We start from the raw sequence: 142,223 nt of genomic DNA, 5'->3' as shown, positions 1-142,223 counted from the left end.
ATTGTTACAACCAATCAGTAGGCCAATCAAGAACACTATTCAGTGATGCAGCATGTAGACAACTTCTTGCTGCCTATTCCTGTTATTGACCATCTGACTTAGAACAGCCATCAATGGTTGTGATCATAACCGCCACATTAACTAGAAGCTGCAATGCATGTAAAGACATGCAATGATCATTCTGAAACTGTGAAATTCTCTAATTAGTTATTTACCCATAAGGTGTTGACCTATTGGGCTCAGATGTTCACATTAGGGTTTAATAAGGCTGTTTTAATTGCCCTCAAAATCTCAAATGTTCGTATTAACATTTATAGTAAGTATGCTTCAGTCTTTGCGATTGACTACCATAACAAATGATGTGAAGGATCATAGACTGTTGGTCTTTATCTATTGCTGCATTTGTCACAGTTGTAAAGATATCAAACAGCCATCTGACATTTGGGTCTTTTTGTGTGTTTGTGAGCAAACAGACTCAAAGTCTTGCAGTCATCATTCATCTCATTTGTGATGCTAAAAGCCTCAAGTGACTATACAATCTGCATCATGGCAAAGGCAAGCTTTCTGCACATGTACATGAGCCACCTTAAATAAACTCATTTAACAAAGGTTACATTAAAATTTTTGCTGCGTTTTTATAGTTGTTTTCATTTTCATTTCAGTACATGTTCAGGCTTTCAATGTTTTACATACACACACACACAAAAAGCATTTCATTGAAGTACAGGTAGTTCATGTCTGCTTTTTGTTCTCAAAAACATGTCCCTAGCAAGCCCAGACAAGTGCTTTTTTTAATCTCTATACCATATTATGATTAACTAGCTCAGCCCCTTTTTCCTAGCTGGCTGTGTTCGTGCAAGCTGGTTAGTGGTAAGTAACTCTTTTAATTATCCAACTATTGCTTTGCATCTGTCTAAACATACATCCTAGACGTTAATTTATGTAAACTTAACTTGTTAATTTAAAGGGGCTATGAGTAGAATTCTGTAGGATTCTGTAAGAGTGTCTTGAATGCACCATCACATTTAGTACAGCGCCAGACGGTACAAAATGGAACAAGAGAGATGGCCAGGTGTTGGCTGGTTTGCATACTAATTTAAGTGGATATCTGGCACTTTTGACATTTCCTTACATTCCTGTTGTTATTCTGTATACAGTATATTTTGTAGTTCTTAAACTATCAAACTCTACAGATAGATACTTTATTGCCACACAACAATGTTGGTGGTAATTGTTGTTACAGAAAGAGGTAGCTCAAGAGTCTGATTGCTAAACGGAAGAAGCTATTTTTGAAATGTGTGGTTTCAGTTGGCATGGACCTGTAGCTTCTTCCAGACACATAGCAACTTTGAATCTTTCAAATGAACATATCTTTGGCTATTTGTTGTAATCTGTTAGTTCACCAGTTTGGACATTATATTTCTCTGTTGATTTCAGTTAAGGCCATCCCACTTGAAATATGCAAAATAACTCAAGTGTTTAAGACTCTACAAGTTGAAGATTTGTTACTTTACGTTGCATTCTGCTTCTTGGTGCATTGCTCTGTCCCCAGTAGATTAGCCATTAGTATGTCTATATCTGGCGACAGCTGACTGAACGCAGACTCCCCCATCTCCTCCGTAGTCTTTAGTTCATCCGTAAGGCACCACATTATGCCTCACCTTTTGCTGAAGTACTTCTAGAACCAAAAAATCAAGAACATTTTTGCAGAATTTAATTGGGTTTCCATAATAAAACAATTTAATTAGGATTAGTGATGTCTTTATTATTGTACTGAAATGAACATAATAATCAGAATGCTATAATTATACGTTCTCTGGTGGGAATGAAATTAGTTTGGATTTGGGATATATTTTGTGGGTGTGTAAATCCCATTCTCAATTGGCTATAATTAAACACCACGTTATAGACTGGGGATGTACTATCTTGTGTTATTGCAAATACTATGTTGTAATATCAGTATGAATGTATTACATGACTTTGTGTGGCCGTATAAGATTACTGGCTGGCTCTGTGTTTGTGATATTGAGACAATAATTTTAATAGCAAACACTGAAGCTGTCGGTGGTGCTAACTGTCAAACTCTTTATCTCACCCACACTCCTATAACTGTGGACAAGCTTCTATGATTAGGTTATCGTTCCAATTTGCATCACACCCCAAATGCATGTGTTCCACAGCATGCTGTAGGCTACCAAAGTTCATTTAATTATTATAGTGGGGAAGCAGGTGTGAGCATATTCATTCATTCATTCATTCATTCAGTCCTCTTTTCTTTTGACCATTTACTGTAGGTGAGTTTTAGGAGAAGACCATTTAGGTGAGTTATATCAGCCAGCCTGCTTCTTCTGTTGCATTGCTTCTGTTTTCACTCTCATGAATGTTTAATTGTTTCCAGCAACGCATCATCGTGTATTTGGGCCATCTTTGTCTGTAGTACTTTGCCTGAAAGACAGAGATACAAAATAGTATCCACCTTAGTGGATTTTTTCCCCACAAATCAAATAGCTGTGTTCTTCTGCCTGTCATCACTGTTTATTTGTTTCAGTTCCACTGGGCGCATTATCCCTGGAAACCGGTGGGAGGGATAAATCACACCAATATGAGACATACAGTACTGTAGCTCGCTTTCTCGAGGCGAATGGGAGACAGGCAGCCAGCATAAGCGTCTGTGTTTGCGTGTCTTAGAGGCAGGGACCATGGTGAGCCAAGAGTGCTCGCAAAGCATGTGTGCCTTTACATCTCTTCTATTCGCTATACGCCACTGGACGCATTTCCAAGGCCTCCGGGTCAGGTGTGCAAGGGTGTACACGCAAACATATGGTGCAGGCTGACGAAACACTGAATAACTATTCATAGGTTATTCAGTCGCGGTATAAAAAGCGTTGGGGAAAACTCAGCCATGTCGACAAGACTGTGTGCAATTCAGGAATGTTCCATCAGAGGGGAGACTAACTGAATCCTGCTTATTGATTAGCACTCCAGGTTGTCATCTTGATTCATTTACAGCTTCCTCTCGCTTTGATTCCATGGGAGTGGCTTCCTTTTGTTTCCACCAGGAATAGCTGGTGTCTGTCTCACTGATGTGTTATATATCTGCATATAGCACAAATCATACACATCTGCTCATTTATGGGTGTAGCATGCTGTTGCTATGCTTTAGCTGTATCAGACCAACAGTCAGGACCTTCCCTTGTATGCTCCATCTGCAATAGACTTTTTTACTGCTGTTCTTTGCATAGTTAATAGGTCATCATCTATCTTTAGATGTCAAATAAAACAAAAGACTCATTTTGAATCTCAAAATTTTGGGCCATTGATTTACATGGATATCTACATAAATACAGAATATCTGGTGCCTTAATGTGTGGCTCCTGTAAATTTCAAGTTCATTTACTTAGTATGCCTACTGTAGTTGAAATGGAGATAAAAAAATGTGTTATGTTGAAATTATGTCATTGAGAAATATGATTAGCTCTCATAAGCACTTTGCTGAGCATGATATAATTAACTTGTCATAATGATTGGAAATGAATATTGATAATCATGACTAGTCTGCAATGACAAATCTCCCACAAAACATAATTCATCTTAACACTCTGGAAAAGGGAGATGCTAATGGCTGCACACATAAAGTACAGAAGTCTGCATGCTGTCTCAGGTTGCTACTCTTCATAGTAGAAAACGACATTGCACATCACTGTACAGTGTTCCCTTCTCCTAAGATTATAAGCAGGGATGGATTACTGCACGGGCCTACCGGGCCCAGGCCCAGGGGCCCAAGGGGTCAGGGGGCCCTGAAGCCCAAGCCATTGCATGGAATCATTGCCTCAATATCAACAAATCAGGATGTAGGCTATGAATCTGATTGAATTTAGTATGGGCCATCCCCAAAATGCACCAAAATACAGGAAATCACATTAAACAAATTAAAAATGTTCTGGCGGAGGACCCCCAAACCCCCCCTCCCACATATGCGACAATTAGTGGGGGGCCCTTAATACATCTGGGCCCAGGGGCCCGAAGGTTCATAATCCGCCCATGATTATAAGGCACAGTCCCAAGATATATGGCAACACTCTCCTGATGGTTTCTTCAGTCTGTGACCTGATATGATTTATGAATAAGTACATTTAATCGTATAACAGTACAGAGAACAAAATGTCTGCTTTGAGAATTGTGCTGGTTTCTGGATGCCTTCCTCTGAGTTGCTGACATTAAAAGGCTCAGGCTTTGAAGAGGGGTGATGAAGAGTTAATGATACAGTCTCAGGTCACAGGGTTTTTCACTGACATTCATAGACCTTCAGCGATTGAACAATTTTTTCAACACATTTCTGCCACTGACCCCCCCACCCCACAACCTACCCCTGTTCACCACATCTCTCCCTCTCCCCGCTGAAATTTTACAATTTGCTAGTGCTCCTCTACCATGGACCACCCTCTCCCTCACCAGAAAGAAAAAGACAGAATATCACAAATTCTCAACACTTTCCTGCTATTTGGGTCCTGGATTTTCTCACAGACTATCATGATTTTACCGGCCTGCTCTCGAGCTCTTCGGTAATGCTTGGAGCCATGCCGATTGCAGTGTGGGAGATGGAGATGACGGAGGGTTTGTGCAGAGAGCTTGACATGCAGACTCCCTAATGCTGTTTCAACAGAGCACTTTGGAAATGCACTGGTTCACAGGGACAGCAAGGTTACATGCCAAGAGAGAAACCCTTGCATAATCTTGCAGCTCAAAGCAACTGTAATTTCCCCAAGGAGAAGTACACTTTGTTTCTCTATCTTTCATCTAGCCCACGGACTCTTAGACACCTTGGTTAGATTGGTGATTTCCATGGCTACAGTTCAAACGAAGGAAGGAAATTTGTCCTGGCTTTAGATGATATAACATTTCTGTGTTATTCATTCTCTCGGTTTCATTCTCTCACCTGCTGTATGAGTGTGTGTGTGTGTGTATGTATTTGTGTGTGCGTGTGTGTGTATGTGTGTGTGGTTCTTCAGTGCGCAAACAATTAATGATGACAATTTGTATTTCGATACGCATCTCTTCCCAGAGCAAGCCAAGCCAGACGTTTAGGAAGTCGTATCTTTAATAGATGTCACCCGATATTAATGTGCAGACACCGATTCTAACCTGGCAGCCAGAGGGGAATCAATCACCCCCCCTGAATGTTACTCTCCTCTGACAAATATGCTGGTGCCTGCCAGATAGCCGAGCTAATGGCCTCCAAAGTATTTCTGTCAACGGGAGACCCGCCATTAATTATTCAATCTCCTGAGCTTCCGAACTGCTGTGATATCTTACAATATTTACAATGTGCCTACGCCTTGGAGACGCGGCTAGTCGCGCAATGTGCAACCGAACCCCCACAACTGGAACTGGCTGGGGCTTTTTCACAGGGGTGTCCATTTTCATACACTGACCTTGCATGTCACACCGGTTTGGAATCTTGAGAGCGGTGTATTGGGGTCAGCCCACAGAGATTTCCAGAACACCTACAAGTGACTCTTGGCTTGTTCTCCTTGTTTATCATTAGTCCAAACTGATTTGGCTTTACAGTGAGCAAGGTGTATGTCAGTAATATGGGTCATTATTTATTTATTTCCTTTTTTTTTTCGATTTTCGTGACAAGGTGAAATACTCTATCTCTAATTACAAGAAACTTAACACCACTGATACTCCAGCACCCTCTCTATATTTTATAACAGACAAAAGCATCAGCATTACAAGCTTATAAAACCCCTATATTTAGTTCTGCAGGTCTTTTCATTTTTTGACAGCAATTCTTTGTCACAATAAAATAAACATGTTTTTATTTTATGTTATTTTCCACAAATACTTGAGACAATATGCCCAATAGATGATCAGGGCAGACTTCTTTCATCTGACCACATGTGCTACCTCTCTCTCTCTCTCTCTCTCCTTCTTCTTCTCTCTCTGTCTCTCCCTCTCTCTTTCTCCTAATCTCTTCCACACTTCTGTCCCTGCCTCTCTTCCCCCGCTTGCATTATGCGACCATCGAGTTAAATTCCTTTTCTCTTTTTTCCCTCTTTCCTGCACAGAGAGGGGTTGGGGGTGGGAGTGAATCTAAATGGGTCACGTGGGATCCCCTGCTAAGTAGGCTGTGACGTCGGCTCCCCCAGTCACTAGAGCCGGAGTCTGTCAGCAGCTGGTTTTTTCCCAGCCCCTCTCCCACCAGAGGAGAGAGAAGAGGAGGGAGAAGGAAGCCCTTCCCTTTGGCCAGCCCCGAACCAAAACAGAGGAGCTGTTTTCCTTTGTGCCACAGTCAAGCTGTTTTGTTTTTATTCTGTTTCCTTTTTTGTTTCTTCCTTTTAGCTGGGAGGAAAAAAGGGACTAGGCAATACAACCATCTTTAACATCAGTGCTGAGGCTGCTTTTGCCTGCTGCTAGTTCTGCTGACTGCCTTGCTTGTCTGTCTGGAGAGAGATTAATATCAGATGCGCACCGCACACACACTGGGGAGAGGGGCAGAGAGAGAAAGGAAGGATGCTGAAGTTTTTTCCCCCTCATTTTCTGCACTTATTTTTACCCTTATCGTTTTCCTTCTGGGAAAGACGGAGCGAGATAGGGAGGGATTGACCATGCTGGCCGAGACGGAGTAGAAGTAGAAGAAGTGCGAGCTCATAGGCAACCAGGAGGCAATCAAAGCAAGCAAGCGAGTGCACAGGAAATGATCGCCCCGGATAGAGTGTAGCAGATGGACGAGCTTGTATGCCAAGACTGATGCATGCAGGATCAAGCCGCTGCTGATGTGTGCTGATGATTAGGGGAAAGGAGCACATTATCCCAGATTAATCTTTTTTCATTTCCAGCGGTAGTGGAAGAGAGGAGGAGGAGAAGAGGGAGGGGGTTGGGGAGATGGCGTGCGGACTGTGTCGACAGACGGCTCCAACATCAGATCACTTTGACTGCTTGCCACGAATGGAGGTAGGTTTCTTCTTAGCTCTCTTTCCTTCATTTGTTCCTTGCCTTCATGCTTTTCAGTTTCTACTGTGTGTTTTGGAGATTCCCCTGTATCCTCCCACCCCCCTCCCAAAAAGAAAGGGGGGAAAAAATAACACCAAGTACTGCAAATTGTACCAGTATGGCAAGGAAGACCAGATCAATCCACTTCAATTAGCGTTGTCACCCATCATGTCCGTCTCTCTTGGCTTATTCACTCCTCCGCTTCTGCTGTGGTAGATCAGTTGTTTTCGTCAGCTGCTTAGAGTTCACCCTCCAAAGCACACACAGGAAGTGACAGGGGGAAGGGAGTCTTATTAAAAGAGAAGTTAGTTTGAAGTGTGTTGGCCACTGCAAAGTAACATGGGAGCAGCACTGTCCAAAACCAGGGAAAAATATCAATCAAGCCCCAAATCCACTGTACCTAATCTGGAGCTCTTATCTCAAACCCTTATGCAACGTGATGAGGGCATGTATTAGTGAGGCTGTGTGGCGTGTGAATGTTCCAGGCATACAGTAAATAAAACAAATCCCATCCCTGGCTGAAAAGCTCATGTCAGAGGCTCTGATGACTTGCCCTACTTCCGCCTGGCCCTCGGGCAATGAAAAATGGAGACACCTCGGCCAGCCTTGTGACATTAGTCGACTGCGAGTCTCAGCACGGCTCCCCGAGAGATCATGCGGTTCGTGGCAAAGGGGGGAGATGGATGAGTGTGTAGTTTGTGAGTGCGTCACATTCTACTTTCATTTCCACAAATCTTCCATGAAAGCTGACCAAATAAGTTAAACAAAACCTGGCAAAATAAGTTAATACATTACCAAGACAGTGTTAGCACGCCTCTACCGCATATCCCTGTGTGTACAAAGAAATAATCCTGTTAGAAACTGAAATTCCTATGTTCATATAATGCACCATGCTATATGTGACCCTAGACTCAACAGGCTATACATCTATATAGGTTCACACCATCAAACACATGGAGAACTTCACCGTTCATCACCCAATGTTCTGAGTCCAGAATAAACAGGGTGGTCAGTGAAGCTCTCTCTGTGTAGTGAAGCTAGTGAAGCTCCTGTCTGCATTATACTCCCCTGACCAGCTTGACATCTGAAAGTGCTGATGACATATGTACATATGTCCCTCCTCTAAGAACAGCTGAAGCAAAATAATCAGTTTGCAACAGCGGTTTCAAAATAGAATTTCCTAGTTTTGATCTCTCAGTCACATCTTAGAGGCACTGCCACTGTGTAATGGAATATTCAGCTCCTCGGGCACACATTGAAGAATGGGCTCTGTAGTAAGGCCATGTCGGTGTGCTCTCACTCATTGGCGCTGAGAGAGCAGGGGAGCTTGGTGTGTAGCTGTGCTCGAAATCGGCAGCTTGTTTGGGGGGAAGAGTGAGTCCTCGCGAAAGGTTGAGCTACAAAAACCCTGTGCCTGCTACAGATGAGTACATTAGTTGTCGGTAAACCATTCTAATCCTATTTACATCTCATCCTGTCTCTGTCTAAGATGTCAACATTGTGAATTTCTTAGTTAGTCTTCTAGTCAGGACCCAAAAGACCCAGGCTATTTTGTATTTCTCATGGGTTTCATTTTTAAATACAAGCTATATAAGCATACAGGGTTATACCACTTGCATAGATGATAAATGTTGTAGTAATGATACAAATAAAACAGTAGCTAAATAATGTGGATCAAAGACATTACATTAATGAGAATAAGTCTATGACTCCTGGGTGCACAAATTCACTCTCTCTACATGTCAATTACAAAGTAGTCTTCAGGATGTGTTTAACTGCATGACAACAAGGAAGTATCGAGGAAAAATCACTTCTATTTTCATATTTTCTATTTTTTTTTTCTGAATAGATATTGTTTTATTTATTTTTTTCAAAATTAATGTCAGTAGCATAGTCCCACACCAAAGGGCCTGGTTTTCTGCATTGTGCATCCGTGTCACATTTATTGTGACTCCAGGTGTTTCGCTTGCATATGTCTAATGATATCATGTAGCTTCTCTAATTATTGACCGCTGTGGCATCTCCCTGTCTCTTAATTAGACTAACTATTAAATTGATCCTGGAGGAACAGACACTGATGCGTGTAGCAGGAGATGGCTAAATGGAGGGGAAATGCATTTGATTGAGAAATATAATCAGATTTTCATGCATGCCACAACGGATGTATGTTACCATTTGCAGATATTTTAGACAATAGTAAATTGTAGGGAAGGAGGGAGAGAGGTGTGGGGGTGGGATGGTTTGTCACATATCTGTATACATTCTCCGGGATGTCTGATAATTGGATCTTATGCCGCAGACAACAGAAATCTTTCCGGCTCAGTTCTGAAGAGTATTAACCTTTAAAGCAGAGCCAGCCACTGCTCTTTCCATTTCCCTGTAATTGCTCGTGCTGAAGAAGCACGTTCTGCTGAAAAGGTTATCACACTCTGGTCCAGTCGTCGTCATTTACTTATGAAATGAGAATTTCAGATACATTTGGATGGGAGGGGGCCAAATAGAATTGCCAGTCGCTTCAATATCCAATACTCTGTTTTTAACATTTTATATGCTGTGGAGAGAAAAAAACAACAATTAAACAAAATCTCACAGTATTTGACTAGAAGGCCAAAAAGAAAGCTACAAATCCAGATAATTGCCACAATGATTGAGGAAACAACCACAAATCTAAATTGTTAATTATGTGGCTACGCTAAAAATATGTCAGAGAAAAATGAAAAGGTACTTTCAGCAACACAGAAGCACAGTGAAACAAATAAGGGTGTGGAGTGTGTGAAAAAGAGGCACACAAGCGAGCAGTCACGGAAGGCAGGCAGGGAGTGTCTGGCTGGCTCCAAGCCTGGCCTCCTCTGTGGTTCTGTGGCGATAAGTTAAAGGTGGTAGGTGAGTGCTAGGTGAGAGCCGTTATCTCCGGATGCTGGAAGTGGATCCTGCAATGCTGCTTGCTGGACCCTGAAAATTCATTTTGATGGCTGGCGTCTCCTTGCCGGTAGCCCCGAGGTTCAGGGGGGGCTGGAGGGGGTGTGGCAAGGCAGGAGGGAGGGGAACGAATGTGTGGGTGGAAGGTAGAAACGGTTGGGGAACCATGTGGGGCGGGGGAGGGTGGAGGGTGTTGATGGCAGTTTGGCCTCCGCATCAACACTGAACGACCAGAACATCGTGTTGTGCAAACCTGCAATTTAGATTTCCGCCCAGAGCGGCCGTTGCTCACACAAGCGCTCTCTGTGTGTCCCCTTTTTTCCTCTGCACAACTCCGGCACAGCTGTCACGTTTCACACTCATTTCCTTTTAAAGATCCACACTGAAGGGTCTGTGAAAGATGATAAGCAGCGTGTGTGTGTGTGTGTGTGTGTGTGTGTGTGCACACTAATTACAAAATGCCACAAGAAAGGATGCAGGAGGGAAATTATGTACTTTCCATCAACGTGACAGAATATAGTTTCTTAAGTCGAGGCAACCGCATCCATGACATCAGTGTTAACTAGCACCTTGCTGTACATGCTGAGTGATGGGAACATCTTTAATTAGACCACTTCTTTCTTTTTTCATGGATTTAATTAAACCTCTGCTAATACAGTTTTATAGTTACGAAATATCCACATATCACACTTTGTGATCCATCTTGTGAATACGGATGACAGTTGTGTTTTTTTTCTGTGCCGACAGTCACTGCGAATGTTTCCTTCTTCTCCTCCCCAGATAACGAAGACACTCGTCTGACGGTGGAGCGCGCGCGAGAGAGAGCGAACAAGCGAGCAAGCAAGAGAGAGAGAGAGAGAGAGAGAGAGAGAGAGAGAGAGAGAGGCAGTAAGGCGGAGGGAGCCAAGGAGACAACTGTCCCTCAGAGGAAGACGCTGTTGCGTGTCCCCCCCGCAGCATGTATGCCTGCCACTCTCCACAGCATCAGCCACAGCGGCACTTCCTGGCAGTTCTCATGACCAGCGTGTCACTTCCCTCCTAGCTCCACCAGTGGCGGGGCGGGGTGGAGTGGAGCAGGGCGGCGAAAGCACTGGGGCTGAGGGAGCCCTGAGACCGACTCATCTGCCAGCAGAGATAACCCTCGGGCTGTTTTTCGCGATCGCGCATGTTTGACGCGATTGGATGTGACCGCCACGTTTTGCCACAGCGGTCCCTTAGTGCACCATGCAGTGGCGACGGCGGCAGCACTGCTGCCTGGCCAAGATGACCTGGAGCTGCAAGCGCTCGCTCTTCCGCACCCACGTGGTGGGGCTGCTGTCGCTGGCCTCGCTCTCGGCCACCGTGCTCTTCCTCAGCCAACAGGACTGGCTGCCGGGCCACGCGGGCCTCCGGGACAACCCTGTGGCCTACACGGTGCAGCAGCAGCATGCCAGCGGCTTCACGCGCCCACGCAGTGACGCCAACCTGAGCGCGCTGCGCAGCATCTGGAGGTGGGAGACGGGCTACGCCGCGCCGCCCAAGCCCCCGGCCAACCTGAGCAGCCACCCGGCCGCAGAGCCCCTGCCCTTGGCCGCAGAGCTGAGCCTAGAGGACTCGCTGAGCACCAACAGCAGCCTGCAGGGAGAGATGGGCGTGGGCGGGAGGCTGGCGGCGCAGCCGTACCGCTACATCCTCAACGAGCCGCACAAGTGCCGCGACGGCGCCGCGCCCTTCCTTGTGCTGCTGATCGCCGCAGAGCCGGGCCAGGCAGATGCCCGCAACGCCATCCGGCAGACATGGGGGAATGAGAGTGTGACGGCGGCAGCTGGCCTGGGCTTCGTGCGGCTCTTCCTGCTGGGCGTGATGGGCTCCAGTCAGTCCGAGGCACACATGCAGAGCGCCATTGAGGACGAGAGCCGGCAGTTCCACGACATTATCCAGCAGGAGTACCTGGACACTTACTATAACCTGACCATCAAGACACTAATGGGCATGAACTGGGTGGCCACGCACTGCCCACACGCCAGCTACGTGATGAAGACGGACAGTGACATGTTTGTCAACACCGAGTATCTCATCCAGAAGCTCCTCAAGCCCGACCTGCCGCCCAGGAGGATCTATTTCACCGGCTACCTGATGCGGGGCTACGCACCCAACCGCAACAAGGACAGCAAGTGGTATATGCCCTCCGAACTGTACTCCAGCGAGAGGTACCCCATCTTCTGCTCGGGAACGGGCTATGTGTTCTCGGGGGACCTGGCGGAGAAGATCTACCAGGCCTCCCTGAGCATCCGCCGGCTGCACCTGGAGGATGTGTACGTAGGGATCTGCCTGGCCAAGCTGCGTATCGACCCCACGCCACCGCCCAACGAGTTCCTCTTCAACCACTGGCGTGTGTCGTACTCCAGCTGCAAGTACAGCCATCTCATCACCTCTCACCAGTTTCATCCCAATGAACTTATCAAGTACTGGAACCACCTGCAAAGCAACAAGCACAACGCATGCGTCAACATGGCCAAGGAAAAGAATGCACGCTATCGCCACCGGAGGCTGCATTCAGATAGGTTCTTATGATAACTGGCGGCAGGGTCAGAATTGGCAGAGTTCACAAAGGTCAGAGGTCAAATACAGAATAGAAAAAAGGTGACATGTTTTTCTCCAAGCTCAGCACCCCACTGAATAGGCAACAGCACAGTGTTTTTGGTATTGTGTACAGTCGACTAAAACTATTTTTTTAATTTGAGACAGATGTTATGTATTGTGAATCTGTAACTCTTTTTAAAAGGGCAGTGTAATACATGTGCAATATTGAGCATGCACAAAAACAAAAGGAAAAAAATGTATATAACTATATAAATATATCTAAATATATCTACAATGGTGGTTTTAATCATATCAGGTGCCAACAAGGATATTTGTGGTGAGGTTGTCAATATTTTCCTGGAAATTTTAATTTGGTCTGTGCACAGTTATACCACACTGGGTCCAATTTGATTGAGTTTACTTGTTTTGGCTTACTACAAAGGAAAAGCGAAAAAGATAATTGCATGAAAAGGGGATATACCCTTCTGCAACCACTTATCGAGTGTGACATTCCAAAAGCAGGACCCAAGCAGGACCCAAGGTTGTTTCCTAAACTGCCCAGAACACACCAAATGATCGTTTACCTGAAAAACTACATGGTCAAATCGTTATTATACACAGTATTTAGACACAGAGTGTATTGTTCTATACCAATGCTGTCAGATATATTATATTGAGATTGTATTTTTCAGAGCTTTACATTTGCACTCGGGGTAGTGTGAAGTGAGAAATATTGATTAAATGTATTTCCTCCACTGTTGTTTCTGTGGTTTGCACTCATTTAAAATGGACAGGGTTTTACTGCAATGGCACAACGCAGTGTTTCAGGTGTAACAAAATGTGATGCAACACATTATCAGAGGGAGGCACACACACCATGAACAAGCAGAGAAAATGAGCCGACCATTTATGCTGAGACAGAGAAGTTCATATGCCCTTGACTTCCTGGTCGTAAAGAAAATACTGAAAATGCTTCAGGAACCGGAAAGATTGATATGACACAACAAAATTCTTCAAGCTCCATAAGCGACAGTTTATTAGTAGGCTGACAGATGTCCACACTGGTGAGAGATAGTCATCTGTGCTTCTGTGTCAGTTTACATCGTCAATATAAGAAACAGTCAAAGCAGGCAGAAGTTGCGCCATGTGTTTCCTTCTCAAAGTTTTCACCAAAAGAGGGAGGTCCTTATTCAAATTCAAATTAAAAAAAATGTCATAGGCCTGATATTTCCAATCGTAGTTTGATCCTATTTGTGAAGACTCCCTGACTGAATACAAAGAGCAAATTAATAATAATAAAAAAACTGACAGTGTATTAGGGGAGTTCACTGGAAGTTAAACACCCAGAAAAAGCGTTTAATAGACTTCTTGTGATGCCTACATGTATTCCCAATTCACTCACAAATAAATAACAGACTGTGTTGAACAGGGTCAAAGCTTACAATTACATAGCAACTCAGTACATTTGAACAAGGTAATCTAATTAACATGATGGGGCTCAGATCTGAATGGTTTATCTTTTGCTCTGATTATGAGGCTGTCAGTCACGCCTTTTAATTAGCCATATATTTGAGCTGGTGAAGTTGTAGCGATTCATGTGCTTCAACGTTTATTGAACTCATAAATTATAGGCTGCTTTGAAGAGATCCTCACACACTATCACACCCCCACGTTTGCCCTGTTTGATCTAAATGGTAAACATCAGGCAGAAGGGTTTAGTAAACATGTCGACATGACAAAAGTAAAAACTTTCATGCAAGTCGTGTCTGGGTAATTCCACAAACTTTATTCAATTGATGTCTGTATATGTGTGGGAGAGTGTGCGGACTTTCCCTGTACAACAACTTTCCCTGTCTCAAACTCAAATGAGCTGGGGGCCACTTCTGTCAACGTCATCTGATTGGAGGGCCGGCTATTTCTGAAAATGCAATGTTCTTTTTTTCAAATACCACACAAAACTGCAAACAGAAAGTGCAAGTGTTTTTATCTAGTTTTAGACACCTGTGCTAGCAACCTTAGCTTATAAATAAAATAATGATAAAATAAATATTAATACAAATTATAAAAAAACAAACAAAAAGCATAAAAGCGGGTATGTGTGTGTTTCACACCAAATAAAAAAATATTTTCCTCTCATAACTTTTCTAAACCTGGCAAACTAGGGGTCAGGGTTAAAGAAAGCAACACCATGGATTTTTATATCAAAATTTCAAAAGGTCATGGCTTGAAAGTGGTCAGAGATAAAGTCCTACTGTAAATGTAAAATCTTTGAGTATAAACAAAGGTTTATGAAGGGGGTAAATGTACCCATCACTGGATGGCAAGCACCTCAAATTATGCACCTTTCAGTAAATACTGGATGAACATATTTGAGCAGGTTTACTTTCCTTTTTTCATATTACCCACATAACAAATTAACAGGAAAACACCTAATACCAACACCTAAGATGTATATGGTTTAGTGATGTATTACTAAACCACAAGGCCTACAATAAAGTATTCTGGTCAAATTAGTTCCTATCGCTGGGTAATCTGAGTACCCAGAAGTTCGTGATAGTTCGTTTCTACTAGCCCTGCTGTCTGTACCACGTCCATTACGGACACTTTCATCACGATTACCACTGCAACCTCCAAGCTATGTTGGGCAGAGGGTCGAAATAAGCATGGTATGGTTAGTGGACACCATCGTATACACGCAAAGACGCACCTCCATTCACAGACGCACTGTGACTATCACTGTCAATAGACGATCGATCATAATCTCCAAAAGGATATTCTCCTTCAGAATCAGAATAGGTGAATAACATAGCCTACCTAAGACTTCATCACACGTGAACGTTTTTCAACATTAGGTGTAGGCCTATTTCTGCTTCAATTTGTGCAAAACTATGGCCTGCATCGCTTCCGCGTCATTACAAATGCACGTCTTTGTGTTTCTCGCGTGTAATACAAGTATTTCCTGAAAACTTTTCGCAGCGATTTTGGGTTTGAATCAAGCTCTGGATGTCTAGCACATCAGAGCAGAGTAGGCTACAAATGAGATTTGTCACCGTACTTGGATCTATCGTCTATTTTAATCAGTATCGTTGTTTGTCGCAATTAAAAATAGCCTCAAGGGCCGAATTACATTATTATTTTGACATACGTCGCGGGCCGGACGCGGGCCGGATTTGGCCCGCGGGCCGGGTGTTTGAGACCCCTGCTGTACAAGATGTGTGGACTTTGCCTGGACAAGCTGATACGCAAATTCCCTTGTACATTATAAAAACAACATACTTCAGAAACACTTTAAAAAAAGAGAAATGAATAGAAACGAAGAATTGTATGAAAAGCATTCAGCAGAGGGCCCACACAAAAAGGTATAAGAAAGTCAATTCACTGTGTGGATTGACAGAGTAATTCATTAATTCTTGCCGTAAGTATTCAGGCCCACTAAATTAACAAGAGTGCGCATGGTGACGCTGGGCAAAGGGAATATTGGACACAAGGTCTACTCCCATTCATCCCTGCCCTACGCAATCACTGAGAAAGATTAGGGGAGGAGGGGGCGACAATAGCAATTCCTCCTCCATCTGAACCAGCAGTCTGGGAAGAATTTTTCCATGAAAAAAAGAAAGACAAGTGTAGTACAAGACCGAGAAGGAAAGAGGCAAGGAGGTGTGTGTGTGTGTGTGTGTGTGTGTGTGTGTGTGTGTGTGTGTGTGTGTGTGTAGGGGGCAGGGGGGTGTGAAAAAGTGGTGGCGGAAATAAGCCCCACGTCGGAGCGAGTGATAAATGAGCAGGAAAGGAGCACTGACTGATCAGTATTGAAAACCTGTGCAGTCATAAACGTGCAAAAAGTGATGAGAAGAAGAAAGAAAAAAAAGAAACAAATTGAGATGTCCGCAGTGATGAAGTGTCCACTCCCAGCACTGGCTCAAGCCCTACAGTTCACACCTAGATGAGACCCGGAGATGAAACAGGGAACACTCAGGGGAGCCAGATAAATATCTTGACCTCAGTAAGACCTTCCAGGGACTGTGGAGTGGGCTTAAGTGTTTTTGGGACCATGTTCCTCATTGTCCTGCAGGATCAATTTGGAGTCACAGGTTTTACTTTTGGACAGACCTGCTGTAATAGTGCCGTCTGGACACCTAAACAAGCTTAATAAATAGGTGCTATTTAATTTAACATAATGAAACCTACTGACTGTGTTTTATGAATCAAAGATGTATTCACAGCACATACAGAACAGAGTATATACAGCAGACGTGGAGACTGGCTCTCCTAACAGTGTACCAGTGTGTATGCACGCATTCAGCTGCTAGAATGTCCACTCCCTTTAGGCATGAAGGAAAGGGAGGATATGCACATACCAAACCTACTGACACAGTAAGAACAACAGAGGAGCGTTGATAAAACAATACATCCCAATGGGAACACATAACACAATAATTAGCTTGCTAGGAAAGTGTTGTAGATGTATTTACCATTTTAAATGAATATGTGGAAGTTAAATTAACACCATAAAGCAAACAGAGTTAAACAACACCCTCTTAACAATGAGCATTGATTTTTTTATATATATATCTAGACTGCTGTCGCAATAGTAAGGTAAATCGTTATTCAAACAACCTAGGAAATTACCAAGAGCACACATGAAGAAACCATAGTGCATACATTCCCATTCTCTAAAGTATCATACCATTGCCAAGTGTGATCCTATCCATGGCTACTGGTCCACCAATCAGGGTGCCATTATCAGACTGCACACTAGCGGTTGGTGCATTACCACCAATTCTCTGGGGCACAAAGATAGAGCACTTTTTTCCTGTTTGAAACCAGCAGCTATTTTTATAGTGTGATCTGATAGTGACACTGTTGATTTCATTGTTGGATTCACAAGCACACAAATACACACATACACTCACATACACCCACGCAAACAAACACCCACACCAATACACAGCGACCCACCAACACACACATACACCCAATACACAGCGACCCCCCCCCACACACACACACATACACCAATACACACTGATCCACACACACAAAAACACACACACACACAGGTGGCAGCTCCTCTGAAGGAAATACTCGGAGGAGTCTCCCATTTACTTTCCATTTATGATTATGATAATAAAAACTAATAGGCTGTGACAGGCTCTCATTGGCGGCTGACATGGTGCACACACCCCTGATTTCTGTTTGCTTCCCTGGGACACGTTCCCCGCGACACCTCTTAGTGTGTGGAAATAATTTGATTTGCGTCTCATCTTGCTCCTCTGCTTTTGGAGCCATTTAGGGCCCTCACTCCCTAATTAGAGGCAAGCTATTTTGTGAAGGCATTCTATTTCCTTCGGGGGTTCATTTTGTTTTGAGTGAAAGAGGGCACACCGTGATGAACTGAGCGGGCAGATGCCACTTCTCTGTGATTTCCCCCAACCTCATTCTCCTTTTTTTGTTTTTCGTCAAGTCAGTGGTCTTTTTCAAGAAAACACTTGTGCTATTTGTCTGAGACTGTGCTTTGCTGGAGACCATGCTAATACATTGTACTGTGGATATGGTTCAGAGCACGAGGCAGTGTGGCTGACCTTTTGTCACCCATGAGAATTGAGACACATGACGAAGTCCAGGGGAGAGATATGAAATGCCACATGACAAGAGGTTAATCTTTATGGGGGGATTGACCTTCAACTCGCTGTGCATCTCTAGGTGTGTATCTGTTCAATTTTCAATGCACTTCATGTGTGTCGTGTGTGTGTCTGTGTGCATGTACAAGTGAGATATGTGTGTGTCTCATTACAAAAATACATTAATTAATGAAGATATATGAGCAGCTCATGAAATATTTATGAGAGTTGTTTAAATAGGTCACAGTATACTGCAGCATTAATAACAGCACACAGAAGTGATGATCAATAAGATACATGCAATAGCACGAGTGATAGATGAGCACAATATCACTTAGCAACTTAGCAGGCTTGAAATGGAGCATCAGTTCAGATGAAAGTGTTTCTGTGCTGTTTGCACCTCTTCCCACTGATGGCAATTTAATAAGAGAATGTCATGAATTCATTTGTGCTTGCCGAAAGTGTGTTGTCTTTTGGAGACCCTGTTACAGTTAAACTGTTCAAAAACAAAATACAGGATGTGAAACATTGAGAATGAAATCCTAACATGAAGCGACACTAGAATTAGAAACTGGAAGAAACAACTGCCATCGCCACCGAACCTCACCCATTTAGGTTGCCTGCTAGGGCACTTAACATGTCTCCTGTCATTGTCTCACTACTGTTCATTTCCCTGAAGGACGAGTAAAACTGAAACGTGTGTTAAATATAACAGCAGAGGAAACAGCACAAACAAAACTAAGAACATGCTATTTTGGCAAACACAGACAAACCCTTGATTCCAAACAACAGACATAATTACAGGCTAATTATGCAGTAATTAATCACATTACTAATTATAGCAACACTGCAAACACCAGTACACTGATTAAATTCACACATCTATTTCCTAAATAGGACATTCAAGTGTCAATGGAAAAGACCTAAGAAATGCATTATAAACTTATTGTAGGTCTATAACTTCACCTCGTTATGCATTTACTCCAACAAGAATACCAACTCTCAAAAAACACATGGCAATGTGACGGTACAGCTCAGTCAGGGCTTTCATGGTAAATGCTTATATACCCCCACAGCACATATGAGCTTTCCACTGGTGACAGCCATGACAGTTTAAAATTCAGCAATAACTGGATTGACTGTCTAATCACCTGGATTAAATGGAGTATAATGCACTTTAGATCAATTTACGGATGATTGGGAGTACATATGTTGAGTTGACATCAAAATCATGTCATTCAGATGTGTTTTGAGAAAGTTCGATTTTACCGTTTTTAGTCAAAACTCGTTAGCGTGGAAGTGAGAAGGGCATATTATTTCGCCGCTACAAAACGCTATTTTTATACCTTTTCTACAGTTCCAAACAACATTACACTTACGTGGTAGTGAGTAGAGGGTCCCTAAAGCCAAACCGAAGTATCCCGGAGGTCTTTATGGAATGGATAGAGAGAGTCGGAATGAATTTCATTAAGCCAGTACCTTTCGGGAAATGTTGCCATCTTTCCTGCCATCTTTAGGGGAAAGTCCGTGAGTCGATTGCCAAAATTCACAATTTCGTCGCCGTTTAAAAAAAAAAAAAAAAAACATATATAATACTGGACTATGTTTTTTGTTTGTTTTTTTAAACGGCGACGAAATTGGGAATTTCCAGAGCGTGTTACTCCCATACTTGGCAATCAACTCCTACAGACTTTCCCCTAAAGATGGCAGCAAAGATGGCAACATTTCCGGAAAGGTACTGGCTTGATGAAATTCATTCTGGACTCTCTATCCGTTGTTTGGAACTGTAGAAGAGGTATAAAAATAGCGTTTTGTAGCGGCGAAATAATATGCCCTTCTCACTTCCACGCTAACGAGTTTTGACTAAAACCGGTAAAATCGAACTTTCTCAAAACACATCCGAATGACATGATTTTGATGTCAACTCAACGTGTGTACTCCCAATCATCCGTAAATTGATCTAAAGTGCATTTTACTCCGGATAATTCCTTTAAAATAGCTTGATGAAATGCTAATGGACAATTTGTGTAAACATGAGCACAGACACGTACACACTTAAAGGTCTGATGACCATGTTAACCCCTGTCATGTGACATACCACATGTGTCCTGTGGACATCCCCTTGTCTTCAGCAGAAAGTCACCATCTCCATGACACACATTGGACCATAACCAGAATGCATTCGTATGGTCACAAAAGGGCACACACACAGACACTCACACACACACACCAGCCTTCCATTACAAATATCGTCAATCTAATATTAACACAATGCAGAGATAAAATTGTCTCACTTTAATAAAGCTGTATACATTTGAGCAAGCTGAAGCACCATTACGCTAATGCATGGCTAATACAACTCACATTCCACTCTATTTCTGTCTAGGTTGGAGCTGTCGAGGACAGCCCGGTTCACATTTAAATTTCTCTCATCAGAATCACATTTTAAAATTCTAATCATGGTCTTAACCCCAACTAAGTATGCCTAACCCTAATAAATATTCCTCTTAAGTCTCCAGCCTTATTAAGCAAGGGTGCATGTGTTTAGTGATAATGAGCCATCCAGTGATTGACAATACAGCTGGATGAAAAAGGGTAGAAAAATAGGGAGAATGTTACAGTGCCATTGGGGATTTGAAAGTGTAAATAAAGTGAAAAGCCTATGTAAGCTTAAGCAAGCGGACCTGAGTTTCTAAGAGTGTTTAAACTGCAAACAAGCCGTAAGATGAGGCTACCCTTGGGAGTAAGGCCGGGTGCATTCACCGACCCAAATACAGTACGCTAACAGGAAGAGAGAGGGGATTTGAGTAGCACTGTGTCCCTCAAGAAGAGCAGCGTTCTGCAGAAACCTGCACTCAGTAGGGGGGGGGCTCTTAAAAAATCACAAAGGATATGCATTGATATACTGTATGCAAGCAAAGCAGATGATGATAGCAAAGGAGCAGACAAGAATAAAGGGAGCAAGCTTAATAAACAGCCTGCCTTAAACTAACACCATCTTACCCTATGGCAATGTTGTCTTTGCATGTAAAATATATGTGGCACTCATATAATGGGCATGGGGCCTGTTCAGCATTGTTTATCTGAGACACTAGTAGCAATGGCAGCCGAAGACATGCATGAGAAATGTGACTGATCATCAGCATGAAGGCAACGCAGGCGTTGTTATCGCGCTCTCGCACAGCCGAGATTGTCATCAACAGCAGATTATGCGCAATTAGCGCAGTGCCATTATTGGACTAGCGAATGGTGTGAAATATCAACAAACTCCAGATAGATCCATCAGATGTAAGAGATACCAGCCACACTGTACGCAGGGATAGAAGGGGGCAGAGGCAGGAGACAGAGGGATGGAGAGCGAGAGTCTACTGTAGTTTCAGGCAATTAAATAATGGGTGTGAAAAGCACAGGGTGTGGAGGCAGGGGGTGGTAGCGTGGGGAGGGTCTTGAAGGAGCAGCAGCCGCTGTACTGCAGATATCAGCACATTTGCTATGCTCAAAGCCAAACAGCTCATCTACTCCAGTCGCCACAGTGTCAAATTTCTGCATCTGTGCGATAGACGGCACAACAATGCATGTCAGTGTCATGGCTTATAATAGTAGGCTACAGTTTCCCCCTTCTCTCTCCCTCTCGAACTGCCCAAGTTATGAGTCAGAGAACTGGAGCGTGCCTTGGAATCCTCACAAGGGTCCATTTTCACCAAAAAAAAAAGCATTGAGGGAAAAGTGCTCACCCTGCTGTTACCTCAAAAAGAGGTTAATCATTCCATTTCAACAAAGCAGCTTGAAGCTACTTTGTTTCAATGTAAAATTTAAAATTCTGATTTGTTTCCTCCACAGCCTCAAGGTCACGATTGTGCTGCAAGACTGCCACTCTACTGTCATATTTTGAATAGAGCTAAATGTAATACAGATCACAATCTTATCATGTTAAAGCCTTGAAATGCACTACTGCATAGCACCACAGAGAGCTTTTCATTCCCTAACGCATCGCCGTGGCAGCAAGAGGGGAAGAGCTGGCGTGAGTCAACATTGACATTATTAGCTGTCAAGGGCTTTTTAAAATAATCAGTCCATTTACTCACTCACCCCTCTCTCTCTCTGGAAACTCTGGAAGTGTCACATGGGGCATGCTGTCCTGCCAACCCACTTGTTAAATATCACAGATGTGCCGTTTTATAAGATATTGTGGTGAAAACATTTTTTTTTTTGTCATGGAGCCATGGGAGTGCTTGTGTCTATAGAAATAACTGTTTAAAAAACCAGAATGAAAGAAATGTGAAAAAGCAGCTGATGTTTATTTCTCATTGTGGTGCAGCTTTTGTTGTTGCCATTGTGCCAAGCCAGAAAGCGCCACAGAAATTAAATCAGTGGCAATTACCAAAAGGCAACACAACTGTGCACTTCCTGCTATGTTAGCATAAATAATACTGTTACCCATGCAGGCAAAATGCAGCAGCAACTTGAGAATGCCCCAGCTACTCAAGTTTTTGAGACAAAGCAAATATTTTACCCCATAGACTCACTGATGCAATCAACTCTGCACTGTATGGATTTTTTTTATTACATTTTGCACACAGGCTGAAATGGCTTTTGTGTCATAAAATGTGATCTCTATGCAGTGCCTTCTCTCATATAGAGATTAAAATTTGATTGTTTGATTTTGACACATATTGTCAGGCAAGATACTCAATGAATCTTAACAAAAGGCATAGCTTTCTGGGAGAGGCAGTATCCCATATAAGTGTGTGTGTGTGCATCCCAAGCTATCTAGACACAGTGGACCTTATTCTTTATTATTATGTCATGTCATATTATGCATATTGCGGCTGCAGGTTCAGTGGTTTTAACATTACACAAAAATCTTCCTCATTAGAGCCTGTGTCCATATAGTGTTTTCTTTCTGAGCACCAGTTTTTTTTTTTTGCAGCCTCTTTTCGGAGCGCTTTGCTTTGAAAATATCTCAACTTTTAGATCATTTCAGAAAGGTGCTGGAGTCATCATAACTAGAAAAAAATAAAGTTAATGGTGGTCATTCTGTGAAAACATACCAAATTTCGTGAAATTCTGTCCTTAGCAAGCACAACTGCCAGACAATAGCTCATGAACTGCTCAACGTATGAATACATTCATAACTGCCACATTTGAAAACAATTCCTAGTGACAATAGGCTGACTCTTCAACAATCAATCGAATTGCTACACTCAATATATGCCAGTGTAAATGGCCGATCTTAATGAAAGTCGCAGGCCCATTCATTATTGCATATAGACTCTATACCAAATATGACGCAAATCAGCCAAAAGGTGGCGCTACAAATGGAACAACCAAAGAAATGTGAAATTTGGTGTGTTTATTCTTGTTCCCATTTATTCACATTTCCTAAACTGCAGGCACCTTTCTTCAACAGTTGAACCTGTCAAGTAGTTCAACTATCTCTCATCCAACCGATTGGACCCCGTTAATCACTGCTTGTGGCTATATTTTGTTTGTCTTGTTTTCTCCATAATGCTTTTTAAAAGTTACCAAGAAACCGACACTGTACAATCCATGTTATTGTGACCAAAACGTATCTCTGGAGTACCTGTGATGATTTGGGAGGTGTTGTCCAGCACACTATCTACACTTAAAAGGTTAGCAAGCTAACTACCCTGGAGATGCTGTCAGGATACTATTATTTTCAAAATAAACTACAAAATACAGTAGCCATGGCATGTATAAAAATAAAATACTGTATTTTTGTATTTTCAGAATACTAAAAATACACTTTAAAGGGAGCATAAAATCACTTTGCAAACCTTCCATATCTGTCTATTTAATCTATTCTTTCATCATACACTGAGACAGTGTTTGAAAGCAACATCTTTTCTCCTGCCTGTTAACATCTCATAGCCTAAATACTGTATCAGAGATGTACTCAAAAAGTCACAACTGAACTTGTCAACAAACTAACCACTGAACCTATTGAGAGCCACATTATGTGGGCTTAAAGCAACCAAATACAGTTCTATTACCTTGAAATGATGACTTCAAACTCATGGTACACTGACATATACGAAGAATGAAGTCTCTGACAAGGGGCAGTCATGGCCTATTGGTTAGGGCTCCACGACCATTTTTAATCCAAGACACTTTGCGCGTCTTACCATGTAGCTTATCATATCCGCTAAACAAATATATGGGTCGCGACTTTATGAAATTGGAAATTGAGGGTCCCAAAGCCAGATCAGTTAAGAACCACTGGACTACATAACTGTGTGTGTGTGAGAATCTTGGATCCTGAATCTCAAAATTCTAGTCACAACAAGCTTGGGCAAATCAGCACCAGTCAGAGACTACATTCATTGTTTTTCACTTTTATGGTGTCATCACATCACCAAGAGTATTGGTTTTACCAAAGAATATTTGGCAGTATTTTTAAACTACAAAAATACATACCTATAAAATATTTTTAAATAAAATACACAGCCATTTTCTTCAACCCAATTAAATCCAAATGACAAAATACTATTTTGTATTTGAAATACATATTTTAAAGACATGTATCATAAATATCGCCCATCCCTGCTTACAGTAGGAGAGTGGCAATGCTATGGTCCCACCCAGTGCTTCATCAGTCGCCTGTTTAATGTCCAGTCCAGTATGGTCTAACTCCACAATTCAGCACAATTTTAAATCCACAATTTTAACAAGATCTTATATATAAAAGATATATAACATATAACATTTTTCCAAACATATTTCAGAGTTTGCTTTGAGAGGGGTGAATTTATGGGTGCTTAAACACACCAGATTGGGTTTCTTTACTCCGTGGATGAAATCAGGATCAAATGAAGGTCGATGCTGTATGTGTGTGCAGGAATCGTTCAGTCGCCAGGGAAAGTCTCCTTCCCAGCTCTCTGTGTGTAGGATTACTCCTGCACAGAGAATGTTGTTCATGCAGCCTGTTTCACCACCACACTCCTATTCAGCTCAAAGGAGTGTCAGAGCTGACTGGACTCTGCTCTGGGTAATCTGACCCTCGCTGGATCACTGCTGTGTGAAGCTCACTTCAGGTGGCCTGACGTCTGTAGAACTGAGTAGGGACGGAGTTTGCTCAAGGCCTTCAGCAGACATCTGACTTCTTGAACTTTTTTCCGTTTCTCTCTTTTCTCTCGTTTTTCTTTTTTCTTTTTTCTTTTTTAGAGTGATCTCAAGAGGGAAGTTGAGATGAGAGTGCTCATGCCAGCTGCACAGGAAACATGTCAGTGCCGAGCGTACTTTCAAGCGTGCACATCTGCTGGAAGGTTCCGGACCCTGGAACAGGACTGGAAGGTCTGAGAATGACAACAGCAACAACCAAACATAGATAGACCCACAATCCTGCCCTTATAGAAAAATAGCACACTCTCTCTTTGCTGCCTCTCAGTTTATAGAAGCAAATTAAATATGTCTTCACAACTTCTCATTATGCAGACAGCATGGAGTCTGGGAGTGTAAGCATATTTGTGGAAAATGGCTCCTACTGTGAGCGGCAGCCTATGGTTGTCAGACATTCTTTAAATGCAGACAACAAAAGACAGGACATTGCAGCAATGCCAAATATACTGGCACCTGTTTTCCATGTAGCTACTGAAATGTTTTGGATGTGTAAAATAAAAATGTCTCTATAGTGGTCAGACGGACGGCAGTCGCAGTGGGAGTTTTCAGCTCATTCATTAACTAAGCTTCAGTTAATTGATTTACATACAATCTGCATTAATTACAGTGACAATGTAAGCTCATGCTGACTACTTCAAGACCTTTCTTTCCAGTACATGAATCCATATTAGAATTTTACCAATGGCACTATACCTGATAATGAAACCATTATTCCTTAATTTCCTTAACTATCAATATAAATTCATAACAAGCATTTGAATCTTCCGTAAGGTGGCATTTCAGGTATTTCAGTAATTTTATTTAAATTCTTGAATGTTCCCCATATGTGTCCTCAACAAGTCACACACATACATGTCACCTCTCATTTGACATTTTTCACACTGCATGATTAATTTCTTCAATGCATGTGTCTGAAAACATGTAAATGTGTCTGTGCTCCTCCAGCCATTCTGTTCCCAGTATGGAAATCTTGTCACAGGATAAATAGGAACCCTTTTGGTCAACAAGGTCAGAAGAAATGTAATGTGGAAAGGTAAGAATTTCATGCAACTTCATAAACCGTGTAAAGGTTAGTCCTAGCAGATAATAATTAGTCCCATCTGTCTTGCTTTCAGTGAAGCAGATTACAGTAGCTCTGTCAGGAGGTGTAATGGCCAGGGTGGTGATGCTCACATAAAAGATACCAACTGTGCCAAATAATTAGCAATTTAATTAATAAATAAATGCAGTTATTTAAAAGGCATGTGACCGGTGACAACAGTCATATTCATGTTCAGTTTACTTTAAACTGGTGTAGCCAACATGAAAATTCTGCAATTATCTATTCAACCTTTTACCCGGTTTGCTAAGGTTTACTTGTCAAGACCGCAAACCAGGTGAGTTTTGAACAGCATGTCCAGACCAGAGGGCACCAGCCACCATTCACATCCAGATAGAAGATAGAAAACAAGTTATACTGTGTGGTCCAGAAAGGACCACACAGTATAAGGTCCAGAACTGTCTGCTGTCTTTTCTTGTGTTACACAAGAAGCCTATTATGGAACATGAGGAGGAGTGGGATGAGTGGATCAGGGATGGTTCAGTCTCACGCTTAGGGTATTTCCTTCATCTAATGCATAGGTTTTTGATAAATCCTGCTTTTGAGCCATGTTTCAATTGCCTATCCCTGGGCCCTGTGCTTGAACTGTCAACAAGCCCATCATTTGTTGAGAGGAGGAATACCACTCAACTCATGACCACATGATGGAGTTGACTGTTTAAAAGCCAAAACGATGGAGATGTCACTTTCTGCCTGATTTGTTCTTCTTATGGTTTGGACTACTAGAACTGAACTATTGCAGTAGTGTGTGCAACCCTCGGTAAGTGGGTAACCCACAAATGTCTCCCTGGATTCATTCTGCCCGCTTGCGTGTCTGCATTCTGAGAAACAGCGCCAGGGTTCCAGTGAGGCACAGCTCACAGGCTCTTTGTTGGTAGCTCAGTCTTTATCCTCAGCATCCCCTCTGCCCCCCTGTCTGACAATGTGTTGAGCTGTGGTGATTACAGTTGGAGTGAGCAAGGCTCACAGCTCAGTGTCCTGGATAGCCCTGGTTTGTCCCTCAGAACACAAACTATAGAGATAGGTGCTCTCAGATACACATCGCATGCACAAGCGGATTATGAAATTTCGGGCCCCTGGGCCCAGATGTATTAAGGGCCCCCCACTTATTGTCGTATATGTGGGAGTGGGGGTTTGGGGGTCCTCCCCCAAAACATTTTTAATTTGTTTGATGTGATTTCCTGTATTCTGGTGCATTTTGGGGATGGCCAATACTAAATTCAATCAGATTCATAGCCTACATCCTGATTTGTTGATATTGAGGCAATGATTTCATGCAAAGGCATGTGTGTATTAGCCTACTAGGCATGCTTCAGACTGTATATATAGTATACTGTTCTATACAGTCTATGTTTACAGCCGTAGCTACTGGGCCAGACAATTATATCCTATAATGTGGACATTTCCCTGGCGTGCGTCTACTGTAGGCTTAATTACAGCACAAGGTTACTGAAGGCAGACAAACACCATCCCACAAACAGGTGTGAATATGGGCGGTCCTGTCTAGTGACAGACAGTGGGCTAAAATTTAATGGTAATTTAGGGAGTGTTTGTTTGTGCTATTTATTGTGAGCTTACAAAGTAACTTTAGCTACCTATCTGTTTCTCTCTGGGAAGTGTGAAGAAGTTGCTTGGCATTAGTTTTGCTATAGTAATGCTATCACACATCCATTTTCATTTCAGCTCCCATGTTAACAGGTTAGAGCGTGCACACTGCCTGCTTAACACGCACGTCTCAGGCACAGCTTGAGCCGCTGAAAACACATGCATTCTAGAAATAGGACCGACGTCTATTTTCCATGCGACACGTGAGAGAAAAAAATTGAATCCATTTTAAGATGAGTCTTAAACATAACAAGATGTGGAAAACTTGAAAGAGTCTGAAAACTTTCCGGTTGCACTTTAAATACATTATTTTGTGGGATCATAAGTCTCCTAGATCCAATCATTGGTAGCACTGTACACATGAAGAGTACAATTTACTTTAGTAGGAGGAAGAGATTTAACTATCAGTCAAAGGTGTTTAACTACCTTGGAGCAAAAAATGGTTGCTTATTTTCATTGTAAGCACTCCAATTTAATGTCACTACTCTTGCAAGACGTTACTGTCTGAAATTACTAAGCCGACTAGCTAACAGACATAATCAGAACAGCAGGTTACTCCAAGAGCACTATAATATAATATAATGATACGATATCACTTGGCACAGTATAAAGAAGACCACCTCCACATCTGTCTGGCAGGATCAAGGTTGGTCACTATCCTCTTAGCCTTCGTTATCAAAGCAGATTTCTTCAGTCTGCATTTGGTGCTCCTTACGCCTCGTGGTCAACTCCTACATCATACTCCTACACCACATAGGTCAGTGTCTGTCCATTTTACATCAAGCAATGTGTCTGTGCTGTAGCTTTTTTTTGTCACAAACTGTTCTGGAACCGTTAAAGGAAGAATATTTTACAGTATTTCGAAAATTATGCAGCTGTCACAGTGCAGAGACTCATAGTAAATTGGATCACATTTGTTCAAGGGCCTCTGCAGACTTTTCACTATTGGTGGTAATGATGCCCTCCATGCATAATAATGCATCCATATCATTAGCCATCACTCATTTTGAGTCACGCAGGGGTAGCAGAACTGCCAAAAGAAAATACTCTGCCAACAGTAGTCTGAACCAAGGCAGGGAGATTAGGAGGATCTGGCTTGAGAAATGGGCTATACCACAACTGTTTTTTCCCCTAATGTACAAATTCCCACCAAAGAGGGACCAGAAAGAAGGCCCAGTTCACAAAATGCCACCTGCTGGTCTGGGGACTAAGAAGTAGAGCTCAGAGACATTTTTTGATAGGAAGGAAAGCATGGTTGCCTGGCAGTGCTTGAGGAATACACCTCCCTGGCTATGAAAGGGAAAAAAACAGTCAGGCACACAGTATGCAGGTATGGTGTTCTGACACACACACACACACACACACACACACACCCAGGCACACTGTGCACACAGAAAACACACACACAAATGCACAAAAACATACACACACAGCAGGATTGACGTGCTGTTTTGTTTCCTTGGTAACCATCCATTCATCGATATCTGCAATGGTGGAGAGTGGCGGTTATGACAAGAGAGGCAGAGGAAGAGTGTGACTGACAGAAAGAGAGAGAGAGTGGGGGGAGAGAGAGAGAGCGAGAGAGAAGAGAAAGAAGGGGTGAGAGAGGGAGGCAGTAATGCTGAGAAAAATTATTTCACACAATGAAAGAGGAAACGAGTGAAAGGAAAAATGGCTTATTATACCTACGTGACAGCATAAATTATGGTTCATGTCTTCTGACTTGTAGCATTCCATAATATTAGGTATAATATTTGTTCTGGGAAGCTTATTGGATGTAATACCTAGAGTTAATGTATAATATGAAATACTATTTCTCAGTACTGCTCAAGTTTACAATGTTTAAGTTTCACTTCTGCCAGTTCATTAGTAACAAGACACATAATTGGAGAGTTGGCAAAAGGCTATCCTTAAATAACTGATCATTACATAATCCGTTGCTAAAGGAACCTGTGAAATGAAATGTCAGTTATGATATGCAGTTGATATTATTGTCTATTCAAGTGAGTGTGCAAATTAGTCAGGGGATGGGAATCCATTGAACGTACCCTGTCAATATAGAGCATTAATAAACAGTACAATCTGTCAGAATAATCAAAAACTAAAAGCTGGAAAACATGAGGTTGTTTATCAACAGAGTGTGATTGAGTCTGAATAAATAATACTGTGCAAGTAAAATAGCTGAACACTTTGTATGACACTAGGAATGAATTGGGGGTTGAAAATACAATTCCTTTCGCTGCTGTCACAAGTTATGACCAACCTGATTTCTCTGCTAGGGCCTGCTGTGAGCATACAGCTTTGATTGGCTAATTAACCGCTGTGATTGGCTGAAAGTCTCATTAATAGTGTGATGGTTTGTTCCCCTTTCTCTGAGTGGCTGTTCTCCAAGGGTAAGCTGGAGTTGAGGAGAAGGCTACTCAAGATGTTTCTTGAGCAAATGAGCACTCACACACGTCATTACCTGTCATCACACTGACGTGTTAAAAATCACTTTCTCAGTGTTATAGCATGCGTTGAGTACAAGTACAACTAATGGCACTTGTCCATTTCGATAGCAATCATGCACAAGCTAGGCAAACAGAGCACCACTTGCTAAAATATAGGCTGTTAGATGGGCGTTTAAGCCTACAATCACCAGAAAATCTTGTTCAAAGTCTTGCTTTTTTTCTCAAAGTTGCTCAAGTACGAAGCAGCCTCATGTGCTCTGGAAACGGCAAACTTCCATCAGGCACATTGTTTGATAATAAACATAAGCCAGATATGCAATCAGCGAACACAGAACTTTTTGCCTGATGCATACTGAAAGACATCAAACTCAAACAGCGGATCTCCAAGAGTTTGGTTCCAAAACGCTAAATCCTTAATTTTAATGAATTAGACATCTTTTTTTAAGTAATTTCAGTAGAACTGTACTGTTACTCAATCAAAACAACACAACTGCAGTTTTATTGATATCTTCTTTTATGTCACAGACCTTTTCCAAATGTCACACAATTTTCATGTATGCTCCATGAATGATCATTCAGTAAAGACAAATCCATTCATTCCTCTTCAGCTATGTTGTTTAAAAGATGTTTTGAAATATCATTTGTAAATCCATAAATATTTTAGAGTTTACATCTTTTGGCTTGCTCACCAACATTTTTCCTGCATGCTTTCATGTAGATTCGATTTTAACAGCTATTTGCAAATTTTAGTTGATGTTTTTTTTGTTCATACTGTAAACCCAAATAATGCACAATTGTAAATACACCTGTATCTTGTGTAATGGTTTTAGTTGTGTTGACATCAAATTAGATGCGTTTGTACTTTACCAGTGATAGCAGATCAAGATGCAGATCAGAGTGTGCTCTTGTGATGTGTTGCACACACAGCCGAAACATATTGATGTTGTTTATATTATTATATTATATAATATCTAACCAAGATCTCATTTGTTCTGATTTGTTTTGCAAGGTCCAGTTTGAACAGGGGAAAAAACATCAGGCCCAACATCTCGCTGGTATATTGTAAATAGTTTATTAATAAAAGTACACAAAAATATTTTTGTTTGCAAAGGGCGAAAAAAAAAAAACCTTTCCCCTGTACCATTCTTCACAAGCGGACCACTGTTCTTGACTTCCTGACTGGTCTTCCTGAGTTGAGAGCTCTGCTTGTGGACGTGCTCCTCCACATGTTGCACTTTTATTTTGATTCACCAGGCCTGGAAAGAGATCTGACGACACGCTACTGAACAAGCTTAAATATTAAACTCATGGGGTGCGAGGCGCAGTAGAGGAGGCCATTTCACATCTGGCTAGACACCACAATTAAACCTGGGGACACCACCAGCGCAGACGTGGAGGGGTGGAGACGAGTTTATGGTTTATGCCAGTACCTTCCAGCGAAAACTGATGCATTTGAGTTCAGGGAGGAGATTATTCTTATGCTGATAAAGCGTCAGGGGGCAGAGGCAAGGTCAGCAGCCATCTCAGCAGAGATAAAGGTGTCAGGCCCTCCCATTAGACCGCTAGGGTCCCTGAAGCCAGCAGATAAAGCAGCACCTGTGGCCAGTTGCCTCCCAAAGTCTAGGCTGTGAAGAGCAGCAGATAAGAGGCTGGAACTGTCACAGTGGGACAGAGCATTGGCACGTGCAGTCCTGGCCTCTCTGACAGCCCAGAGCAGTAACACATGAAGGGCAATTTTTTTCTACTTCTTTTCTTAAAACAGTGAGGGTGGCTTACATCTATGTTTTTCCTACATTAATATTAGTTTTTGATATGGTACTTTGCAGACTACAAGACTAGCACTGTGTTCCACAATGGAGCAGGAGCAGATTGGTTGGAATCACCACAGACAATCATTGGAAGAGGCAATAGCTGGCCCAGCTCAGTGTTGGGTTTGGCTAGATTTCTGTAAGCAGTCATTGCAAGGGACAGGGTATATAGAGTGAGAGAGAGAGAGTGAGTGTGTGTGTGTGTGTGTGTGTGTGTGTGTGTGTGTGTGTGTTTGCTGCATGTTCCTGTGCATGGGCGGATTATGAACTTTCGGGCCCCTGGGCCCACATGTATTAAGGGCCCCCAATTTTTCTGATTTCCTGTATTCTGGTGCATTTTGGGGATGGCCAATACTAAATTTAATCAGATTCATAGCCTACATCCTAATTTGTTGATATTGAGGCAATGATTCCATGCAAAACCTTGGGCTTCAGGGCCCCCTGACCCCATGGGCCCCTGGGCCTGGGCCCGGTAGGCCCGTGCAGTAATCCATCCCTGTTCCTGTGAACTGTAAATAAGTGAAAAGGGTATGCTGAAGATGGAAACATGGAACTTACAATGCATTACAATTCTTAATCATTAGTGAAGGAGCAATTCTGCCATCTTCTGACTTGGTCAATAAACTACACACTGTCATGAGCTCAGTACACAGCAGGTTTTCAACATTTTTGGACCTGTTGAAATTGCAATAGCAACATTTCCAATTTTTCACTCATTTTTATTAAAGTAAACTTTCTTTCACGTTTCAAATTCACTGACAAGATAAACAACCCATGAATGAATCTACAGCCATCAGAAATCCATTTCATTTCACGCTGCTCTTATCCAGTTCTTCACAGGGAACACCTGGCCAAGTCTAATAACAGCAGGCCACAATCTGTTAGCAGTATCACACTTTTCCCAGTGCCTCACACGGATTTGTTTTATTTGCCACTTTAAATGAACGGCTGTGGATTACTGTGCCCAAGGCACTGTGAAATCCCTGCTGAGACCTTGAACGACAGTGACTGTCGAAGCGTGACCTCCTTTACAGTGCCCAGATAGTACACAGACTACACTAGATGGCCTGAGGAGCTAGCGAAGACTGTCCAGAGAAATAGTGATGTGGGTGCGTGCATGTGCGTGCATGCTTGAGAGAGAGAGAGAGAGAGAGAGAGAGAGAGAGAGAGAGAGAGAGAGAGAGGTGTCTAACCTACACCTACCTCTACCTATCATGTTGTTGTCATGGTCATGACAAGACATCCAATTTTCTTCGGCAGTACATGAATAAATAAAGACATAAATATCAACCGCCACTGCAGCATTCAAGACAATGTTCTCCTGACACATCACAGTAGCCTTCCTTACAAAGATGTCACAACTGATAACAAGACACTTCCCATGAGCAGCACATTCCACAAACCCAGTCTCTGAGACACTCACTGTGTGGGTGGGTGAAGGAAGATATATGAGAACTCTAACAGTTCCATCACATCCCCAAAACTTTCCCTCATCCCCAGCCTTTGTGACCCAGTTTTTTGTTTTTCCTTTTAGATTTAAACTCCCCCCATTCATTTCCGAGAACCATTTAGTCTCTGTCTGCCATGATGTCCACAAGCCCTGAGACAGCAACAAAAAAAAGACACAAGCAACACAGAGCTGTCCTCCTGTGGCACCGCGGAAGTCTAATAAGCCCGTAAGTGCAATCAGAGGTTCTGCTGAGCCTGCCTTCCCTTGAGCAAGTGATGATTGTCCACCGGGGAGGGTGATTTATGAGGGCATTCGCCACAGCACCATGTTGGCTGATTACATGGCCATCGGTAAAACGCATGCAGCAAACAGATATTAAATCAACAGGGCTTATTGCACTGGGCTCTGTGCTGAGGCGTGGGCGAAAAGCACTATAGCCAGGGCGGGGGCTGGGGGGGGCGGGGTTGGGTGGCGGATAGGATTGGGAGGGTGGGGGGGGATTACATTCTCAAAGGCCTGGATAACTTCGCCAATATTGCCAGCTATGGTGATGATTAATAGACGTGCTCTCATAAACAGCAGAGAGGAATATATTGCCACTCTTGATATTTGAAGCCGAGTATGCACACCACAGGGTCATCTCTGACCGACAGCAAAAAAAAGAGCATTCTGAGACAATGAAATTATAATGATTAAAAAAGAGAATGGCCTGCCTTGACTGGTGTCTTGTTGAGGGCGCCCGGATGAGAAATCACATTCTCCTGGCCTCCTCTTATCTATGTTGTAAGGGCTATGGATTTTAGAGTTAGCTTATTGAGAGGCTGGCTGATAATGGATGATCATGCACTCTGGCAAATGCCCACCATGCAGAATCTCAACAGAGGCTAAAACAAGTGCAAAAGTGTGCGTTCAGATTATTAATGAGGATGACTTCTGGTCATTAAACTTTAAAATATGTAACCACTAAATAATTCAAGGCCTCTTTCCGTCCCCATAGAGAAGTCATTCGAGGCCACAGCTCAGCTGTGAATAGGTGAGTAACAACTGGTGGATCCATTTTTGTGCCAACATTTCCTGGGTGCCTTTGATCTCTTTCAAATTGATTGAGTAAACCAAGCCGAATCGAATTTTTCTTCATTGCACAATTTCACAAAAGTAAGTGAACACATTGAACAGGGTTGATACGCTTGAGTGTGTATGACTAGTGTGTGTGTGTGGGTGCGTGCGTGGGTGTGTGAGTGTGTGTGTGTATGTGTTAGTGTTTGTGTGTGTGTGTGTATGTATTAGTGTTTGTGTGCGCGTGCGTGCGTCTGTGCGTGCATACATCCATGGGTGCGTGCACCTGTGTGTGTGTGTAAGAGAAAAAGAAAACTGAAGACATCTAAACATTTTTTATTTAAACCTTTATTTTACCAGGAAGGTCCCATTGAGACACAATGTCTCTTCTGCCAGGGAGTCCTGGTCAAGATGGCAGCAATTATTATTATTATTATTTTTTTTTAAAGACAAAGAAAATACAACATGGGACATGGGTACAGAGCAAAGACATCAACAGCACACTAACACAGAGGACACAGAGTCAGAGACAACAAAGCACACTAACAACAGCACACTAACACAGAGGACACAGAGTCAGAGACAACAAAGCACACTAACAACAACAGCACACAAGCATCCTATGTATGTAATTATGACCCGGACTTGCTAGCGGCGGTCATATAGGTTTAGTCAGATTTTTTTTTTTTTTTTTTTTTCGCGATGCCCAAATTTCCATCAATGAGTCCCGGGACACTGAAAGACCGGGGTACCGAAACTTGGTGGGCATGTAACCCCACATGGATAGCATGGAACCATCGTTTTTTCGTTTTGATCTGTAACCCCCGCTTGACTGGACCCCGAAAGGAGGTAGGGCAGACACAGTTTTCTGTGAATATCTCGAAAACCGTGGGGTTTAGGAGGACCATTTTTTTTTTGTATGTTGATCTCAAGGGGCCATGTCAACCCATTCCATAACCACTCATTTCATGTATAGTGCCACCTAGTTAAACACAAAAAGTAAAAATGAGGTGTTGTAATTGAAGGTATCTGTGACCTAACATAGTCAAAACTGTAACGAAATTGGAAGTGTATGATCATTATGACACCCTCTGTATGCGCCAAGTTTTGTGGAATTCGTTCATGGGGGCCACACAATAAATTAATTTATGTTACTATACACCAACTGGCCTGTAGGTGGCGGAGACAGTTTTCTGTGAATATCTCGAGAACCGTAGGGCCTAGGAGGTCCATCTTTTTATGTATGTTGGTCTTAGGGGGCATGTCAACCCATCCCATTACCACTTATTTCATGTATAGCGCCACCTAGTTAAAAATTAAAAAGCAAAAGAATTGGTGTTTTCAGCACAATATCTCTGGCTGACAAGGTCAAAACTGCACGAAATTAAAAGTGTAGGATCATTATGACACCCTCGAATGCATGCCAAGTTTTGAGTACTTTCGTTCATGGGGGCCTTACAATAAAATAATTTATGTGTACATTTAGTGGCTTTTACACCAACAAGGATTCGGGACACTGAAAGACGGGGTACCGCGAAACTTGGTGGGCATGTACCCCCCACATGGATAGCATGGAATCGTCATTCTTCGTTTTGATCTGTAGCCCCCGCTGGACTGGACCCCGAAGGAGGGTAGGGCGAACACAGTTCTTTGTGAATATCTTGAGAACTGTAGGGCCTAGGATGACCATTTTTTTTCCGTATGTTTGCCTCCAGGGGTCATGTTAACCCATTTCATGTGCACACATGTGCACTGTGGCAGGATAGCCACAGCAGTGGAGAAGACGGAGGAGACCAAACAGATTTCAACGAAAGGCTTCGTTTATTTTTTTTCTTTTTCCTCTTTTCTTAAAATCATTGCAAATATTTACAGTGTCAACCATGCATGAAAAATACAAAAAAAACAAAACTGTAGCAAAACAAAAGAAATAGGCATAAGTAGCCAGGCTAAGTCCTCAGACCCTGAACCACTATCAACCACAATCAATTGACAGACATGTTCCCATCACTACCATCACCGACATAGTGAGGCTCTGGGGCCTAATACAGAGCATTGCTATCCGTAGCCCCGCCCCTGGATGATAACCCCACTGTCAAAAAATAATCAATTAACTAAATAACAACATTGTAATTACCAAATAACAAATCAAACAAGAAAACACATAATACACAAACAATAATTGACATGTACAAAAACACCTTACTAAACCCCTAAAAATAGCTTTAATTTATTACCCCTAAAACACCCCCGTAACAATGGGCTGCCCCACAATGAACCCAGGAAACCCCTCTATTTCTTCCCAATGGAACAGTCCATCTGTTTCCCCACACGCATAACGCGGAAATGCGTTTTAACTTGGTGAGTGAATGGCTTCACGAGGTTGTGATAGCAAATGTTTAATCAATAAATTACGTTTTTTAACAGCCAGTGTGCATTATTTTACTTGTTGATACTAGACAAAGAATATACAGAAGAGAAATGAGAATGACAATATATCTTACGTGAATGTTTGAATCAGTGAGCTGCACAAACTATAGCCATCTAGAAGTGCTGGTAGGCCTTTCCCTGCACTCTAAAACTAAGTTCGGCCCTGTGTAAGTAATCTATGGTAAATGGTGATTAATGACAATGTTAAGATAAACAGTACATATACGGTAATGAGAATGAGTAAGCGCCAGGACAGGACAGCAGTGATTTAAAGATGCCGGCAAAATGGCGCCTGCTTGGCGCTACTTGCTACATGCGTGTCGCGTCACAGCTCAGTCTGTGACATTTCCCCCCCCCTTCTAAAGATGCCCCCTGTGGCATCCTAGACAGGAAATCAGCGGTACAATTCAATTTCCCAGCCCGGTACAACACTTCAAACTCAAAGGCTGTATTGCCAAAACCACCTAGTGATCCTGGCGTTAGTGTCTCTCATTTTGGCCCAACCAAGACAATGCTCTATGATCAGTCTCTAATACAAACTTGAGCCCCAACAAGTAGTATTTAAAAGAGTCCAGTGCCCACTTTATAGCCAGGCATTCTTTCTCCACGGTAGAGTAGTTGCACTCCCTGGGCAGAAGCTTGCGGCTTCACAGGCCACAGGTCGGGAGACTGTCCATGGTCCCCTTGCAACAGCACAGCACCAAAGCCCCTCTCAGAGGCATCCGTTTGCAAGGTGAAGAGTTTGTCAAAGTCTGGGCTGAGGAGCACAGGCTCCTGACACAAAGAGTTCTTTAAGTCCTTAAAAGCTGCTTCACAGGCCTCAGTCCATAGCACCCTGTTTGGCTGGCTTTTGCGGGTTAGCTCAGTCAGTACAGCCGCTTTTTCTGAGAAATGGGGGATGAAGCGTCTGTACCAACCCGCCAGCCCTAAAAAGGAGCGTACCTGCTTTTTGGTGGTTGGGCGTTCAGCAGCCATAATGGCCTCCACCTTCCCCACCTGAGGTCGTATGACACCTCGGCCCAACACGTAGCCAAGGTAGGCCGTCTCCTCCCTGGCTAAGGCACACTTGTCTGGATGGATGGTCAGGCCCGCCTCCTTCACCAAGGAAAGGACCTGCTGTACGTGCTGCAAATGCTCCGCCCAGTTGGAGCTATAGATGATGATGTCATCCAAGTAGGCGGCGGCAAAGCCCTCACTCCCCCTGAGGACCCTGTCCATTAGCCTCTGAAATGTGGCAGGTGCCCCATGCAACCCAAACGGTAGCACGGTGAACTGAAAGTGCCCGAAGGGGGTCCTAAATGCAGTCAGCTCCTTACAGTCCCCTGCTAAAGGCACCTGCCAGTATCCCTTGCAAAGGTCAAGTGTGGTCAAAAACTTGGCCTTGCCCAAACGCTCAACCAAGTCGTCAACCCTTGGCATGGGGTAAGGGTCAAACTTGGCCTGGGCATTGACCTTCCTGAAGTCCAAGCAGAACCGCAGATTGCCGTCCTTCTTGGGCACGAGGATGATGGGGCTGCTCCACTTTCGCTGAAGGAGGGCTCAATCCGCCCGAGCTGCAACATCTTGTCCAACTCCTCCCTCAGGACAGGAAGCAGACGCTCTGGGACTCGGTAAGACGGCTGTCTCACCAGCTGCTCATCCCTCAGGTGAATCCGGTGTTCCACCAGCTCAGTCCTTCCGGGTTTCTCCATGAAGAGTTCATCTGGCAGGATGCTACAGAGCTCCCGCTGACGGTCCTCTGACAGGTGGCTTGGGTCCAGCTTGCTCTCCTCCTCCACGGCCAGGCAGGTACTGCTCGCTATACTCTTCCTCCTCTTCCACGGCGGATGAACATGGCAGACGCTTCTGGCTGTGGTTGCGGCCGCTCACTCCACTCCTTCAACATGTTGACATGGAAGACTTGGTGCCTTTTACGGTGGTCTGGCATGTGAACCTCATAGGTCACTGGTCCCATCTTCCGCGTCACTGTATAGGGCCCCTGCCATTTTGCCAGCAGTTTGTTGTCAGAGCTGGGTAGCAACAGCAGAACCCGGTCACCAGTTTGGAAGCAGCGAGTTCGGGCTGACCCGGTCGTACCACATCTTCTGCGATCTTAAGCCCTCTGCAGGTTTTCTTGTGCCAAAGGCGGATGCAGCTGCAAGCTTCTCCCGCATCTTCAGCACATAAGAGATGATGTTGGTCTGGCCTGAGGTCTCACCTTCCCAGGTCTCCTTCCAGTACGTCCAGTGGGCCCCGTACCTGATGTGCATATAGAAGTTCAAAAGGAGAAAACCCCATAGAAGCCTGGGGGACCTCCCTATATGCAAACATAAGGTAGGGTAGCCACTGGTCCCAGTCCTTTCCACTGTCCGCAACAAACTTCCGGAGCATGTTCAAGAGGGTCTGGTTGAACCGCTCAACAAGTCCATCGGTCTGTGGGTGGTAAGGAGTGGTTCTGATGCGTTTGATTCCTAACAGATCATACACCTGCCTTAAGATCTTGCTCATAAAGTTGGTTCCCTGATCTGTTAGCACTTCTTGGGGTATACCTACCCTAGAGAAAAGCTGTAGCATAGCTGTTGCTACCGTTTAGCTGTTACATCTCTCAGGGGAATACTTTCAGGATACCTGGTGGCATAATCGCAAATAACCAAAATAAACCTGTTCCCTGACTTACTCCTCTCAAGGGGCCCAACTACATCGACTCCAATCCTTTTGAAAGGGGTGTCAACAACTGGCAAGGGAATCAAAGGGGCATGTACGAGGCCTCTGCCTCCAGATAGCTGGCACTGGGGACAAGACTTGCAATACCTCTTGACTTCAGCAAAGAGCCCTGGCCAATAAAAACGCTTACTGATCCTTTGTAGGGTCTTCATGTAAGCCAAGTGTCCGGCCCAGGGTATGGTGTGACCCAGTTCCAGTACTTGCTCACGGTATTTCTCAGGAATCACCAGCTGCAGCCCTTCCTCACTCTCTCTGTAAAGGAGGTTGTTTTGTACTGTGTACCCCTCTCTACCCAGGACAGGAATAAAAGAAGAACCATTAGCTTTCTTAAACAATGGGACCAGGGTGGGGTCTACACGCTGTTCCTCAGCCAGATCACTTTTAAACATCAAGTCTTCAGTAGTTAAACAGGGGGGCTCTACTGACTCAGTCTGTATGTTTGTATGCTTCAACACCTGGTCCACTGTTTGCCTGCGCCTCTCACACCTTCCTTCCCTGGTGCGTATGGGCTCCACAACAATATCCTCGCCACAGAAAGGTAACTCTGCCATGTGTGCCTGCCGCTGCCCCTTGGCCATAGCTCTTGTGACAACACCACACCATGCGCTCTTATTTACCAGCTCAAGTAGCACTGGGAAATCCTGACCCAATAGTACTGGATAAGGGAGTTTGGTTGCTAGCCCTACCCTAAGTAGGTAAGTCTGGTCACTTACTTTAATATACACATCTGCCGTGCTGAGTTCACTCCGGTCACCATGCACACAAAAAATGGCAAGCTTGTCATTACTGTTTCTGGACTCTAGGGGGACTAGGTCAGCTTGTACTAAGGTCTGTGAACACCCTGTGTTTACCAGTGCAGTGACAGGTTTCCCATTAAGCTCTATGCTAACAGTGGGGTCCCTGCTCGGCTGGGTCTTAAAGGCTGATGTGGGGTGGGGTACATAACAGAGATAGCCGGGCTTAGGTTTCCTGAGGGGCAAACAGGACTCTTGTGACCTTCCTTACCACAATTAAAGCAAGATATGCCTTTAAGCTGAGCACTGGCTGGGGACGGGTAATGGGGCGCTATTATAAGCAGGGGGCAGCATCAGAACCAACTCGACCAGCACCATCAGACTTACCCCGTGGTTGACGATCAAGCACTCCAGCATACCGGTATCTCCTGGGGCCTCGGTGTGCTGACACAAAGTTCTCCACTAGCTGGGCGGCCTCTGCTGCTGTTGCTGGGTTGTGCTCCTTAACCCAGGTCTTCACTTCGGGGTAGAGCACGCGGAGATACTGCTCCAGCACCATGGTCTCCATGAGGGCCATCTTGCTGCTCTGGTCAAACTTCACCCACTTGCAAAAGAGGTCTTTCAGTCGGATGTAAAGTTCCTGCGGGGTCTCATCCGGACTGGTCTCCAAGGCTCTGAACTGCAGACGATACGTCTCTGGGCTAATCTCGTACTTCTTCAACACTGCTTCTTTCAGGGAATCGTAGTCCAAGGTCTTCTGAGGATCCATGGCAACAAAGGCACTGCGGGCCTTCCCAGTCAGTAGTGGTATCAGGTGCACCGCCCAGTCTTCTTTTGGCCACTCAAAGACAGTAGCTAGCCTTTCAAAGGTGGTCAAGTAATGCTCAATGTTATCGGAGTCCTCTAGCTTAGCCATCTTTGATTTATAGCCTCTCCCTCCTTTGGCGGCCTCTGCTGGAGCTTCAGGTGTCGGAACACGCGGCTCTGAAGGAACTGGTGTAACTGCCCTTTCTCGAGCCGTCTCTACATCCAGCTGCAGTTGGTTCACCTGATGTGAGAGGACTTGGAACTGGTGGGCTTGCCTCGTAGACTCCTTATCCAGCCGCTCATCTCTGGCCCGTTGCACCTCCATGAAGGACTCAAACATCCTAGCAAGCCGACCAAGAGCTGGATCTTCCTTCTCAGGTGGTGCAGCAGGTACTGTAGGCTCGGCGGCGCCCCCTGCTGCTCCTTCTTCGCCAACTTTATTCTTTTCTTTCCTTGTGGTCATTTCCTTGGTTTCTTTGTCTCTCCTCTCCGCCTATCTCCCACGATCCCACTTCTGACACCAAATGTGGCAGGATAGCCACAGCAGTGGAGAAGACGGAGGAGACCAAACAGATTTCAACGAAAGGCTTCGTTTATTTTTTTTCTTTTTCCTCTTTTCTTAAAATCGTGCAAATATTTACAGTGTCAACCATGCATGAAAAATACGCAAAACAAAACTGTAGCAAAACAAAAAGAAATAGGCATAAGTAGCCAGGCTAAGTCCTCAGACCCTGAACCACTATCAACCACAATCAATTGACAGACATGTTCCCATCACTACCATCACCGACATAGTGAGGCTCTGGGGCCTAATACAGAGCATTGCTATCCGTAGCCCCGCCCCCTGGATAACCCCACTGTCAAAAATAATCAATTAACTAAATAACAACATTGTAATTACCAAATAACAAATCAAACAAGAAAACACATAATACACAAACACATACAATAATTGACATGTACAAAAACACCTTACTAAACCCCTAAAAATAGCTTTAATTTATTACCCCTAAAACACCCCCGTAACAATGGGCTGCCCCACAATGAACCCGGGAAACCCCTCTATTTCTTCCCAATGGAACAGTCCATCTGTTTCCCCACACGCAACGCGGAAGTACGTTTTTAACGGCGGGTGAGTGAATGGCTTACGGAGTTGTGATGGCAAATGTTTAATCAATAAATTACGTTTTTAACAGCCAGTGTGCATTATTTTACTTGTTGATACTAGACAAAGAATATACAGAAGAGAAATGAGAATGACAATATATCTTACGTGAATGTTTGAATCAGTGAGCTGCACAAACTATAGCCATCTAGAAGTGCTGGTAGGCCTTTCCCTGCACTCTAAAAACTAAGTTCGGCCCTGTGTAAGTAATCTATGGTAAATGGTGATTAATGACAATGTTAAGAAGATAAACAGTACATACGGTAATGAGAATGAGTAGCGTCAGGACAGGACAGCAGTGATTTAAAGATGCCGGCAAATGGCCGCCTGCGCGCTGCGCGCTACATGCACGTGTGCGTCACAGCTCAGTCTGTGACATGCACAAACAGACACACACACACAACACACACACATACATTCACAGTAATCATACGTATGACACATACTCACACAGTAGACATATGTACGCTTGCATGCACAGGCACATACGCAGGCACAAACACAAGCACGCACACACACACACACACACACACACACACTCACTCACACACACACACACACACAACATAAACATAACACAAACAATCAAGAATTTCTCAGAATTATAAACAGGCAAGATGGAGGTGGGGTTGTATAAAATGAATTTTACATGTGAAATCTATGAACTAATCATGTTTTGGTACTTGTTGAGTGTGGATAATGCAATTTAGTGAGACAGTTAGAATCATATAGGCCTTTCAGCATGATTTCTTTTTGTGGAAAAAATGTGCTGGACTGGGCGGCGGTCATATTTTGTACCGCTCTGCGGTACATCTAGTTAAGTTAATAATGATACCCTATATTGCATACATTTACACACAGAATTTACCATATGCACACAAAGACAATATATGCATATAGCCTATAATGCTTCACATGGGAAATGCTAACAAGAATTCATACATTAGTCATAGACTGGATTTATTTGTGATTTTGACGCTTCTTCTATAGGACTATCAGCAGGTGTTTACTGTATATATAATCACCCTAATAGATTTGCCTCATAGTATTTTAATATAATGTTAATGTTAATGGGTGGTTGACATGACAAGGCCTTTTTGGGGTCCTAAGTGTCAAACGAAATGTCTAATCTGCAAATAAATGTGGCTTTATTGTTCATATAGACCATTCATGTCAGTCATATTCCTGTTTTTCACATTTCAGCCAAACCAGGAAAAGCTCATATGGCGTGACTGTCCCAAGCCCATTTCATAAAGTTTGATTTTGACTAAAACCAATAAAATGTAGATATTTTCCCCTTATTTAAGTACATATTAATACCACAGATGTGTATAATATTTTGTCCCAAAAATCCCACATATCATATGTTGTGACCCTAAATGCTTTTTTTTAAATGGGCAATTGTCTTGAGACCTTTGCGGATAGGGGGTCCTTCTTCATTCAAGTAGCCTATAATAATGACAACATATTCAATGTCTATGATAACATCTCAGAAGGACATTAAAGGTTTACCAGGTGAGTTTTCTATCATATTTCTTTCAATAAATCAAATATTTCCTGCCATTCAGTACCCCTTTTTACTGTCTTTTGATGTGATCCATTTTACAGGAAAATAGATAGATAGATAGATAGATAGATAGATAGATAGATAGATAGATAGATTACTTTATTCATCCCCAAAAGGGAAATTATGTTACAGCAGCAATAAATAATATAAACATATATCACACATAAACATACATACAAGTTAAAAAATAAATACAATTGGATATAGTCTCTGTTAAAGAGGTTGTAAACTGCATTGACTCTCATCATCTTGAATTTCCCCTGGGGATCAATAAAGTATCTATCTATCTATCTATCTATCTATCTATCTATCATAAGATTTTCTCTCACGGCACAAAGGGGAGTTGTTGTAAATAGTTATGGCAGTGGGCAGGAATGATTTTCTATAACGCTCCTTGCTACAGCGCAGTTGGAGCAACCTCCAGCTGAAAACACTGTTTGACCAGTAGTTCATTCAGTGGATGTGAGGTGTTGTGTTAAGGAATTTTTGCAACATCCTTCTCTCAACAACTAACACTAGGGGTTCAAGTGTACTTCCAATTACAGAGCCAGCCAGAGTTTTTTGGTGTCATTTGCCCTGATACTGGTACCCCAGCAGATGCAAAGAAAATGGTACTAGAAACAGCAGACTGGTAAAACATGTTCAACATTCTGCTGCAAACATTAAAAGACCTAAGCTTCCTCAAGAAGTATAGTCTGCTCTGTCCCTTCCTATAAACAGCCTCAGTGTTGCACTTCCAGTCCAGTTTGTTATCCAGATGTACACCCAGATATTATATCATATTATATGTCAAAAATATATTATATAAAATGTCAAAAGTAATTACTTTTATGTCAATATTACCTTTAAATCTATGTTACCATGATGCAGTGGCGAAGGTGCGTGTGGCGTCTGCGCTTTTTGTCTAGTATTGAGGTGTCGCCCGGTGCGTATAGTCTCCAAAAAACGTAATACTCAAGTGAAGAAAGGGGAGATCGCACACAGGGGCTGAGTAGTTCCAACAGTGTATTTAAAAATAAGCCGAAAAAACAGTTACAGGCCACATAAACAAGGGGTAAACGTTTCGGGTCTAGCCCTTCATCAGTATTCCTTGTACGTGACGCATCAAAGGGCGCAGCGGCCATTTATAGGCTCGCCTGCCAATCACCCAATAACCCCAAGACATATGAGTGCATTCGGGGTCACATATCCGAATCAGGGTTGTGCACAATTCGAATTGCAGTTCTGCTTCTTGTTTGCTACCTCAATTGAAATGCAAGTGAAATTCAATAATTGAATTGGAATTTAAGAGCCTGTTTCAATTAAATTCGGGAATTTTGCACAAGCCTGATCCGAATCACCAAAATTACATCACAAAATATTACAATTATACACAAACATGTACAGGAGATATAACTACATTTGTATACAGAAACATACAGTCACAAAAAGTGGCTATGCCATATTTGAAAATAGAAAAAGCACAATATTTAGAGAACAGAGTGCATATATTAATCTAGGTACATATTCTCATATTATCATCAACATCAACATCTCACTTACATGGATGCAAGATATCTGAAGTGAGATGTTGATTTTTTTCGGCTTTTTTAAAAATACACTGTTGGAACTACTCAGCCCCTGTGTGCGATCTCCCCTTTTCTTCACTTGAGTACCATGATGCAGTGAGCATATAAATTTGATGTAGCCACAATTAAGACTCATTGTTCTGCTAAGTGCATGAATTGTGTGACTGGGTTTTCTTGTCACACCATATGATTTATTTGTCACACTATATAAACTGCATTGTTACTGCCTAGCAACCACCATAGCACCAACATGATTATCCTAGCAACCACCATAGCAACCGCTTTATTTATGTGTTTTGGCTTACTGGATGTTGCGTTAATTCAGATAACTTTTGATCCAGATAACTTTTGATCCGCGTGTCCGACTTTAAAAAATGAGGTACTGTTGTGATCCGTCTGGCGAACTGCACCTGATCAAGCCCACTCTTGCAGTTCCTCGGAGATGCAATTCTATAATTATATAACAAGTATAATATATATTTTTACATATTTAACATTTTTTATTTAAGATGTACACCTATTACATGCATGGTGAATCACACACATATAAAACACAGAAATCACCCTCAGAAATCAATCATTATCTTTGTCATTGTGAAATTGTAACATTGCATTGTACATGATGAGTCTAGCAGTATTATTTTTTTTAGCTAATTGCTCACTGGTTTGCTGAAATGTTGCTGTATGATTCATTACACCACACTGAAAGACATTTATTGTCCATTCCATTCACTATGATGTATGCACTGTGAAATCTGAATATTCCAAAATGAAAGCTAGGTTACTGCAAGTCTGCAAAAAAAAAAAACTTGTTTTGAGAAAACCTTAAGTGACAAGCACAGCATGGGCATGACACATTTTCTTTTTCTAAAATGATTGCTAACATTGTCAAATATTAATGGGAAAGTGTATTTATTGTTGATCACCTATATTGTGCAAGTAGAGTATTTTCTTATGCCTAATTAGCACAGTGGCTGCTCTGTGAAAAGTTCCAGTGTTTTATGATTCAGACACCTGCACTGAGTCAAAGTTGATCCATGTTAAACCAAACCATAAAATGGACTATCATGTAAAAAAAATGTTCAGACACATTATAATTATTGTTGTGATGTTTGGAATTAGTTAATGATAAATTATTTTGAAAAATAATTTAAAGAGTTTGGTTCCAAAACGCTATATCATTTTTTTACATTGTGTTTTTCATGTAATTTCAGTAGAATTGTATTTGGGTATTGTTGTTTGATTTATCTTTATTCATATTTAACTATTGATATTACCTGAAATACACAATTAAATGGCATGACTTTTAAATGCTTTTTAAATGGTTTTGAAACCAAACTCTTCATTTATTGTATTACACCATATTGAAATTGTAAAAATGTTAATAAATTGGCATTTCAAAATATTGCTTGTACTGTTTCATGTTGTCCTGGGGTACAAACATTTTAATTAGGGCTGTCAATCGATTAAAAAAAAAAATCTAATTAATTACAAACTCTGTGATTAATTAATCTAAATTAATCGCATATATCATTTTTGCTGTGAAAGTATTTTAAATATTTAAATTCAAATGAATCATTGAATAATCAGCATTAGTGACAATAAAGTTCAAAGACTCTTTTATTATTATTTTCACTGTTCAAATAATTGCCATAATAATCTAAGATATGACCTAATATGCTGAGGAAATTAATTCAAAAGTGCTTAGGGAAGAAGTTGTTTTCACATACAAGGCATTTCAGGCCACAGATATAACATAGGGGACACAATGAAAATAAATGAACACTCCCCTAAATGTCAACACTTATTTCTTTGCATTGATGTGCGACTACAGAGTTGATGAACTCCGGTGATATGCAAATTCCTTGCTGCAGACATTGCAGAGGACTTATTTTCAACACTTTATTTTTTATCAACACCATCAGGCCGTTTTTTAAAAGTAAATGTTCCAATAAATGATCCAGGCAGCACGTTTTCTTCTCTCTCCTTCATTTTACAGTCTAATTTTTACTGACTAGAACGGCTCGGGGTCAAAGGTCATACGGAATCGATTAATCTGCACTAATTTTTTTGATCAGTTATTTTTTCTCAAATTAATTAATCGAAATGAATCAGTGATTTTGAAAGCCCTAATTTTAATTAAAAAAAAAAACATTTAATGTCAACCACCCTAATACATTGCTCTCCATACCAACAGGCGGCGATATACACAGCAAAATGCTCCACAAAAATAACCACTATCAACACATCCGGTACATAATTAAGTTCTTGAAGGTACGAGCATGTGAAACATGTGATGGACTTTAAACTGTGACTATTCAGTTAAGTTCATCCGGAGCGACTTACCTCGTGTGCTTTTTTTGCATATTAATATATGGTCGCTCACTTTGTTAACGTTTGCTGAACACATTTCATCGCTTTCCAGCCTGCTGGCAAGCAGTGGCTAGACAGAATGCTTGGGCGAGGATGCCTGTCCAAGCTTACATGGGGTGTTATTCTTAGACAAAGGTCACTTTTGTAATTCTTCTGTTCATTTAGAGGTTAGCGAGGTTTAGTGTGTCTTCTTGCTTACTGGTCTCATGAATAACATTTTTAAAGGATGCATAATCAAGCTTTTTCACTCACTAGCAAATTGGCTATGCCAGGTAACATTAGCTAAATTGCTAAAGTCTTGCAGTAGTTAGACGTAACTTTAAGATATTAAGTATTGTGTTACGTCTCCAATCAGATCCTTCCAGATCTATCTTTACACAAGCATTAACCTAGATTCTGTCTGTTTGCTTTGTCCCGTGAAGCAAAGTGTCAGGTGTTAATTCATTCGAGACCTCCCTTTTCTGAAGAACACAACGTGTATCTTTACATCTCTAAAACATGTGTCGACCTCTAACTTCTGATGTGTCTATCATTAATAATAACTCTTTGTGATTTTGAGATTTACAATGGAACCTAAAATAACCTCTTTAGTCTTACTAACAATGTCACTCTCTGTTCCCGTGAGACTCTATTCTTACCAGAGGATAACAATCATGAGGTTATTTGTTTTCCAAAATCTAGGCACGTTAGAGATAGATTTGTGTGACGGTGAACGCTGAATTGCACCTTGTTCAATGGCGCTCTCCTGTGTACTTCTGCAGGATGGGGAATTTGTCATCGTCAACATCCGGAGCTCTGTCAGGCACATCATGTACTCAGTTTGTTCAGGTAGGCTTCATTTCAATTCATTTCATTACAAATCACACATAAGAGAGCAGTTGTTTCATTTACGAGCTATTGATGTAAATGTTCTTGTTTCCACAGGATGTGGTGTCTCATAACTGTGTTGTCATATTCTCTAAAACATCTTGCCCATACTGCAAGATGGCCAAAAATGTGTTCAATGAAATAGGTGCGACATACAAAGTGATTGAATTGGATCAGCACACTGATGGTAGACAGCTCCAGGAGGCTTTGGCTCAAATGACAGGTGCAAAGACGGTGAGGATTTCACTCTGAAATGCCTAAAGCTCTACACTATACCCTACTGGCTCTCTTTTTGTTGGTGTAAATCTGACTGTAGGCTTTGTTTAAAACATATTGGTTATGACATTTTATCTTAAAGCTTGAACAGATTCTGCATGGCTTTTAACCTAACATGTCTTAGTACAACAGCACACTACCATAAATGTATCATTATTATATTTTATTATCCTGTTCTTCACAATGCTAGTAGAATGCTCCATTGACTTGAATGGGAACATTCTACCAGTCAATTATATTCATGTAATTACCGCTGAAAACATAATGACAGCTGTCAATGGCAACAGGTTTTTTGCTTCTGATTCACATCTTTCTTATCACTCCGCAAGTAGTCCGATCACCTCTTGCAATGGAACTTGCAACGGTTGATCAGCTATGTTATAAAGAATGTTTGATTCAAGTAAAGTGTGTGTTGCGAACTAAGCTTATTTGATTGTCAGCAAAAGTCACAATGAAGCGGTAGTAAATAAATGTAAAGAGACATATCATGTGAAGTTTGTTTTTCTTGTACTGGCAAGAAGCCGGATAATACGTGGAATAATGTATAAGAATGTCCCTTCATGGTGAAGCAAGACGTCTCCACTGCGTGCCAGGGTCCGGTTCGTCCTGTCGGGACTTATTTTCCCGATAATGACCGGCGTTCTATACATTACATATACATACATTACATATACATACATCCCTTATCACCCGGAGAGAAGAAATACTCTTTTCTGATTGGCTGGTGGGGTGGCTATTAATTCTGAATTACGCGACACCTATGAAGTAGATCTGGTAGAAAAGTGTAATCACGTTCATATCATTGCTTATGAATGGTAACTATAACAACCATAGGACGACGGTTAAGCCTGGAAGCAGGCTTCGCAACAATGGAATCAACTGTAAACAAGCTAACTGTCCATGCTATCGCTGTTAGGGCCAAAGAAAGATGTACAACAAACTGAACAAGTCGACTTCTTTTTAAACGGAACCGCTTGTTTCCTTTGCATGCTATAAAGGCATGAGTATTGCCTGTAGTGGCAACCGGGTGATAAGCGGGATAATGGCCTTGAGGTGCCCTGTTATATGGAATTGATGAACTTGGGCGGAGGAAACTCTGCCTCCCCCTCGTCCATTAATTCCGTATAGCAGGACACCTAGGCGGCCGTTATCCCTTACATATATTATGTCATATGTTATTTATTATACTATTCATTGCCAATTCACCTGTAAATGGTTATTGCATTTTACTTCTATTACTTAAATATGGGGCAATATCTGGTAGGAGGAATTTGAAGACACTGACCAAATATGGCAGTTTTGTGCCAACAGAGCCATAATATACAACCTGTATTTCATGTATTTATTATTTCTTCTTATATTTATATTGCTGTCAGCTGTTCTCTCAATCACATCAACATGTTCCAAGTCTCTTATATTCCAATTCAAATGAAAGGTCAACCTCTCTCTTTGTGATGAGAATATAGTCAGCATTTTAAATGACAAAATCCTGTTTTATTTTCTGGCATATCAGGTTCCCCGAGTCTTTATCAATGGCCAGTGCATCGGCGGAGGCTCAGACACTAAGGAGCTGCACCAGCAGGGAAAGCTGCGGCCATTAATAGAACAGTGCACCCCGTGCTGTTCCTCAGAGGGCTCTGGCTCTGGCTCCAGCAGCGGGTAGCCTCTCTCCAATCATAATAAAATCATTCACTAACTTCTTCATTCACTTGACATGTTGCCCCAGCCAGAGCAATTATTTATTAGATGTGGATACTCTTTCTTTTTGATGTAGTGTATATTTGTGTTCATTTTAACTGTAATGCATGACATTAGCCTACCTCATAAATCAGGGATGTAAAGCTATATTTTAATAAATGCTTGTCCAACAACATGGCTTGTGCATCACCTTTTCATCTAAGTTGTACTTGTTTTCTGGTTATGTGGACAGAGGTCATGTTAGTGGCAAACAACTGACTTTGTAATAGTATTTCGATTGCTATTGTTATTTTACATGATGTACAATAAATATGGTGGTAAGACATGTAACATGACTATCTGTTTAATTGGATGGAGAAGATTCATATTCGATTTACAGTATGCATTAAACTTACAGCTTGCATGAAAACACATAAACATGGATTAATCTAACAATGCAAAGCGATTATGCACGGACATTCCAATTTTGTCGTAGCTTTTTTATATATATATATATATATATATATATATATATATATATATATATATATATATAAATAAATAATATATTTTTTGTGGAACGCGGTTAGGTGTGACGTATTCATTGAGACTTTCTGAGATTGGTCAAAGATTTCTCAGCAACCCGAAAAGCCTGTCGGGAATTATGCGGCGTGTTTACTGTGTAGTTATCCGTGACTGTTTGGTAAAGCTTAGCTGAGCCCGCCTGTACAATAGTCTTATCTCGCATGAATAACGGTTGTATTGAAAAATTAAATACATCCCTAAAATGGCCGGAAGCGCTGGAGAATGGTGTTTGATGGAAAGTGACCCAGGGGTTTTCACAGAACTGATAAAAGGGTTTGGTGAGTCAATGTGGACATCCTGAGCTAACGGCTAGCATGGCTAACAGTTTGATTAGCAGGCTAGCTCACTCTTTACATGATGCTAGATTGATTGATTGACTGATTTACTGACATGCATTGCGTGTATACTACATGTGTTCTTTGAGGATGATTGAATATCTGCGGTGTTATTTGCCCGCCCATGTTTGTAATGTTATTGTTGGCCTCAATATTTTTTCCAGAGAACCGCATAATGATAATGTAACGTTAATGTAGCCTGGTGTAATGTAGCTAACATCGGTCAGATGTAACGTTAGCTCTGTATAGCAGACTAACTAGCTAATGTTAGTCAAAGGGTGACTCAGGTAAACCCCTTTACTCAGGTAACTGTTGCCACTTAGCTGCTGGCCAGGGCAGCAAACGGTGTGTCTCAAAAGCGTGTATCAATTTCACTGGACATATACAAATTATTCTCTTAACACAAATGAATCGCTAGGACTAGGTGCTATTGCTACTAATGAGGTAGTATTGTTAAACTCACTGTTGTTATTCATGTTATAATTCAGACTTCTTTTGTTTGTCTGTTGTGTTCAACAGTCTACTATTATTACATTATTCAACGTTGAACTTCAATTAAAACGAATTTCCATCCCTGCTAAGAGATCTTGTTAGATACATGAAGATGGCATAGTTAACCATTCCTACCCATTATCTATAGGGTGTAAAGGTGCGCAAGTGGAGGAGATATGGAGTATGGAACCAGAAAATTTTGAGAATCTGAAGTGAGTAAATTCAGCATTCATGTTTGCTTTTTATGCTGTGAGATGCTCTCCATCAATACGCCATGTTGCTGCCGGAACAGTGCTTATTTTCATTTTAGTGACCCTGTGTTGTCCTCACTTGCAGACCTGTTCATGGACTGATTTTCCTTTTCAAGTGGCAGCCTGGTGAGGAGCCAGCTGGCTCAATTGTTCAGGACTCAAGACTTGACCACATATTCTTTGCCAAACAGGTAGGCCTATCTGGTCTTTTAGGCCTGCCAACACTAACTCAATAGCACATTTAGGATTTCTCCTTTAAATAGTAAACTTTGTAAGTTAATTTCTAACTGATTAGGAGAATTAAGTTACATGTACTTATGTAATAAACTAATACTTTACATACTTTAGATTATTGCCATTAGTTAAATAGTTCAAACATTTTCATTTTATTGGTTTGTGGGGTGCTGATTTTGTTCTGTTGGACTGCATTTGCAGGTCATAAACAATGCCTGTGCAACCCAGGCAATTGTCAGTGTGCTATTAAATTGCACACATCAAGATGTACTGCTTGGAGACACATTGGCAGAGTTCAAAGAGTTCTCATTGAGCTTTGATGCTGCTGTAAGTTTTTGCTCTGAAAGATTTTCATGTGATTCAAACATTATTTTGTGCCCATAAGAAACTGCAAACTGTATTTGAAGGTTTTTGCTTGAAATTGTTATTAGATCTGTTTGCATGAAACAAAATTGTGGCTTTTGGGGGGTGGATAATTGTTCTTGTTTATGTTTGTTTCAGATGAAGGGCTTGGCTCTGAGCAATTCTGAAGTAATTCGTCAAGTCCACAATGGTTTTGCCAGGTACAGACCATTCGTTGTGGAAACAATACATTCACAGATGTGATATCATTACATAACAAGGGATATGCATTCAACTGTTTTCTCACTTGCAGACAACAGATGTTTGAGTTTGATGCAAAGTCATCAGCAAAAGATGAAGATGCCTTCCATTTTGTGAGCTATGTCCCTGTCAACGGCAGACTCTATGAGCTGGATGGCCTCCGTGAGGGACCAATAGACCTTGGTATGTTGACGAACTGAAATTAGAACGTTTTTTTGGTAATCTCTAGTCATACTTGGGACCGTGTCCTGAACATGGGATAAAGCTTAGTTCTTGGCTAAAAGAGAATTTCAATGAAAGTCTGCATTGAAAAAAGTTTTCAGCACTAGGCCATTACAAAGTTCTGTTAATTAGTTTGGTCTGATTTTGAGGTTAACATAAAGTTATGTGTAGACTCCTGAATGTCTGTGGCTGATAACCAGATTAGGCTTAATTGAGTCCATACCCACAAGTTGCCCCCGTTCACTTTGTTACTTTTTCCCCTTAAGGTGTATGTAATCAAGATGACTGGATTAATGCAGTGCGACCTGTCATTGAGAAAAGAATACAGAAGTAAGTATGTTATGCGGTCATGTAAGTAAGGGATAATGGACGACACGGTGGTCTGTTCACAGAAGTTAATGCACGGTCGAGGTTGTAAAACGGCCCCGACGCGAAGCGGAGGTAGTAAACCTTGTAGTGCATTAACTTCTGTGAACAGACCACCGTGGAGTCCATTATCCCGCTTATTCCACTGTTGCCACTTGCGTTGTGTTCATTTCCTGTTACAATTTAAATGTTTTAATCGCTAAAACTGTCTTGTTTGTAGAACTAATTTCTCAACTCACAGGACAAACTGCCGTTACTAGTTCTAAATGGATTGTTGCTACGGCCAAAGGCCAGTCGTTAATTCTATCTCTCCCGTTGTCAAGCGGGCGTATCCCAAGATTCTGATGAACTTTAGCTTTGAAACATCGCTTTTACTTAGCCTGCTGTCATCCATCTAGCTAAAAGCCACCTCCGTCATATGCTACAATGTTGCAATGTTCTGAATGTCTGCATTTTACAGCTCGGATGCAACGTGACAGTTCATTTAAACTTCACAACGAAGTTCGGGCTAATTAATATACAAGTGTGATACGGCCAAAAAAATGGATCTACTTCATAGGTGTGCAGATAACATACGGTTAATGGTCGTTCTAAATTACGTAGGACAATGGGAAATTCAACCAAGCAGTGGAATAAAAAGTAATAATTCTACTTTATCTACATACTGTAAGTGTTACCCTAGCGAACCATGATGGCACCAAAATCCTTAAGTGTGTCTCACTCAACTCCCTATAACCAAAGTCCTTTTAGGCAAGTCCCTCCACTCGGCGGCCATATACCAACGTTTTATGGGCACAGTCTTTCAGGTCGAACGCGCTGGCGGCGAAGGCAAGGCCAGCGACACCAATCTTGCTCCAGCGGGCGAGATCACAACACATGATTGGCACGATGTCTTCACAACACACCAAATGATTGGCTCAATGTATTCACATGTCGACGTTTTGCCGAGGAAGGGGTGGGATATGTGTAGACAACGGCCATATTGGCGTGACAAACTAGCCCCATGCATTTCTATGGAGTATTTTTTGAGTGCTGTGTCTCCTCATTAGAAAGTCTCTGCTATAACCTGATGGGCTGTTCTCTCCATCCCTTTGTCTTTAAGGTACAGTGAAGGAGAAATCCGGTTCAACCTTATGGCCATAGTTTCAGATCGTAAGATGATCTACGAACGCAAGATCACAGAACTCCAGGCCCAACTCACAGAGGTGAGACCTCCACCGCCGACAACACAACTGCCACAACCCAGTCCTGTGCATCCTTGCATTTCTCATCCACATCCACCTTAAATAGTAATTCAGTAAATCACAAGCTTCTTGTGCAGTTTTTTAAAAATGTTGTTTTTATCGTGTGAAATTTTAATTATTGACACGGCGTACTAGTCATGCACTATAACGGCGAGAGAGAGTGCTGTAATTATAACTGTCAGTTGTTTAAAAATCATTACTGATCTGATCTGTGTTTATGAAAGGAATGTCCATATGAAAGCAATGTTGGGGATGCATAAGAGGGGTGGTGAAACACCCAGAGATGTTTTAGATCGAGTCTCTGTCATGCAGGAAGAACCCATGGACACTGACCAGAGCAGCAACCTGTTCAGCTCCATCCAGTCAGAGATCGCTAAGTACCAGCTCCTGATTGAAGAGGAGAACCAGAAACTGAAGAGATACAAAGTAGGTCCTGATTCAGAGTGATGTTACAAAAGAATGGGATCGAGGATCATTTATGAATTGATTGGGTTGGGAACTCAAGTATTTGAATCGAGTGGAATTGATCAGAAAGATCTGGAATGGCGGCCTGAGAAGCACTGAAATTGAAGTTTTAAAAATCTATTAAATTCAGATTTTTAATGGTATTTAATTATGCCTATCCATTCATAAACTTAATAGCCCACTGATTATTGCAAACAATGTCAAGTAAAGATGCACAAGTTCACCTATTTTGAGACTTTCCAGAACAGCAAGGTTGAGCAGTCATTTCAATTAGCTGCTCTAGATTGATCTGTTTGTAATATTAAAGGGGAACTATGCAGTTTTTTTTAGCTTAATTTACCTTAACTGAATAGCTACGGAGTCATTGAAATGCTTCCCCCTAGCGCCTGTGAGCGGAAAAAAACACCCTTGCAACTTTGGGCCGGCGGGCCAACGGCCTCAGAAGCAGGAAGTCTTGCGGATTAGCGACATGACAAATTGCTTTACTGCATTACACATACACACCAGGCACCGGCTAGAACAAGGTAGCGATGGAGTTTCTCATACATTTGTCATGGCAGAGCCAGCAGAAAGAAGCAGAAAGCGAGTAAACTGTTGTCGGAGGAACAGGGAAAGAGGAAACGCAGGCTGACAGATTGAGAAGCGTCATAAAAGATGTACTCTGAAGCTGTAGGGGGAGCTCTGCAGAGAAACCTGCGAGCAAAAAGCGAGAAAACGGCAAAGAAATGGCCAAAACTGCATAGTTTCTCTTTAAGGCCTTACTATTTATTTACAAGCATTGATCCACAGACATGTAAAAGCTGTTAAATATTATGTTTTTGAATATTCTGTTAAGACTTACAGCATAGGCTACCCCTGGAACAAAGAATAAACATATATATTTTTATACATCAAAAATGACGATAGAGCTCAAAAGTTCAGCCCCCTTTCCGTGAGGGCTTACCGCCCGGAAGTACATTTTCCATTCATTTCTCCCATTGACGTCTGGATAAAATGTGTATATGAAGAGTTTTATACCAGGCCTTTGGCTGACCAGCTAGTGACCTGTAATCATAAAACGGTTCATGTCAAGCAAAAAACAAACAGAAAAACTAAAAGAAGGCAAAGGTACAAGACTGGATTCTTACTTCCAGATCGTAAGGGGTTTGTGACTGAGCTCTATAGGAACCGGAATCGATAAGCAGAATCTGAATTGGAACTGAAATCCAATGATACCCAACTCTATTAATTGATAGTTAGGCCATCAAATGTCATTATAACTTTGCATTTGAGGAGGGAAGAGGATGTATGATCTCTTTATAAGTAGTATTGTTTTAAATGTTATTCTAAGCCGTCATACTTTTCTTCAGATTGAAAACATCCGAAGGAAGCACAACTATTTGCCTTTCATTATGGAACTACTGAAGACACTGGCAGAGTATCAGCAGTTGATACCCTTGGTGGAAAAAGTAAGTATGGCAGGTCACAAACAGAATTCATTGCAGCTGTACTGAGTTGAGTGCCTTTTATGTCCTTTACACTAGAGGGCAGTATACCCACTCTCTTACTAGCATATCTGGTGTGGGATGGAGTGATCCTCACTGAGTAATTACAGTGCATAAAAATGCACTGTTCTGTTATCCAAAGTCTTTTTCTTCTTTTTCCCTCTAAATATGTTTCTTAGTTCTTCATAGAAACTTTGTAATGTCTTGAATGTCTTGAAAAGGACACTTGAGCAATGTATTTTTCATTTTTGTAAACTTTATACTTTTTGAGATTTTGACAAAAAAACAAGCTTATTTTTCCCATAGACTTTGCATTATCAATTTGACATGAAGGGACAATTAAACTGATTTGCACCTGTATCAACTGCCAGCTGCTCAACTAGGCTCCCACAAAGGGCGAATAAACTGATTTGCACCTGTATCAATTGCCATCTGCTCAACTAGGCCAACTCTGTCTCTTTGTCTCTTTACATTCTACAAGGATTTAAGGCACCTGGCTCTACCAGAAAACAAACCAGTGAATTAGAGCCTTTAGTGCAAGTAGCCCAATGCAAAGACGCACCTCCATTCATAGACACACCTATCATTGTCAATAGATGATCGATCGTCATCTCAAACAGTCAGATATTCTTCTTCAGAATCAGGCCCTGTTTAGACGACAACGATGCAACCGGTGATGTTTTTCTGCGTTTGACCCTGTCGTTTAGACGCAAACAGTAGTTTTATCTCCCCGCAAACAGAGTTTTTAAAAACTCCGGGCTGATTGTTTTTTTGGGAAAACTCTGTTTGCGTCTAAAGAGGTACAAACGGAGATTTATGTGACGAGGCGGAGATTTTTAGTCGGTTTAAAAGAGGAAGTCAGGGTTCCTACGCAGTATGGAAAACCTGGAAAAGTATGGAATTTGATTTTAGTATTTTCCAGGTCTGGATAAATATGGAAAAAAGAAACAAGGGTATGGAGTAATATTTGTGTTTCCAGACTTGCATTTGCAGTACTAATCACTTCACTCAGGTCATAATGAACCATTCCTACTGTTGTGTAGCTTAACTGTCAGTCCCCATCGTCAAGATACAACTAAAGATGACCCAGCTAAATGGACGAATATTAAGTGTCACTAATCACTTCACTCAGGTCATAATGAACCATGAAAATATCCGGCCACGTGTAAACATAGCCTCAGAATAGGTGAATAACAGATCCAAGACTTCATCACACTTTTTTTTTTTTTTTTTTACCTTGTGTAATTTTCTCCAATAAACATATTCATATACATAAATATAACATTTTCATTTTCAAGCCCAAAGTTGTTTACCACATCTGGTAACCCAATATTAAACACAAAGGGAAGAGAAAAAATAAAGAAAAGAACCCACATTCCCAACAATAATAAAACATGTGAACATTTTATTCACCATTTGGTGTATGTCTACTGCAATTTGCGCAACACTATTATCGCTTCCGTGTCGATACAAACATGCACTGTTCTTTCATGTGCGATTCACTACTTCCTCTAGACTTTGGCTGTCATGTTTGGGCTTGAATCGAAGCTCTGGATGTCTGCCATCTTGTGGTAGACAGTACAAATGAGATTTAACACCGTATTTGAATCTGTCGTTTTTAATCAGTGTCGCTCTTTGTCGCAACAGTTTGCTACTTTGGCGCTTATTAAGATTCAATAAACTAGATGTATCAACATCCATTAAAACTATCTGCCTACCAACATCCATTAAACTGTCTATCAATATCCATTAAACTATATGCCTATAAACTATCATTCATTAAACTTTTAACAACTTTTAAACTATCTACATTCAACTTTTATACTGTCTACTTTTAAACAACTTTCATTAAACTATGCAACTACCATGTCTATCCTAGCAACACCTTAGTACCCATCTCTGCATTATCTGTTTTAATTATACATTATATTTTACATCACTATTCTTGCATTTTCATGCACTGGTAATTCCTTTGGAATTATATTTCTAGTTAATAAATGATATGCAACTATGTGCTTTCAAGATGCTTTTAAAATCTTCCAGGAAGGAATTATCAATCAGTAGATCTCATTCCACAGTCTGTAACTTGTTTTGTTCTTTTCCCCAGGCGAAGGAAAAACAAAGTGCCAAAAAAATCCAAGAGGCAAAGTGATATCTTATCATCATTGTCACGTTGTTTGTGTGAGTGAACGTGTGTATGTGAATGTGTGTGCGTGTACGCATATGTCTTAAGAGAGTGGTTGAGTTAATAAGACCTTACTGGTTTACTCTCCCATTTCCTGTGAGCCACCCCCCCTTCCACAACCATCCACCCAACACTAGTACAGGGAGTAGGACAAGCACTCTGGACGGTCGCAGTCATTCTCACCTTAATGTTCATCCACCGCAAATGTATGCATGCCGGAAAGAAAGATAATAAACCTGTATTATTTTCATATGAACTCCATGTGTGTTTTCCCATGTCATGACTACACTACATAAATCACATCAGGTCCCTTACCACAGGTGCCCACCAAGCACCTAGATTATGAATGCAGACTGCATGGTGCTTGATTAATACACCTGTGGAAAGGGACCTGATGAAACCCATGAACCAGGAAGACTCTTTTTTGGTACCCTGACTAGAGCACTTGGTCTTGAAGGGACTGATATCTGTGTCACACATGAAAACCTCTAAAAAGGTCCACTTTCAGTTTCCTGATGATAAACTCTCTTGCTAAACTGAAATCCTGTACAGTTATCATCTAGAATCTAGAGGCTGACACAAACAGAGAGCAGTGCGACCGGTTCCCTCTCCGCAGATGTCGAGAGAGGAAGTGACGTGGGCGCACTGTGGTCAGACTGAGACATGCTCTGACGCGAGGCCCACGTCCACAAATGTGTTCATGCACGCACACACACACATTGACCTCCACACCTGCGTTGTAGTCACACATAACCCGTTCAGGGTTATTTTTAGAGTGGCTAGCCAAGTGTTCTGATCACTATCGTACTTTAGTACTGGAAGTATTGCTAGTATAGCTAAGTATTGATTACATTAATGGGATTCCAGTTGGATAAATAAAAATGTTCTGGTCCTGATCTGTGTTTTTAATTGTCAGTTGATGCACAGAAATGTATGTTATGTAGATCTATTTGTAATATTTTTTCTGTTTTTTCCTCTAAGTAAAGGAGTTTGAAAATGATCAATTTGAATGTTTTGAAAGAGTGTATGGCATTCCAAAGGAGATAAATGAATTGACTATCTGTATACAGCCCGGTATTCACATATTGGGTACCCGTTTTCCTTAGTGTTTTAGGTCCAATCTTTCGGTTTGGGAATGTGTCAACCTCTAACATGTTTATCATGAACGTAGAAGCTGTATCATGCCTACTAATCATATTGTTTCATCTGTGTGCACATGTGACATGCAACAATAGACAGTTATTGTCTCCTTTCAGTTTTCAATATGCTACCTACTCAACCACACTGGGTATTTTAATAGTGGCACTAGATGAAGGAGACAAGAGTTTCACAATATTTACTTGAAAAGAGTGCAGTGTCAGCCTGCTTTGCCAATTTTAACAATAGGGCATTTGTGAGACACATCAACAAACATGAATTCATACCTGAAGCCATTTGAAAGAGAAAAAAAAAGTCATCACCTCACTTTTTCCAGTCATTAATGTGGCCTGTGTAGTGTGGTGGTTTGCTGCCCAGATAAGGTGTACCAAAGCAGCATGAGAAGGCAACCACAGCCAACAGGATAATGCCACATACAACCATTTGTGAAAAAAAAAAACCTTTTTATTAAAACTATACTCAACAAAGGTCTTGTCCTATTTGCACCTTTTTCCAGTACACTGAAGTGTCAGGCACTGTGTTATGTACTCTTTATTTAATATTCTTGGTCTGCATTAGTGGACGAAGGCTACTTTTTTTTCATTCTCACATCTGTTGTATATCAGTTTAGTGGATATGAGCTTTGCCGGTGGACAGAAATAGTCAAACAGGGGAGGTGTCTGTTTATTGTCGCGCAGTGCGATGAGCTCATGCGTATGAAGCGAGTTGAAAATAAAGAAGAGCCGGAGCACCTGCGTGTTCTCAGCCTTTCACAGACATCATCGATGTCTGCTTGCATCTGACATTGAGCGTGTTCCAGTTTGTGTTCTGGACAAAGATGCGGTCAGCAAATGTGTTTAGGGGTAGCAAGAGAAGGACATGCACTCAACCCGTTTAAATTACAGTATTTCTGTTTCTTATCTGTCATGCATTAAAAGACATGTGGATTTATTGACTTCACTGGTGTTAATTGTGCTTGAACACTGTATGTATAACCTTTCCATCACACTGACTGTTTTGGTCATCATATGTGTGATTACAAATATTTCACACTTGCAGTCCATAACATGTGCAATTTCCCAGTAAAACTGTCATCGTCTGAAGCTCATCTAACCTTTGGGCAACCTGATCAGTTTGATTTATTTATGTCAGCTAAATGATGTAATAAAAACAGGCAAAATGCACATTTGCTCTGGCCTTTTTTTAGCCTGTGAGTTGCAAACTTGCAGCACAAACAGTTCTGTTTACAATTACAAATTTTTATTGATGGTAAAAATACAGTCAGGTCCAAACATAAAACTTCTTTCATCCAAAAAGTGCTCTGGCAGTCCAGCTGCCTCAGTAGGATCAGGAGGATTGTGGGGGAAACCATAAAAGGAACTCTCCTTGTGTCCTCTTAAGTGGCACTGGCAAGCAAGTATTTACCACTGACCCTGGTGAGTGTAAACTTGAACTCTGTTGATCTTGATCTAAATGTGAAACATTATGTAAAGAAAGTGGCCAAATGGTGCAATGGAAATAGCATACATCTATGTAGTTATGACAAGGCAACAGATAAAGCATACATACTTGGCTATAAAGCATACATACTTGGCTGTATTTACATCAACAAAGTCACCTTCAAAATCCTTCCATATTAAATAAATAAACGTATTATATCACAAAAACACATTTTGCAGGGCTGTTTGCTGGATTAAATGTTGTCTGGTCTCATGCCATAACTCAACTGATCACAGACCACATTCAACAGTGGCAAGAGGGGAAATGTCCTTTGAGAGCTCTTTCCCTCTCATAGCAAAACAGTCAACATCTCATTTTGGGAATGTTACCCCAAACAAAAAGTCCACCAGTTGCTGGTAAGTCTTTGCAGAACATCTTGTCAAATGCTCCCCAAAATTTGAAAAGTCCATTTAGCTACAGATGTCCTCTCTAGGTTTTGTTTGGATGTGCAAACATGGCTCCCTCTGCCTTGCTGCTGTTTGAAGGTCACTGTAGAGAGAGGAGAGGAGGAAGCGAGGATGGCAGTTGTTCTCCATCAAGCTGTACACTTTAGTCTGGGCAGCAAGGAAGCATGAGAGAGATGGGTTGTGTAGGGACTGTTCAATGGCATCTCTGGTGTAGAAGTCCAGGTTCACCTGAAAATCATACAGAAATATCGAATTGGCAAAATGCTTTGTTTGTTCTAGATGTTGTGGATAATGTGGACATAGGTGGCAGAGTTAAAACAGAGACTTTCTAATGAGGAGACACAACACTTACAAAATCCTTCATAGAAATGCATTGGGTTAGTTTGTTACACCAATATGGCAGTTGTCTACAAAAAAAGTTGACATGTGAATATATTATGCCAATCATGTGTTGTGATCTCGCCGCTGGAGCAAGGTTGGTGTTGTGAAGCCTTGCGCACGAGCATAAGTGCCCAAAAAGCGTTAAAATATGGCCGCCGAGTGGAGGGATTTGCCTAAAAGGACTTTGACTAAAACTCACCTCTTTCGGTGATTCACATTTGATGAACTGCTCATAGATGCTTCTGGCCCGAGATGGAAGTTTGTTGGGTGACTTAATCTGCATGAAGTCTTCACAGGCAAGCCAAAACTGTAAGTTCTCCTCACAAAACTCTGACTTCAAGAACACTTCGAAGGCGATTCTCCCATCTACATTGAAGGGGAAGAAGAAATCTTATCAGACCTAAGCAGACCTTTGTGAATAATCTCAAGCTGCACTCTGATCCAGTTCCATTTTAATGACGAGCATACTGTACCTCAAACTGAGGAAGTGCAATGTAAACACCTTGTACAAATGAGATAAGGAAAGATGATAATAACTGTATTACTCACATCGACTACTCAGCAGTTTGTCCAGTGACTGGGCCCATTGGTCCAACTCATCAGTTGTTGGCCTGAGCAATGGAAAAAAAAATACATGTGATAAGATACACACAAATGAATTGCATCATCCACTATGACTTGGCCATGCACTGTTAGACACATTTATAAGTTAAGGAATGTTAGAGTTAAGGTAATTCTACAAGGCACAATAACAAATGTGTAAATATGTTTTTGACTTACTTGTTCAATTTATTCCTTGGTGAAGTTGACTTCTTTAGTAAATGGCTTAATCGAGTCCTCCAGTTTCTCTTTCTGTTCGAATTAAATATATTAAAGGAATGAGTCTAAAACTGGACAGATCATTTCTGTTGTGTGTATAGTAAACCCTATCCACTGTGCAAACATTTTAACAAATACTCTAACATGTCATTAATTATGTTAAGCAATGTCAATTGCTGTTCATTTTCATATGGGATGGTATCATAACCTACATCAGTTATAGATTGAGTAGTTACTCAAGTAATTACGATTGATGAATAAGAAAACATTATATAACAAGTATTTAAAAGTCCATAAAACAAATCACTTACTTATTTGCATTTTTGTCCAAATGAATGTCGGAGCTGTTCATACACATTACACATGCCATCTCTCTCAAACACACATTGGTTTCTCTCATGGTTCAGAGGCTGCTCAGGCACTGTTGAAATCAAAGCATGATCTGCCTCGCTGTCATGACGGATATTTATTCACAGCCCTGCTACGTCGGCAAGGGTTGGTCAGGCCGCATGGGCCGGATCTGGCGTTCTGATTGGTTACTTTGTAAATGTTTCCCTTGATGTACTCTAATACCCACAGGCCCGTACTCACACACACACCCCCTCACACACACACGCACACATACAGAGAGAGAGAGAGAGAGAGAGAGAGAGAGAGAGAGAGAGTTAGGTACGAGGTAATCTGGCAGGATCTGGAACCGGTTATAACTGGCAGCGTTATTGTAATATTTTGTAAACTCACTGGCTCACATTTTACTGCGGACTGTAAATAGACTCAATCCCCATGTGTTAAATAAGAAAATTGAAAAATGCACTCTTCGGTGTACATTTCAAATAACCAGATTATGAATAAGTATTCAGTGTTGCCAGCATGAAAGACACCTATTTTTTTGTAAATAAAAATTACGTTTACTTTGATCAACTTAGCACACCCTAGACAAACACCTTGAGGGCTTTTAATGACACAATATCCGTTTCATGGATATAAGCAAATAGGAATGTTATCACTCATCAAATCAGTTTGAAGTTCCTCAAATGCATTTCAGTGTCTATTTTAACCCATCTCTGTCTAAATTTGGAAATGTTATGTGAATAATAGATAGATAGATAGATAGATAGATAGATTGATAGATAGATATACTTTATTGATCCCTAGGGGAAATGCATGAGTGGCATTCATAATCTGTCCTGACAGACGAACGTGATGCTTTAGGTCTTTCAATTTTGTGTGTTTGTATGTGTAAGGGTCCTGTCGTGTTTTGTTTTCCCTGTTTAGCGTTTTCCTTCATGGCTGCTCCTCTTGTTTACTTCCTGTGTCCTGTTCCATGTTCCTTTGTTTGTTTTGCCATGTGTTTCTGTTCCCTGTGCCTGTGTCTTTGCCCCTCACCTGATCTCGTTAGTCTGTTAGTTTAATTATGGTTTCCACCTGTCTCTTGTTTTACCTTGTTCATTGTCCACCTGTGCCCTGTTACCCCTGTGTATTTAAACCCTCTGTTTCCCCTCAGTCTTTGTCGGTTTGTCTTATTGTGTTGCACACGGTTTGTTCAAGGACTGAATAAAGAATCTTGTAATCCCAAGGTTGTGGTGCCTTGCGTTGCGGCTCGGCTCGGCTCGGCTTTACCGTGACAGTATGGTGGTATTTTTGTTCTCAGGTATAAGTGTATATATAGTGTATATATACTCTTTTGATCCCATGAGGGAAATTTGGTCTCTGCATTTATCCCAATCCGTGAATTAGTGAAACACACTGCACACAGTGAGGTGAAGCACACACTAATCCCGGCGCAGTGAGCTGCCTGCTACAGCAGCGCTCGGGGAGCAGTGAGGGGTTAGGTGCCTTGCTCAAGGGCACCAGCCGTGGCCTACTGGTCGGGGTTCGAACCGGCAACCCTCCGGTTCCAAGTCCGAAGCGCTAACCAGTAGGCCACGGCTGCCCATAAGTAAGTGGTAAGTTTGTGCACACTTTTAGACCTGAATGATATCTGTCTTTCTTTGCATGTAGGGGATGTAGCAGGTTTGACACTGGAAAATGTTGCCGTTTGCATAATGGACATGCAAATGTGGATTTGAATATACCTCATCGTTGGGGCAATAATGTTGGTGCAAGTATTTTCATATTGCAGTCAGTAAAGAGATCCTCTACTTTTCATGCAAACTTATTTTTATGTTCTTGGCCTGTTGATACTGGAGTAGAGGATGCATGACAAGAAGCCTCCAAATTATGCCAGTTAGAAAAAAAATCTCAAGCTCTCTCTGTGTTCCTCACACACTAAATGATCGCCAACGATGTGTTTACTTGCTCACACTCGCGGTGCCTTCAACACTACATCGATGAACAGTACGTTTTTGCAGTTGACTTGCACATTGCATTTTAGACAAACTTTAGACACACTTAATTTATAATGGCGTCAAACCATTTTGTGATGCAGTATAAGCCGCCATTGTCACTTTAAAAAATACAGTAAGAGTGGAATATTAAGGTAATTCATACAGTAATATCACATTTGTGTTCATATAGGCTACAGTATTTTTCATAAGGACATACATACATACATTAATGTTCTGACACTGCAAAACTTTATGTAGTGAACTGAAATAACACATTCACATTTTTAGTATTTATATGCATTTATAGAATATCTGTTGAAGCCTGTATCATATGAAGTCTAAAATAGCTTTATAAAATGTAATGCATTATATATTGTACTGATAACAGAAATAATGTATAGCATAGTATAGGTAACAGTAGCTAATTCAAAGAAAGAAAAACAGTCACTGACATCACCAGCCATTTCTTTTCATTTCCCATGCTAGATAGCTTCTCAAAGGTCTGCTATACATTTGTACAGATGGCTAATTGGACCCTTTCATTGACCTTTGCAAAACAGTATTCTTCTGCTTGCACAATAGCTTCTTGTTGCTACTTCCGGATTGCACTGAGAGCTTGTGACATACTGCTTTCCCCATTGCATTTTGCATGACAAAAGAACAAAGTACATTTACTGTTGCCCATGAAAGCACAATGTCACCAGGTCATTCGCTTTACTATGCATTATATAGATAAAGATGGAACAAAAAAGATGTTTGAAAAAAAATTAACCAACTCTTTCACATCTGCATTTTGACTCTCATTTTCATTTTCAAGACCAGGTAGAGGATTAGTTGACCCTGAACAAGTGAAGTGTCAAATAGAATGAGATAGTGTTCTTGCTGTGTTTGTTAGGGCAACCCTTGTCTAGGCTTTTCACAGTGCGTACCAGGCCTGAACATCAGTTTGACTACACAAAGCTGTAAAAATGTATTTCCCTGTCTGCACACAGTTGTCCCTTCTCGTTTTTTATCTCTTTGCACACAGACTTGTGTGACGCAGGGTAGTGTGCGCATTGACCTCTTGGCTGTGTTAAAAAGCAGTACTGTTTTCCTCATAGACACATGGTCTGTTATGTCCTTCTCATGCTATGTAAACAATGGTCTACCCTGAAGAAGATAACCACTTGAGTGAAGCCAAGTTTCCACTAAGAACACTGACTCTGATCCAGTAAATGTGCACAGTGCTCTGGTGATGGCTGTGGGGTTTCCCGTCAATGAGGCTTTGCCCTGCCCAGGGATTCCACAGTGACCTGACAGGACATTGAGTACATTGGCCCTCGTCCACCACATTAATCTCTGGCACAAGCTTTAAGTGAGACGAGGATAGACCTCCTAATTCAGTTAAAGAAATTCATGTCAGTGCTGGTCATTCTTTTGGGTTGTTATTGTCTTCATTGTCCATTGTCTGTCGTGCTGTGTTCATTAAGACTGGTTCTCATACTTTTCATGATGTCTTGTTCAGACAATATTTTCTAAACGTATCCTTTTTATGTTTTAAAGGTTTGGGTCTTTGTACGTCAGCAAAATGAATGATGGCTTCTGTACTTATACAGTCATTGTAGTCATTATCTTATAAACAACATGCATTCTTTCAAACTTTTCCCTTTCACGTGTTTCATACAGCCAATTGAAAAAATATACCATAACTAAATGTCTCCATTGCCAGATATAGCTTAGATGATGTGAAATATCAGTGAGCCCAATGTGAAACAGGGACATTGTTACCAGATACTGTTTAACATTCTGGATTGATAGTTATAGGAAGAAGAGAGGCTCCCCACAAACTTCCAGTTAATGAGTGTGTATGATTTATGAGAACTGAAACTGCTGAACAGAAACTTCAGAAATTCCCTCTTCACCAATTTATGGTTCTCTCATCGAAAATGAAAACCAAAAAAAGTTAATTGTATTATACATTACATTATCTTTATACTTTACACAAGAGAGTAAATAGCAGTAGTAAAGAGAAGAATGTTTGAGGTGCCCTGTCATTCCTAAGGGAGGTGTGGAGAAGTGACTTGATTTTCCATTCATCTCTTCACATGGTGTAGTCAGTGACACAGAGATGTCTCAAATGTCAGTTTCCTCTTTTCAAAACACAGTGGAAATTTCAAAAAAGCTCTTTGAAATTAATCATGTTTGTTGTGACAAACTGACCATGAAATTCCCCAAGAACCACCCCCTCCACGAAGCATCAGTGGTAATTGATGAATAAGCATATGTTTCAAAATAAATTAATCTTTATTTATAATTACATCTCATACACAGAAACACAGCAAAAGTCAGCATCCAACCAGTGGCTGTGGGTAATAAATAGCGCTACATTCATGTACAGGGTGGAATCTTGACACTAAATCTTGCCACCAAATCAGCACTTTCCATTCATATTTGGCAGTAAAATTGATTGAAAAATGTCCACCTCAGTTTTAAATATTATGACACTTTAGTGTCTAATCATTAAAGTATGTGCATGTAAGCCAAACAAAATACTTCAAACTCTGACATCAGTGAAGCACATTCTACTGTCACTAACTCAGATCACTCCATCAGGTCATAGTGCTCCTCCTTGGGGAAGAAGGACAACAGTGTTTATAAAATGGCTGTTTTTTTTTTTTAGTATTTTTTAAAAAAATGATAGAGGGTAATAATGAATAGTCATGGTTGCAGGCATGTTTTCTCTCCTGGTGGCTGTGACCGCTCCGATTAGCTGATTACAGTAGCTGCCATGTGCTGTGGCTTTGCAAACCACCGGATGGGCTGCAGAAATGTTCCTCGTCATTATCAGAGGCAACAGGAAACACCTCTGCAAGAAGGGACGACTCGACCACATGCTCCAGGCCTTCCAGGCTGCAGTCGCACTCGACTGCAGGGCTGACAGCCCTCGAGTGACCGGTTCTCCCAGACTGAAACTGTCTCAGCCACCAACCATCAGCTCTGGACCTGCTCAGGGGCTGTCAGCAGCTCTTGCATCCCCATCCCAGCCTCCTTGGTTTCCCTGTCGAGGATCCTGTAGATGTGGCTGTGGTTTAGGGATGGCCCATCAGGATGGTAGTGGTGTGGATCTGTCTGTTTTTTTAAAGGGGTATTGCTCTGTCTTGTTTTTCAGCAGCAACCATCTGGGTTTCTTGGAAACCCAATGTCCAGTTCTTTTGTTTTTCTGTCGGTGTCGTTTTCTTTCGGCGGGGGGTTCGGAGGGCAGGAAGTGGGGTAGTACTCCTCAGCCTTTGACAGCATCAGTAGCAAGGTTTTCCAGTAAGGTTCTGTACATATCCGACCTCAGGAATCTGGGGTAGGAATCCCGCTCCATCAATCCATACACTATCCTTTGAGCTTCGTCAAAACAATGTATTGTGGGGCTCTTCACGTTCCTTTTGATCTCCTCTCGGGTGTGGTAATCAATATTTATCTGAATGACAAAAAGAAATACATAAACACATTGAGGACACCCCATCTTGTGTCATGTGTGACCTGGAGTCATGTTAGCATGGTGCTGCCATTTGTTAGCTTAATCTTAAGGTATATGCCTGATATGAGTGCAGTGACTGCAGTCCTCTTAGATACCTCTTTAGGAGATTCAGCCTTCACAAACTGTTCGTAGATCTTCTTGGCTTTTGAGCTCATCCTGAAGGAAGATTTGATTTTCTTGTACTCCTCACATGTGAGCCAGAATTCAATGTTCTCGTCGCTAAATTCCGACTTCAGATAGGTTCGGAACGTTGCTAGGCCATCTGTTGAAAACCCATGAAACAAAATAGGTTAGGTGTTAAGTGCTACATTAAAAACTACTAACGATTAGGATTTTTGTGTCACACAGCCTTTTTTGTTTGCCTCACTTTGCAGCTACTACTAGCAGTAGCATGTTTAGGGACTGATGCCTTGAGAAAGAAGTTAGACTCACATTTAGAATCAAGCAGTCGCTCAAGAGACTGGGACCATTGTTGTGTATCCTCTAAAGTTAGCCTCCTATTGAGAGGGAAAAAATTTCTTTGATTACACGGATATAATTAGTTTAAGGGCAAATGACATTTATGTGTTAAGCTCAGAGTCGAAAAAGCACTGAGAATGTGTCTGTCTAAAAGTAAACCAAGGGTCTTGTTGGACCAAGCTATTTCTTTTACATTGTGTCCTTGTGCCATTTGAGGTAACCCATTTAATTTGGGAATGTTTGAACTGTGAATAGAGCATCTCTCACACTTGACATAGAATATTTGAATGAATTTTAATGCCACCATAAGATACATCCTGGGCACAGTCCCACATATACTTATCCTCTTTGTGGTGGCGTGACAACAGGCCACGGATGGAAAACAAGAACTAAGTTAATTTTGACACTCACGTCTCTGGGGTCGAAGAGTGGGAGAACATACACTGGAGACGGCACATGAAGTTCTTTCCACTGTTGGGATGAAATGGACAGTCATGCTCTGTCTAAGACAAACATTTTTTTTTACACATTCAAAGGAATCCCATTCTCACTGAGTTCATCCATCCCATTAACTCTAAAACCTCTCATCCATGATACACCTACAGTATATATGTCAGCATCTTGTATGGTATATGTAATGGCACATAGAGCTAGCACTAGAAAGTAGGTTACTTATTAAACAGCAAGAGGAATTAAACAACAGATGGAAATTAATTATTCGTAAAAACACTTACATGTTTTTGTTTCTCTTGCGGTCGTCTCTCTCCATGTTAAAAAGCGATGTCAGTGGTTCAGTGATTAAGCTTGGCATGTTAAGAGGAGGAGGGCTTGTGCGGTTAAATCCACCAGCGCATGGTCCTGACTGAAGTCATACTGTGCCCCTGTTGTTGGTGTACAGGTCTGTCGTCTGCCTTCCGCTCCCCTTTTATATCCAGTACCACAGTAGCTAGTGGCTGGTAATGAACATCACTTACTGGTGCTTGACGATCCGCAGCAAAAAGAGGAAGTCTCTCTCTCTCTTTCTCTCTGTGTCTGTCTCTCTCTCTCTGTCTCTATCTCTCTCTTTCTCTCCCTCCCTCTCTCTCTCACACACTTTGTTTTTTTTCTGACGGAAGCCACATAGGGACGCCCTGGTCTGACGCTAATGCTCACATTGAGGATGCTCCATATTTCTTCCATGCTTTGGAGAGGACGTAAGCCATCACACCACAAATAACAACAAGAAACATGGGCCCTTTGTTCAAGTTGCCATTCAATTATTTGGCTTCCATCTTTTGTAAAGCATTACTTTTGAAAGTACCATTATTTACTTTACCTATTTACTTTACCATTATTTGACTCTACTATTGCACAGGATTACATACTAACCTGAAAAGCTCATTACTTTACATTTTTGTCCAGTGCATGTGCTGTTATTACATGTGATCTCTCTGCTGTACGGCAGAGTGAGTATTTCTCACACCGGGGGTGTAATCTCCTGTCAGTCATGCCATGTCAGATCTGAGGCCAACCTGTTCTTTCCAAACTTGCCCAAAGATGGCCACATGCATTCAACCATTAGCAATGGACACTCATTACTTCCACATATAGACAGCTCACATTTTCAGGGGAACATCAAGAGCTGGAGACAGAAGGGGGGGAAAACACAACACTAGCCAATCCCATCACTGCTTTCTCTCTCTCTCCTTCTCTCTGAGTAATTCTGAGTTTCAGACAGAGAAGCTGAAGTTGTACACTCTGGGCTTGTTCATTTCCCCCTTTGTTTGCCATGGCAACACTTGCGGTTTAGGGAAAACATGAGCAGGCTGTGTGTGGCTGATGGATCAGCTGGTTGTTGGTGTGTGCCATGCCATGACCTGGGCCGTTTGCGAAGAGGCCAACCTCCGTCACCAAAGAGGGATCCTGCCGCGTGTGTTCCATCAGCCAGTTTGCACCCATGACGTTTGTCAACCACGCTTGAGAAACTGACCAGGACGCATCAGACACACAGTTCCTGTGCGTATTCACACCTACTGTAACAATCAGCTCTTAATCAGACTGAGTATGCCTTCTACCCTTATGGCTGGGACAGAGACAATCTGAGCTCACAGTAGAGCAATGGGCCCTCTGACGTGTCATCCTATCACCAGAATTCTGGAAATGTATACATGCAATCTATCTCTTCAAAAAATGTTAGGGGAACAGTGATGTGGAGATTGTGGCCATGGAGGGGTTCCACATGGTGCCTTTGATATTAAATAAAAATAATTCTTGAATCATATGAAATCAATGAGTGATGGTGGCTCACCTCATGGTTGAGTAATCCATCACACACTTACTATATGTGAAGATGGAGATATAGATTTATTATAACCCATAACATTAGTCAGCATTACTCAACACAACTATGATGACGGGAAAACACACAAAACAGTATACCCGATCATTTTCATTTTAAGCAAGCTGTTTATTTCATGGTTAACACAATAAACTCACAGCTCCTTCTGTTTAGGAAGCATTTTTTGCAGTAATGAAGGGAAAGCATAAACGTCACAGAAGCCGTGAAAACTAATGCTTGTGCCATGGCTTTCCTAACAAGGAGGTACATTCAGAGAGATTATACACGCCTTACTGCCCTGATGACATTAAATCTGTGGGTGGAATTTTGGGTCAGTCTGAAATTTATTTTTAGATCCTTAAGATTGCCTTTTAAAGGCTCCTCACTCACAAGAGGAAGCCACTTTTGCTGAAAAGGGTCGAAGGTTGATGCAGCCAATTGTCCCCTTTCATGACGGCATGGTCCCCACCAACGTGATGGGCTCAACATCAATTAGTGGCATCAGTCATGTGACTAAAATATATACAAGCCATGTCATTTGAACTTGATTTTGAAAGTATCACAAGACTTTTTTAAAAATGGCACTTGCACATTTTGGCCATTTGTAAATGGCTGACACACATAAAGGTCTAAGGATTTATTTTGGCAACTTAAGCTAATAAGTAAAATTGTAACTCATTCTAAGCGCATAGCTAAATTAAAATGTGAATCTCTGAGGAACCAGTAACAAAAAAATACAGTTATGTCACCAAACAATGTCAGGCCTTTGTGTAACATCGCTCCTAGGTGTGTATACCGGAAAGCCAAGCATTTCGCATTGCGTTGGAGGGCCAAGCATGATGTCATAACTGTTCCATCTATAGCCGAGATCTGTGATAAGGCCCCGACTTGTGCACTGCAGATGGCCATTTTGCTTTCTGTACCGCCTAGTCATTTCCTCAGGCCCCCCGTGTGTGTCAGCAACCAAACTTCCTTCCTCATACATTCTGCTCGCTGCTGTCTGGAAGCTCTGCAGTGAGTGGTGAAGCCCTCTCAGTTATTGACATTTACTGGATGATGTGAGATGAGGTACAGTAGGTCCTCCTGCCCTCAGACGCCCACAGGCACTGGAGTGCAGGAAGCGTGGCCAGGAATCGCTCTCCATCAGTCTGAATACGTGCGCTGCGGCCTCATCAAAACACCATGGGCTGGCCTCGGCCATCGACCTTTTGACCTTGTCCCGAGTGCACTGATCAACGTTGACCTGTGGGTGAAATCCAGAATTGATTATTGAGATTAAGCCTCTTTAGGCAGCCATTAGGCAGGAACGGATTACATATCAAATAATTTAATATTTTTATGTTAAAAAACAAATTTATTTATTTATAATTAATAATTTATTTAAAATTATTTATTAAAAAAAAGCATGTTATCATTAAATGATACTTATTGAATATAAGCATGCCAAAAACAGAAATGTCATCCTTGATTGTTGTGGAATTATTTTGCTTGTGGTATGGTGACAATTAAATTATAGCTATTTATTTGTAATTTCTTTCTTACACAGAATATAACCCATTTTGCACTGTAACATCCCGTCATCCCTTGATCAGATTAAATTAGACTTTGACTTAAATTAGATTTAATTAATTTCATGGCTGTTCATTTTATCCCTTTCTGATGCCATTTAGTCTCTAGTAATTCCCACAGAGTGAGGGAGGAGCTCCTTCCTCCCTTGCTCCTGTCCTGACCTCTTTCACTGCCGTTGGATGGAGGAACTCTTGGTAGATCTCTGTGGCCCTCAGGAAACGGCAGGCCGGTGGCGTGAAGTCTCGGTAGTCTCTACACGCCAGCCAAAAGTCAATGTTTTCCTCACTGAACTCAGACTGGAGGAATTCCCTGAAGGTTACAAGGTAGTCTGTTGTGAGAGAGATGATAGGTGTGTACCGGTGATGGTTAACATTGAGAGAGAGAGAAATGGACATTAAATTGTTTGTTCTATTGAACTATTCACTCACATCTGTTCTTCAACAGCTCTCCCAGAGACGCTGTGTTGCCACATTGAACCTTAGACCTATCACAGTAAAAGAAATTGAATAACAGTGAAATGGAAAGTTCTGACACTGGTTAATGAACTGAGTTCCGGCCCCTATGTAACAAGAGGACACATGAGTATTGTGTCTACTGGTGCTACTGGTAGCTACTCACCTGTAATCATCACATGGTGAATTTTCTGCAATTTTACGCACCAGGATGCATCTAATATTGTTTTTCTGTCCCTTTCTGCTTAGGAGACCACTGAGCCTGTAGTGTAGAACAGCAAAAGGTCAGTCCATTCTCACATTCAACTGCAACCGACATGATTTTGGGGAGTTACCCTGTATGGGAAGTTTTCTGGGTGCCCACAAAAGTTAATGCGGAACACTGATCTTACCACCGCCAACACACAAATGGAAATTAAACGCTTGATTTACAGGTCCCTTTTTCCATTATGCTTTTGATTCAATGCAGAATAACTTACTGACATTTTTCTCCATCTCTTATCCTGTCTTCCTTATTATTATTACCTTATGTATCATATTAAAGAGAGCAGAGGATATATTCATACAATACATAACCAAATTCAACTTCATCTGCCTAGTTTTCTATCCCCGTTATTGTCTCATTGTACAAATCTCTGTTATGCTCCAAACTTTGACTCCCACATTGTTCTCCCTAAAACAGCAATCTTACTTTCTTGGCTTCCGTCCACTGGGGATGAGGTCCTTGAATTCATATATTCGCATCTTTGAAAACAGTAGTTTGGGCATTTTTTGGCACAGCTGTTTTGTCTTCGGTAGATCAGCTCTGAATGATTTCTATGCATTGCATTGTATTACACGTATTTCACATCTCGGCTAACTGACGTTTGAGGCATGTTTCTGCAGGTTTGTGGATACCAGTGGTACCACTCTGTCACAACCAAGCAAATGACTCATTCGGCGCAAAACATTTGCTGTTGCATTTGCCTTGTTCTGATAGTTTTACAATCTATTTAAAGTATTACTTTTAAGGTTCATTTAGTTTTGAAAGCAATCATTTGCAAAAAAACAATGTACACATGGAAATAAAGAATGTAAGGAAAATACATGTCTGTCAGAAAAATAGGATTTTGGTGTGGAAAAAAATCAGCGCAGCCACTGACTCATAGCAACGTGGAAGTGCAGCTATACATAAACCATTCTTTTTTCAGAGGACGGTTTTAGATGGTGTGTAAGATCTTTATGTACATTACAATTATGTCTTTAAATAAACAGTTGTGTGTTTCAATATCACTGAAGAACATCTGGTACTTTGGTTGATTTGTTTGAGATCACTCCTCTAATTTTCAATGAACTTGAATAGGGTCAATAATTGCTCAGACAGCTCATGGTTCACTGTTTGGATAACACAAGTGACTCTCAAAGACACACTTTCCTTGTTGGTTTATGTGTGGCTGATTTCCCCGTGTGTTCACATGTATGTAGCTTAAATATCAGATGTGCCAAAAAAGCATATATCTGTGGTGGAACTATGTAAGTTATGTCTTGATTGGCACAAGCTGGATGGTATGTCAGAATTGTGTGGAATGCTATTTGTGATGAGTGTACCCAGACAATTATTACCCCACTCTCACTGAGTCACGAGGAGTGGCAGTTTCATAGCGTTCTATCAACAAACTCAGCACATGTCCCTCCCATATCTTTCCGGTGGCTGGTCGTGATGAGTAAATGCGGCTCAATTTTCTATCAGGTTTACCTTGCTTTATTCACAGTACATTTAAAGTTAGCATTATGTGCCGCTGTTATCACTGAGCTGATGTTTTTGGAGTCAAGTGCTGTTTTAGGATAATTCCTACTTGTCAGTTTGCCTGCACAAGTGCCAGACACACAAGATCACTTAAAGAGATATAGTGGAGGATAATGACCGTAAATCCATCACCGTGGTTTCATACTATTCCCACGGTTGATAGTATTATAATAAGTCATGATATTGAAGAAGGAAGATGACAGGTCAGAGTTTGTGCTTGCTATTAGACAGTGTGGACCTTTGCCACCAGGTGGCAACCGGTAGTGACTATTTGGACTGTGCTGTATCTTTTAAATGATGTGCCTTTTTTAATCAGAAGGAAGTTTGTAAAGCATTTTGTACATTTTCAGTAATACTGGATAATGGTGACTGATATAATTTCAGTGGATTATAAAAAAAAGTATAAACACATAGACATAAACATCAATCAAGTGATATGTCCAAGGTTTTTCTAGGACATATACTGTACTTACCAAAACATTTAGACAGATTCACTGGGCAACCAGTAAGCATTAAACCCACAACATATGCAAATATCAATGTCAGGCAAGAGGCTTATGTAGCCTATATTCTCCTGAAAACAATTACATACAGATGATAAATGTGGAAGAAACATGTTAGAATAAATTTGACAAAACAACAAAATGAGTATTTGTTTCACCATGCTATCTTGACAGACCTTTTTACCATGCACACATTTATGTATAAAGCAACTTTGGCTATTAGTGATTCCATGTGAGAGATTAATTTGAATTGTAAGGTCGTCACCACCAACTGGTAAGAACCCCTCTATCCAAACTTTGGAAATCCAGCACACAATCTGCAAACACAAGAAATAGCCCTGAAATCCTGAAAAATCTTTATTAGAGCATGTGCTCTCTCCTTTTTGTTCCCCCTATGGCTATAATCTTGCATCCCTGGATTGCAGCCAGAGTGCAAATCACCTCATACAGTCGGTAGAGGGTGTACATGCTGGCCACAATCAGAACCACGCCGACCACCAGCATGATGACATGGACAGTCATCAGGAAATCGCTGTAGGCTCCGCTGGGTGGGACTGTCCACAAGTACACCCATCCCCTGTGCCGGTTGTTGTGGACAATGTCTGGCCCATTTTCAAGGACCACCCAGTGGGTCACAACACTTTGGTTGATTGGTTTGTATATAGGGAGAGCTCCATTCTCTGTGGAGGCATGGTAGTGATGAGGTGAGCTTGTTGCTGGCGTCTCAGGCAGAGGGGCAATTGAGGGGGTTGTATGTGCCGTAGCTGTCAACCTGGGACGTCGTGAAGTCAACCTGGGAAGAATCATTGTTGGAGCTGTGGTTAGTGTTGTAGTCATGCTGGTCTCTGTCGTTTCCTCTGTGATTGGTGTTGTTGTAGTCATGCTGGTCTCTGTCGTTTGCTTGGTGATTGGTGTTGTTGTAGTCATGCTGGTCTCTGTCGTTTGCTCGGTGATTGGTGTTGTTGTAGTCATGCTGGTCTCTGTCGTTTGGTCGGTGGTTGGTGGGACCACTGTGGTCATGACTTTAGTAGCTGGCTGACATAAAAGATAACTCCTCAGAGACCTCAGAGTGACATTGTAAAGGTGGAAAGGTTTCAGACATGCTACCTGTTCTTTGTCTTTCACCGTCCCTGGGTTATTTCTGATCCATGTTGCCAAACCCATGATACTACATGAACAGTTCCATGGGTTGTCAGCTAGTGTAACGCTTTGGGGTGTGTGAGTAAAATTCCAAATGGTAAACACATCTCCAGGAAGAGTCTGGAGCTGGTTTTCATGTAACGCAATTGCCTCAATTTCTCCCAAGTTATGAAAGATTCCTTCAGGGAGAGACATAAGTCTGTTGCCATTTAGGAAAAGTGTTTTAAGTTTGGGGAGACGACTGAAATGCTGAGGATGTAAGCTCTGGAGTGCATTTGATTTCAAAGACAGCTTTACCAGATTTGGATTGCAGCAAAAGAGGTCCTCAGGTAGAGAGTTCAACTTCTCATTCAAGTGGAAATTAAGGTGTAATAGCCCTGTCATGTTGGCAAACAGGTTCCATGGGACAGTGGTGAGTAAGGTACCATACAGATACAGTTCCGTAAGCTTTGGCATGTGGCCCACTAGTCGTTCCGGTAGGATATCAAGGGGGTTACTGTACAGAGTTAACTTGGTCAGGTGATGGAGGTGGTACAGACTCTCTTCTGGAAGGGTCTGAAGCTTATTTCCAGACAGAGTCAGCGTCTGCAGGTATGGCATGTGCCAGAGGAGCTGAGACGGGATGCTGCTGATCTGATTGCTGTGGAGCTTGAGCTCCAGGAGGTTGTTAAGGTGATCAAACTCATTGGGGTGAATTGACTTCAGCTGGTTACTGTAAAGAATTAGATACTGGAGGTACGGGAGGGAATGGAACAAGTTGGGAGGCAACTGCGCAAGTGAGTTCCTCCCCAGGTTTAAGAAGCGCAGCTTGTGGAGGTTCTGGAAGGCATTGCTCTCCAGCGCAGCGATGTTGTTCTTGCTCATGTCCAGCTCAGTCAGGTTCCCAAGGCCCTCGAAAAGTTCAGCGGGAACTGCCGTGATCTGATTTCCATCCAGGTGCAGTTGCTCGAGCGCAGATAAGCTCCGGAACACCCCTGACGGGAAGCTGGAGAGATGGTTTGATGACAGCTTGATAGACAGAAGCTGTGGAGCCATGTTAAAGACCTCTGGCTCTATGGTGTCCAGAGTGCTGTCAGTGATGCTCAGCCGGAGGAGAAGAGTGAGAGGCTGAAGAACTCGATTCCTGAGGACCTGGAGATTTGTTCCCTGCAGTATTAGCAGGTAGGTATGGATCGACATAGAGCTGGGTATATCCATTATATCCCCTCTGCAGTTAACTGCTCCTTGTGCATTACATGAACATCTAGCAGGGCAGGGGTGCACAGAGGGAAGTCCCAACATGAATAGCACAACAACCAGGAAACTCATGATGCAAAGCTGAAGAGCATAGGACACAAAGTGAATATGTTTTTTATTATTATTATTATTATTATTATTATTATTATTATTATTATTATTATTATTATTCATGAACCCTAACAGGAGAAATTACAAAACTCTTTTAGCATATAGCATTTTATCAGAAAATGGTTTAAAGAAAATTATAATTTTCCGCATTGAATTTGATAAAATGTAGGAAATAAATAGTTCTGTTTCTCAGAATTACATTGTAATAATTATTTCATAATATCTAACCAGCATAATTGTGAACTTGTCACAACTGATATTACTATGATTGTACTCACCTTCTCAGCACAGCACACCAGAAACATTTACTTGGTTGGGCGATTGCCATTTGGTTTTGTATGAGAGGCTTCAGGAGGATGAAGAGTAACTCCCATGCTTATTGGCTGTTTATCAAGTTTCTAAACTTTAACCACAGGCAAGCCTGCATCCGGTCTGATGGACAGCCATGACTGGTGAGTTGTAGACATCACCCAACTGTTCAACTGGGGGAAGGGGGATATAATCCTACTTGCCTCTATATGAAGCTGTGACCCATCTCACATTCTTGTGGATTTATATGTACAGTACTATGATAATAATAATCCAAGAAGATTCTAGATCATTAGATGATCTCTCTGACATGTACAGGACTGCATTACCAGTCTCTATTATTAAATGGATTTCACTGTCTTTACCCCCATCCCTCCTAAGCAGAAAGCCTGTTCATGTAAGATAGTGGATTGTCTTCACAATGCCAAAACCAAAGGCTGACTATTTCAGAACAATGGGTCAACAGTATTCTATATAAATACACTATATTAACATAACATAATAAACAATGCATACAGTTTTTTGTATGCATTGCTTGAGAATGTGTGAGATCCTTACTGATATCATATTTTCTAAGAAAAGTTATGTGACATATCTTTTTGGCTCCATTCTTTACTTGATTTGAATTCTAATTTGAATCCTATTTTAATTAATCTTCTATGTCCTGCGACAACTTGGCTGACCTTTCAGTTATACTGTACAAATGATGGACTCTATTGCACCTTTGAAAACCAAATCTCTTTCAGGTAAAACTAAAGCACCTTGGCAGAAAAAATTAAAGCGCTAAAAAGATCCAGCAGCAAATCTGAATGTAAGTGGCGTAAAACCAAATTGCAGACAGACCTCAATAACTATAAGGACCTGTTGATTAAATATAACAAAGAAATTAAAATATCCCGATAGCAGTATTTTTCCCAGATTATTGCTGAAATACTGTTTAATACTATTGATAAACTTATCAATTCCCCTAGAACAATATACCTGCTGAGCTCCACACGTGAGAAGTGTAATGAATTTGCAGCCTACTTCAATGATAAAATCTCAACTATTAGGAGTAATATTGCTACTTCCTCCACTGATGGACATAACCACCCCTTCTTCAGTCAGCTATTTAGGTCTGCTACCCACGCCTTCTCTGTTTTCTCTGATTACCAGAATGAGCTAGATGAAGTAGTTCAGCAACATGCGCTCTTGATCCAGTGCCTAAGTTGTTTAAAAAGGTATTCAGCTGTTTGGCTGCTGATGTCCTAGACATTGTTAATACCTCCTTACTGTCTGGAATCTTTCCCACCTGCCTCAACAAAGCCATTGCTGAAGAAAAACAATCTTGATCCTGTCATATGTGAAAGTTATAGACCAATTTCAAATATACCGTTCCTAGGTAAATGGGAAAAAGTTGCTCAGAAACAACTGCAGGTGTATCTGTCTCATAACAACTTGTTTAATGTTTGGTTTTAGAATGAACCACAGCACTAAAACAGCTCTGGTCAGAGTTGTGAATTATCTTAAAATTGCCACAGACAACCGCAAAGTGTATATCTTGGTACTTCTCAGTGCAGCCTTTGACACTATCGACCATTCAATTCTTCTTTATCGCCTAGAACACTTGGTAGGACTTAGAGGCACAGTTCTACATTGACTTTCCTCCTATTTTACTGGAATATCACTTTCTGCCTCTATTGGCCATTTTACTTCTGATGTAGTTGACATTTTATATGGGGTACCTCAGGGGTCAATTCTTGGTCCTCTGCTTTTCAATCTGCACATGCTCCCACTTGGACCTATCATTCAGCAGTACAATATTATCAGAAATGTAGGCGTGATCTTAGATCTTATACTTTCAGAAACACATATCAAATATGTCTAAGACTGTGTTTTATCATCTTAGAAATATATCTAGATAAAGATATTAGATGTGTTTTAACTCAAGCAGACTCTGAACAGCTGGTTTATGCTTTTATATCTAGTCGATTAGACTATTGTAACACACTTTTTGCTGGACTGACAAAACAGACCCTAAACAAACTCCAGCTTATCCAAAATGCCGCAGCAAGACTAACCAGAACACATTAGTGTTCTGTATTAAAATCACTCCATTGGTTCCCAGTAAAGCAAAGAATGAATTTTAAAATACTTCTGATTATTTTTAAATCATTGATGGGCGTAGCTCCCTCTTACATTTCTGACATGCACATTGCAGATCCCTAAGATCCTCGGGTAAAGGGCTCTTTACAATACCCAGAATTAACTCAAATTCAGCACATGGTTAGTCACTATATGCTCCCACTCTCTGGAATTCCCTGCCTCCTAAACTAAGGACTGCTCCGACAGTGAATTCTTTTAAAATCAGACTAAAAACATTTATGCTCACAAGCTTTTAATTAGGCTTTTAAGGCTATTTAAGTAATTTAATTATTTATTTGACTTTTTATGATTAATTATTATTGATTATTTAATTATTTTCTATTATTTTTATTTTTTATATTCACTTGTTATTGTATGTATTTTAAGTTCTATCTTTTTATGTGTATCTATTTTATCTTTGTTGATTGGTCATGTCATGTTTGTTGTGTTATTCTTTCTTTCTTTTGGAGAACATTGAGTCTGTGCTTGTCACATGAAATATGCTATATAAATAAAGTTGACTTGATTTGACTTGAGATTTTTATGATAATGCTGTTGTATGAATTGAGGATGACGATCCTGTGGTGATGGTGGTTTTGTTCCAAGACAGCCCCAAGACAGTGCAGGGTTCAGTACTGTATGACCACAAGAGGGAGACATTCTAAACAAGTTCAGTTCAGGAACAGTTGTGTAGGCTACCAACTTAAGGTGTTGTGACATCATCAAGGATAATACTTCAGTGAAAAGGTGGTTCATGATCATTTTCACTATTTCAGGTGTTTAGGTGTAAGTCATAAGGTCCAACAACCAATCTCAATCATTGAGCAAAATAATAGCATACAAGTTTGAATATTCATCATGTTATTTTATTATTCTATTAACAAATGAATGGTATACGTACACCTACATGAATAACAACTTAGGACAACTAAGTGTTATAAGTGTTGTTACACTAGGTGTTAACGCTCATTAGTTTTGAGGGTTGAATCAATGTAATATATTTATTAACTTTCTTTAGGCATTTCCTTGGATCCATGTAAATTGGGTGATGGATGAGATGTAAAATGTGTTTCAACTTGTAAAGCCATGAGTCATGATTGCACTGCTTTTGTGAAGGGATATCTACCAAGATGAATCTATGTATGTGTTCATGATCTCCCAAGCAGGCTGTTTGTAGTTCCACCTAGTTCTGTTGAAGCCATTTCTCCTGAGGAAGTAAGTTTCCTGTCATGCTGTCCATTGGTCCTCTGGCTTGGTGATCAAACACAGTACTTCCAGAAACAGGCTGTAAGAAAGATAGTATCATTTAGTATTATTATATCATTTCCTATTACCGGTGTCCATATTTGAACACACACACTGAACACTGACCTTCTTCTCTTTTGCTATGTTCTTTTCCATCAGCCCTTGAGATAATCTGCCTCTGCAGCTGTAAAGTCATGTTTGAGAAAATCACAAAGTTTAACCCAGATAGATAGATAGATAGATAGATAGATAGATAGATAGATAGATAGATAGATAGATTTATCATAGTTTTATCACAGATTATCAAATCCCCAGGGGAAATTCAAGTTTCCCATATACAGTAGAGGTGAACCCCATATACAGTAGAGGTGAATCTTAGCAACATGCTTCATTCTAGCACAACAAGAACCAGTAGCTCAAGCTTTCTGCTCAATGACTTGTCTGTCTCCCCCAAAAGTCATTGTTAAAGCATAGCCTTTATAGCCATGATGCCTCTAGTCAGGAAGCATAGTTAGGGGGACTGCATCCTAATTTGAAGGCTTAGCAGTGTTCATTGCACACATTGGTAAATGATTCAACAGTCTGTCCACACATTTTTCAAATAAGGAAGCATAAATTACTTTCATTGATGAAATTATACATTATTAATGACATTAACACATTTTTGTTTGAGCTTCAGGGATTTGATATCTCATTCAATAATTTGCAGAGTGAAAAGTAAGTTACCTTCTCTAGATCCTCTTCTATGCCCAACAGTTCAAATTCTGTTGGAATTTTAAACCATGCACAATTATGTATGTACAAAACAGAATGTTGTAATATGTCCAGTTTGTGATCTGTGAACAGTTAATTTACTGAGGTCAAATTTAATCTTACCCAAAGCATTTTTGTCAATTGGCTCCAAGGTTTTCTGCAGCAATAATGCTAGAATTTTTTGCTGGATATCTGCCTTGTTTTCATGGGGTAAAATCTGGTTTCCTAGACCTTAAATGAGAAAAATAGAGAGCACAGAAAGTTGTTTTTCTTCACTCAAGCTATTTATCATGCTATTTATCTAATAGTAAGTAAGTAAGTAAGGTTGGAAATTTACTTGGTTACTCCAATGAAAATGATGCAAGGTATTTGATCCATAAAAGCAATTTCATTTTTTTAATTGTATTTCCCGTAGTTTAGGTGAGCTGAAAAGCCTTTTCCGATTTGATGGCCTCAAGGTAAAAGTATGCTAATACTTACCAGGGGTCAGGAGGCTTCTTGCTTGTACACTGACCACTCCGAACAGCGGTAATATGACCAGGACACCAAGTAGGAGATTTACGGAGATAACCCTGTCCATCACACCGACTAGATTTCCCAACAGAGTGCACCTCCTAACACCCTGGCTCTCTCCTCAGATTCTTTTTATCACACATAGAAAAGGGGGAGGAGTCTTTCCTTTCAATCAATAAAGCCAATGTCATAAAACTGACCTGTCTTGACTGAAGAGGAAATAACACACTCCCTGACAGAGACATTATGATCTCAGACTTGACTTTACGTCTGAATATTGCATCTGACATTGTCTGATTTGTAAATTCAACTAAAGGGTAAACACAGTCTGCTTTTAGCGGTGTCTATTAAAGTGTTCCTGGCATGTATCCATTTCCTCTATTTTAATTAGCTAAAGGTGACGTTTGAGGCACTCAACATGTAGGGGACATAACTGTCACCTTTGCCATGAAGGCAAAGACCGCAGTCGAAGGGCATGCTTTGTTGTCCAGAAAATATTTATCCCATTTTCTGTGGTGACACAGCGGTAACTGTTTTAGCTAAATGAGATATCTCTGCCTTTCAAAATTGCCCCAACATGACATGACTTATTCTTGTTTAGTGAAAGGAGTCAATGACGGAAGGAGTCTGTTGATGGCTAGACATAGGTGCAGTGGTATTTAGGTATTCTGGCCTGTAGGCTCTATTAGTATGTATGACCGCCACAGCTCCAGCTTTTTTGATGAATCTTCCATCATCAATGGAACTTCAATGAAAGGTATAGAAACTTTGTTGAAACTTTGGCAAAAAAGAACATTGCCTTTGGATATTGTCTTCAAAGGAATCACACTGTTCTTCAATATTACTATGAACTTCACATGCATGGTTTCCCTCTTTCATGTTCTTTTTCATATTTTTGTTTTTTGATGTCAGGGGGGCAAAAAATGCACCTGCAGATAGTCCACGCACTTCTCCAGGCAGCTGAAGAGCCTGTCTAAGAGGCCCTGTGGTTGGCTGTACACACTCAACTCCTCCACCAGGAACGCCAGCACGTCAGCCTGTGATCAGGCCAGTGAACTAAAAAAAAGGTACATTCAATCAAAAAGGCTGATGTAGAATCTAGGATGGTCGGTGAGGAGGCTACTTACTTGCTGCATGCTCCCAGCATAGTACTGGGGTGGTCAAGCCTAAAAGAGCAAGGGTCACTGTCAGTAGATGATCCAGGAACCCACCCTGCACCCACGACTGACTGACAGCAGGCTGTCTCCTGACCCCTACATACACAAAGACAGATTAGAATGACAGGATGGAATGACTGGCAGCAACAGTTAGTCACTGGCATACTCTGCAGGTTTAAATCATGGAGTAGGACAACCATGCTTCATATTACTTGAGCAGAGCCCGGAGCACCATCATCAAGACTGGTAGCAGCATCAGGACCATAGGTTGCATCGAGACCAGCTGCAGCATCAGGACCAGAGCCAGGCTGAGGAAGTTAGGAGCGGAGATGGTGATGGTGTGAGTCTGCGCCGTGGTCCACACTCCTACATGAGCCGAGATGGTCATTTCCTCTTAAGGGCCTTCATGAAGACCATTCATAAGAAATGCATATGATATGATCATATCTGTTAATATCTGATAATAAAGGTGATTCACCTCATATGTCACAGTAAGAAAAATACACTTCAGCCATCTCCCAATAAAACCTGGCTTATGTCTGAATATGAGATGACTGAATGATCCCACAACAGAACTTTTTCAAACACACAGCTATCCTTCCAGATCCACAAACCTTTCTTGCAATGGTATATTCTTTCTTTCAATTAATTCTTGCTCATCCTCTTAACCCTTAATGTGGTGGTTGTACACACAGTATAGTGACATTTATAGGCCTACGTTATACCATAGTCAACATCGTTTTGATTTGGTGACCAGGCTCTTGTTAGGCCTACTCAGCTACAATCGGCTATTAAAAGGTCCTAAACAGTCAGACAATTTTGTCTTTGATGCCGATTGCAGCTGGGTAGGACTGCCAGATGGAGGAAGAGTGTAATGTTGTTGTTGTTTTGGAAACATCTTTGATCAGCACTGGGTTTCCATTTTTGTTCAGATCTTCTTTTAACAAGATTGGTCAGAGAAGAGCTGTGAAATAATGATACAAATAAAAAAAAAAAAAAAAAACAGTTGGTGGCCCAAACTTGGGAGCAAGAGGTAGTCACCTCAGTTTATGACTGCTACCAAAACTAGCTATCTGATGGATAATAGTTTCCCCTGTGTCCAGCCATGCCATCTTTATTCTGTCTCTAACTGGGCGACGATTGGCGACTACGCGTTTCTACAACAAAGAGCAGCAAAATTGACCCACATTGCTATCCGTACCGACTTTTCCACCCTGCTTGCAGTCGCAGCTCTCACGTGAATTGATAGCCTAAACACACAGCTGCTGGGGAGGGAAGGGGCGGTCTAAGTGCATCAGACTGTCAGCGTCGCACTCCAGTCACTGAAACTAATCAGAGGGACACTTTTACGCCACCCATCAATCGGTTTACTGACTTAATAAATAATCAATCTGTCTCCTGTAACCTTGGCGGAAGTTGTGGAAACATAATTGAACGGATACTTTGAAATATCGCCGACAACATGGCTGATTTTAGTATCGATCAGGAAAACCTGCCTGGAGTAAAAGAGGGTAAGTTTGTGCATTTTGCAGCCTGCTAACTAGCGAGCCAGGGATGGTTCCTATCCTATCATTTATATTTTGTAATAAAGTTAGTTGTGTCTAGTGTGACCTAGCACTGATTTATTTTCAGCAATATTTTTGCTTTAAACGGTATGGCTATATGCAACAGTAATGTTACGATAGAACGCAACGATAATGATGGTGTCGATGGCCAAATGCGTGTTCAGTGATTTGAGCTGCACTAACCGGTAAATTATTTAGATATAATCAAAGTCATCAATGTCCCGCATCAGCTTTAGTTTATAGGCTAATCTATTTTAATCATGTGCTATGAACATTTGGTATTTTCCTTGTGAGGCTGGCTGAATGAACGCTAGCTCACTCGTGGGGAACGTGATGGCTATAGCTGCCCAATGATGATGGGATGTTGTTTTCTGAATTAGCTGCTAACCATTCGGTTGTTGACATAATTATCATATTTCCAAAATAACCCTGTTGATCTATTCACTTTAACTTAACAGCCACCACAATTCTAGATAGCATCAGTGTCAGCTTGCTAGCTGGAGCTAATGTTTGCATTGGGTTTTGGTTGAGGGAGAAGGGCTTCTCAGCGATGTCCAAAGATATGAATCAGGCCGTAGAGAAACGTTTAATGTCATTCACAATTTAAACCTTTATTGGATCACAACCAAGTAACCTGTTGTAACGCTGTTGTTATCGGTAAACTTGGTTTCATTTTTTAACCAAACGCGGTGCTCGACGAATGACATCATGCGTGGCAGCCATAGGTCAGTGTTTTGATAGAAAAAGCTAGACTAGCATGACAGGATGGTCTCGCAATTGAATTTCGTGTGAGGCGAGACAAACCCAGGCATTAGTCGGCACGAATCATCATTAAGCATTTGCATAGTTTCACTTCCGTTAACATGTAAAACAAAGTACCTAAAGAGTGACTGTAAACAAATGGTTAAAGTTGTCTTTGTCCTGAGCACCAGGATATTTCTTCTCTGTGTGACGGCTAATGAAAACCACCGGCCACTCCCCCCGTCATTATTGTCATATGAATACTACCACATGTATAATTATTTTCCATTGACTATTTTGGTGTAATTGTCGCTGCGTAAGAAGGTAGGCTGCATGTTGTGTCACAGGAAACATAGCTGCTGCCCTGAATCCATGTCATTTTCGGGCGGACTATGCTGTGAAAAGCATGCCTGAAGTGCATGTTTGCGTTGCAGCAAGTCCAAGGCCTCTCCCTGTTTTGCAGACAGCTCAGAATGCATATGGATCCAAATGTCGTCTTCTTTCACATTCTCGACGATTGATGCACCTGGGCAGGATTATGTTTGAGGAGGTGTTTTTCCATGATCTGGTCCAAGGTCTTTATCTCATTTGCTAGATAATCATGGAAATAAGTTTCACAGAGGCTTTTAGCCTAACACCCCCCATCTCCCCTTGAAAGGTGACAAGCATCCTCTTGTGGTGTGGCTCTACAGCTCAGCCTGTGATTACCTTTTTCATTTAAAGTGATGAATTGAACATGTTTCATTGTGAAGTCGTGTTGTGGGCCTACTCTTTATCTGATAAAGAGTATGTTCACCAGTTAGTGCACAGTAATATATCCTTCCTGTGCCACATCTGAATTTTATCTAAACATTCTGGACTGCATTTGAATGTCCCCTTGAATATCATAAGTGAAAAATCAAATTAAATGTCGGTAGTTTTTAAAGTAGGCTACATTTTGAAAAGTGCAGTTTGGTTGTTTTGTTTTCATTAACTGGACTGTTTTTGTACAGTGTTAGATGTGCTTAAAGAAGGGTGCCATATGGTGAGACGTGGTTAGCAGGCTTAAGTCGTAATATCTATGGTTTGTGGCTTTGTCCACAGCAGTATGTATCGATCAGTGTAATTTCCTTAGCATCTGTTTGGCTTCACCCTCCCAAATCCAGCAACAACTCTGGTTCTTGTTGTCTCTTGATGCTCTATAGACTCAGAATACCATTGGACTGTAACTGAGAATAACTTTCATTAATGTTCGGTTGATGCCTTCTGCTGGTGTGGTTGACAAATAATCTTTTTCTGTGGATATTTGAAGTATTCATGGCTGGCTGGCTGAATATTTCATGACTTGTTTATGGGCATTTTAGGGGCATTTTCTCTCCCATGGGAATCACTGCATCTTGGTTTTCCTTTAGGCTAATGTAAACTCACTCAAAAGCATCAGACTGACTGTTTTTAAGCCACTTTGTGCACAAGCAGCCAAGAGTGGCTAGAATTTGTCTACAGATGGATGTACCTCTGATCACATATCCACATGAAGGCTACTCTGACCCGAAGAGGTATCCCTCTGTCAAATTAGGTGGATGTAGCCTATGATTTATGCCTGAGCTGAAATATTGGCCTTCCTCTTCCTCTGAAAAAATTAGTCATCGCCACTAGCCAGCATATTTTCATACACTCCATATGGGTTTTTTATTTATTTATTTTTTTAATCACATGTCTAAAGCCTAATCGTGGCTTACCGTTATCTGCCTGTCTTGGCACAACAGGAGGCTAGGTGACCTCTGTGGAGCCATGGGCAGTCGGCTAACTCTGTTGGCTAGCCTAGTGAGTGACACCCTGTGTGTCGTGTGATTCAAGGCCCGTGTGTCCCTGCCGGAGGAAACAGATGTCTCTGTGGGCGGTCGTAGGGGAAAAGAAAACTGCATTCACAAGCAGTCTGCGCAGTGTGTTAGTTAGGTAAACAAAACGGGCCCTGAGAACTCATTTCTGTGTGTGTGTTTGTGTTTGTGCTTGTGCTTGTGTTAGAGCCAGAGAATGGGTTACCCTCGACGAGAAGTCTGCGCTCGAAGTAGTGTCATTCCTATCAATGACAACCTTAATTTCGGGGAAGACAAGTTCCCTCAGCCACTTCTCCGTAAGCTGATTATAGGGGTGCATGTCTCTGGAGTTCAGAGGCTGCCCTTTAGTGTGAGCCAGTATAGGAGATTAATGGCAAACAAAGATACTTCAGCCAACTAGTCTGCTCCTTTCAAGAGGTGCATCGTCAAGAAAGACTGTTGTATGGGTCATTCCGTGTCAAATCAGATAAGGTTGTTGCTGCACCATCTCAGATTTTGTTCAAACCTTTTCTATATCAGGAATGGGTCCCAAAACCCATAGGTATACAATGTAACCAAGTAAGTGTATTTATGTATGATTGAAACATGGTACAACATGGCACTTTATACACAAAATGACTATAAACAGAGCTATTCCTGCGTCGATTTTCGTGTTCCTACTAGCTACCCCACATACCATTTTAGTCCTATGAACATTACCAAAAAATGCAATCATGCCTTGTTTTATCCTTAATTTCTTCATGTGCATTTGTTGCAGAGACCTAAAATATTGGCTCAAACTTCAGAAAGTATTGTATTTGCAGACAAAATAATGATTGGTGACGTGGATACAAAAAATAGTTTACAAGACCCTCAATATCACCAGTTTTGCACTTTTTTTCCCATATCTAGGGCCTTATATAAAACTAATGTGAAAACAGTACACACTGACACTGTTAATGATCCTATCATAACGAGAACATGTCTGTCTTCCACTCTACAAAGTTTGGGCAGGCTAGGAATAAGATATTTCAAGATAATAATGCCCAAACATGGCCTCCGAGATAAGGCATTTCTGAGAGTGTAAAACTTATACAAAATCAAGGCTGAAAAAATGTATAAAAAACATTGGAATTTAACAAAAATATTTTACAGGTCTTATAGTTTTGGGACCTTAATATTAGGTAGACAAACTTCCAGCAAAATCTGAGACGTTGCAGCAACCATTTTCCTGGATTTTGTCTGATTTGACACGGAATGACCCGTATCTGATATTTTCTAAAATGTAGGAGATCTGCTCTGACATAGTGGTTCAACTTCTGAACAATTTTAATATTAATACACTTACATTTATCATTCTGTGTCAAAATCTAATAATCCTATCTGTTGTTCCTATCTTTATGGTAGGTAATTATATTATTTGTGTCAAGATATTCTATGGCCTACACAGTATGAGCTACTGCTGAACTGAACCTTTCAGGTGGCATATGTGTGCACCATTTCTGTTCTATAATAGTGCAGCTTGCCACAGACAGCACCTGCCTAAAGTTTCTGTTCCTCTAGCTCTGTATTTTTAGTTTGGCACAAGCCTTACAAAGCATGCTGTGAGCAGCACACTCGGGCATTAATCTCTCAGCAGACCATCTGAAGTGTCAGAGGTAGAGAGTATTCCTCAGTATTACTCAGTCTGTATTACCCAGACTTAGAGATGAGCTGATGTGCTCAGCGAATCTAGAGTGTGCGTTCAGTCTGTGCCACTCTCCTATAATCATCTCTGTGGCAGTGATAATCTTTTTCTTGGTGTTTGAAAATGTGAATGATAAAGTAATTGCAGGGTGCAGTTTGTAGACATAGCAATTAAAGTGCTTTAGCTGACCTTGAGGACAGGCCCCATCCTATCTATGTTTAGGCTAACGTTTGCATGTAACCCCAAGGATTAGCCCAGTCTAAGCCTTTCATTCCTTGCTTGGGTACCCCAGTGCTAAAACCCAGTGTGACTGCTTAAGTGTAGGCAACGTCCATATAGGCTATGCTACTTCTGATCAGGTATAGCACAAAGAAAGTAAGCTAGAAGACAGTTGCAGTTCAGCCAGACCTCAGAATCAGACGCTGAAGAAACAGTTGATCTCAAACTTACCATCACAAACAGGACAACAAGCACAAACAAGCAATAGACTTTCTTTTGCTGAAAATATCATGCATTAAAACAACATATTAAACAGTAGCCTTGGGCTGCTCTCCATCATCTAGAATAGTTTGCTCTTCTTGTCCAAACTTGTTCAGTGTCTCTAAACAAGCACTCCAGATAGGGGGGTCATCTAAATATTTAGTGACGGCAAGCAAAGGAGTCCTTATGTTGCACTTGGACTTGAGTCTACAAAACAAACAAGCTTCCTGCCAGTGCCCCCCTGCATTCTGGGTAAGCTCAGAATTGGTGGGCCTGCTCTCCCTCCACAGCACGGCTGGTTCAACCGTTCCTGTGCTGGAGCGAAGTGGGGCAGCAACCTGCATTTGGTGCAGAGCTCCTGCGACAGTCAGGCCCTGTTCTAGACTGGAGTGCTCAGTGTGAGTTTATATTTGCGGTGGCAAAGTCATATGGCTGCAGTGGAACAGCAGTGTTGTACATTTCGCATGTAGAAGAAATACAAGTGTCTTAGAGTGATAGAAGTAAATGATGGAAGCATTTGAGAATCATTAATTAAGTATTTATGATCTTGGTCTGTTACCGCTGTCGTAAGGACGCGGTGGTGCAGCATGGCTACAAATGTTTGCACAGTCGCCTGGTGAGCAGTCGGCCCGGGCTAAATCAAGTCCCTTGCAAGCCACTTGTAAGCCCCCATTGCTTTGGATAAAAGCGTCTGCTAAATCCCTCTCATCTTTTATCGCTGCTGAAAACACCATTTGTGTAATTTCACCAGGAGAGTGGAATCACAGCAGTCGGCCTCTGGTGTTGAAGCACAGGAGACACTGTAATGGTTAGAAGTGTCATGGTTGGAAGTACAAAACACACAAATCATCTTTTTATTGTCTCTTCCCCTACAGTGTGTCGGGACTTTGCCGTATTGGAGGATCACTGCCTGGCCCACAACCTGCAGGAACAGGAGAGTAAGTGACTAGTTCTTTGTTTCTGTTGAAATGCCCAAGTGCAGGAGAATGTTTGGTCAGTAGCCTACAGTTTCCTTAAAATACTGTCCAGAAAAGAATGAATATGTTAGTCACATCTTATTTGTTGTTTTTGTCTTTGTCTTATTAGCATAACTTATATGTTGATGTGTCAACCTTCTAATCGAGAGAGGCTGAAAAGGCATGACTAATTTTGACAAGTGACATGATTTCCTCTGTCAGTGAAGATCTTTATATTCTGTATTGATCCATTCTTTGATAAGAGTCGAGTTTCATCATTGGTCCACCGACTGGCATCAGCCACCATCAAAACATTGCGTTCTTTTTTTGTCAGCGACCAATCCCCTTCCTTGCTGGGGAGGATATGGGGACATGAGTCACCCCGCATTAGAGGACAGTGGGGAAATCCAATGGAAGTCCTCCCCACCCCGCCACCCCTCGGCACTTGTCAGTTTTTGTCAATTTGAACAAGGCCAGCGGGGGATCTAAACTCTTACAGTAACTACCTTATTGACCTAATTATAATGGGCCTTTTCTGTCCATCTCCTGCTAAGGCAACGTAAACTGCACTTAGAACATAGTTTCGACCAGTAATTCCCTAAGTAATGTAATGATGTTTGGTGGTGGGGGAGGATGTTTGTGTGTGTGTGTAAGAGATTAGTTTGCACCTCTTAATCTGACTGTGTGCATGCGCCCACATATGGAGGGGATTCGCCAGTCATTTGCCCTCTCGAGGGGATTCCATGCAGCCATGAAAATATCTTGCCTCGTTTGCCCTAGCTCATTTTCCTCACCGTAACAATGGTCAAAGCCCCCAGACATAACAACCTCCCTTAGAACTCAACAAAGGACTTAGATGTAAGCAGAAACAGAGACTCGGTGGACTTCAGAAAGCATCAGTGAGCCATTAGAAGATGTTGTTTTTATTCTGCGGCGCTTTTAAACGCCCCCGTCAGTGAGACAAATTTTGATTTGTTGCCCTGCCTTGAAAACCAAAAGATAACAATTTTATCATGAAATTCAATAGCTGATGTTTTTAGTAAGGTCCTTTTTTTTAGAATATCTTACTAGCATAGATTTTAAAAAACATATTTAAGTTTCTATAACACACAATGCTCTGGCCATTAAATAGCCTTAGTTGCAAAAATGGCCTTAAATTAAGCAAACAAACAAACAATCACTCTGCGGTGCTTTTCTTGAAGTTTCCTTAAAGAGGGGATGAGGTCAGTTTAATTTCCGTTCACTCAGACTTGTACAGGGATGGAAGAAGGAAACAAAGGAGTGTGCCACTATCGGTTCTGTTTGTGCCCGTGGCACCTGCAGCCCGTTGTAAATGCCACAGGTTTCCAGAATGGTAGAGTTTCCAAACCGCAGGGGAACCCCCTCCCCAAGAGTTAGCACGTTGCAGCCTCCGCTTCGAGATGGGCCATTGAGTTAAGTGAATGAGGCGCGCTCTGGCAGCGTACACAGTGGCACAGCAACAGATGTGGTTTTTATCCTGCAGTCTGCTGCACTCATTTTTGTAGGCCATGTGGAGGTCTCAGTGAACAGCTTGCATGGCACTAAAGCACACTCTGACATTTGTCTTACTGGTCTTATTCAGGGAAAACTGCCTGAAAGCGATCTGTGAAGTCATACCCTGCAGCCAAGGGTAGCAGCAGATTTTTACTCCCTCCAAGTATCGAGGCATTCAGTACAGATAACTTGTCTGGTTAACAAGGCTGTATCCCAGGGATTAGATTGTGGTGGCGGATGAAAAGATTTTGGGTTTGTAAACATTGCTTGCAGTGAAATGCTTTATTTTCTTTATTGCATTAAGCCCCGTATACAGATGTGGGGTTTCAAAAGGTCTCTAAAGAACCTTATGGCTATTGTTTAGAGTCAGCGTCTCCAGTGTTTGTCTGCATTGTTCAGTGCCTTCTGGCTCCATTTCAGTGCCTTCTGGCTTCAAGCATTCTAGGTCAATTTTCTTCACTGCCCTGTTTCAGTAATGCACTGTTTTAAAATCTGTACACTGACTTTCTTTTCTTTTTAACTAACAATTAGGCCTAGCTAACCTTCCCCATCTGATTCTCTGAATATTTGCAAAACTTCACTGCTATTGTTTTTTTTTCCTGCCACGCGGGATTTGTTTTATAGTTTTTTTTTATTTGCTTAGGGTTTCACCACTAAGCATAACAGCTTTGGCAGGTCTAGTGCGTAGCAATTCACTATCTGATCTTTTTGTTCTCTCAACCCATGGGCTATCAACCCATATTAACATCACATTATCACAGTGGCTTTGACGTGTGGATTAATTCCAGATTACTGGAACACACACACACACACACACACACACACACACACACACACACACACACACACACACGTAAATATTCAGACCTGCCCTCTTGAAACCTTTTTTCCTCATTTGGTAAACAGGTCCAGTGATACTGATCCACCCAGTCTAACTGTAGCCTACTTGCCTAACAGTCACAACACACCTCACCAAAAAAGATGCAGAACTGCACTGACCTGCCCAGCAATCATACTACACCATACTGGTCATTAGACAGTCCCAGGCGTGTACTCTTAGCTGAATTTGGATGATGTCACAGCAGTGTGAGATCAGCAGTGTGAGATCTGACTGCTCCATATACCAGCTGAGATTTATGCTCCTTGGGATGAAAGAGGTTAGACCACTGGAAGCTGTGTAAATGTACATGCAAATGACCTTACATTCTTAGGTACATTGTATTTTAACCCAATACAGAGTTATTCCTCCTCAAAACTGCCTCTGATTTCTTTCACCCAAGCTATGAGGCGGATGATTACTCCTTTGGCCAAGTCATTGGATAGAGTGGGCAGAGTGAAGCACGGAAAGTTCCTGACTGGAAGCAGTATCAGATGAGAAGGGGTGATATTATGTAATACTCTCGGTAGCATCCACTGATGAGAGTCGATCTGATTAACCAGTGTTTCCCACAGAATTGAATTCTATTTGTGGTGATAGGTTTGCAGAATTAACTTGAATGCAATGCATTGTTAACAAATTAGTGCAGTGTGGTTATGATGCTAACCAGCTTTAAGCACAATTTAGTACAACCTGGAAAATCATTGTGCGGTCGTCAATGTTGATATTGTGGTGGGCCACCACAAATAAGTCAATGTATGGGAAACACTGTACCCATACATTGACATACACACTAGCCACTAGAAGATATTTGCTTTTTGCTTATTATGGAACTTGACCACGTTCAACCAGTGGTGCGTGCATGTAAGACATGTAATACTGATTGGCACTTGGTTAACTCAGGTTAATTAATTCTTACAGTACCCTCATAACTCATGACCGGTTGATTGACCTGTGGAGGTGTTTGACTGTTTTGGGCAGTTTTAATCCGTTGAGTGGCTTGTCCGTCCTCTCCTAGCGGAGGTCCTACAGCTGGAAAGGCTGACATTCAGAACCGCTCTGCTTTGACTGATGTGTTACGCACATTTCATGATCAATTCATACGTCACACTTGGGGAGGGGGGGGGTACGTTGATTTACCTGTGTCGTCCGGCACATCACAGTGACTTCATGGCCTTGACAAGGTTATAGTTGTGTTATTTACAAACTCTGTGGCCAATGCCATCCAGTTGTAAAAGTATAGACAGGCTGCATATCTCTGTATCTTCATTATTAGGAAAATTGATTTTCTGTTCTTTGCCTGTCTGTGCTCAAATCCTTGAAAGATATATCCACTGAAATCCATAACATGCCTACTCTTGTTTTACATGATTGGGAACTGAAGATTAGTGTTTATTTGTGTGTTTTAGGAGCCTGCTTATTTTATCTTTCAGGGTCTGTTGATCGACAGTACATTATAACTCCGCCTTCATAGCTCCATTATATTGGTAGTCTTGGCTTATTTGCATTCACATGCTTAGGTCATGTATTGTCTTTTTGAACAATCCTGAAATATGTGAAACCTTTGTTTAAATTGAGAGATTCGCCTCTGTCTTTCTTGTGGCAATATTTTGCCATATGTTTGTATAAATGCTTAGATTGTGTGTAATTTGACTTGCTTTGATTTGTTTGTCTCTTTGTTTCCCCCTCTGGCCAGTTGAGAGCCATTTGGCCTCCAACATAAACAGGAGCCGCCTCGTGCAGCAGGACCTTCTAGTGGCCAAACGTCTGCAAGAGGAAGAAGATCTGAGAGCTAAGGAAAAAAAGCAGCAACAGCACCAAGAATTGTAAGGGGACACATGTACACACACAGACACACACACACACTCAGGCACACACACAGAGCCTGCACTCAAGTCCTGCAAGCTCTCTAGCAGCTTGACTTGAAACTGGTCTAGCCTCAGATGTCACTGAAAATTGTTGTGAGAGTGTTTTATCATAAGAAATGGTGACTCCATTGAAAGCAGCACTGAGTGTAGGCGTGTTAAGACTGCTGATTCAGTATCAAGGCCTCTGTTGAGTCAGGTTTTATGCTGCACCAGCTGCTCAGGCAATCACCATCATAATCTATATGGATTACTAGCATGGGTTCTTTGTACCTCAGACGCCTTTTCAGAAATATCTTCTGACCCCTGCCTGTTGTGCCTGTTTTGTTGTTTTTTTGTTTTGGTTGAGTAAAGTAGATGGTGCTTTGCATATGTGTTAGTAGTAGGTAAATAAATGTAACATAAATGTAAATCACAAGGCACCCCTAAATGAACCAAGGAGCCGTTGAAGACATGAAGACAAAAAAACCAGAGGGGATCCTCCCTTAAGGCCTGGGTATTTCCAATGCTGACGTTTTTCTTTCAGATTCTTAATGCACTCTACATAGGGTTTTGCATAATCATTTTCAGGCCATTGTGTAGTTTACATTTGTAGCCATATTTGCATTCCTCGCCCTAACTCCGACTGAAGTATGTTATGGTGTTTGAACGTGATGCCTATCTCAGTGCTAGAGTAGCTGCCCTCATAGGAAGCACTAAGAGCACTACTGGGTAAAGTATCTCCTTAGGGAGACATCCATCCATGACACCTCTAGTCTAAATTGGCTCTGTTCTTTCCTTCAATCAATCCTGTTCTCAGTCACTTTGGGGAGGGAGAGAGGAAGGGGGCATACAACTGTGATTGCAGAAGAGGGAGATGGAAAAGTGTTCATATGCTGTTATAAGGCTGAATGCTACCTCCCAGTTTGAGATTGTGTCTCTGTATGTCTGTATATGTGTGTGTCTGCATGTCTGTGTGTCTGTATGTGTGTGTTTGTGTGTCTATGTCTGTGTGTGTGTGTGTGTGTGTGTTCCGCATTCCATATTGCATAACTCTCCTTTGCTGATGTTATCATGGTAAGGAGCCTGACAGTGATCCATGGAGGCACAGTGTGTGCCACAGGCTGAAAAACATGGCAAGGCCATGTGCTCGGGAACATGCCCATACCAGCTGCATACCGGTATCCGTCTGCAGATTTCACTGCTCTGCTCTGCACTGTTTGTACTGCTAGCCTGTGTTAGTGGCACTGGGGCAGCAGATTTTCTGTTGAACCAGGTGTGGCTGACAAATATAGAGCAGAATTTACTTAACCTAATTTGGTGGGAAATTCACTAAATCACAGTCCCACATAACTGACGGTCATGAAAGAGCAGTATTTAGACTGCTAATGATGGTGTTTTTGGTTCAAAGTGGTGTGCTGTCATGTGAGAAATTACTGTCTAATTTAGTGTGTGTGTTTTCCAGGGAGCAGATTGACAGTGAGATAGCCCAGGTGATTCAGGAGCAGCTTGTTCGCCAGGCGGAGCAGCAGAGACAACAGGAGGAGAAGGACGCGGTGAGAAGAACAAGCCAGCCTTGTTCCCATTAGGATCTCACACTAACACACACACACACACACACACACACACACACACACACACACAGGCCAGCCTTGTTCTCGGTAGGGGTTTAGTCAGCAAAAAGAAAACACAAAAAGATGGCCTCCACTCAGCCTCTTTGGTAAGCAAAATACCATATGGGCTAACATGATGGTCACAAGCTCACCACTTGGATGAATATGACAATAAAAATAAAGGAAATCAACACAAGATTGTCGCTACACATGATTATAAAAACGTTTTAAATCTAAAATCTGCAATAAATTTGAAGTTTACTGTACTCATGTTGTGAAGGAACACTTGTTATGGCATTTTTCTGCAAATGTTAAAATCAGCATTAGCTCAAATCATGCCACATCATCTTAGGATAACAAGGAAACCCTGTAGATTGTTAGATTGCAGAAATTGTTGATCGTTTCACTCCTATTATGCATTGGCCTCAGTTCTTTATTGAGCTGTTTGTGTCTTTGTGCGTTTGTGGTGCTTGTGTTCAGGCGATCGCTCGTAAGTTGCAGGAGAAGGAGGAGAAGAGACGACAGAAGCAGCTAGAGACCAAACTTGAGGATGAATACTACGAGGAGAAAGGAGGTGTGTGATGCATGCCCTCCTACAACTGCTGGGTCACACAAAGTGTGGGTGTGTGTGTGTGACTGGTGGTTGGATGAGCTATATCGTCTGAGACCTGGGTTCGTGGCTGTTTTCTTCCTTCACAACATATGGTGTAAGAAGTGGGATGGCTTGCCATGGGACCGTCAGTGTCATGTCATAGAGAGGAACAGTACATATTGGTATGTGGGGCGATCGCGGTCTCTCACGCCAGCGAGATCATTGGTGAAAAATGTCCTGGTAAAGTCACATGTATTAGCTAGGCTTATTTCTGCAAATAGCCTTCTAAACTGTCTACAACACTGTGAACTGAATTCATTTTTTTTATATTTGTCATGAGACAACGTTGAGAACCAGAAGGTTTTGATTGATTGAGGAACACATTCATCTGCACAACTAGATTCCACACATACGGTCAGATGTACATATAAGACATTGGACTCTAGTTTGCAAGTCAAGTCGTTTTTGTTTTTGTCAGCTGACCCAGCCAGAAACCCCGCCCTAGCACATTACTTCAGCCTTGTTACCCTCCACTTTGGTGTCCTAGGCAACTAACAGCCAGTCGAAGAACAAGTAGAACCAGACTTGTAGCTGAAGCAACCTCTCCTTCCCTCCAAATTCAACTGGAGTATTTTGTGCATTCGTTAAGAAATATTCAGTGACTGACTACAGTTCTGTTCAGAAAAAACGGGAGGTGATGTGAACAATGCCAGGCAAGATTAAGCTGGAGCTCTCCAACTGGGAGAGCCAATGAAATGATTGAGAACACACCAATCTACACACACACACACACACACACACATACACACACAATTTCCTGCTGACAGGGGGCCTCATTAGCAGTAAGTTGTAGTGATGGAATGCTGTTGGATATCCCAGCATCTCTGGCACTTGGGAAGATTTGGGAAGACTGGGCACACACACATACAGGGTATTTTCTCTCTCTCTCTTTTCAAGCTGTAGCACATGACCTATTTAGGGGTCATCTGTAGAAAAGAGTTTTCAGAGGCAGGAGAGGTTCCTTTTGTGTTGTTGCCAAACCTGGGCTTCAAAGCACCTCTAGTCTGGATAAGCCACCTCTAAGACGGCTGGAGTACTGCAGCGTGCACACACACACACACACACACACACACACACAGACACACACACACAAAGTGCCTGTCTTGTCAGACAGTCCCTGTCCTGAACAGATATCAGCTCACACGTCAGTCTCTTACATTTGAATACCTTTCCTGTTTGTTTTACTCAATCCTCTCATCCTCTCTCTCTCTCTCTCTCTCTCTCTCTCTCTCTCTCTCTCTCTCTCTCTCTCTCTCTCCTCTCTCTCTCTCTTTTCATCTCTCTCTTTTCTTTCTTTTTCTGTCTTTTCTGTCTTTCTTTTCTGTCTCTCTCTCTCTCTCTCTCTCTTTCTTTTCTCTCTCTCTCTCTCTCTTTCTCTTTCTTTTTCTCTCTCTTTCTGTCTTTCTTTCTCTCTCTCTCTCTCTCTCTCCCTCTCTCTCTATCCCTCCATTTCTGTCATATGGTACCAGGCACATTTACACCCACCCACATTCTTTCACTCCGTCTCCTTATCTCCCCGGCAGCATTTCCTCAGTGCGCTGTAATTCTCCACCCTCCCTTCTGCCAAAGGCGGTGTTGGCTCGCTGATCTGTAGTTTCCCCCTATTTAGCAGCTGCTGTGTGTGTTGTCTGTAGAGCCAAGGAGCCTCCACAGTAAATCTGTAGCACCTCAGAGCAGTGTTCATGCACCAAAACCCTGTACTGACGACGGTGTAGAGGTGTGGTACTTCATACTTACTGTACATAGTGCTTAGTGTATTGTTAAAACAGAGCTCACAGAGACGAAGATAGTACACAAGCTGTTTGTTTAACATAGAGGGCTTGGCTGTTGCATTGTTCACTTGGTTGAAGGGTGACGCCTCCGGAGGCTGAGGAGTCCCCCATGGCCTGTCAGTCAGTATCAGTGATGGGCATGTGTGTGACCATCTCCCTCTGTGAACGCTCCGTCACGCCGACCCCCTTCACTTCTGCCAGCGGCCTGAAGGAGGACTGCTTGTTTTGTTTTGGAAATGTAATGGCATGTAAACACGCCTGCGGTTTCCATACTTGATTCATTCGCAAACGTTTTGTGTGTGTGTGTGTGCTTGCTTGGTCAGTCTGAAAATGGGACACTATAAAGTTATTAAGTAGAAATCCCATGTTAGGGATTGTTTATATTTTTATTGGTTAAATGGAGGCCTGTTCAGGCAGGTCATGAGTAGTTAGGTCAAAAATCACTTATCCAAAATGAATTAGTTGACCTGTGAATTATTCACCTTTTGTATTATAAGTGCTGTTATTTACATGTACATAGTAGGACTACGGCACAGTCACTTAACCAATAGAAAATGGTCTTGCTATTTAAATTTTCAAAAGTACACATCCTGGCTCGACCTGCCTCTGTGTGTTTACCTGACATTCCTGTTTTGTGAGCTCACACTGGGAGAGGTGTGACATTCATAGTAATCCGGCCCTCAGAGCAACCAGGACACCCACGTGGTCATAATACAGGGTTTTGACTGGTCGGTTGGGTAGTTTTGGTGTGATGTGTTAGCAGAGCATAAACAGGAATAACTGTCACAGTGCTTCATAAGCTTATTTTGAAATATGTTCATCTGAAATTCATTTGTTTCAAGTCATAAAGACATAGCATCATCACTTTGTCCCCACCCCCTTATGTGTTAGGCTACAGTTTCATTCATATCACATTGTGTCCGATTTGCATGCTTAGACTTTCTCCCTCTTGTGTTTTAAAAAGTGTCATGTCACTGATGTTGTGTGAGTGACTTCGTGTTCATGTAACTTATTCTCCCAGGTGTCTAACCCATCAGGCTTACTAATCCTCCCTTGCCTTGTCTATCTGTCTATTTGTGTCGATCCATTGGCTGTTGTTTCACACTCCATCCCTCTTTCATCCATCCCTCCTTCCGGAATGCTCTCCCTCCTCCTTTTTCCTGCCTGCTCCTTCCCAGCTCGACGAGTCCCCTCCGACTCGGACTACCCCTATGCGGAGGACGGCTCCAAAAAGCCGTCGGACTCCAGCCGGAGGAGGTACCCTGAGTACGATCCGCCGGAGCTGGGGAGTCCCCGGCGGCACGAAAGCCCCGGCAAGGAGCGGTACCAGGACAAACGGGGCCTCAACCCCGACTACTACGGTCCCCCGGAGGGCAGGGAGAGGCAGGGCCGAGGGGCAGCAACAGAGGAGTGGGAGGATGAGCCGGTGGTCCGCAAGAAAGAGAAGCCTGCCCGACCTCCCGCGCCCAGCTACAACACCGAGAGGCCCGTCCGACCTCCCGTGCCCAGCTACAACACCGAGAGGCCCGTCCGACCTCCCGCGCCCAGCTACAACACCGAGAGGCCCGTCCGACCTCCCGCGCCCAGCTACAATACCGAGAGGGACCGGGATAAGGACAGAGATCGAGATAGAGATAAGGACAGAGATGGATGGAGGGATGGAGAGCGAGACAGGCAGAGGGTCCGAAGCCGAGACAGGCTGGACACGTTGGAGTCCGACAGGGTCCGAGATCGAGATGCTGAGCGGGACCGACACGGACACCGAAGACGAGATGACCAAGACTGGTCCAGGGAGCAAGACCGAGGCAGAGACGGATACGAGACCAAAGGTGGGCGTAGAGACAAAGACCGAGATGTGTATGAGACCAAAGATGGACATCGGGAGAGAGACGGGGATCGGGAAAGGGAGAGAGAGAAGAGGCAGCACAATGGGCGTACGAGGAGCAGAGAGAAGGAACTGGACGAGCGCACAGGCTCCTGGTCTGGCGACGAGGAGCTAAGGAACCGCCTGCGTCTCCCCTCGGGGCCCGGGGACGTGTTTGAGGAGCCCCGCAGTCCTAGCTCCCCCCGGAGGGTGGCCCTGGCCCTGGACCTGGACAATGATGTCCATAGGGGGCGCTCTCACTCTAGGGATCTCCCCTCCCTCTCCGACTCTCCTCTGGATAGAGGTATGGGGCGCTTGAGAGTGCAAGTGTGTTTTGTTTGGGGGTGTTATCGCTCTCTGGGCTGGATCACCAGGTGGTGGGTGCTTCTTGCAATTGTTGGTGACGAGTTCCAGAATCTTCCTCTCACTCTTCCGCCTCCTTATTATGCTCCTCTTATTTGAGAATCGTGATTGTTTTTTCCTCAAATCATGCCACATGCTTCCTTTTGTTCTCAACCAAACATTTGTGTGTATCCATATTTGTTTTGATTTTAGTTGGGCAACAGCAGCTAATCCCAATGGGTTGCTGGTGCTTGTGTATGTGGTTATGTTTGTCACAGAGAGATTTTACCGGCACTGTCAGCCTTGACTAATGAAGCTTTTCTCTAGGGGGAGCCATTGTGTTTCCCGCTTTCCAACAACTTCTCTTTCCAGCCTCTGTCTTCTTTCCCTCTTTCCAACTTCTCTCTTTTTGATGAATCCTCCAATCATTTCTCCCTTTTTTTCCTCCTTTCAGCACCCCTACACTTCCTTCATCTTATCTCTACTCTGTCTCTTTCGCACGCTCCTTTCCTCTGTCCATCCCAAAGCTATTCGTTTTGGCTTTTCTCATTTTTTTCTCCCTCCCTCCCTCCCTCCCTCTCTCTCTGCTCCTGCAGGTCGTGGAGGTCGAGGGGACTTTGGCGTGGTGGAGGCGCAGCAGGGCCTGAGTCGCATGGCTCTGAGAGAGCAGGAGCTGCGGGAGCAGGAGCTGCAGGAGCTGCGGGACATGGAGGTGGCACGGCGGATGCAAGAGGAGGAGCTCAAGGTGGGGAGCAACCACAGCGCCCCCTTCAGGGCTAGATGAGGACTGCAGAACAGTCTTTTACACGTGTGGGCAGGGTGTTGTTTTTTTTTTAGTTTTTTTCATATTTCATAAGAGACTTCCTTCTAAATGTTTACCACTGCACTAGTATAGCAAAACTAGGTGAAAGAGGGGCATCCTACAAAAAGCTTTCAGTGACATTCTAAGGACAACATAATACATAACCCACCATAGAAACATTTTAAAACAAGGTTAAAGAAGACAGCATGTACAATGGCAGTGGATGGCATTTGTAAAGATATCTGTTGTATGTAAGAATGTTATGCTTTACATTTTAACTGTCATAGAAAAGCACAGGACTTTCCACTGAGCTCAGTGAGTAGTATGTTATCAGTGACTGAGTCTTATGGGTTCTTTCTGACAAACAGATTGCAGAAGTGTGTTCTTTTCTCAGCGGATGGAAACAGGAAACCTAATGTGCTCTGGTGATGCTAACCCATTTCCTCTTGTTTATGTGTGTTTCGTTTGCAGGCCAGTCAAATTAGCAAGCGGGCAGCCCAGGCTGCCCAAGTGGCACAGGATGAGGTGAGGGGTCATTTGCTCTGAGGAATGTCATCATTTTTAGACAGAAAAGCTGATTGTGATGTTGGAGTTGAACGTGTTTAGACTAAGTTGACCTTCACAATACGGGCTGATGGATTGACTAGATTGGGTATTTTCGCCTCGAGTGTAATAAATTGTCCTAAGCCAGAACATGGGGGTTGATTTATTTACTGTATGAGCTTGAGGAAAACTGAAGGTCAAATGTATGTCTGCAATGTATATCTTAATATGAATCATGCACTATTCTGCTGACATATGGCAGCACATTTATTTTATTTCAATCAGATGTGATGGGAGATGCTGTCCTACAATCATTGCGCAGCGCAATCAAAAGACATGTTTCATATTGTGGCTTAATATAATCATGTGTAAATAAGCAACACAAATCAATATGAGCAGATTTTTCCATCTGTCCTTTTGTGTTGTCGTGCTAAGAAGTTGTGCTAAGTGGTTGCTGACTTTTTTCACAATGTGGATGAAAAGTAATTTGGCTTTGATTGTTCCAGGAAATTGCACGGATGTTAATGGAGGAGGACAAGAAGGTCTTTAAGAAAGCACGGGAGCGAGAGAAACCGCCGATGGACAGGAGGAAACCAGAAGGCGACTGGAGGGTAATTTATGGTCTACTCACACATTTACTTCACAACACACATTTTGCTAGTTACTGAGATTGAGCTCTTTCTCAATGCAGTGTTTTAATGCATTATTAATGTATTATTTCACAGTGGAAGTTAAGATGTGTGTGTGTGTGTGTGTGTGTGTGTGTGTGTGTGTGTGTGTGTGTGTGTGTGTGTGTGTCTTCAGCCAGCACAAGAGGAGGTAGTACGGCCCCGATCACGAGAGGAGTATGACCAGCAGAGGGCCCGCAATCATAAATCGTCCAGGTATTTTCACACATCTTTTCTTAAGTATGTTCACACACAAGCACACATCTCCACTCCCAGCAGAAAAATCTTACAGCAGAAAATGCTGAATGAGGTGTAAAATCTGGAATGATAAAGGATGATATATCCACACAATGACTGTAGGAGCTCTGGGATGCATTGCCACAGCATTCAGACATGGAAGCTCTTTCTTATGTCTAAACATTTAAGTAAATGTTGGTAGTTTGTAAGTCTATCGTTGCTATATGACATTAACATTAATGCACACATCAGCAGGCAGCATTAGCAAAAGCTGCTTACGAGTTCTATATACATACATTATATCAGTGCCTCAGCTAGGTGGGAATTATGCACATGACCTTTGCATTGTTAACACTGTTCCCAGCCAGTTCAGTCATAAGAGCTAAGCCAGCATAATCCTGTTGCCAGACCAGAGTTCCCAGACTCTGGTCTTAAAATTACAGAAGCCTGGAGAAGTTAGATGTCACGTCAAGCCAAGTGCAGCTCATCCAAAATCTGTGAACAACAGGCTGGTATGCCTTTTAAAACCCCAAGAAACTTTGTGAAAGCGTCATTTAGCATTGTGTTCCTCTGAAGGCATCCAAGTTGCTACTTTGACCTTTGTTTTCACATGACATTGGATTAGTTTAAACATTTAAACTCGACTAATCCTCTAATTGACCCCTCCCATCATTTAAGCTGAACTCATGTTTGTACACGGATATTGAATTGTAATATGCATCCAATCCCATGAGTCAAAGGTGCAAACAAACAATCCATCTTACAAATCCATTTTACGCTCCTGCTGGGAAGAAATTCTCTTTTCCAGGTTAGATTGCTCAGCTATAGTAACCTCTATTTTCCAGCAGTGTCTGCGTCGCGTTGCATCGCTGGCGCTGATTACTGCCACTTTGGGCAGTCTTTGCTGTAAAGCGTCCCTGAAGCGGTTCTCCACTCTACTCCACTTTAAATTAGCACCTAGTTTATTTCTTTGATGGATGAGGCTTCATGGATGCTTCTGAAAGCAGATTTAAGACGTTTTATAACCATCTTTTTGCCAAATTGAATGTAGTAAAACATTGTACAGGTTCAAGAGTTCACAACTGTGAAAATGTGGCAAAAAGACAAAATATAAAATAGTTGGTGCTTAAAACTTCCTTGGACTCGATTTGGATGCTTTTCTCTACACTGCTTTCCGACTGACAGTGTATGTCTCTCTTGCACAGGCCTGCTCCTCCACGCACACAAGACTATGAGAACGTGCCAGCTGGTGGCTATGGCTACCCAGAGCCTCACTACCCCGCACGGCCCGCCACCCGACCCGACGCTGCCTACAAAGGTGAGTCTTCCAGCCCCGCCACAATCACTTTCACTGATTAAACAATGGTGTGTGAGTGTGTTTGTGTCTGTGTCTGTATAATTTACACAAATATATAAAGACACAGTTTCACATTGACCTTATTATGTACACTCATACCTACTCAAAAAAAATATCAATAGTGACTTTTATCTAGCAGTAGGTGCTAGACAAAAGTCAGCCATTCGTTCCTGTAAAGTTACTTGAAAAAGGAAAGTTAAAAACCTGAAGTGTGAGTGCAGATGCTGTGTACTGTAGCTTAAGGCTTTCCCTCACCCCTGGGGAGTTATGTACTGTTGGCAGAAATGGCACTCCACAACAGGAGCCTGCAGCACTGTGTGCACTCTCTGGAATGGCTAGAGGCAGAGATTACCAAGTAGAGAGTGATGGAACCAAATGACATCTTGATCTTTCAAATTCAAATTTAAAGGAGCTTTATTAGCATGACTGTTTGGATACAGTGTTGCCAAAGCCAGTGTTACAGATAATACAGTAGAATAACAAAAGAAAGTAAATGGACATACAGCAATGTGGGTATAACATGTGAACATAGAATACACAATAGCGTGTGTGTGTGTGTGTGTGTGTGTGTAGGTCCATGAGTACACATATATACATGTACACACATACATATAGATAGACATATATACACGCACATCTGTGCACAGGAACATGTATGTGTCTGTTAACACAGAGACAGGTCGTTTTTTTTTTTCTTCTAACATGTCTACATTTTAAGACACGTTGTGCTGCTAGGGCAGCAGAGTGCCCTTCTCCAAGAAGTATGGCCATTTTATCATTGTCTTCAATGTCTATAAAATTTGGTATGACTTGGATGTTATTGAAAAAGGTCTGTCTTAAAGTCTTAGTGTCATATACTTCTCTCTCTCTCTCTCTCTCTCAGGTTCCTACTATAAGCAGTGACGTCGGCCCCTGCTGCGTGTGCTGAATTCTACTTCCTTATCCTTCCTTTTGTGAATTTTAATTTATTTCATTGTCCTGTTTGTCACTGTACCTTGGTCAGAGGTGGCTGGGTCCTGTGCTTATTCAAAACCATCAGAGATTTATTTCCCATCATGCCTCTCTCAGGCTGACCTACTGGACATTGGGTAGCTTTCTGAAGCATTGTTGATCTTTTTTATTCTTTTATTTTTACCCTTTCGTTTTTATGTTGTGGTTCAATCAGCTCAACACCAAGAGAAGGAAAATATGTTGCTCCTACTACTGTCCAATCATGACTTTCTCTGATCATGGAAATCCCTGGAGGCTGTAATGAGAGGAACTTGTTCTTTTTTTTTTGTATGGACATGTTGTTGTTTCATTGTTTTGTCTGAACATGTGACAAGGAGGACACAGGATGCTGTTTGTATGTGTGTGTGTGTGGTGATTCTCTTGTTGTGGCCATGTGTTTGGTGTTGGTCCAGCAGAGGCTTGAGGATCTTCTAAATCACGTCTTAATCCACACTGGACAGAGCTGGATCTTGGATCCCCTTCCTCAAGGATGATTTTTTTAAGTGTTTGAAACACAACAACAACAAATTGAGAGGACAAGAAACACACAAAAAAAAATCATTTTCAAGAGCATTGGTCATTCACTGTATAATTGAACTTGAGGAGAATAAGTTGTGGTCATCAGTGGACACTTTGACCTTGACTGCGCAGGTCAAGTTTGGTTGTTGTCTCTGTGTCTCTATCAGTCTTTCTCTCTCTCTCTCTCTCTCTCTCTCTCTCTCTCTCTCTCTCTCTCTCTCTCTCTCTCTCTCTCTCTCTCCAGGATGCATTGCTACTGCTGTGTTTGTTTGTGTATGCATGCAAGCTGAAGGTAAACTCCACAGTGTTATATTATAGCTCGAGAGTTTAAGTGTGAACGTAATATTTGTTTGTTTGTTTTCTCCCCTCCACCCTAGATACATACTGTACAGCAGAAACTAAAAACTGACTTTGGTCGACCCTCTTTTTTTTTTTTGTTTGTTTTTTTTTGTAATTCTCCTCTTCTTTCTGAATTCTCCTTTTATTCCATTTTGAGCTCTTGTTGAACAAGCAACAGCAGTTTGCAATATTTGCATGGTCAGTAAACAGTGAAACATCCAACTGTGGCTATTTGCAAATAGGGCATTTGAATTTTTATTTGTTTTTCAGTCATTTCAGTTTCAGTTTTTCAATATTGTTTAAGAACAGTGAGGAGCACCACTTTCATATGTAAAATACTAAGGCACTAACTAAGTTGACAAAAAAATAATATCAAAAAGAAACTATTTCATAAGCATTGGTAGCTAAACCAGAAAAGGGAAAACAGCCATGACCCATAATACAAGGTGCAAGTGTTTGTGTTTGAATGCATATACTGTGTCAAACCATCTATGCCTTTTGGCATGTGTGATGCACCACACTTGCATATCATACTTGTACTGTACGTCCTTCTCATGCTCTGGGTGCTTTCCCCCTGTACATTGTGTTCATTTACATTCCAAAACCAGTGAGGCCAAAGGGATCGTACTTCCTGTTCCGTGCATTCCCATGCTGCACTGCAGAGAGCGTGAACTGGGTTCCTGTGGCCAAAATTAGCAGCTGAATCAAAATGCACACACACACGGCTCCTTTAGTTGATGCTGCCATGCATGTCCTGGAAGGCAGACTGTTATCGGAGCCTGTGTGTGTTGGCATATCTGTGGCCATGGGGAACATGGTTGCAAATATGCTGTTTCTACAGTTATTTTGTGATTTTATTGTGGTTTCCTTCTTGGCAGAGGGTTTTGATGACTCTTCCACTGGGTCCATTTCTGCTGTGGCTAAACTGCATTTGGTGCATTTTCCCTCCATGACTTTTATGAGCTTTCATTATTATGCTGCATAGACATTTCTTGTTTCTGGAAATTAAATTGGCTCTATGGGGTTTGTGCCAAATAGCTCACCTTTTCAGGGATTTGATTGTGGTTGCACCGTGTCAGGGGGACTGACAGTTGTCAATCATGTTCACTAGCTTGTTCTTTAGTACTTTTCCCCTTTTCAATTAGGACTTTGTTCTTTGATTTATCTTTCGGACATTGTGATATTGTTTACAATATTGTATCTATATATAATTCCATGTTTTTTGTACATGACTAATTAAATGGGCATCTTATTCCATCACAAAGAATTCTCTGTAGTATAACTTCTGTCCTTTCTGTTTTAGAGAAAGAAGGACTGCATTGAAGTGATTGGCCCATGCCAAAATACAGTGCTCTGACCTGCCTCTACTGCTGATTTTAATTTGTTTTCTTCTGTTATTTGTCAGTTTATTTTACAATATGTTCCATTTTTATGTTGAAATACATCTATTATGGGCATTCCAAACATGTATTCTACATTCCCAACACCGTATATAGCACTATAGTCCGAAAAACGGGAAATGTTGTCCATACTGCTGGGTCTTGAACATCAAGCTGTAGGACTTTATTTTACTATCTGGTCAGTTAAACCTGAAAACTTGAGTATAAGATTAATTGGAAGAGCAATTGTAAGATCAGAGTGGGGAAAGTTCATCATGTACTGTATGAGACTGCCGTTATCCATTTCAGGCAGTTAAGAACAAACTCAAATGGATTTCACACTGCAGACTTAATGCTTTTTTGATGTCCATGCGAGAGCTATCCATGTTTTTGTAGCATTCCACCAGTGCCTCATATCACTCAAGGAAAGTGGGAGCACTGTCAGCCATTTGGGGTCTGGTATATTCACAATGGCATGGAGCACTGTTGTCATTCCTGAAGTGGGTGTCATTCCTTTCCCACAATTTGACCCTTGCAAAGCAATTTGTTCTGTCTCATTCTAGTTCTCCAGGATGCCATACCTGATGAACCATAGTATTGTTAGCTTATAAAGCTGTGGTTGAATCCCACCCACCCAACCCAACCATGCCTTCTCCTCCCATGAGTAACTAGACCAAGGTGTGACCGCTAGTTGTCATGACAATGGCCCTCTTGTACATTGAGCTCTAAAGATTCCTTGTCAATACATTCCATTCATGCATGGTGTGTCTTTTGAGGTTTTGTTTTAACTCTCTGAACAGGACATCTATACTGTATTCATATGCAATGGGGCATTCCACACAGTCTGTTTACCCTTTGACCTGAAAGCTGAGTATTTGGTGTGATTGTGTATGCTGGAAGCTAATCTGCTGGTTATCCAACTATCTTTGGTAGTTACAATTAAGATAGTTAGCCTTATGCTGATGTTTTTTAAGCAAACTGTCCCATTTAACATATCCATTTACAAGAAGTTCACAACCAATTTCCCATTAACTTTGGGAGTTTGCTTTTGTGTATATGTTTGTTTCTGATCAGCTCATTTGGAGCTCAGTGGCAACACCACACTCTTGTGCATGTTTTATGCTAAGCAGCTTGAGCTTGGTGGACACACACATCCTCTGGGTGCTGACTTCGATTTCAGTCATGTCCGTACTCAGTAGGCAAGAGAATGAGTCTCACTTCAGAAGTAGTTTAATCACTTGAACAGTTTAATTAACCTTCAGTCCTCCAGGGTTAAATCAAGGACTTAATCATGTGAACCGTAATTTTTCACTGGAATTCAATAATTGAAAATCAGCTGAGCACAAAACAAAGTAGTAGTAGTAGTAGTAGTAGTAGTAGGTTCTTTTGAATGGTGGCTCGATCAACTGTTTACAGCATACCATCAGAATTTACAACTAGAAGGGTCTGAGAATGCAGACCTTTGTCAGGGCCATACGCCATGTCGCACAACATTAGCAAAAGTGAAACTACAGGAGTCTTCTCAAACTTTGACCCATTCAACACCTTTACACTTTCATGTCAAAATCAGGCCTGTAGCTTTTCAGTAAATCTGCACATAGACAAACACTGGCAGAGGTAATCATGCAGCCTACCATTGTTCAGGCCATATTGTAACAAAACCAGCAGCAGTAGTACAACAGGCTAAATGACTTCATTTGAAAATGATCAGGTTTAACTGGTTGATGGTTGCTGTCAGTATGGTAGTTTGAGCTACAATCATTGTGTCCTAATCAGTTTATAAGACTTTATTGGACTGTTGGTGGCACTAATATTAAATGTTGGAACAATTGTGAAAACATTGGGGGCAGTTTCTCTCACTCCCTAGCATTGTTTATCTTTACAATGCAGGTTTACTGTCATGAAGCACACAAACCTGCTCTTATCCCAAGTTTGGTACACTGGGGTTACGGTATATCAAAATACTTGTCTTGTGTTTCTTATACTGTGCTGAGGTAAATGTTAGTATGATTGGTGTTGGTATCATTCCCATTGCAGACAACGTGAAATTCAAGTGCAATTTTTTAATCCAATACTCTTTTGTTTTGGGGAATGAGTGGGAGAGACCAGTTCAAATTATTGTAGTATACAGTACAGTTACTCTGGAACAATCACGTGTGTTTTGCAAATTGCAACAATTAGTCTTTATCATAAGATTCAAATGTGATTTCCATATTTATTTTTTACATTAGCTAGAGTGTGTATATACACTGTAGCAAATTACTTGGTGAGTTATGATTTCAAAAAAGATTGTAACAATGTTTTGGCTGCTTGGAGCAATAAAGTCATGCTGCTTAGCAGAGAAACAGTTCTTGTGTGTGCTGCGTCCTGTATTCTTTCGGTCTTTCTGTGAGATCTGTGAGGAACCATATAGGTGGGGCTGCCCAATCATAGATCTGGTTCACCTGCATGCCTGGCATGTCTCTGGGTCCTCGCATGTAGTAATGTTGATGGACAGCCCTTAGAAAAGTTGTCTTCACCTATCCTCTCCTTGTGGAATGCTGCCTCCTAGTGTTTGTGAAAAGTGAATACATCGTGCTATATAATATAATATAATATATATATATATATATATATATATATATATATATATATATATATATATATATATATAATATAATATAATATATATATATATATATATATAGTGTTTTTATTTTACACAATTTGACTGTTTCCTGGAGAGCAAATGCAGTCTGTGTCTTGACCAATGAAACATCTTGTAGTCTGTGTGTGCCTGTATATTGTCCTCCACAAAATTATTCCTGAATTGTAATGTGTTTTTTGTGAAGTTACCATACTTCAACATCATATTAAAGTACCAGGGTGGTCCCCCCACCACACACACTACCAGAAACAATGACTGAAATCAGACATGCACATCTCAGACAAAGCTTCCAGCTGTGTGTGCAACAGTGTCTGAAGGAGTTCTGAAGTGTTCAACACAGGCTGTTCCGCAGACTGCTGCTGCTGCCCTGAAATGAGATCATTAATTTAATGTTCTGAGGCATTATGGCTTAACTACGCAAAGTCTGCATGGTCCTTTTTTGAGACTCCAACAGAAGGAGTGTTTAATTGCTTCAAATAAGCAGCCTGTGTAATGACCTGTGAAGGGAAGCTTAATAACAGCAAGTCTTGTCATGAGCAAGTTAGCCTTTTCTGCCATGTGCGCTATTCAGAAAAGATAGGCCCACCAAACATATCCAAGTTCTACAGCCTTTGAAATTTTACAGTATATGTAAACTTGCAGCATGTTCACATACCCTATACATATTCTTCATCACACTAGTGAGATATCTTCCTATTTTCTGAACATAATCCCATTTAATGAATTTTTACAAAGTAATGTTCATATGATAGAATCGTGGCCTTGCAATATAAAAACCCTAAATATAATCAATCTAGTGAAGGAAATGTATGCATTTTCTTTTTCCTGTTTCCTAATACAGGTAAGGCACATCTATGGAAGTCCTTGTGTTGTGTAAGAAATTACATTTATTGTCCATGTTAAGTATGGCAGACAGATAAGATTAGCCTAGGCTACTAATTAAACAATCTACTACATTTGCCAAGAAAGTTTGTAGAAAAGGTTCTTGTTGCTTACCTGTGAGTGTGCAAGGTTGCAGGTACAGGCATAGGCATACTGAGACCTGGAGCTTCAAACACTTGTTTCACGTGTTGAAACATGGAATAACTACACACACCCACCTCTCCGTCGTTCAGAATAGCATAAACCTTCCTACCCACCCTTTGAAAACAAGGAAGAAACGAAAAGAAATGCATTGTGAAAGTATACCTGCTGGAGCTTTCCAGGTGTGGCAGCTAACGTCTACCGACGCGTACACACTGTTCTGTGGAGCGTTTCTGCTTTTGGTTGCTTTAATTCGTGCGATTGACTTTTTTTCCCCCAAGTTTTTTTAAACACTTGCTGGAGGCACATCTTCAGGAAAAACCGGTAGAGAGGGTCAGCAGGGTGTGTCGCGGTGTAGCCTGCGCTGGCATGGCATGAGCGTGTGAATCAACATCGACAGGTTGCAATAGTGCACTAACAATGTCGTGCCTGCCAGTAATAGTGTTACTGCACACTAGACAAGACACCCGTTTTATTTTGGTCATGCTTATTCGGTTGAGTGCCTTAATATGTTGAATTAAAGCAACAATTTGGGAGGCCTATTTGACTACATCATGACTGTTCCTCTACTGTCCACAGTCGATCTACAGAATACAATAACAGATCTAAAGTTATTATTAACAACTGTTTTAGGCTAGGCCTACTTATTACGTTATACAGGCCTAATGTTCGCCAAGCTTTTCGCAGAAATTAGGCCTACATGTTAAACACTAAGCTAAGCTTCGCGTCTTAGTTTCATTTGCTTTACATTGGAAGAGAGAGAAGGCCTACATTTTACTCTTTTAACATCATTGCATGGTTTGCTTCTTTAACTCTTCTTTAACTCTATATGTAGAAATAAACGAACAAACCCAGACTCATCTCTCTTTCCCTCCCTGTCAAACACACCTGTGTGCTTGTTGGTTTGATAAAGCCACAGCATTCCCAGCGCGCGGCGTGAATCAGCAGGCAGTTTGGCCCTGAGCTCTCTTCCCCGCGTAGGAATGACATCGGACTGGTTTGTGATTAGCTGTCTCAGAGCATTTGCTACCCTCCAACCATGCGCAGCGCCAAAATGTAAGGTGTTGAACTGTAAAAAATGCAACGCGTTCTGAAGATTACCTGTCATTTTGGTTGATATGGTTATTTTTATGGTTCCCTCACACGCAGCTAAGATGAGACGATAGTGAATATATCAATAGACTCAGTATTAAATGCTGTAGGCTATTCACTTGCAATTCACATCTTCAACAGTAGCCTATAAACTGTCTTTACGCTACATGTGTTTGCCATGTGGGGAAACAAGCAACCCCATGAATGGAGAAAAAGAAAATCCCAACTAAGGTTCGAGCACCTGACATGCACGCATAATATAGGCTACACACGTCGTTTCAGCTTAACATGAAGTGTCAAGGTGTTACTGTGCGACAGTGTTTCATTTTTCATCCACTAGATGGGAGGCAAGGACAGAACAGAACCAGCAGTGTAACAGTACAGTATAGTAGGCCTACACTAAACAGAAATAAATTCTACCCACAGCGTTCATCCATATTATACAGTCATCAGGAATATGGGACTGAAAATGCATCCTTTTGGAACTTTTGGAGACGATAATAACGCACTCTCTCACTCGTTTGTGACTGCGACCGCTATATTCAAAAAGCAACAATATTTTAGTAGTGTATTGTGATCATCATTTTCACTCAGAATCAGTGTTTTATATCCTTATGCCCCCCATTTGCATGAATTACTCTATTCCTGTAGCCTATAAACGAAAGCATCAAAGGAAGTATTAACAAATACAACCCCAAAACAGAAAGTTGGGACATTGTGCAAAATGCAAATAAAAACTAAATGTGATAATATACAAGTCTCGTAAACCCATATTTAGCAGCAAAAAGGACACAGACAACCTATTTAATGTTGAAAATGAAAATTTGGACTATTTCATGGAAAATATATGTTCATTTTGAATTTCATGCCAGCAACATGTTTCAAAAAAAGTTGGGACGGGAGCATGTTTACCACTGTACTGCTTCACCTCTTCATTTAACAAAATTCTGTAAATGTTTAGGAACTGAGGAGACTATTTGCTAGAGTATTGAGAATGAAATGTTGTCCCATTACTGCCCAATACACGATTTCAGTTGCTCAACAGTATGGGGTATTCTTAGTCATGTTTTTCATTCCATTATGCACCTAATTTGACAAATCTGGACTGCAGACAGGCCATTTTAGCACAAGGACTCTTCCTCTATGGATAAATACTATTTAAATATGTGCAGAATTTATTTTGCCATTGTTTTCCTGAAATATTCAAGGTCTTCCCTGGAATAGATATTGCCTGGATGGCAGTATATGTTGCTCAAAACCTGTATACACCTTTCAGAATTGATTGTGCTTTGCCAAATGTGCAAGATGCCCATGCTGTAGGCGCTAAGGCGCAAATGTCATTTTCAACATTTGATATGCTGCCTGTGTCCTTTTTGCAAGTAAATATGAGTTTAAGAGATTTGCAGATTATTACATTCTGTTTTTATTCACATTTTACACAACGTCCCAACTTTTTCTGTTTTGGGGTTGTATAAGAAATCCTGCCTATTTTCTTGACAACTATTTGGAGTGGGTTAATTTTCAAGACATGGTTGTAGCCTATTGAGGATTTTGTTGTTCTCATAAGTAGGCTAACATTTTAGTCACTTATGTGATTCATATTGTGTCACAGAGTTCAGAAAGTCACGTACTGAAGGAATTATCTATCTTCTGTTTTTTTTTTTTATTGCATTGATTTTGTGTGTGCGTGTGCATGACTTGTGTGTGTGTGTGTGTGTTTGTGTGTGTGTGTGTGTGTTTGTACGCATGTTTAGGCTGCCTGATATCACCCCAGCAATGAAATGTATTGTTTAATTCTCAGTAGAGAGCAAAGTGGAAGTGTTTTTGGCCAAACATCTGTTTACAGTCTTGTTTTACTTGGGTTGATTACCTTCATCTTCTTCTGAAATTCAGTCAGCACCTCTGTGTCACATTCTTTCCTGCTATTGTGTGCACAGCTAGCTCATTTATGGCTGGCCATAGCTGAGGAAAATGTGACCTTAATCAGTGTGGACCTGCAGCAAGTGTTGGGTTGTGTCCAAAGCCACCTCCAAGCTGCTGAGTTGTGGCGGGAAAGCTTTACATGCCTCTGAATGGAACATGGGTGGGGGTGGGGGTGGGGGGGGGGGGCGAAGGCATCTCAAACCTTATGGTAACTCTGGCCAATTCCAGGAATGCCTGCCTGGTCTGGAGCATATCAGGTCTACTGGGAATGCTGAAATTTAAACTGGGAGTTGAAGGGGTATATTTTCCTGAGAAGTAGGACAAAGAAAATGCCTTTTAGTTCTGCAGGATTGTAAAATATTATCAATCAATATCATCACTAAAAAAAAAACGGTAATGTGTCCAGGGTATCCGGTTTTCCTGTTACCAATCGTTTAAAAATCTCGGACTTATTTTGGTCTTAGGGTTAAAAATCTATTGAGATGATGGATTTGTTGTCTTGAATATCACAATAATGTGCCTTTTTTCTCTGTTTTTGAGTTCCTGTTTTCCCAGGCTATTTTTACCGCTGTGTGATGTGCCATTGCATCAGTGGCTTATGTCAGTCATCTTGGGCACCAATGCAAGATATTTCATAATAAATCTGCTCGTTTTGTCTCTAAGTTTGGGTGTGGGCTTCAACTATTTTACATCTAGTATGATAACGCTAAAACTAAAGTAAAAACTAATTTTGGTACTATAATGGCAAATATTGATTATGAAAATTGTTACATTAAACATTACAGATCAACCATAAATGTTTGTGAATCAAGAAAAGACCAACAGAAACTAAATAGTTGTCAATAGTATGTGTACATAAAAACCAACCTGAGGGACCTTCATTGTGTAGGGCCCATTCATCTGCCATGGGCCCCTTGTCACTTTGGGCCCAATGGTGCATTCATGACCACCTGGAGTGGGAGAATTATATAGTTTAGGGGGGGTACGTCACACCTGAACTGGGAACTTTGGGCTTTAAAGTGGGAGCTTTGCGAAAGCCCCCAGGAGAATGTTTTGACGTCACTCAACATAGTGAAAGATAAAAAATGGACTTGTTCCAGGCCCAAATCAGTAATTTCCTTCTTTGTTTATGTTCACTTATACTCATAAGCGCAGGTGATTGTGATATTGAACAGTACTTCCCAGAGTACCTTTGAGTAACTATGTGATGTTAGCCTTCTGGCTACCTATATGAACATTAGCAACATAGCCCGTTTGTTATTGTCAAGTGAACGCTCTCAGTTCGGAAGTAGGCCTAGTTCCAAAGTGGGGACCTTCCCACTTCCCAGCCACATAAACGTACAAGACCAGCTGCTGCACAGCTTATGTCAGCACTTAGTTGCAGCCCACGCAATGTTATACTCCTGTTGAACTTAACGAGTCACTGTCATCACCCCTATTTCTACATCCTGAACAATGGACACATACCTCTGACATAAACTAAAATCACCAGTGACTAAACTCTAAGTTCGTCTAAAAATTACATGGCAGAAAGCATGTCCCCAAACAAGATGAATCAGAGTTAGATCTGTTATTGATCTCAATATCTTGTCTATTTTCAATTAGCTATGTCTCTCGTAGTGTCAAACAGACAATGTTAGAGGTACAAGGTACACTGCAATGCAGGCTGGTAAAAATCTTATATTGGAGTTGTTTTTGAATTATCACATGTTGTTGCTACCAGAACAGGGGGCATCTCTATATCTTTAGGAATCCCTTAAATATATAGGCCTAATATATATAAATAGCCTAGGGTAGGCCTGCTGGATCAGGGGCGCCAGTCGGGGCCCAGAATTATTGTCTATAGCAGTGCCACTGTACTGGATGTTCTGGCTCACAATACAAACACACAGCGGACACTCATACACATCTGAACTCAATTGAGAGTACAGAACGGACACGTTTTCAGCTGTTTTTTTTTTTAATTCAGGTGAATATTTAGATTACTAGAATACTAGAATAGGTAGTAGGTTATGCACAAAAAAAAAACACTGCAGCAACATCAACGAAAAAAACTCCTGTTCCGAGAAGTAGGCTTACGACGGTGTGTGGGAGTGTCAGTTCTGCCTCTTCAGTCTGACAGCTGCTACAGTTTGTGAGATGACAGCAGACTATAAAAAGGGACCAATATCTTTGTCAAAGTTAACGGTATTGTCTCTTGGGGAGAAGTGCGCTTTGAACCTGTTCTGTCGACTGTCTCCTCTGGATGTATGCGCAAATAGCGGGAATTTACACAGATTTACGTTTCGGAGACCCACACATTCATTTCTTACTACATCTTTAGCCTATTTAATTCCAGTAACCCTTAATCCTCGGATCTGCGATGGCAAATGGATGTGTCCAAGTCTTCGCTTGCATTTTAGCGTCCGTAGGACTTGTCTGCCTGATTACATCAACGTGTGTGAATGAATGGAAAACCAACGGATACACAAACGAGGGGGTGAACTCGTTCAAGGAGTACGTCGGGCTCTGGATGAAGTGCTCAGTGCATGTGACTCAACTCGAATGCACTGTGTTCGACTCACTTGAGTCAGTTCTCTACCAACGTGGTAAGTCATCCACCACGCTCTCAAGACTGCTGCATTGGACATATTATGTGAGGGCAGCCTTTTTTTTTTTAATTATTCTCTATGCCATATGCCCTGTCTGATTTGATTTCCTCTGACAAAATATTACCTCTCTGCTAGTCGTGTATATCACGTTCACCTTTAGCCTTCTGTGTCTTTGAACTCTGCAGGGGAGATCCAGTGGACCAGGGCCATGATGATCATCAGCATCATTCTGTCAGTGTGTGGGTTAACTGTGGCCGTGTTGGGCATGAAGTTCACACTGTGCCTAGATGTAGATAAGCAGGTGAAAAACAAGGTGGCGTTCGTTGGAGGGATCCTTCTCATTTTGTCAGGTAGCTTGATGCCTTACTGTACATTTGATCACATCTGTGATGCGCCATTTAGTAGGTTCTCTCAAAGCTTTACTATAGCAATAGGCTACCTTGATCCTGGGACAACTGAAATGTGTCTTGTTTAATAGTTTCAAGCCAAACAATAGAGCATCTTTTTAAAATCCTAAAAGCTTCTCTTAACACACTAACAGCGAATGTGCATTGAGTGTATGTGCATCTTAATTTTTGCAGCTCAGGTGGTACACTAGAGTGTTGATGAGATGATCCATCCATGAAATAGCATGACACAAATGTCAGATATATGTTCAGTGCCCCTATGGTTCTATTAATACAGTGGTTTTCAAAGTGTGGGGCGGGCCCCACTAATGGGGAATAGAGACATGACTGGTGGGGCGCGATGAACAGGAGGACATTTGTATTTTGTTATACATTATCTTTAATAATGCCTTTATTTTTTGACAATGAAGATCATAGATTTAAAACAAAATAGCCACACACAAACATTGGAGTCATAAACAGACTGACAAATGAACTAAAATAACATCTGATCCAGCAGACGGAGACGGGAAATGTAACGTGGTACCAAAATGCAAAAAACACTTTAACGTCACCATTTTTCCAGGTTGATCAGGGGTCAGGTGGGGCTTGAAAATTCCCCACCTCCAAAGTTAGGGATGACAGACAAAGTTTGAGAACCACTGCATTAATATCACTCTAGATATCATTAGTGGTGTTGATTCGTTTATCTGAATCTCTCAATCTGTGGCATCGCCACAGAACATTACAGGTCTTTGGCATTTTTATTTGCTTTTGTTGAAAGTGACAGAGATGGCGCCATCTCTACACACTATAGGTGGCGCCATCACACTATAATCAAGACGTCAATACATTCTTTTCTCTGCTCTGTTACAGGGGTTTGTGCATTGGGAATAGTGTCTTGGTATGCCAATGGTGTGATTACAAATTTCCATAATCCTAAACCAGAAGAAAAAAGGTAAAAAATCAATTGAATTTTGATTCATGTGAATGCCTATTTTAACTGTCAGTGTAGTATCTACCATTATACTCCACAGTAGCATCAATGTGATGTTGTATACTTTTTTCCATATTCTGGCAGACTTGTACATATCTGAGTGAAGGACTAAGGTAAATGTTTGGGTCACTGAGTGCCACACTGAGTGTGTTGTTCTTCCACAGGTACACCCTGGGCAAGTGCCTGTTTTTGGGTTGGGGAGGAGCTCTCCTGTCCTTCATAGGAGGGGCGCTTCTGGCCTGCTGTAGTTTGTCACGTTCCGCTTCACGCAGAAGCTATGCATCGCCACCTCCAGTCCCGATGACCTCTGAAAAAGACTATGTGTAGGAATCCCACAGAACATCCCACGGGACGAGCTTGGTGCCATTCACGGTGCTCCTTTACAGCCAGACCACAACACGGTACTCTCTCAGCTGATGGTGGATTTGTTGTCACGTGTCAAATACAACCACTGACATTCTCCATACACTAACCAACATTGAGGCTTACAGACATTAGCCTCAGTAAAACAGTATTTAATGATAATGATCAACCTGTAACAAATGAAGGATACTTTTATTAAAATGTTGCAGCTGTCAGCGAACCATGTTGTCAAATGGAATAATATTTGTCTATTAATTTGCTTATCGTGTTTTTCTTTTTTTAATAATCAGTGTACTTGGAGTGGTAATTTTACTCAATGATTACCTTCAGGTTATCTTTGCTAATTAACTTACATGTGTGCCTGTTATGAAGAATTCGAAATAATGTGTTGGTTTGCAGATGTTAGTTTATTTTGAAAAAAATTCTGCGGGTATTTTTTACTTATTTATTTAGGAAATAGACAAGGAATGAAATGTAGATGTAGATGTCTTTTTGTTATTTAGAGCACTGCTGCAAATGATATAAGTGCCTCAAAAAGTCATTGTCTTGTCCTTGTTTCAAATGTTTTAGTAATTTAGTATTTACAGTAGGAGGAACATAACTTGATCTATGGACATATAGTTAGTGTGTCCCTTTCTCTGAAGAAAAAACGTATATTTAAATTATGATGATGTACAATACTACTATTTTTGTATTAGTCTTGTGCAGAGCCGGACAGTAACGGAGTACATTTACTTGAGTACAGTACTTGAGTACAATTTTGAGGGATCTGTACTTTACTCGAGTATCATTTTTGGGGAGTACTCATGACAAGTACATTTGAGAGGCAAATATTGTACTCTTTACTCCACTACATTTCTATCCATAACCGTGAGTACCCGTTATTTCTTATACAAAAAAAGGAAAAAAGAAAAATCTCAGAAACCCTCAATTTGTTGTTTCCCTCTCAAACGTGATTGGATTGTGCAGGCGCCACTGATTGGGACAGCCTATCAGCAATCACCTTCAGTTTTCCGCCAAAGTCAACTCCATGGTCAGATTTAGATAAGAGACGAAACCATGGACGAAACAATGGATGAAGACACAGCAGGTCCATCCCGGGAATGTGCCAACCTGTGGCCCCACCTCGCCAGACTATTTCAATTTTCTGAACAAGTTAATGATAGTTTTCGCTTCAAGTGTTTCAATTACAAAATAGTATTTTAAATACATGTATTAGAAATACTGCCCATCCCTGGCAACATAAAAATAGGAAAGTGACTTGATTTTACTTTCAATTCCTTTTACATTCTCCAAGGTATTAACATTAACATTTTTCATAACTCCATGTAGGACGTTTCTGTACATAAATGTAAGCACTGTGGCAGTATTGCAATATTTAGAAAATGTAGGCTACTCTTGTACTCTTGATACTCCAAGTACTTTTAAAAACAAGTACTTCAGTAGAACAAGTAGACATCTGACTGTTGTACTTTTACTTATACTTGAGTAAAATTTAGCAAAGGGTATCTGTACTTTTACTCAAGTAATGAAGCTGTGTACTCTGTCCGCCTCTGGTCTTGTGTTTTTTATTTGTAGCTAGTTGTGGAAGGAGTGAGAGTGTTGTGTCCTTTGCCATGTCTATTTTTACTATGTCTGTGTGATTAATTTATGCTTTTAATTACTAAATCATAAATGTAATATACATCATCATACTGTATTAAAACATTTGCTTTGTAGCTCAAGAATGATGTGTGTGTTTATTAAACAATTACAGATTGCAGCTTTTTTTTTTTTTCATCAGTAAATTTAAGAAAATAGAAAAACACGAGTTCCTGATACATTCGCATAACACATTAATAGGCTATTTTACATGGACTATGCCAGATGGTGCAGAGTAGGCTATAAATGATCCATGTTGCCAAACATGTCTTTTATCAGAATTGATGTGGTTATTGTAACCTAACTCTATGCCGTCGTGAATATCTCGTATCTATCGTAGACTAAACTGAGTTACGAATAGCCTATAATAGCCTACTAGGCTACAAATGATATTTTAAATGCGAATGGTGGTACTAAAATACTGCAGCAACAGATTCACGAGAAAAACTGCTATTTCAAGAACTGTGACGGTGGGCGTGTGGTAGTGCCAGTTCTGCCCCCTCAGTTGTGTGGCTGTTTTTCGGATGGCACACAGCTGTTGGAGTTAGTACGTTGACAGCAAGCTACAGAACGGGACCAGAAGCTTGGTGAAAGTTAACGGTTCTCTGGCGAAAAGTGCGCTTCAAACCTGGTTCTGTAGTCTGTTTCCTCTGGCGGTATTTTGCGGAAATTCACAACACAGATTTACGTTTTGCAGGCCTGCACTTGCCCTTGGGTTTGTGGTTCTTATTATCTTTATTTAATTACAATAACGTGAAACCCTCGGATCTGCCATGGCAAATGGATGTGTCCAAGTTTTCGGTTTCTTTTTAGCCTCTGTGGGACTTATCTGTCTGATTACATCCACTTCTGTGAACGAATGGAAAACCTACAGTCACTCACACGAGGGGATGTTTAAGTCGTTGATGATCAACGTCGGGCTCTGGATGGAGTGCTCAGTGCCCAGCACCGGCAAATGGGAATGCTCTACGTTCGACTCAGTTCTCCACCTATCGAGTAAGTCATCTACCCCGCTGCCTAGCCTACTGTAGGCTATTGGAGATAGTGAGAAGGACCCCCCTCTCTCTCTTGGTCTTTTTTAATATTCACTATTTCATACCATATCCTGTCTGATTCTCCCCGGTAGAATTTACACAGTTACACTTCCCAAACATCAGTACAGTGCCATGTGGGTCATGGGGTATATTTCGCGTCTCCATGATAAAGATTTAGTTAGAAAAAATCTTTATGTAATCAACAATTATGCTAATTACAACAACCTTTCACCAATAACAATGCTTTATAATTATTTTAGACCCAATTTATCATAACTTAAATTTAACTAAAAGACTTAGTTGACAGATTTTTCTGTTATCTACATCATTTTTTCAAATAAATACTTCACGTCTTACAAGTTTAAGCTCAGCAAATACTTGTCATGTTAACTTTGAAGTCTGTTCTATGACTAAAAAAGTTTAATGATAAAAACTCATTCCATTTTTTTTGTTTTCTCTCTACACTTGAAATGTACCCGAATTATAGAATGACCCATGTATCTGTATATCACTTCAACCTTTAGCTTTCTGTGTCTTTGACTCATGCAGCGGAGGTCCAGTGGACCAGGGCCATGATGATCATCAGCATCATATTGTCAGTGTGTGGGTTGGCTGTGGCCGTGTTGGGCATGAAGTGCACAATGTGCGTAGATGATGACAACCGGATGAAAAACAAGGTGGCGTTCATTGGAGGGATCCTTCTCATTTTGTCAGGTAGCTTGATGCCTTATACTGTACATGTCATCACATTTGTGATGTACCACTTAGTAGGTTCTCTCATAGGACTGCTACAGCAATACCTTGATCCTGGGACAACTGAAACTGTGTGTCTTAGACAGCTTCAAGCCAAACAATAGAGCATCTTTTTAAAAATCCTTTGTAAAAGCTTGTCTTTCCACCCAGCAGCGAATGTGAATTGAGCCTATCTGTGCATATTAATTTTCCAGCTCACTATCCAAGTAGGTGGTACACATTAGTGTTGGTGAGATAATCCTTCTATGACATATCTTTCAGCATCTTTCAGTGACCCCATGGTTCCATTAATATCACTCACAGAACCACAGAACATTGAAGGTCTTAGGCATTGTTATGTGCTTTTGTTGAAAGTGACAGAGAGACCAACAGTTGCGTCATCACTACAATCAACACCTGTCAGGATACATTCTTTTCTCTGCTCTGTTGCAGGGGTCTGTGCCTTAGGAGTAGTGTCTTGGTATGCCCACGATGTGATCACAGGCTTCCATCATGCTAGAGAAGGTCACCTCAGGTAGGCTAAAAAACTATTGAATTTTGATTGATGTGAATGCCTGTTATTAACTATCAGGTTAGTATCTACCATCAAAACGTATACAGCATCAATGTGTTGTATACTTTTTTCCATATTCTTGCAGACTTACATATCTGGGTGAAGGATTGTGATAAATGTTTTTGTTCTTCCACAGGTACTCCCTGGGCACATGCCTGTTTTTGGGTTGGGGTGGAGCTTTCCTGTCCATCTTGGGAGGGGTGCTCCTGGCCTGCTGTAGTTTGTCTCGTTCCTCCTCACATAGAAGCTACATATCGTCTGCTGCCCAGATGACTCCTGGCAAGGACTATGTGTAGGAATCCCATGGAACATCCCATGGGACGAGCTTGGTGCCATTCCCCTGTCACTGTGCAGGAGCTCTGTGCAGGCAGACCACAACATGGTACTATTAACAGTTTCTCAGCTGGTGGTGGGTTTTTTTGTCACATGTATGAAATACAACCACTGAGAATCTTCATAAACCAACGACGAGGCTTACAGACAACTATAAAATTAAAATGCTGCAGCTGTCAGCTTAACTATGTTTTCAAAAATATTTGTCTATTAATTTGCTTATTTTATTGTGTTTTTCTTTTTTAAGAATCAGTATAGGCCTACTTGGGGTGGTAATTTTGCAATACTCAATTATTACCTTCATATGCGTCTTTCCTTATTAACTTACATGTGTAGTTATGAAGAATTCAAATGATCAGTCGATGTGTTTGTTTGCTGATTTTTTATGTATTAGCCTACAGAGCCCTGGAGGTGTCATCGCAAGATATTTTTGTATATTGAGAAAATGTGCACTCATTTTTACTAAATTTTGCACTCATTTTACTAAATTTTGCGCTCATTTTACTAGACTGTGTGTGTGTGCACAATTTAGTATATTGTTTGTCCATTTTACTACAAAGTGTGCTCGTTTTATTAAATTGTGCGGTCATTTTACAAAAACTAAAATGAGAGCACAATTTAGTCAAAGGAGCACACTAGTAAAATGTGCACACAATTTACTCAATTGAGAGCACAATCTTGAGAGCACGATTAGGCTAAGTAAAATTAGCACACAATTGAGTAAAAGGAGCTACTTGTTTCTAGATAACTTTTGTTATCTAGAGAAATGCAACTAATATAAATGTAATATAATAATAAATGTCATTGTCTTGTCCTTGTTTCAAATGATTTGGTCATTTAGTATTTGAGTGCCATGGAGAAAGTGAACAAAGCATTTCACTACATATAGTGACCAATACATTTGAATTGAATTGAATTTACAGAGAAACATAACTCGATCTATGGACATAGATCAAAACACCCATCAGTTGTATGTGACCATGGTCGTAGTATGCCTGTAAATTATGATGATGATGTACATACTGTAATTCTACTGTTTTTGTATTAGTCTCTTTTTATAAGTAGCCAGTTCTGGATGACATGCATGTTGTGTCCTTTGTTTCGCCTATTTTTGCTATGTCTGATGTGTTACAGTACATTCCTTTCATGCTTTTAATTACTAAATCATAAATGTAATGTACATCATCATACTGTATTAAAATATTTGCATTGTAGCTAATTCAAGAATAATGTTTGTGTTTATTAAATAGATTTCAGCTTTGTTTTTTTCATCAGTAAAGTGACCCTTAAAGGTGTAGGTTTTTGGACATTCTAAGTTCCGCAACAATTGAAGGTTCTAAAATTCTATGTTGAATTCAATGAACCCAGATATTCTTTAGAACATTCATTTCCCAACATTCCCGTCACACCGGTGTGACGGTACTCCTTTAAGGGTTAACATAGAAAGTCAGGAGTTCCTGATACATTCACATAATACATTTAAACTTTTAAACACTCCAGATGGTAGAGTGCTTAACATGATCAGTGTTGCCATGTGTTGCCAGTGTTGACAATTGATGTGGTTTCGAAAAGTAAAAACATAACACCCAACTTGGGTCAGTTAAGCTCAGTAACTAATTACACTAGCACTGACATTGTTCTTGGCTCTTAATATTATAATGTCTCAACATACATTCATCGTGTTCCAAATTATTATGCAAATTGGATTTAAAGGAGAATTCTGGTGTGATATTGACCTAAAGTGTGTTGAAACATGATACCGAGTGTGAACGTATGTCTCATAGCTAATCTCGGCTTGTCCCCTGCACTCAGAAATCTGGCGCTAGTTAGCCGATGCTAATAACAGTTTTTCGATGGGGGTGCCTCGGGCATCGGCCTAGCCATGCAAATAAATCACTGTTTTACACCATTTACGAGGCTCAAAGTAGCTCTATACTTCATTGGTAGACTTCTGAGGGCCTTGACATTTAAAACGAGACATTGAGAACTTTGAAAAAGCACTGGTAGTTTATTTACAAGACGATTTTCAAGCATTAAAATTTACAAATCCAACTCTGATTAAATATAAATCCCCCCCCAAAAAATGTAATAGTGATGATCCCAGACACCCAAAACGACATGCTGGCGGCTGCTTTCACTCGACTGTTGCATAAAAAAGTGAGTTAAATGAAGCTAACGAAAGATAGGCTTCTAGTCTAGACCAGGCAAAGCGTAAGCTTGTAGCCATTAGCATTCGGTAGGCTGTATTCACCAGACCCATGGCTGCACTGGACATGCAACTGTGTTCTGTTCCCAGAGCATATGCTTTCTCTGTCTATTATCTGCAGCGTTAGGGCCTCCTCTACTAAGAGATTGCTAGTTCACAAGGCAGTGAAGTTACAGGCTATGCCCGTGCTTCAAACGAAAAAGAAAAAGAAACTAAACGTTTTCCAGATTAGGAAATATTTCTTTAGTGTGATCAAATAAAGAGGCATAGCCTACAATTGGGGAGTAGTGATGTAAGTGTTCATTCAATTAAATGTGTGTGCGCGTCTGCACAAGTGAAACTGAACCACTGGAGAAATGAGGGGAATGATCCGCATATCCGTTCACCACAAGTTATGGTTTTGCGCCATTGTTAACATGCGATATTTCATGTGAGGTATTGTCAAGCAGTGAAGCAATTGTCAAGCAGTGAAGCAATGTTCACGTCATTCAGACAGAAGACAGGTGCTGCTTTCTCTAGGTATAAGTATTTCTGTCCCTCGAAAACTGTTTTAAAAATGGTATGTTTAGCAGTCAGTATTTCAGATTTTTCCCAGGTGAGAAACCCATGGACCCAGGCTAATAGCACCCGCACCTTCTCTCAGCAAAATTGTTCCATCGTCCTTGACTATTGGCCCATTGCCTATCGGAATCAGCATAATCTTATTGCACTATAAACAATTCACTTGCATTTTTGGAAAATAAATGTATGAAGGAACTGAGATTAGGCTATATATTTGTTTTATCAAGTGGTTAGATATCACGTTAGGCCTTTAAAAGGATGTTTATGGATGTTTGGCAGAAATTTGAATGTGAAAAATAGTGGCCCATCCTACTTCTCCACCCTGTTGAAAGATTCTGGCTATGCCACTGGTTGACCTGATGATTTCTGGAGTGAAGACGAGCTGCCTTTGGGACACTGGGTCTGAGGTCACCAGCATCAAAGAATCTCACTTCAGAGAACACTTTAAGGAAGAACAACTAAAGTCCACCCATTGGGTCATCCCAGTCCTTGGTTGTCTTGAAGCAGATATGGAGTGTTTTGGAACCACTCTTGAGTGGCGGTACATCTTTGTCCTGAGAGACACTCATCTGGATGTTGAAAAGATGAATGGGCTCCCTGGCATTAATGGGATGAACATTATCAAAGATCTGGTGACCTCTCTGGTAGGTGTGGATGCGAAGAGGATGAAAAGACATGGTGCTCCACCAGAGGCAAGCGTCCGGTGTGTTGGCTAGGAGACAGAAGGAGGTGGAATTTGTGGGTCCAGATGGCAAAATTTGGTTCGTCAAGGTGGCTGGCAGAGAAGTGATCACAATCCCACTGCACAATGAGAAGGTGATTGAAGGCTGGTGCAGGATACCTCCAACAGTAGAGTGCCAAGACCCCGTCAGGGTTATGAACACCAGTGAGGCCATAAAACTAATGCCAAGAGCCAGGGTAGCTGCAGTATCCAAGCCACAGAGGATCTATCCAAAAGTGGTGGTGGAATTTGAGGAAATGGATGGGGTGTTGCATGTCACAGGACTTAAGCTGAACAGTGTTTGCGGTACCGAAGACAGACACCAAAGTATGCCTGTTCCAGTACAGGTAGCTGCTGAAGAGCTTAACTCGGCGCAGTTTGGCCTGTTTGAGTGGACACTGATGCCTTAGACTTCACTTTTGATGTGTTGTTGGTGTACCTGGATGACATCATCCTCTTCTCACCTGACTTTGACTTGCACTGCAAGAGGCTGTTTCAGCGCCTGAGACAACATGGCTTGAAGCTAAAGCCCAGCAAGTGTTTCCTCCTGCGGTCTGAAGTGAAGTTCCTGGTCCACGTGATCTCATCCGAGGGCATCCGGGTGGAGTAAGAGAAGGTCCAGGTCCTGAGGACGTGGCTTTTCCCCACCAGTGTGCAGTGACCAAACCCACTTACAGTGAACAGTGTGCCATGGGGCCAGAGACAAAGCAGCTCACTCGACAGTTTGAGCACCTGAAACTACAACATGATGTCTTCTTCAGAACCATCCTTGACCCACAAGACAGAGAAGAGATCCACCAACTCGTGGTCCTGGAGCCCCTACGGCGCAGTGTGTTTGAGAGTCGGCACGAGCATGGGGGACACTTTGGAGGGCGAAGCACAATGGAGCTCCTCCGGTGAGAATATTATTGGCCGGGAATAGAGAAAGATGTGCAGAACTGGGTCCGGCAGTGTAGCTGGTGCGCTCTGGCCAAAGATGTCTTTCCCCACCATCAGACTCCCATGACATGCACCAACATCACAGCCCCACTAGAGGTCCTTGCACTGGATTACACTGCGCTGGAAAGATCCTCTGGAGGATATGAGAATGTCTTGGTATTAACAGGCATGTTCACCAGGTTCACGGTTGCTGTCCCCACCAAAGACCAGACAGCCAGCACGACTGCCAAAGCCCTCTTGAAACACTTCGAGGCCAGTGTAATCAAAGAGCTCTGCAGGATCTATGGCATAGGAAAGTGTCGAACAATTTGAATTTCCCCTTTGGGATCAATAAAGTATCTATCTATCTATCTATCTATCTATCTATCTATCTATCTATCTATCTAACAACACCGTACCACCCTCAAGGCAAAGCACAGTGTGAGTGATTCAACAGGCATGGTGCATGACATGCTAAGGACACTACCCCCCAAAAAGAAAAGGAATTGGAAAGAGCACTTACCTGAGTTGGTTCTTGCTTACAATAGCCGTGTTCCCTCATCAACAGGATGCAAAGACGTGGAGGACGACGAAGCTGAAGACCTAGATGAATGGGTGCGGAGCCACCATGAAAAGCTGAAGACAGCTGTCAAAGTCGCCAACACTGAAACCCAGGGTGCATCCAAGAGGCAAATGAGGATCTATGATCGCAGTTCCAGGGGGACTCTTGTTAGACCCGGTGATAGATTGTTGATGCACAACCAGGGGTTAAAGTGTGTGTGTGTGTGTGTGGGGGAGATGCACTTCCGCCACCTCAGATAAATTAATAATAAATATATTCTTTCATTCCAACGATATAGCGTGATGATATTGTTAAAATAAATGGTGAGTTAATTTTTCACATGTACAGGTGACCAAGAAGCTGGCAATTCTTGTCCAAAATGTATTGCAACACCACGATACTTAATATGTTGTCCAACGGTGAGTCATTTTTCGCTGTTGCACCGACACTGGATTTCAGGATTCCCCCACCTGCCAAATCCCACTTTAACCACTGTGCACAACCACAGCCACAGGGGTAGGAACAAGATACAGGATAAATGGGAGTCCACACCATACATAGTAGTACATACAGTGGGCGTACAATGATTTACGAAAGCCCCATGACACACTTACGAAAGACAGGACAGTTTGTTTACATTCACCTATACTGATGGGTTTGCTGATGGGTTTGCTGTAGCGCTACTGGCACCAAGCGCTACAGCAAACTCAAACTCACACACCCAACTACAGGTTGGATAACAAAGGCTTTCATACACTCTCAAAGAGTGTATTAATGGGATGATTCAATTACTGTAATGTTTAAAGTGTTTTGTAAATGTCAAGTCTGTTTAAGTTGTAATACAATGTGTGAATGAGAGAGTGATTGGGCGTTAGGCCACTGTTTTGATGTTTTATTATTTAAGAGTATTTTATTACTAGATTAAATATAGACATTCAAATTTAAATTAAATACATATTTATTTATATTTAAATTGCCTGTTATTATTATATATACCGACCAAGTTTATAGCGCTGGTGATTTTTAGGTAAGTGCCTCATCTGGGAAATAGACTGAATACACACATGTATACACACACATACATTTTAGTAGCGGAGCCATTCCTCACCCCGTTACACACTCATGATGGGTTCTCTAACAAACAAGTACCAACAAATTCTTCGGTCATTCCTCTTCATTGCTGTGGTCATTTATGATCCGATCAAAACCAGACAAACTGCAATTTTGAATAAACAGCATTTAGGTTTTTTAGTTTTTGAGCTTTAGGTTACTTTGCAAAGTTTGTAATACTGTTATATTGTATCTGGTATTCATCACAAACCTGGTTTACCTAATATGTGCATCTGGTTGAATATGCACTGACTGATCTTGGCTAAGTTGCGAGGAATTGTAAATATACACATTCAGTCAGTGTATATTTACACGTAAAGCTATACTCATCCTTAGTGGTTGATGTTTGCACATGGCACCCTCTGAGTTGTGTTTTAGGAAGCATAATGAGAGGAGACTGAAATTGCTGTGGAATTTCCTGTTTAGCAGTGCTGTGTTATCATTTCATCTCATGTCAAGATACCATGTTGAGACGTCTCTTAACTTATCATCCTGTGTTGAGGTTCCACACAACTTTATTGACATACATGAATATCTGTATTCATATTTGTTTTTCACATATTTTGTCTGTTACTTTCAATTTCAATTTGATCTGTGATTTGTCTGCAGTCATGTATGGCTTTTCCTGTCAGCATGCATTCCCATTAGTGGAGGAGATGTTGGTTCACTCCCTCTCTTATCACCACTTCTCAGCAGGTCCAGCTTCGCGTCCTAAAACACCCTTACTCCTTCTGTTTTTTAAGGGACAGAACTTCTCAGCATGATTCATTCATCTACTATAGGAACTGACTGATACATAGAGGTGTACACATATGATGGTTCCCTAAAGTTCTGATGAGTGTGTTTGAATAGGTTCATGAATTCAGGAAATTGAATGGGAGGGATGAGAACACATGACAGGATAGAACACAAGACAGGATCTACAGTATGCAAACCTCAGACTGTTACATGCAAAAGACACTCTGATCATGAGGACACACGATTTTTCTTTTAAACCGGGGGGGTCACAGTTAAATTCATCATTTACAGCAATGGCAAAATGTTCTTTGATTTAAAAAAGGGAATGTTTATAGGCCAAGTATACTTGCATATTTGTGTTCTGCATTTTACCCATCCGGGGGTAGTGTACAACATACCCTCATGCAGTGTACACCCATTCAAACACACACACACACATCCGGAGCAGTGAGCAGCCTTAATCCTGGCGCCCGGGGAATTGGGGGTTAGGTGCCTTGCTCAAGGGCACCTCATCCGTGGATGTGGATGTGGGAGAGCGCTTTTCAATCACTCCCCCCACCCACATTTTTCCTGCCAGTCAGGGATCGAATCAGCCACCCTTCATTCACAAGTCCGATTCCCTAACCAGTAGGCCACGGAGGAAAAAAGTCAATCACATTATTGCAGCGAAAAAGATGTATTCAGCAGGAGAAGTCATGTTGCTTGCGTTTACAATGTCCTTTCGTACAGTTTATTTTGGATGAAGTTTGTAGGGGTTTTTCCCTTTCATTTTATGAACTGTGAAAGATCGCCCTCTGCTGATAATTCTAGCTATACCACCACCACCACACACACACACACAGTCCAGGTTATAGCTCTTTCTTCACACGTGTGATATGTTTAGAAAAATTACTTGTTGTTTATTGTCATAAGTTCTAATAAGAGAATGACAATAAAGAGAATTAATGAACCTCTTATTGGCCTGACTTTGCACTAGTTTTTTATTGACTGTCTATGCACAATTTCAACAAATTTTGCTGCTCTTATTTTTTCATTATTATATGTGCCCTCTTATTTACTTATTTACTTACTTTTTGTTTACTTGAATGTTATGTTTGTCTGTGGACTTAAAATTGGTAAAATATGTCTTGTCTTCACCGTGGGATAGTGAGAAAAATTCGATCTCTTTGTATGTCTGGAACATGTGAAGAAATTGACAATAAAGCTGACTTTGACTTTGACTTTGAAGAACTTCTACCTAATTCACTCCTCCCTATTCATGGGTTTCATCAGGTCTCTTTCCACAGGTGTATTAATCAAGCACCATGCAGTCTGCATTGATAATTAAGGTGCTTGATTTTATACACCTGGGAAAAGGGACCTGATGAAAGCCATGAATACTCCCATCTTAATGTGTTTGCCAAAAAGTCCTGAAGACTCAGTCCAAGCTACTATGTTTATTTCCAAGGAATATGAACACACCAAACTGAAAGCTAGAGGAGGCCTTGACAGTAACAAAAAAAAACTTTTTCAGATTACAACTGGTGATTACACCTTTGATGCACTTTCTCCCAGCACATGTTCTCATCAGTTCGAAAACACCCTTCTTTTCTCAGTTCTTAGGAAGCCCAGCCCATCACATCTTCACTGAGTTAAAACTGAGGGGGACGGTGAAGTGATGGCATAATCTTCTTCCATCATCCTCATCATCTTCTTCTTCTTCTTCTTTTTCCAGAAGGGAATCTTAATGATAATTAATGATAATTAACTATCTACCTGCTTGATGATAATTAACTACCTAAGGATCTAAACAATACAGTTATTTGGATTAAGACTAAAGGCCCTCATTTAAATGATGGGCAAAGTGCAAAGTCTAAAGTCTATCTAAAGCTTGTTTAATAGGCAATGTGCAAAGTCAGTCTATGAGCAAAGTGCTCATCGATTAACTAATGGCATCATGTGCCTTTAGCTGACCCACCGCTGCAAATAGATTTTGCATAGCTAATCAATTAGGGCCTTAAGAGATATAAATAGTCTGTCCACATCCAACACAGCTAACTGTCATCCCTCGTGAAATCATTTCCTGACCTCCTTTTCAGACGCACTTGTCATGAACTTTAGGGAGCAATGATCTCTGTACGTACGCCTCCAGGGGTATTAGTTCATAGGCATTAGTTGTTGAATAGCTGGAAGTAATGCAGTAGAGTTGAATGAAAATGGATTAGGAAATTACAGTTACGGTACTACGGTATTTGGTGCAGTTCTGAACATCTTAACTGAAGATAGGGGCGATTAAAGCAGAATAATATTGCATTTTAATTTTTTACCGGGGGGTGGAAATCACAAATGAGTGATTATGGGCCAGGTTGATGTGGGCCCTTGAGACCAACATACCCTAAAAGATTCTTCATCCTCAGTGCCACGGTTCAGGTAGTTATTTAGGAAAAACTGCTTTTTTTGCGGTTCAGGGGCCCAGGGGGGGGAGGGCCCCGGGCCTAAAACAATTTTTTTACGTAAAAGTCTAGTGGGGCTACATACCAACCAAATTTCATGTGCCCCGGTGGTTCGGTGTCCCGGGTATTTGGTGACCAAAAATTCAGGAAGTAGATGACGGGAAAAAAAAAAAAAAACTTTGACAATCCCTATATGACCGCTTCGCTAGCGGCGGTCATAATAATCGCGACAAGTTAAATTAAAGGCGATGGTGGTGTGTGTGTGTGTGTGTACACATAGGCTACCTGATATCACCCCAGCGATGAAATGTTTTGTTTAATTCTCAGAAGAGAGCAAAGTGAAAGTGTTTTTGGCCAAACATCTACTTACAGTAATGTTTTACTTGGGTTGATTACCTTCATCTTCTTCTGAAATTCAGTCAGCACCTCTGCGTCACACTCTTTCCTGCTATTGTGTCCACACCAGGCTCATATATGTGGCTCACCATAGCTGAGGAAAATGTGGGCTCATTCACACAGTTGTTGTCACAGTAATTCCAGCACATCACTCCCACATCCTCACTCCTTGAGTTAAAAACAGCAGATGATTCATACACACACACACACACACACACACACACACACACACACACACACACACACGCACCACACACACACACACACACACACAGACACACACACACACACACACACACACCCTGAAAATATATGACACATTTTCTGACAAAACTACTACTACTTATCAAGTAAGGACTTTCTGTCACACCTGACAACACCTGTCGGGAGAGCTAAATAAAGGAGAGTGACCTGGCAAGTTGGCAGCTGTACAGAGTGTATGTGTGAGACTCCCTGCCTTGTGCGTAGACCTTCCCATGACTGAGGGCCCACTCCTCTCCTCTCCCTCAATGACTTCAGACAGTGTGAAGAGAGACTGAGGCCACCTGTGAAGACCAAATACGGACAAGAGACAGCTAGTTGACCATGGCAAACATTATTGACATTATCAAGGATTATTGACATTACATATAGTCACGCTCAAAATTCTGACCACAGCACAAAGAAGTACATAGCTGAAGATGAATTGACATTTTTCCATGTCAAGTAAGGGCCAATGATACCTAGCCATAAAACCTGAAACTAGATGTACCGCAAAATGGTACAAAATATTCCCGCCGCTCAGTCCTGCACATTCTCTCACGCATGAAATTTGTCTCCATCTCCTACTCTTGCGGCTTTTGTGTATGTAAATGAGTGTGTGCATGTGTGCGTTTGCTTTTTCTGTATATGTGTGCTTCTCTGTGTGTTTGTTTTCGCTTGTGAGTGTGAGTGTGTGTGTGCGTGTGTCTGCTGCGTGTCTTTATGTTTGTGTGTGTGTGTTTATACATGTGTGTGTTTATGTGTGTGTGTGTGTGTGTTTATGTTTGTGTGTTTATGAGTGCATGTGTGTGTGCATGTGTAGCGTAGACACTAAATGTACACATATTCAATTATTGTATGGTTCCCCATGAACGGAATTCCATGAAACTTGGCATGCACTGAGAGGGTGTCATAATGATCCTACGCTTCAAATTCCGTGCAGTTTTGAACCTGTCAGCCAAAGATACCTGTGATTACAATGCCTTGTTTTTGCTTTTTCAATTTTAATTAGGTGGTGCTATCATGAAATGAGTGGTTATGGGATTGGTTGACATGGCCTCTTAAGACAAACATACAAAAAATATGTGGACCTCCACCATACGGTTCTCAAGATATTCACAGAAAACTGTGTTCGCCCTACCCTCCTTTTGGAGGGTCCAGTCCATTGGGGGGGTGATGGATCAAAATGAAAAACAATGGTTCCGTGTCATCCTTGTGGGGCTACATGCCCACCAAGTTTCGTGCACCCAGGTCTTTCAGTGTCCCCGGAATCGTTGACACAAAATTACTGAAGAAAAAAAAAAAACTCTGACTAAACCTATATGACCCCTTTGCTGCGCGACAGTCATAATGATAAATACCATGGAAATATGAAACATCAGTCACAATGGATTCACCCAATACAGGCCTATACAACGCAAATAAGATTCATGTTGTTTACGGAAAGGTCAAATGTACACATAACATACAGACTGTAGAAAAGACAAACACATTCAAGTTAGCTGCATCTTGCCTATAAACACACACACACACATTCACACACACACACATTCAAGTTAGCTGCATCTTGCCTATAAACACACACAAACACACGCTCTTTATATTTACCTTGTTATGAATATTAAGAAAATGCATTAAATGTTATTACAGTTTTTCTTGATTGCTTTAATGCATGTGTCAACTCTGACATCACATTTTCAAAACAATTAACACTCAGGTCTAAACAAAAGCACTCTGGCCAAAATTACACATTTTGCTTGCAAAAGACAAGTCAGTTTTATTTAGTATAGCGCATTTAACATGCACAAAGTGCAACCCAAAGCGCTCCACATACAAGACATTGACAAAAAACAAAAGACAATAAGACAAAAAATGCCAGACGGAGCGGCGTAGTCGCCAGTGTCGACACCACATGACAAAAACATTTAAAAAATAATAAACACAAAAGATGCCGTACGGAGCGGTGTAATCGCCAGCGTTCCCGTGACACTAAGACATACAACACAGCAAATTAAAAATAAATAAATAAAATAATAATAATCATGTTAATAATCAAAATTAGTCCAATTTCCAACCGGCTGAAAAAGTCCAAGGGCAATGATGACCCGCGTGAAACTGTTAATGCACGACCAACAAAGTTCTTTCACTGACCAACTCAGAGAGTTTACTGGCAGTCTGGAGAGCAGAGCACCGGAAGAACAACAGTCTGAAGTCATTATGGGCGATCTTCCTGCTGATCAGCAGCTTGGTGGCTTTAGCAAGGACCGTTTGTTGCTTCATGGCTCCCATTACGTCGCCATCAGAGCTCCCCACGTCACTCAATCCAGACTGCAGGCACCTAGTGTCAGGCTATAGGCCTACACGTTATGACAGCTCGCAGGTCAGCCGCAGCTCGGTGGTCGTGGCAACTGCAGATCTCTCGCAGAGTAGGCCCATTGCCCTGAGCAATCTTTCCGTCCAGACGAGTCCAGACAGAGGATGTGCAGCGTCAGATGGAAGAGGGACGGCTAGTCAAGGCAAGCTCATCAGCCCAGTCGAATAGAAACTAACGTTACTGTTAGTTATCAGCCAGAAAAAAAAGACCAAGAATAACACAAAACTATCGAAAATAATGTAAATAAAGGGTGAAAACATTTAACTTGACAAATAAATACAAAAAAATAACAGAACATTACATAAAAACAAACAAAAACATGATGCCAGACGTCTCGCCAGCGTCCCCGTAACCTAGCAACCAGTACTGTGGCAAAAGGCTCTTACTCTCTCAAAACATTTAAAACATGCAGCAAAAGCAAAATTTGCCTTCAAACAACACATCTTGTAGTCAAATCACTGTGTGATTTCAATCAATCGTTAACAATCATTGTTTTCCTTTTGTTTAGCACAGGGAAACCAATAGAGTTTGGAGTCTTTGAAAGACATCTGTATTAGCTGTTTTGCAAAAGTGTGTGAAAAATGTGTGTAGGCCTACCCAATGAAAATGTGTGAGCACATTTGCAAGAGATGACTTCTGTGCAAAGAAGATGTTACAGATGTTAATGAAGACCAAGTGGATCTAAGTTTCTTTAAGCAGGTCAAAACAATTGAGAAAACTGTAAAATGATGAATGAAGTGTAACTGAATAAATGAAAAAGATTTTAGACCAATAGTGATATAACATTGGGGCATTTGTCGGCAACCCGCCAGCGAAAAAAAATGAGCAAGACGCCAGTGGACCACCAGATCTGCCCCATTAGTCCGCCAGCCTCTAATATCTGGGTAGTTCTGTGGCATAAGTCATAAATTCCCATAATTACCAAGCTGGGATTCACTAAACCACACTAATTTAACAGAACTCTAACTCAAATTAGCGAGACTTATCGAAATAAGCCAGGTTTAACCTTTATGGAATAGGCCTACACCCCCAGGTATGCTAGTGTCACTAACGGTGCAGTGTAAGTGAAGTGTGTTAGGCCAAAATATGCAAAAAAGTCCCCGTGGCATGACCGAAAAAATGGCTGGGAATAGTAGCCCCCGTACAAAAAACAAGGCCCCCGCAGGAGAATGTGGTCAAAAAGTGTGGGGGGGCTGGCCAGAGAAAAACCAAAACTGGCTAAAGTGTTTAAAATTCCTGCCCAGGAAAGTGCCTCCAAGCTGGGGGAAAAATGCTCCCAATGTTGAAAAAAAAAACTCCTCTCTGTGTCTCTATCAGGCCCAGAAACAGGCCCAAAAGCCCCAAAATGGATGAAAAGGCTGCCCAGAAAAGTGTCCAAAAATGCCCAAAATGCGTAAAAATCATGCCTATAGAGGGGCATGGAAGCTGGGGTGAAAATGTATATTTGATCTTTCATCCACTAGATGGCGGGCAAAGATAGGACCGAACCATCAATTCAGCTCAGGGCCCAGTTTCCCAATAACGACGGAGACACGCTCTTAAGAGGGTTTTCTACGATTCATCTTACGATCGTTCGTTTGGAACACACAGTGAGGTGAACATCCCCCAAATTGTTTGCTTCGCTGCGCGGCGGTCATAATAACATGCTTGCCGACTTCGTTATAATGGTGATTTATGAACAATGTCGGTTGTAAATGCTGACAAGTTCTTTGGAGAGGGTTAAAAGAAGTGTTAAAAGAAGTTCACTTCTTACCGTCAAGGTAGCTCTTCCTGGTTAGGGAGGCATGCTCCCGTCCCGGGACAGCTACGCTTTGGGTGTGTTCGCAAGTTTCGTGGTTTCACCCGTGCAAAATCAATTAGCTGTCTTAAACGTTTGTTGTGATATGTAATTGTTAAGTAATGCTGTTGTGATTGGCCTGATGTTTGAAATAGTCTTGTAGCGATACAATTATGTTTATGGTTGGTTTGGGCTGATCCAATTTGGGGGATATTCAGTCACCCTTTAAAAGAGAGAAGGTTTCATTTGTGGATAAACTTTTGAATGGGAGAGATGTTAATCCCAATGCCCCTGTTGTGATGTGCCCTCAGCTGTGTGAGGTATTCGTTATTCATTTTATTTGTGATGTATGTCTTTATTTTGTAGTGGCTGCCCATAAACATATTTTTTTTGCAAATATTTCTTCTTTTTATATGTTGGATATACTCTCTACTTTTTGCACTAGGGTACCTCAAAATCCCTGGTCGTGGATTAATAAACTGCAAAATGCCATTTTGACCACATATTGCCTCTTTGTGCCAACCCATAAGACCCTTGACATACTACCTCTTAACAGTCACAGATTGAGGGAATCACATTAGGCCTTTGAAAAAAAGTAAATTTTCACTCTGAGATATACTAAGTTGTCCTATGTGGGACACCTAGCTCCAGTGGGTTCCCCAAAGTAATGAATGCCATTGAAACTATGGGAAGCCAAAGCTGTAGGGTCCCGTCATCAAAATCGGATGTGGATTTTATATGTTGTACTCACATTGTAGCCTAATATAACCTACTACAGAAGTCAAAAAAGCAAAAAATTTCACACATTAGGGCAATTCACCAGTTGGCTGTTCCTTTTGTTACGTCCTTTGTGTGACAATATGCACACAAGACTGCAGAGTGTAGATTTTTAATAAATGTCCTTTATAGTGACAGTTGTAGGTATTAATTCCTACTAAAATGTTTTTTTTTTTTTCCCTATTTACACTTTCTCTATAAAGGCCAATAAAGTAAATTGTATTGTACTGTATTGTATAGAGAAACAGTGTAAATATCAGTAGGCCTAATGAACCTCTTCAATATGTTCTTTTCCTCTTTGTCCTTCATTCTTATAATTTCAGAAAGGTTTCGGTGGTGCTCTTGCAAGTGCTCATTCCCCTTTATGCCTGCAAAGGTAGAAATGAGGGAATACAAAGAAGTAAAATGTTGTTTATCAAACATTTCTTATATTGACCGGTAGAGATGTAGAGTGCCTGGTTGTGAGGATTAAAGATATTGAAGTCGAAGGATTAATGCAGTTCTTCTTTGGCTCTCTTCTGTTTATTGACAGGCATAGACAGGTATATAAAAGGCTTTAAACCCACTCAAGGGATTTGCCAGGTAGCCTCCTACTGCTACCGCTGTTTGCAGGGCAGCCACTTCTGCAGTGCCTGCGGTCTGCTCCTCTGCAGTGACCAGGTCAGCACTACTCCTCTTCATGAGGACAGGGCATCTCCATTGGTGTGAAGATGCCCAGCTCAATGACAGTTCTGGTGGCAGTGATTGAGAGATCTCTCCAGAGCGTCCATGATGGGGTCGGTCTCAGCTGATGGTGGTAGTGATGTTGGCATCTTAGAGGCCTCTCTGGAGAAGACAACAGTGATGCTGCAGGCTCCTGGCCCATGGTCACTCTGCTAGTGTAACAGGGATTTAGTTTCTTCCACTTGCACCCATTTTGAGTTGTTTTCTTACACACTTAAGCCAACATGTCACGATTGTGCAGGAGGACCCAAGTGCAAGACTCAACCAGGCAGACTTACAGACAAAACAGAATTTATTTTAAACACAAACTTTACATTTAAAGACTTATTACTACTTACATACGGGACTTTGACTAGACAAACAGAGAGACAATCCGACCAGGAACAGAGAAACAGGAGGGTAGAAATACACAGAGCAATTAACAGAGAGACAGAGGACTGGATGAAACCAACGAGACAACAGGGAACAGGTGAGGAGGCAGAAATGGAGGGAAAACAAACAAGACAGGAAGCACAGACCAAATAAGGAGATGGGGCGGAGACAAAGACAGATGACAGGCAGGTAACACAAAGCACACAGGGAACAGGCAAAAACAAACACAGGACAATACACAAAATGGCCACCAGGGTGGCACAAACTCCAACAGTCCGGGCCAGATCCTGACACAACAGTTGGCTAAGTGCTGACCTAGTGCGGTGGTTTTCACTGCAGCAAGTTGAGAGCAAGTTGGGGGCCGCAGCAAGTTGGAAGGAAAAATAAAAGCAAAAAATAAATACATTTTAAAAAAAATACCTATCATTATGTTTTGTGCTGTTGTAAAAAATCACATATCTGAACATTATATTATATTTCTGATTGGCTGGTATTCAAACACCTTCATCATCAGGTAAACTGTCAGTGTAGCCCTGGTAAAGTCCCCACCTCTTCAGCCGACCAGCCACTGAAGCTCATTGCCAGCTGAACTTGCACAAGGTAGGTCTCAAATGGCCCTCCTGTACTGTAGCGGGGCATCTTCATGGACTCTCAGCAAATTGTCTTTTTTGTCGCAGTGGTGGGACTCTGTTGACTGGTTGTCACATCACCGGCCTCTAGTGACCACCTGAGTAGCTGCCTATTTTGGTCAGTGTGCGCATTCAATGGTTCCTGCTTCCCTACAGCGCTATAACTCAACAAGTAGATTGCTTGAACGTCGTCATCTCTCCGTCCAACTTCAGACACCAGAGTAATGAAAAGAGACACACTGAGGACTGACAAGACTGACACTCTCTGCAGGTTTATTAATGAGAGAAGCTGCAGTGGGGTCTCCAGGTCTTGCCAAGGTGCTGGATTGGGTGACTCGCTTCCCGTCAGTCGTCCAATATTGGGAACTTCATTAAGACTCTTGAAATAATGGCCTTCACTGGTGCCACACCCCACTGCAGATCTTCAATGGTCATCTCCTCCCATCCTTTCCATCCCACTTTTGAGACTAGTGTAGCAAAAGGAGCCAGGTTGAGGCTTTTCTTTGACTCTGCAAGTCAGAAGTGATAAAGAAGGATCAAAGCTTACAGGAGGTCATGTGGTCATTGGTACAGCAAGAAAGTAGCTCATTCCAGGGCAAAACAGTGATTGAGGTATACAGCAACAAGACTAGAGCATATAATACAGATCTGTGTGGGTCTTATTTCAAGGCAGCAAGCAGAAATATTGGGTAATGGTAAAGCTGTTGTAGGAAAGAAGGTATTTTAT

At 41.6% G+C, this 142,223-nt stretch overlaps 11 protein-coding genes across 17 annotated transcripts; 6 read left to right on the top strand and 5 right to left on the bottom strand.

Annotated features, from left to right (window-relative positions):
- Positions 1-4,313: 4,313 nt before the first annotated feature.
- b3galt2 (UDP-Gal:betaGlcNAc beta 1,3-galactosyltransferase, polypeptide 2) lies at positions 4,314-13,232 on the top strand. Of its 2 annotated transcripts, none has more exons than XM_048253157.1 (2): positions 4,314-6,957; positions 10,696-13,232. In XM_048253157.1, exon 2 carries the CDS (start codon positions 11,140-11,142, stop codon positions 12,466-12,468), a length of 1,329 nt encoding a protein of 442 aa, XP_048109114.1. In that variant the 5' UTR covers positions 4,314-6,957; positions 10,696-11,139; the 3' UTR covers positions 12,469-13,232. The 2 variants fall into 2 exon arrangements, with proteins under 2 accessions (XP_048109114.1, XP_048109115.1); XM_048253158.1 differs by lacking the exon at positions 4,314-6,957 and adding an exon at positions 7,932-8,438.
- Positions 13,233-47,888: 34,656 nt separating this feature from the next.
- glrx2 (glutaredoxin 2) lies at positions 47,889-51,218 on the top strand. 5 transcript variants are annotated; one of them, XM_048252690.1, is made up of 4 exons: positions 47,889-47,948; positions 48,809-48,875; positions 48,972-49,148; positions 50,704-51,218. In XM_048252690.1, exons 2-4 carry the CDS (start codon positions 48,810-48,812, stop codon positions 50,851-50,853), a joined length of 393 nt encoding a protein of 130 aa, XP_048108647.1. In that variant the 5' UTR covers positions 47,889-47,948; position 48,809; the 3' UTR covers positions 50,854-51,218. The 5 variants fall into 5 exon arrangements, with proteins under 5 accessions (XP_048108647.1, XP_048108648.1, XP_048108646.1 ...); XM_048252691.1 differs by having other exon boundaries at positions 47,944-47,996; XM_048252689.1 differs by lacking the exon at positions 47,889-47,948 and adding an exon at positions 47,955-48,182.
- Positions 51,219-51,538: 320 nt separating this feature from the next.
- Positions 51,539-59,449, top strand: uchl5 (ubiquitin carboxyl-terminal hydrolase L5). Its single transcript, XM_048251963.1, has 11 exons — positions 51,539-51,730; positions 52,428-52,491; positions 52,616-52,721; positions 52,966-53,091; positions 53,266-53,327; positions 53,420-53,550; positions 53,856-53,919; positions 55,058-55,160; positions 55,512-55,625; positions 57,014-57,112; positions 59,256-59,449. Exons 1-11 carry the CDS (start codon positions 51,655-51,657, stop codon positions 59,298-59,300), a joined length of 990 nt encoding a protein of 329 aa, XP_048107920.1. The 5' UTR covers positions 51,539-51,654; the 3' UTR covers positions 59,301-59,449.
- Positions 59,450-61,714: 2,265 nt separating this feature from the next.
- Positions 61,715-64,009, bottom strand: LOC125300231 (regulator of G-protein signaling 21-like). Its single transcript, XM_048251964.1, has 5 exons — positions 63,889-64,009; positions 63,539-63,610; positions 63,308-63,369; positions 62,958-63,124; positions 61,715-62,605 (listed from the first exon to the last, which is right to left on the bottom strand). The coding sequence occupies exons 1-5, from the start codon at positions 63,975-63,977 to the stop codon at positions 62,381-62,383; spliced, it is 615 nt and encodes a 204-aa protein (XP_048107921.1). The 5' UTR covers positions 63,978-64,009; the 3' UTR covers positions 61,715-62,380.
- A 4,159-nt stretch (positions 64,010-68,168) lies between these two features.
- On the bottom strand, positions 68,169-70,798 carry LOC125300229 (regulator of G-protein signaling 21-like). The gene is made up of 5 exons (XM_048251962.1): positions 70,606-70,798; positions 70,283-70,342; positions 69,845-69,909; positions 69,508-69,674; positions 68,169-69,352 (listed from the first exon to the last, which is right to left on the bottom strand). Exons 1-5 carry the CDS (start codon positions 70,680-70,682, stop codon positions 69,164-69,166), a joined length of 558 nt encoding a protein of 185 aa, XP_048107919.1. The 5' UTR covers positions 70,683-70,798; the 3' UTR covers positions 68,169-69,163.
- A 1,462-nt stretch (positions 70,799-72,260) lies between these two features.
- On the bottom strand, positions 72,261-75,058 carry si:ch211-117l17.6 (regulator of G-protein signaling 21). The gene is made up of 5 exons (XM_048251961.1): positions 74,901-75,058; positions 74,376-74,471; positions 74,186-74,241; positions 73,919-74,085; positions 72,261-73,431 (listed from the first exon to the last, which is right to left on the bottom strand). The coding sequence occupies exons 1-5, from the start codon at positions 74,975-74,977 to the stop codon at positions 73,225-73,227; spliced, it is 603 nt and encodes a 200-aa protein (XP_048107918.1). The 5' UTR covers positions 74,978-75,058; the 3' UTR covers positions 72,261-73,224.
- An 898-nt stretch (positions 75,059-75,956) lies between these two features.
- LOC125300227 (platelet glycoprotein V) lies at positions 75,957-79,268 on the bottom strand. Its single transcript, XM_048251960.1, has 2 exons — positions 79,264-79,268; positions 75,957-78,955 (listed from the first exon to the last, which is right to left on the bottom strand). Exon 2 carries the CDS (start codon positions 78,944-78,946, stop codon positions 76,859-76,861), a length of 2,088 nt encoding a protein of 695 aa, XP_048107917.1. The 5' UTR covers positions 78,947-78,955; positions 79,264-79,268; the 3' UTR covers positions 75,957-76,858.
- A 2,994-nt stretch (positions 79,269-82,262) lies between these two features.
- On the bottom strand, positions 82,263-84,032 carry uts2d (urotensin 2 domain containing). Its single transcript, XM_048253329.1, has 5 exons — positions 83,897-84,032; positions 83,540-83,647; positions 83,390-83,427; positions 82,790-82,847; positions 82,263-82,703 (listed from the first exon to the last, which is right to left on the bottom strand). The coding sequence occupies exons 1-5, from the start codon at positions 83,994-83,996 to the stop codon at positions 82,678-82,680; spliced, it is 330 nt and encodes a 109-aa protein (XP_048109286.1). The 5' UTR covers positions 83,997-84,032; the 3' UTR covers positions 82,263-82,677.
- Positions 84,033-86,344: 2,312 nt separating this feature from the next.
- On the top strand, positions 86,345-108,134 carry ccdc50a (coiled-coil domain containing 50a). Of its 2 annotated transcripts, XM_048252565.1 has the most exons (12): positions 86,345-86,597; positions 92,231-92,293; positions 96,400-96,529; positions 98,013-98,103; positions 98,641-98,734; positions 101,763-102,752; positions 103,387-103,535; positions 104,064-104,117; positions 104,642-104,746; positions 104,940-105,019; positions 106,246-106,358; positions 107,281-108,134. In XM_048252565.1, exons 1-12 carry the CDS (start codon positions 86,549-86,551, stop codon positions 107,298-107,300), a joined length of 1,938 nt encoding a protein of 645 aa, XP_048108522.1. In that variant the 5' UTR covers positions 86,345-86,548; the 3' UTR covers positions 107,301-108,134. The 2 variants fall into 2 exon arrangements, with proteins under 2 accessions (XP_048108522.1, XP_048108523.1); XM_048252566.1 differs by lacking the exon at positions 101,763-102,752.
- A 10,377-nt stretch (positions 108,135-118,511) lies between these two features.
- On the top strand, positions 118,512-121,425 carry LOC125300940 (claudin-7-A-like). The gene is made up of 4 exons (XM_048253130.1): positions 118,512-118,897; positions 119,086-119,250; positions 120,163-120,244; positions 120,448-121,425. The coding sequence occupies exons 1-4, from the start codon at positions 118,672-118,674 to the stop codon at positions 120,608-120,610; spliced, it is 636 nt and encodes a 211-aa protein (XP_048109087.1). The 5' UTR covers positions 118,512-118,671; the 3' UTR covers positions 120,611-121,425.
- Positions 121,426-122,837: 1,412 nt separating this feature from the next.
- Positions 122,838-126,174, top strand: LOC125300966 (claudin-7-A-like). The gene is made up of 4 exons (XM_048253175.1): positions 122,838-123,283; positions 123,871-124,035; positions 124,507-124,588; positions 124,764-126,174. Exons 1-4 carry the CDS (start codon positions 123,061-123,063, stop codon positions 124,921-124,923), a joined length of 630 nt encoding a protein of 209 aa, XP_048109132.1. The 5' UTR covers positions 122,838-123,060; the 3' UTR covers positions 124,924-126,174.
- Positions 126,175-142,223: the final 16,049 nt, after the last annotated feature.

The sequence above is a fragment of the Alosa alosa genome, chromosome 9, assembly GCF_017589495.1.
Source record: "Alosa alosa isolate M-15738 ecotype Scorff River chromosome 9, AALO_Geno_1.1, whole genome shotgun sequence".
NCBI lineage: Eukaryota > Metazoa > Chordata > Actinopteri > Clupeiformes > Clupeidae > Alosa > Alosa alosa.
Note: the sequence above shows the minus strand (reverse complement) of the source record. Positions and strands in the feature narration are given on the sequence as shown.

Bases quoted from the DNA above. Each gene is read 5' to 3' on its own strand.
- LOC125300966 (XM_048253175.1), top strand. From the start codon at position 123,061: ATGGCAAATGGATGTGTCCAAGTTTTCGGTTTCTTTTTAGCCTCTGTG. The intron at 123,284-123,870 runs GTAAGTCATCTA...TGACTCATGCAG, and splicing joins CTCAGTTCTCCACCTATCGA to CGGAGGTCCAGTGGACCAGG. The intron at 124,036-124,506 runs GTAGCTTGATGC...GCTCTGTTGCAG, and splicing joins GATCCTTCTCATTTTGTCAG to GGGTCTGTGCCTTAGGAGTA.
- si:ch211-117l17.6 (XM_048251961.1), bottom strand. From the start codon at position 74,977: ATGCCCAAACTACTGTTTTCAAAGATGCGAATATATGAATTCAAGGAC. The intron at 74,472-74,900 runs GTAAGATTGCTG...TCTACACTACAG, and splicing joins AGTGGACGGAAGCCAAGAAA to GCTCAGTGGTCTCCTAAGCA. The intron at 73,432-73,918 runs GTCAGGACAGGA...TTTCACCCACAG, and splicing joins ATCCAACGGCAGTGAAAGAG to GTCAACGTTGATCAGTGCAC.
- LOC125300227 (XM_048251960.1), bottom strand. From the start codon at position 78,946: ATGAGTTTCCTGGTTGTTGTGCTATTCATGTTGGGACTTCCCTCTGTG.
- LOC125300231 (XM_048251964.1), bottom strand. From the start codon at position 63,977: ATGAGAGAAACCAATGTGTGTTTGAGAGAGATGGCATGTGTAATGTGT. The intron at 63,611-63,888 runs GTAAGTGATTTG...TAATTCGAACAG, and splicing joins TTGGACAAAAATGCAAATAA to AAAGAGAAACTGGAGGACTC. The intron at 63,125-63,307 runs GTGAGTAATACA...CCTTCAATGTAG, and splicing joins CAAACTGCTGAGTAGTCGAT to ATGGGAGAATCGCCTTCGAA.
- ccdc50a (XM_048252565.1), top strand. From the start codon at position 86,549: ATGGCTGATTTTAGTATCGATCAGGAAAACCTGCCTGGAGTAAAAGAG. The intron at 103,536-104,063 runs GTGGGGAGCAAC...TTTCGTTTGCAG, and splicing joins TGCAAGAGGAGGAGCTCAAG to GCCAGTCAAATTAGCAAGCG. The intron at 105,020-106,245 runs GTATTTTCACAC...TCTCTTGCACAG, and splicing joins CGCAATCATAAATCGTCCAG to GCCTGCTCCTCCACGCACAC.
- LOC125300940 (XM_048253130.1), top strand. From the start codon at position 118,672: ATGGCAAATGGATGTGTCCAAGTCTTCGCTTGCATTTTAGCGTCCGTA. The intron at 119,251-120,162 runs GTAGCTTGATGC...GCTCTGTTACAG, and splicing joins GATCCTTCTCATTTTGTCAG to GGGTTTGTGCATTGGGAATA. The intron at 120,245-120,447 runs GTAAAAAATCAA...GTTCTTCCACAG, and splicing joins CCTAAACCAGAAGAAAAAAG to GTACACCCTGGGCAAGTGCC.
- uts2d (XM_048253329.1), bottom strand. From the start codon at position 83,996: ATGGACAGGGTTATCTCCGTAAATCTCCTACTTGGTGTCCTGGTCATA. The intron at 83,648-83,896 runs GTAAGTATTAGC...TTCTCATTTAAG, and splicing joins AAGAAGCCTCCTGACCCCTG to GTCTAGGAAACCAGATTTTA. The intron at 82,704-82,789 runs GTCAGTGTTCAG...TCTTTCTTACAG, and splicing joins ACATAGCAAAAGAGAAGAAG to CCTGTTTCTGGAAGTACTGT.
- glrx2 (XM_048252688.1), top strand. From the start codon at position 48,614: ATGGAACCTAAAATAACCTCTTTAGTCTTACTAACAATGTCACTCTCT. The intron at 48,706-48,808 runs GTTATTTGTTTT...GTACTTCTGCAG, and splicing joins CAGAGGATAACAATCATGAG to GATGGGGAATTTGTCATCGT. The intron at 49,149-50,703 runs GTGAGGATTTCA...CTGGCATATCAG, and splicing joins AAATGACAGGTGCAAAGACG to GTTCCCCGAGTCTTTATCAA.
- LOC125300229 (XM_048251962.1), bottom strand. From the start codon at position 70,682: ATGCCAAGCTTAATCACTGAACCACTGACATCGCTTTTTAACATGGAG. The intron at 70,343-70,605 runs GTAAGTGTTTTT...TCATCCCAACAG, and splicing joins CGCAAGAGAAACAAAAACAT to TGGAAAGAACTTCATGTGCC. The intron at 69,675-69,844 runs GTGAGTCTAACT...GGTTTTCAACAG, and splicing joins GCGACTGCTTGATTCTAAAT to ATGGCCTAGCAACGTTCCGA.
- uchl5 (XM_048251963.1), top strand. From the start codon at position 51,655: ATGGCCGGAAGCGCTGGAGAATGGTGTTTGATGGAAAGTGACCCAGGG. The intron at 53,092-53,265 runs GTAAGTTTTTGC...TGTTTGTTTCAG, and splicing joins CATTGAGCTTTGATGCTGCT to ATGAAGGGCTTGGCTCTGAG. The intron at 53,920-55,057 runs GTAAGTATGTTA...TTTGTCTTTAAG, and splicing joins ATTGAGAAAAGAATACAGAA to GTACAGTGAAGGAGAAATCC.
- b3galt2 (XM_048253157.1), top strand. From the start codon at position 11,140: ATGCAGTGGCGACGGCGGCAGCACTGCTGCCTGGCCAAGATGACCTGG.